The sequence below is a fragment of the Anomaloglossus baeobatrachus genome, chromosome 4 (assembly GCF_048569485.1).
Source record: "Anomaloglossus baeobatrachus isolate aAnoBae1 chromosome 4, aAnoBae1.hap1, whole genome shotgun sequence".
NCBI classification, from domain to species: Eukaryota; Metazoa; Chordata; class Amphibia; order Anura; family Aromobatidae; genus Anomaloglossus; species Anomaloglossus baeobatrachus.
The window spans coordinates 433335661-433479839 of NC_134356.1; the positions used below are offsets into that span (position 1 = coordinate 433335661).

At 48.3% G+C, this 144179-nt stretch overlaps 1 protein-coding gene across 2 annotated transcripts; it reads left to right on the top strand.

Annotated features, from left to right (window-relative positions):
- Positions 1-1811: 1811 nt before the first annotated feature.
- TMEM266 (transmembrane protein 266) lies at positions 1812-116895 on the top strand. Of its 2 annotated transcripts, none has more exons than XM_075345471.1 (10): positions 1812-1895; positions 20942-21037; positions 34092-34246; positions 35609-35682; positions 35931-35987; positions 36196-36334; positions 43912-44027; positions 47804-47981; positions 111832-111894; positions 116127-116895. In XM_075345471.1, the coding sequence occupies exons 2-10, from the start codon at positions 21024-21026 to the stop codon at positions 116657-116659; spliced, it is 1329 nt and encodes a 442-aa protein (XP_075201586.1). In that variant the 5' UTR covers positions 1812-1895; positions 20942-21023; the 3' UTR covers positions 116660-116895. The 2 variants fall into 2 exon arrangements, with proteins under 2 accessions (XP_075201586.1, XP_075201587.1); XM_075345472.1 differs by having other exon boundaries at positions 1867-1933.
- The last annotated feature ends 27284 nt before the right edge of the window (positions 116896-144179 follow it).

Consider the following 144179-nt stretch of genomic DNA (forward strand, 5'->3'; position numbering starts at 1 on the left):
TGGGAGAGTTCAATAACTCTAAGCCACAGTCTGGGAAGACGGCTGCAAAGAGGACTCCATTACCCACTGCTAGATTCCTATCCCAAAGCCTGCAGATGCAAGTAAGCCCCCTATGCTTCTAGACAAAAGTGCATTATACGTGACCTTATCCACTTACTGTAAACCTAAGGGACCACGAGTTATTGAACTCTCCCAACTTAAAAGGACAAATTCCAATAGTTATTCATTTGCTAGCACGAGCAAGGGCTTGCGTTTTGCTACTACCACAATCCTTCTATCCTGGGTGGAGTGCCTCACCATTTCTATACCAAAAAACCCCCTAAAAAGGAGAGAGAAAAAAATTCCCTCTGTGATATTAGTTCATCTATGATTGGAGTGTGACTTGGTATGAAGAAGGGCCAGCTTGGGCCGAAACGTCCCTTAGTCCCTCCCACTAACTTTGTTCATAAATAAAGACACTTGGTTTGCACGATAAAAACGAATCTGTTGACTTTCTTTTACTATTACCTCATGCTGAAGAGAGTGCAGTGTTTTGAATTTACATTCTATAGTCCGGACCTTGGTCCTCTCACTAGCACCTCTATACCACCCTTAATAGAGCAGTGTTCACACCATATATACCTTTTTTAATAAACATGAAGGACACCTTATACATGGACTATATGGGTGCATTATACATGGAGGAGTATGGGGCTGCATAATACAATATGAAGGTTTATGGGGCTGCATTGTAATACATATAGGACTATGGGGGCTACATTATAATATATGGAGGACTATGGAAGCTACTTTATACATGGAGGACTATGGGGGTGCGTTATAAAACATGGAGGACTGTGGTGCAGTATAATATATGGAGAACTATGGGTGAATAATAATACATGGAGGACTATGGGAAATGCATTATAATCCATGGAGGACTATGGGAAATGCATTATAATACATGCAGGACTATGGGGGTGCATTCTAATATATGAAGGGTTATGTGGGACCCTTTATACTATATGGAAGGCTATGTGGGGGTCATTATAGTATTTGGAGAACTATATACGAGGGGGGGACAAACATGCATGGGATGGGAATGTTTTGTGCTGAGGGAAAAAGGCTCTTTCCCTCAGCACACGGCTTTCCCATGCTCTGCTGTACATCTCTCAGCACCCAGCTTTCCCATGCTCTGATATGGGAAAGCTGGGTGCCGAGGGAAAGATGGATATCATGAACATAGGAAAGCTGTGTGCTGATAGAGGGACTTCAGATCATGGGAAACCTGGGTGCTGAGGGTAAAAGCCAAGTGTCGGTGTCATTATCCCGTACCCGAAGTGTCGGTGTACATTGAGGGGGGCCCCGGTCCAAATTTTGCACCAGGGCCCATCAAACTCTAGTTACGCCACTGGTCTTTACATACATATCTGTATACAGCTTTCACGCCATTATCACACGGAGGACCCTCAGAGGGGTAAGAAAGGGTGGGGAATGCTGTATAGACCGACCCGAGGCTCATACAAAGCCCACCAGCCTATGTATGGCCCCCTCAGCACACATAGCCAGTCTGTACTGCTCAGTCGCCCTCAGAGCACGGCACTGCTGCTCCTCTCATTCCCGCCTACAGCTCAGCAGGGATATGGACAGCACACAGTGCAGATAACCCCACTAATCCCTCCGCACAGCCGCCCACATCCAAAATGGCTCCTTCTGCTCATCTGACAAGAACTACAGCTCCGTAACCTGAGGTGAACCGCCGGCGTTACGTCACGGAGCATACGTACGCCACGTGACTGCGGCGCGCTCTCTCGTTGGCCGGAGTAGTTAGTCAGCTGGGGAAGGCTTAGCGCAGGGTCCGTGGCGGAGACGTGGTTTCCAAGGAGACGTTTGGAGAGAATGTGGAGGAGGAGCCGGTCCGTTTTCTATGAGTGGAATGACCTGTCCGTGGCACGTGTGTGGGGCATTGGTGGGGGCAGAGTGCGGGGCTCAGAGCGGGGCGGGGGGGCAGAATGCATGTGCTGTATGCCGCTGTGGGGAGCGTGGCCTGTGGGAGTCCTGGTATCGGAGGGTATAGGCTGAGGAGCCTTCATAATGGCGGCTGTGCCTGCAGAGAGGGCTGTTTGTCTGCCTAGGATTCTTAGTGGGAATGCCCAGCTCACCCAGAGTACAGGGATGACTCGGAGCCGGCTCCACCCGGGCTGTGCTGTGCTTCTGTGAGGGGTCCTGCCCACAGACCCCTGAGATGATCCACCCAGGGGCGTCCTGCCCACAGACCCCTGAGATGATCCACCCAGGGGCGTCCTGCCCACAGACCCCTGAGATGATCCACCCAGGGGCGTCCTGCCCACAGACCCCTGAGATGATCCACCCAGGGGCGTCCTGCCCACAGACCCCTGAGATGTTCCACCCAGGGGTGTCCCGCCCACAGACCCCTCAGATGATTCACCCAGGGGTGTCCCGCCCACAGACCCCTCAGATGATCCACCCAGGGGCGTCCCGGCCACAGACCCCTGAGATGGTCCACACAGGGGCGTCCTGCCCACAGACGCCTCAGATGATCCACACAGGGGCGTCCTGCCCACAGACGCCTCAGATGATCCACCCAGGGGTGTCCTGCCCACAGACCCCTGAGATGACCCACCCAGGGGCGTCCTGCCCACAGACCCCCTCACATGACCCACACAGGGGCGTCCTGCCCACAGACCTCTCAGATGATCCACACAGGGGCGTCCTGCCCACAGACCCCTGAGACCCTGAGATGATCCACCCAGGGGCGTCCTGCCCACAGACCCCTCAGATGATCCACCCAGGGGCGTTCTACCCATAGACCCCTCAGATAACGCACACGGGCGTCAGTGCTTGTTCCCTCTATTGAGAACAGTTCCCATCCCCTACAGAGAGCCTGTCATGTTACAGTAAAGGTATGGCCCTAATGTGGCTGTTATACTGCTATAATACATCCCTGTAGTGCAGCAATCTGCAGCCTGGTTCTTGTTTATTTCATAATAGAGGTTTAGGTGTTCTATCCTATTACTGCATCGGGTTGTGACTGTGTGTAGGGTCTTCAGCTTTGCTGCGGCCCCTCCATGTCTATGCAAGCTTCTTTATTTAAAAAAATGTTATGCTAGCACTCCCTGCAGCAAGGCTGGTACTTACACCCATTCATCTCCCTGGGGTCTTCGGCAAAATGGCGGCGCACGCGCACACTGACGTTGAATGGTTTTCAGAAAAATGACACTGGTCATTATTGATCGGAGGTCTGAACCTGAACAAGTTGCCAGTTTGCTGAAGACCGTTGGATGTCGGTGTGCGCATGCATCACCCGCGGTGCCAGTTTGCTGAAAACTAGTGATGAGCGAGCACCACCATGCCCAGTACTCGTAACCAGCAGTTGGGTGCTCAGATGGGCCCAATTCGTGAACCAAGTCTAATGGAAGTCAGTGGGCAACTCAAGCATTTTTCTGGGAAATCTTCTCTAAAAATGGTTGAGTCTCCCATGAGTAATTCCTCATCAAGAAGGCTCACTATATTAGTCCATAGGTTTACACCTTGTTAGACTCTGATAAATAATACAAAGGTTTAGTAGATGAGGACTATAATTCGTGGTATTAACATCAGCCGCATCAAAATTTGCTATATGTTGCTCACCGCTCCTCAATACCACTATATTCCTTCTGTTAAAGGTATCCACAATATCTTCCGCTTTTTATGCACTTGGTCAGTAATATTATAGACGTCAGCATGCAGACTTAGCCGTCCTTACACTGGCCATCATAATGCAACAAGCTTTTTATAGATAAATAAATTAGGTAGGCTCCTCCTCGACGTGTTTCCCCCTGTGTGATCTACACACAGGGGTTCCTCAGGAGGCTTTCATTAACAAAAATCCATGGGTCAGATCTAATCCTGTACTCCGCATATGGATCCTGTTAGCCTTGTCAAAGCACCTGCTGGATCAATCTCCCGATATTCAGGCCATTAAAGCACCATTCTCCATTCCCTTTGCTGAGTAGGCTTTACAGCCATGCTTCCCCAGCTAGAGCGGTCCTGTGTAGTGTCCTATCTAATTACTTTAACATGTTAGGCTACGTGCGCACGCTGCATCTTTTTGTGTTCACAAACTGCAGCCAAAACTGCACCTTGTCAGAGAGAGCTTGAAAATGTCACAAAAAATGCTTGTAATTGTAGGTGCGTTTTGCACAACATGCGTTTTTGTGACAAATGTTGACAAAAACGCAGGAAGAATGAACATTCTGCATTTATTTTTGTCACAAACTTTTGACAAATTGACAAATAAAACGCTGACAAATAAACAGCAATGTGCGCATAGCAAATCTGACTTCTCATAGACTTTGCTGGGAAGTCAAATGTCAGAAAGTTCTGACAAAAAAACTGCAGCCAAAAACGCAGCGTGCACATGTAGCCTTAAAGGGAATCTATCACCAGGTTTTTGCCACCTAATCTGAGAGCAGCATAACTTAGGTGCAGAGACCCTGATTCCAGCGATGCTCTACACGGTGACATTTCCACTTTCTGCTGGCAGCACAGATGTCACATGGACCACACACTGATATGATCCGTATGACACGTACCAGAGAAAACACAGGTTACATAAAAACTAAAGAATTTTTATACTTACCTGTCTCCAGCGCTGCTGTCTCTGCTGTTGCTTCCGGGCCCGCTCATTAAGCTCATGCATATTTACTGCACTCACCACAGACCCGGAATTAACAGCAACGCTGGGGACAGGTAAGTACCGTGCAAAGTTTTCGTGTATTGTACAGATGTGTGAAGGAGGTCTTATTTGTAAAGTTCATTGCTTCTGTTTTTTTTCTCAATTTTTTTTTTTTCCTGTGGAGCAGGTATGTCTGAACTTTTCTTTTATCCATTGACTCTTCGCAAGGATCAGTGGAAAACTAATAACACTAGGATGGAGCTCTGGAGTACAAAGTCAGTCTTCAGTGTGTCAATTGATTTACACAGATCCTTATAGAGTTTAATGGCCGAGTCTGATCCACAGGCTGGATGAGAATAGGACCTGGTCTTACAGACCGGTGGCATGGACCCGTTTATAAAGCTGACGTGAATGGGTCAATGAAAATGTGACTTTGTTCTGTCTGAGCTAGGATGTGACACATGGAGGTGTGAATGAAGCTAAGTCGTGCTCTCAAAATATTAAGCTACTTGATTTTTAATGCCTGATGAATAACAGGTTGCCCCTACAATGTGTGTCCATCTACAGCACTATAGTACGCCCAGAATGAGCTGCGAGCAGAGCATTTGTAGTGTATACATGAACATTGTAGAGGCCCTCTTGGCCCAACCTGTGGGATGACCGGTCAGTGAGAGGAGCCAAGAGGGAAAGCTGGTGCAAATGTGCCCACTAATACAGGGTGGTCCAAAAGTAGGTGGACAGAAAATAATAACATGGATCTGTGAAACTGACTCACTTGCCCTTAGCAACCAATCAGATTCCACCTTTCATGTTCCAAATAGTCTGTGAAGAATGAAAAGTGGAATCTGATTGGTTGCTGAGGGCAAGTGAGTCAGTTTCACAGATCCATGTTATTATTTTCTGTCTAGCTACTTTTGGACCACCCTGTATATGGCAGATGGCATGCAAGGTATTCCAATTACCACGACCTCATCGTTAGGAAAGTTTACATTAATTTGGACAGACAAATATCCCCTCTCGGATACTGGATATGATGATGTTATTGTGAATGTGAGCGAATTGAGGATTGTGATCAGTTAATTCTAATGTCTGAATATACCCTACACAATACTCGTGGTAATGAGCTCTCATTGAGAGGCACTTTTAATATTTGGCTTTGGATTAACATGGTGTATATAGCTATTTGTGATTAATGCTTGGAGGCTTCTGAATGAGTTCTTGAAAGAATTTTATTTTAACAACTTGGTGTATTTTTGTGTTAAATGTGCCTTTTTATTTTACATATGGGGGTTAATGATCCAGGGTGTTGTAGTTTGCCATCTCAATATGTGCAGTGCCTATATAACAGTACTACTGTATATTCTCTTAGGGCTACCTGCCACATTGCTGTGTATATTCTTCTCCTCCCCCCACACACAGACCTCCGGCATCACTGTTTATATTCCCCCTGATCCCAGCTCTGGCATCACTGTTTATATGCCCCCTTCGATTTCCGCTCTGATGTCACTGTTTATATTTCCCTCGCCGCCCACTCAGGTGTCACTGTTTATATCCTCCCCAGGTCTCCACTCTCACGTCACTGTTTTAATTCCCCCCCGCTTTGGCGTCACGGTTTATATTCCCTCCCCCCGCTCTGTGGAGTCACTTTATATTCTCCACCTCCCACTCTGACATCACTGTGTATATTCTCACGCATACTGCCCCTCCAACCTCCCTCCCCGTTCCGTCTGGCATTGCTTTTTATATCCCTCTCCCTCTCCCCCACCCCCGATCCCTGCTCTGGTGTCACTGTGTATATTCTTATCCCCCTCCTTTCGTTCTTTCTGGTGTTACTATTTATATTCCTCACCCCACCTTGCCCTTGTATCCCTGTTTATATTTTCCAAATATATTTTCCATTAAGTCAAAAGTTTACACACACTAAACAATATGGGACAGCCCATATGATGATGTCATGTCTTTGGAAGCTTCTGATAGGTTTATTGGCAACATCTTAGTTAATTAGAGACAAATCTCTGGATGTAGTCTAATGCACACCTGAAACACACTGCTTTTTTGTGTAGCATCATTGGAAAGTCAAAAGAAATCAGCCAAGATCTCAGGAAGAGTTTTACCAAAAAGAAAACCCCATTAAAATATAAGTTTTAATAATGGTATTAAAAGGTCAAAGACCATAAACACAGAAAAAAAACAACAACAACAGGAATAATGGTACGTTTAGATGTGGCAAGTGGAGCTTTTGCGGGTGGATTACACCCTCAAATTCTTTTACAAGTAGAGCCACTCACCGAGATTTTCAGAATAGGCAATTTGCCAATTGTCGCACGGTGGGGGTGGTGTATCTGTGCACGTGCCTGTGTCCCCTTAAGTACGTTGGCAAGACTAAGCGCCAGTTTAGGGTCCATATCAGTGAACATCTTGGGGACATTAGGCACAAACGGGATACACCGCTTCCACGCCACATTAATCAAGTTCATGGAGGTGACTTGGATTCCTTTACCTTCAGAACCATTGACACTGTTCCCCAGTCCTCCAGGCTGGAACAAAAAGATCCTTCAATGCGAAACCAGGTGGAGATACATATTGCAATCATTCACCCCTTTGGGGATCAATTAATGCCTCAGTTTCATTAGCTTTATATAATTTAATTTCTTTGTCGCTCCATTGGGAGACCCAGACAATTGGGTGTATAGCTTCTGCCTCCGGAGGCCACACAAAGTATTACACTTTAAAAAGTGTAACCCCTCCCCTCTGCCTATACACCCTCCCGTGCATCACGGGCTCCTCAGTTTTTATGCTTTGTGTTGAAGGAGGCACACATTCACTCAAGCTCCCATTTTAAGTCAGCAGCAGCTGCTGATTGTATCGGATGGAAGAAAAGAGGGCCCCTGACAGGGCCCCCGGTATGCTCCCTTCTCACCCCACTAAGTCGGCGGTGCTGTTAAGGTTGAGGTACCCATTGCGGGTACAGAGGCTGGAGCCACATGCCGTTTTCCTTCCCCATCCCTTAGAGGCTCTGGGAGAAGTGGGATCCTAACCGGTCATCCAGGCACTGGGACCGGGCTCCCTCCGCAGCCCCTGTGGGATTCTGACGGACAGGAGACTGAGTATCATCAGGGACAGGCCCTGCATCATAAAGGTACTCTGTGTCCCCTTGGGGACGGTGCATGGAGCACTTGGTCTCAGACGCTGCAGCGGCTGCTGTTTTTGTGTGACGACCGGGACTACCGCGCCGACCGCGCCTGCTTGCCGGCCGCGGTATTAAATTTAGTCCCTGGCTTTTGCGGCCTAGTGCATTAAACTCCCGCCCCCGGGCCTGCCAGTCAGGGGTAAGGGCGGGACGGTCGGCCTGACGTCGACTGTGAGGGCTGGAGCATACTTTAGTGTCCTCCTCCCCCCTCACTCATCACTCTGGGGCACCAGATTCCCGCACTTTATTGATCACGCCCACGGCTCCCTCCTCCCCTTAGAACGCCGGCAGCCATGTTTTAAACACATTCTGCCGGTGGAGGACTTCTGGCTGCAGCTCTGGGAGACCCAAGGCAGGGAATCTGGTGGACACACACTGCTCTGGGCGGTCGGTAAGCCACACCGGTCACCGGTGCTGGTCCCCCTAGGGTGCCGAATTGTATATATATATATTATATTTGTATACATTTTCTAGGTTCGGCCGCAGTGTTTAGCCCTTGGCTATATACCCTCAGTGATTACTCTCCTAGGAGAGAACAGCATGTCGGTCACAAGGAGCAAGGGTACCAAGACACAGGGTTATTTTGCAACCTGTACCTCTTGTGCGGCTATGCTACCTGCAGGTTCCACCTACCCTCACTGTGAGCAATGCTCGGGCCCTGTGGCACTCGCTCAGCCGGAGCCTCGTGCACTGGTGGGACCCTCGGCCCAGGTAGAACCGCCGGCCTCCCCTGTCCAGGCGGCAGGGACAGAGTTTGCAGTTTTAGCTGAGAAACTCTCTGAGTCACTTTCACAATCAATGGCTCAGTCTATGGACAAATGGTCTGCTAAGATACTAGAAGCCTTACAGTCCAGACCGGCCCTTACACAGGCCCCGGGCACTGCGGGGTCATCGCCCCCAGGCCCCTCTCGGTCTGCGCCGCAGCATGCTCCTGGGGTGGCCCCTAGGTATCACGTGGAGGACTCCGGCACGGACCGCAGTCCCAGACCGGCTAAGCGGGCTCGCTGGGAATCTTCCCCGACTTCATCACGCTGTTCGGGGTCTCAGCTTGAGGACTCTCTGGAGGATGAGGCAGAGGTCGCAGCCCAGGGCTCTGACCCTGACGTTGCTCTCAATCTTGATACACCTGAAGGGGACGCCATAGTAAATGACCTTATAGCGTCAATCAACCAGGTGCTAGATCTATCTCCCCCGCCTCTACCTGTGGAGGAGTCGGCTTCACAGCAGGAGAAACACCAGTTCAGGTTTCCCAAACGTACACTGAGTGCTTTTTTTCGATCACTCTAACTTCAGAGATGCTGTCCAGAAGCACAGAGATTTTCCGGACAAGCGCTTTTCTAAGCGCCTTAATGACACACGTTACCCCTTCCCCTCTGACGTAGTCAAGGGTTGGGCTCAATGTCCCAAGGTGGATCCTCCAGTCTCTAGACTGGCGGCTAGATCCGTAGTAGCAGTGGCTGACGGTTCATCGCTCAAGGATGCCACTGACAGGCAGATAGAGCTCCTAATGAAATCCATCTTTGAAGCCACAGACACATCTTTCGCCCCGGCCTTATGGGCACTCCAAGCTATCTCAGCTTGTCTGTCTGAGATTAATGCGGTCACACGTACCTCTGCTCCGCAAGTAGCGTCTTTGACTTCTCAGGCGTCGGCTTTTTCGTCCTTCGCCATGAACGCCGTCCTGGACTCTGCTAGCCGTACAGCGGTAGCATCCACCAATTCGGTGGCAGTCCGCAGAGCCATGTGGCTACGCGAATGGAAGGCAGACTCTGCTTCCAAGAAGTTCTTGACCGGTTTGCCTTTTTCTGGCGACCGATTGTTTGGCGAGCAATTGGATGAAATTATTAAGCAATCTAAGGGAAAGGACTCGTCCTTACCCCAATCCAAGCCAAAAAGACCTCAGCAACGGAAAATTCAGGCGAGGTTTCGGTCCTTTCGGCCCTCAGCCAGATCCCAATCATCCTCGTCCAACAGGCCACAGAAGAGCCAGAGGAACTCTTCTGCATGGCGGTCTAAGTCACGTCCTCCAAAGACCGCCGGAGGCACAGTCTCCAAGGCGGCCTCCTCATGACTTTCGGCCTCCACAAACCGCATCCTCGGTCGGTGGCAGGCTCTCCCGCTTTGGCGACGCCTGGTGGCCACATGTCCAAGACCGATGGGTGAGAGACATTCTGTCTCACGGTTACAGGATAGAGTTCTGCTCTCGTCCTCCGACTCGTTTCTTCAGAACATCTCCGCCCCCCGAGCGAGCCGATGCACTTGCTCAGGCGGTGGACACTCTGAAGACAGAAGGAGTTTTGATCCCCGTTCCCCTTCAGGAACGTGGTCGCGGTTTTTACTCCAACCTGTTCGTGGTGCCAAAGAAGGACGGATCATTCCGTCCCGTTTTGGACCTCAAATTGCTCAAAAGACATGTGAGAACCAGACGGTTTTCCATTGAATCCCGCCGCTCTGTCATCGCTTCGATGTCACAAGGAGACTTCCTAGCATCAATCGACATCAGGGATGCCTATCTCCATGTGCCGATCGCACCAGAGCATCAACGCTTCCTGCGTTTCGCCATTGGGGACGAACACCTTCAGTTTGTGGCACTGCCTTTCGGCCTGGCGACAGCCCCACGGGTCTTCACCAAGGTCATGGCATCCGTTGTGGCAGTCCTGCACTCTCAGGGCCACTCGGTGATCCCTTACTTAGACGATCTCCTGGTCAAGGCACCCTCCCGGGTGGCATGTCAACACAGCCTGGCCGTTGCTCTGGAGACTCTCCAGAGGTTCGGGTGGATCATCAATTTCCCAAAGTCAAAATTGACTCCGGCCCAATCACTGACTTACCTCGGGATGGAGTTTCATACTCTCTCAGCGATAGTCAAGCTTCCGCTGGACAAACAGCGTTCGCTGCAAGATGGGGTGCACTCTCTCCTTCGGGCCCAGTCACACCCCTTGAGGCGCCTCATGCACTTCCTGGGGAAGATGGTGGCAGCGATGGAGGCAGTCCCCTTTGCGCAGTTTCATCTGCGTCCACTCCAATGGGACATTCTCCGCAAATGGGACAGGAGGTCGACGTCCGTAGACAGGAACGTCTCCCTTTCTCTGGCAGCCAAAACCTCTCTTCAGTGGTGGCTTCTTCCCACTTCTCTGTCGAAGGGAAAATCCTTCCTGCCCCCATCCTGGGCTGTGGTCACGACGGACGCGAGTCTGTCAGGGTGGGGAGCGGTTTTTCTCCACCACAGGGCTCAGGGAACCTGGACTCTGACAGAGTCCTCCCTTCAGATCAATGTTCTGGAGATAAGGGCAGTGTACCTAGCCCTAAAGGCGTTCCATCGGTGGCTGGAGGGCAGGCAGATCCGCATACAGTCGGACAACGCCACGGCGGTCGCGTACATCAACCATCAGGGCATGGACGCAGGGGAATGGTCTCTTCACCCGGACGTGTTTCAAGAGATCTGTTGCCGCTGGGGGACGCCGGACGTCGACCTCATGGCGTCTCGGCACAACAACAAAGTCCCGGCATTCATGGCACGGTCTCAAGATCACAGAGCTCTGGCGGCGGACGCATTAGTTCAGGATTGGTCGCAGTTTCGACTGCCTTATGTATTTCCTCCTCTGGCAATGCTGCCCAGAGTGTTACGCAAGATCAAGTCTGACTGCCGCCGCGCCATCCTCGTCGCTCCAGACTGGCCGAGGAGGTCGTGGTACCCGGATCTGTGGCACCTCACGGTGGGTCAACCGTGGGCACTCCCAGACCGACCAGACTTGCTGTCTCAAGGGCCATTTTTCCATCTGAATTCTGCGGCCCTCAACCTGACTGTGTGGCCATTGAGTCCTGGCTACTAGCGTCCTCAGGCTTATCTCAAGATGTCATTGCCACTATGAGACAGGCCAGGAAACCAACGTCCGCCAAGATCTATAATAGGACTTGGAGGATCTTCTTATCCTGGTGCTCTGATCAGGGTTTTACCCCCTGGCCGTTTGCCTTACCCACTTTTCTTTCTTTCCTTCAATCCGGAATGGACAAGGGGTTGTCTCTCGGCTCTCTCAAGGGACAAGTATCGGCGCTATCCGTATTTTTTCAAAAGCGTCTAGCCAGGCTTCCGCAGGTCCGCACGTTCCTGCAGGGAGTTTGCCACATAGTCCCACCTTACAAGAGGCCGCTGGAACCATGGGATCTTAACAGAGTGCTAAAGGCTCTTCAGAAACCACCTTTCGAGCCACTGCGGGATGTCTCCCTTTCACGTCTTTCGCAGAAGGTGGCTTTTCTAGTGGCAGTTACATCGCTCCGTAGAGTGTCGGAGCTTGCAGCGCTGTCATGCAAAGCCCCCTTCCTGGTTTTTCACCAGGATAAGGTGGTTCTGCGTCCGGTCCCGGAATTCCTTCCTAAGGTGGTATCCCCTTTTCATCTCAATCAGGATATCTCCTTACCTTCATTTTGCCCTCATCCAGTTCACCAATGTGAAAAGGATTTGCACTTGTTAGATCTAGTAAGAGCACTCCGGCTCTACGTGTCTCGCACGGCGCCACTGCGCCGTTCTGATGCGCTCTTTGTCCTTGTCGCTGGCCAGCGTAAGGGGTCGCAGGCTTCCAGGTCAACCTTGGCTCGGTGGATCAAGGAACCGATTTTTGAAGCCTACCGTTCTTCAGGGCTTCCGATTCCTTCAGGGCTGAAAGCCCATTCTACCAGAGCCGTGGGTGCGTCCTGGGCATTGCGGCACCGGGCTACGGCTCAGCAGGTGTGTCAGGCGGCTACCTGGTCTAGTCTGCACACTTTCACAAAACACTATCAGGTGCATACCAATGCTTCGGCAGATGCCAGTCTAGGTAGGCGAGTCCTTCAGGCGGCGGTTGCCCACCTGTAAGAGGGGGCCGCTTTCGGCTCTGTTTATCGGGGTATTCTTTTACCCACCCAGGGACTGCTTTTGGACGTCCCAATTGTCTGGGTCTCCCAATAGAGCGACAAAGAAGAAGGGAATTTTGTTTACTTACCGTAAATTCCTTTTCTTCTAGCTCCTATTGGGAGACCCAGCACCCGCCCCTGTTCCCTTCGGGCTGTTTATTCTTTTGTGTACACATGTTGTTCATGTTGAATTGTTCTTTTGGTTATGGTTCAGTTCTCCGAACATCCTTCGGATTGAATTTACCTTAGACCAATTTATAAGTTTACCTCCTTCCTGCTTTTGCACCAAAACTGAGGAGCCCGTGATGCACGGGAGGGTGTATAGGCAGAGGGGAGGGGTTACACTTTTTAAAGTGTAATACTTTGTGTGGCCTCCGGAGGCAGAAGCTATACACCCAATTGTCTGGGTCTCCCAATAGGAGCTAGAAGAAAAGGAATTTACGGTAAGTAAACAAAATTCCCTTCTTTCTACATTTCCGTTAGTTGGTTTCCACCCTACCGTATAGACTTTCTTGGTCATAATTTTTTTGTTAATTCATTTTTGGGTTATTATCTACCTTGTTTATTTAATCGATACCTACTGATATTCACAATATTTTACCCGTATGCCTCTGGTTTACTATATATATTATCTGGAATACATATTGAATACCTATGTTTGCTATTCTAGTACTGTCTGGAATTTATATTTAATATCTATTTTTGCTATTCTGGTTTTTATGTAGATTTTTGGTGTTCTGGGAATTTTTGATAAACCTGCCTTATCCTGGCTAAAACCTGGCTATGTGCTCATGTGCTTATGAATTTTTTTACTCTCTATTATCATTTCTTTATAGCGCTGCTTTATTGGTGTGGAAGGCATATTTGCGTTCCACTACTTCGGCGCCCCCTGGAATGACATTACCTGGATGAAGCTGCACCAGCTACATGCAGAAAAAAAACACACAGGCAGCGGCAGCCCTGGCACACGCTTCAAACACGTTTCTTACAGCGCTGTTCTAGGTGTGCTGAGCGTCTGTGGAGAAAATCCTTTTCAGCTGAAGACTTCATCCACTATAAGTTCATGCTCAGTCAAAACCTATAACTCTGCTCTCCATCTGGCTAAACAAGTATACTTTACCACTCTCATCACTTCACTAGCCAACAATCCTAAACGACTCTTTGAAACCTTCCACTCCCTCCTGAGCCCTAAAGCACAGACCCCGGTCACCAACCTAAGCTCTGATGATCTGGCCTCTTTCTTCTTACAAAAGATCAATGACATCCGCAAAGAAATCTTTGAAAAATCCCCTCAGAGCCTGGATCCGCTCTTCTCCCGCACCTCAAGCTCACTATCAATATTCGAGCCTTTCACAGAAGAAGAAGTGACACGTCTCCTTGCCTCTTCCCGCCCAACAATATGCACCAGTGACCCTCTTCCCTCACATCTCCTTCAGGCTCTCTCCCCAGCTGTCACTATCTATCTAACCAAAATGTTTAACCTCTCTTTTTCATCAGGTATCTTTCCTTCATCATTTAAACATGCCATCATAACCCTTCTACTTAAAAAACCTTCCCTCAATCAGAACTGTGCCGCTAACTACAGACCAGTCTCTAACCTTCCCTTTATCTCTACGCTCCTGGAACACTTGGTCCACTCTCGGCTAATCCGCTATTTATCTGAAAACTCACTTCTTGATCCCTCTCAATCTGGTTTCCGCTCTTTACATTCCACCGAAACGGCCCTCACCAAAGTCTCAAATGATCTATTAACAGCAAAATCTAAAGGCCACTATTCTCTATTGTTTCTCTTGAATCTCTCAGCTGCTTTTGACACTGTGGATCACCAACTTCTCCTCACCATGCTCCGCTCTTTTGGCCTCAAGGACATGCTCTCACCTGGTTCTCTTCCTATCTCTCCGACCGCTCCTTCACTGTTTCCTTTGCTGGCTTTTACTCCACACCTCTCCCCCTCTCCTTCGGGGTTCCTTAAGGCTCAGTCTTGGGCCCTCTCCTTTTCTCTCTATACACCGCCCCTATTGGGCAAACCATCAGCAGATTCGGTTTCCAATACCATTTCTATGCTGATGACACCCAATTATATACAGTCAGGGCCAGAAATATTTGGACAGTGACACAAGTTTTGTTATTTTAGCTGTTTACAAAAACATGTTCAGAAATACAATTATATATATAATATGGGCTGAAAGTGCACACTCCCAGCTGCAATATGAGAGTTTTCACATCCAAATCGGAGAAAGGGTTTAGGAATCATAGCTCTGTAATGCATAGCCTCCTCTTTTTCAAGGGACCAAAAGTAATTGGACAAGGGACTCTAAGGGCTGCAATTAACTCTGAAGGCGTCTTAACCTGTAATCAATGAAGTAGTTAAAAGGTCTGGGGTTGATTACAGGTGTGTGGTTTTGCATTTGGAAGCTGTTGCTGTGACCAGACAACATGCGGTCTAAGGAACTCTCAATTGAGGTGAAGCAGAACATCCTGAGGCTGAAAAAAAAGAAAAAATCCATCAGAGAGATAGCAGACATGCTTGGAGTAGCAAAATCAACAGTTGGGTACATTCTGAGAAAAAAGGAATTGACTGGTGAGCTTGGGAACTCAAAAAGGCCTGGGCGTCTACGGATGACAACAGTGGTGGATGATCGCCGCATACTTTCTTTGGTGAAGAAGAACCCGTTCACAACATCAACTGAAGTCCAGAACACTGGAAGTAGGTGTATCGGTCTCTAAGTCAACAGTAAAGAGAAGACTCCATGAAAGTAAATACAAAGGGTTCACATCTAGATGCAAACCATTCATCAATTCCAAAAATAGACAGGCCAGAGTTAAATTTGCTGAAAAACACCTCATGAAGCCAGCTCAGTTCTGGAAAAGTATTCTATGGACAGATGAGACAAAGATCAACCTGTACCAGAATGATGGGAAGAAAAAAGTTTGGAGAAGAAAGGGAACGGCACATGATCCAAGGCACACCACATCCTCTGTAAAACATGGTGGAGGCAACGTGATGGCATGGGCATGCATGGCTTTCAATGGCACTGGGTCACTTGTGTTTATTGATGACATAACAGCAGACAAGAGTAACCGGATGAATTCTGAAGTGTACCGGGATATACTTTCAGCCCAGATTCAGCCAAATGCCGCAAAGTTGATCGGACGGCGCTTCATAGTACAGATGGACAATGACCCCAAGCATACAGCCAAAGCTACCCAGGAGTTCATGAGTGCAAAAAAGTGGAACATTCTGCAATGGCCAAGTCAATCACCAGATCTTAACCCAATTGAGCATGCATTTCACTTGCTCAAATCCAGACTTAAGACGGAAAGACCAACAAACAAGCAAGACCTGAAGGCTGCGGCTGTAAAGGCCTGGCAAAGCATTAAGAAGGAGGAAACCCAGCGTTTGGTGATGTCCATGGGTTCCAGACTTAAGGCAGTGATTGCCTCCAAAGGATTCGCAACAAAAGATTGAAAATAAAAATATTTTGTTTGGGTTTGGTTTATTTGTCCAATTACTTTTGACCTCCTAAAATGTGGAGTGTTTGTAAAGAAATGTGTACAATTCCTACAATTTCTATCAGATATTTTTGTTCAAACCTTCAAATTAAACGTTACAATCTGCACTTGAATTCTGTTGTAGAGGTTTCATTTCAAATCCAATGTGGTGGCATGCAGAGCCCAACTCGCGAAAATTGTGTCACTGTCCAAATATTTCTGGACCTAACTGTACATCATCTCCAATCATCACTCCTGCTTTGTTACAAAATATGAGAGATTGTTTGTCTGTTGTCTCTCAAGGCATGTCCTCCCTCTATCTGAAGCTGAATCTTTCCAAAACTGAGTTTCTTGTGTTTCCTCCCTCTACCAACCAACCTACACCCGACATCTCAATTACCTTTGATGATTTAATCATTATTCCCAAGCAGCATGCTCGCTGTCTTGGGGTCATATTTGACTCAGAACTCTTCTTCATTCCCCATATACAATCACTCACTTGCACATGTCACCTACATCTCAAAAACCTCTCCATAATCCGACCATTTCTTACTTTCGTAACTGCAAAAACCCTTAAGCCTGCTTTACACGAGACGATAGATTGTGCGATAGCACAATCGATGGTACCCGCCCACGTAGTTTTTGCGTCACGGGCAATTAGTTGCCCATGGCACACAAACTCGTTTAACCCCTGTCACACGTACTTACCTTCCGGACGACCTCGCTGTGGGCGACGAACGTCCACTTCCTGGAGTGGGCGGGACGTTCGGCGTCACATTGACGTCACACGGCAAACGGCCGATAGAAGCAGAGGGGCGGAGATGAGCGGGATGTAAACATCCTGCCCACCTCCTTCCTTCCATTAAGCCGTCGGGTGCCGCGGGAGGCAGGTAAGCTGTTGTTCATCGTTCCCGTGGTGTCACACGGAGCAACGTGTGACACCACGAAAACGATGAACTACCGCCGCCATTTTAATTAAACAATTTTATGAAACCTAGCGACGAGTACACGACTCACGATTTGTGAGCGATACTGCGTCGCTAGGAGGTGTCACACGAAACCACGTCGTGCGGTATGCCGGATGTGCGTCACGAAAACCGTGACCCCAACGACATATCGCACAATCTATCGTCTCGTGTAAAGCCCGCTTTACTGTCGCTCTTATTCATTCCCGCCTGGATTACTGCAACTCTTTATTGATTGGTCTCCCTCGGACCAAACTCTCCCCTCTCCAATCCATCTTGAATGCCGCAGCCAGGGTCATATTCCTGTTCAGCCGCTTCACCTTGTGCCAGTCACTACACTGGCTACCTATCAGCTACAGAATACAATACAAACTCATATCCCTCACCCACAAAGCTCTGCACCACCATATATATATCTCATCCCTCATCTCTGTCTATCATCCTACCCGCCCCTTTCATTCCGCAAATGATCTTAGACTAACATCCTCCATAATATGAACCTCACACCTCCGTCTCCAAGACGTTTCTTGTGCCGCGCCAGTTTTCTGGATTGCACTACCCCAAAGAATGCGACTAATATCCAGCCCCCAAGTTTTTAAGCGTACATTAAAAACACATCTCTTCAGACAAGTTTATCATAATAACTTACTAACCTAACTCTCCCCCGTCCCACCTTCTAAATGCTACTCGTAACCTTCTCTCTCCTATTTCTGTCCTCACATCCTACATACAACCAACAGCACGTAAGGGCACCCAAAAGGCTACTGTCTAAAGACCAGATCATTCATCTTTATATGTAACCAATAAACTAGCATAACGATGTCCAGCCAGATCTACAAGTGTGCTTCACCTTTTGTGTCCCCCTTTTTCCCCATAGATTGTAAGCTTTCAAGCAGGTCCCTCATTCCTACTGTAGCTGTTGAATCATGTACTATTTTGTTTTGTTTTTGTCTATACAACCCCCACCGGATTGTAAAGTGCTGCGGAATATGTTGGCGCTATATAAATAAACTTTATTATTATTATTATAGTGCACATGAGTCTATTTTGGTGTGGAGCCAATATGCATTCCACTCAGCATGCGGTTATACTTCCGGTTATTCCTGGCGCTCCCCTTATTACTCTATTTCCGCTGCGCGCAGTGTTTGAGTGTTGTGGAACGCATTTGCGCTCCACACATTTTGCTATGACAACTTCCTGTTTTGATCTGTGTTTTACCTAGATGATCTTCTTCCAGTGCGCAATTTGGAACGCATTTGCGTTCCACATATTGAATTTATTGAAACAGCCGTGACTATTTCCGGGCAGTATATCTTACTTATACCATATTATTTATTATACAATTCTGGTATACCTAATGGGATTCTCAATATTATCTATTTGATCCACTATACATTTTGTTATGTTTTGTACATAAGAACCGTGGATGAATTGATTTACTTCCTGTTTCCTGGGTCACAGCCTGAGCAGGATATAAGAGCAAGCATACACCAGGGCACTTCAGGTATCACCCTCCTGCACTTTCTGCTACCCCAGGGAGACTCCTGCATTGACTTTCTACTCCCTGGCTGTCCCCTGATGAATCCCTGGCATCCTTTGGGAGGAAACGCGTCGAGCACTGTCTCTGGACACATTTTTTCAGATACTTTTTTTGATTCTCCATCTAATTGATGGGGGTCTTCTGTTTATTTCTAAATGGTGATGTTATTGTTTGATATGTGCAGGGCTAATTAGGGCTACAAAGGGTTTCCCGTCCGTGAATGAGGTTGCCACAACCCTAGGGTGTCATACCCTCCATTGCTAGGTGGGGAGAGATTTATTAGGGCTTATATGGGCCAGTCTGAATTTTTGAGATTTATTAGGGCCAGTCGGAATTTCCTCCCACCTAGCTTCTGTTATTACACATTCTGCACAATTTCTTTGTTTTTTTTTTTTCTGTGTTTATGGTCTTTGACCTTTTAATACCATTATTAAAAGTTATATTTTAATGGGGTTTTCTTTTTGGTAAAACTGTTTATATTTTGTCCCCACATTATCAGCTGTGGCCTGGTATTGTATAAGATCTCAGGAAGAGAATTGTGACTTGCACAAGTCTGGTTCATCCTTGGGTTCAATTTTCATATTCCTAAAGGTGCCTCATTCATCTGTACAAACAGTTCTACGCAAATACAAACAAGATGGAAATGTCTAGCCATCATACCACTCAGGAAGGCGATGGATTCTGTGTACCAGAGATGAAGGTGCTTTGGTTAGAACTTCTGAAGATGCTGGCGGCAGAAGGTAAGATGTGTCATTATCCACAGTGAAATCAGTATTGTATCAACATGGGTTGAAAGGCCACTCTACCAGGAAGAAGCTATTACTCCAAAATAAACATAAAAAAGCAATATTAATGTTTACAAATGCACACAGGAACAAAGGCCTTAATTTTTGGAGACATGTGCTGTGGTCTGACTAAACTAAAGTTGAATTGTCTGGCCATAATGACCATTGTTACGTTTGGAGGAAAAAAGGGAAAATCTTTGAAGCCTACGAACACCATCCCAACCGTGAAGCATGGAGGTGGCAGCATCATCTTGTGCGGTTGTTTGGTTGCAAGAGAGACTGGTGCACTTTACAAAATAGATGGCATCATGAGGAAAGAAGATTATGTGGCAATGCTAAAGAAAGATCTAAAGACATCAGCCAGGAACTTAAAGCTTGGACAGAAATGGGTCTTCCAAATGGACAATGACCCGAAGCATACTGCCAGACAGGTTACAAAGTGGCTTAAGGATAACAGAGTCATGTTTTGGAGTGGCCATCACAAAGTCCTGATCTCAGTCCTATTGAAAATTTATGGGCATAGCTGAAAAGGCCGGTGTGAGCAGCAACCTACAAAGATGGCTCAGTTACACCAGTTCTGTCAGGAGGAATGGGCCCAAATCCCTACCAACTCTTATGAGAAGCTTGTGGAAGGATTTCCAAACAGTTTGACCCAAGTCATACAGCTTAAGGGCAATGGTACCAAATACTAATGAAATGTATGTAAACTTTTGACTGCAGAAAGTAATAAAAATGCCTTAATCCATTCTATCTCTGTCTCATTATTCTGGCATTTGGCAAATATAAATAATTTTAGTTCCTAATTGACCTAAAACGGGAAAGGTTTATTCTGATTTCATGTCAGATAGTGAGAAAAAACATGCAGATGTGTCTTTATAGATAGTGTATGTAAACTGCGTGTTTCAGCTGTAGTATTAGCACTTGTTCAACTGAGAAAGTTTCTGCTACAATCAAGTAGAGAGGAATGAAAAGTCGGCTGGGAATGGTACCAGACTAGTCTGGTCTCTGCTTATGGTCCCTGAATGACTCTTTAGTGTCTGCTCTGGAGGGGAGATTCCCTATAGGACTGCTGGGAGTGCTCACTGGTTGTCTGAGACATAGGAGTATTTGTATACAGGTCTATGCTCTGCTGAAGATGATTCTAACCTTATGGTATCACCTCTAACATAATTATACTGTAATTATATCTTCCCTTCCCAGACTCCTGTCTATATGACAGTGAAATAAGGGTGGGCACTACATCAGGGTATTACGAAGTAGATTTGTATTAGGGTTGGCCCATCTTTGAGTGCTGAAGACTATCACGTTGAACTGTTTCATGAGGGAGATTGGACATTATTATTATTATTTATTCTGTACTTGCATTAGATCATTTTTATGTATTAAGCTCCTGGATATAATGTTGTACTTTATATTTTCTAGATGGATTCACAGGACACATTTTCTCTCATGTCTGGATGAATAACATCTGAAATATGAATGTGGGGTTTTTACACAAGTTGCCATGGCTAACCCACAGTAAGTATCAGTGGATGATTTCTGAGCATCGTCTTTGTGGGGCAGAATTTCTTGATGTCTTGCTAAATTTTCCTAAAATGGGGCTGAAAGCCCTTACTTATGAAGCGCTCACTGATATCCTAATCAGGCACGAATACTAAGATTCTTTATAGCAAGACATTATTTATTTTAATAGCACATGAATGGTACATAGGGATTAGAACTACTTTATAGTCATAGAATCTCAATAACAGAAATATACATCAACATTACCGTATGTTGTAGCACGCCTTTCTCATCGGAGGGACTCGATTAGTGAGAAGGAAACAACATGGCATCTGCATCACATGAACAGTGCGTCCACTTGAGCGTCCTGGAAACGTTCCCCAATCATTAAGCAAGTCCTTTATTTTTATAGGAAACTTTGTACGTCGTGTGCACTGAGTGGTGAATTGGTGACCAGCATGTGACAGCTGAGTCATGTTCATGTAACTTGACCACAAGCTGCTGTGGGCACCAGTAGCTTCCTGCACATTTTGCCAGCTGACCACTGGCCAACAACAATTTCCTGGCGATATTGCAATGAGCCGTAAATTTTACATGCCAGTTTCCTTACACATGTTTTAAGCTAACCACGAGTTTCCTGTAAGTGGAACTGTAAACGTTACTTCCTCATAATCGTGGTTTGTTCAAGATCTACTAACATGTATATTCTTCATCATGGTGAAATAGGTTCAACCAGAGGACACCTCTTTAATACTCAATTTTGGATGGATCAAATAATACCTGTGCTCACTATCTTTTGATTAGGATCCCTATCTAATCACACTCATTCTTCAGTCATATCACATTGGTATCACACTTGACCACTAGTTACAGTGGGTAACCTCCATGTAATCACATCAGTGTGTACTGCCACTAACAATAGTGGCTTCCTAAACCTGTCTTCTAATAGGCACAAGTGTCGCACACATCACTGTCATATTTATTAAAGATAAGTTCTAATAAGGAAACAAAGGCCTGTGCTGTAACAATAAAAAATAAATATAAAACATGGTTATTTAGAAATCCACGTTCCATTAACTAGAGCTGATCTTTAATTCCTGGCTGCAGGGGAATATAAGTGTGTATCAGCAGGCCTTAACTGGCTCATAGGAGAACAGGTGAATCCCCTGGTGTGCCCCTGTGCAGGAGTGTGACATGCACCATATAAGAGCAGGAGCTGGCTCATAGGAGAACAGGTTCATCTCCTGGTGTGCCCGTGTGCAGGAGTGGGCCATCCACCCTATAAGAGGAGGAGCTGGCACATAGGAGAACAGTAAATCCCCTGGTATGCTCCTGTGCAGGAGTGGGCTATGCACCCTATAAGAGCAGTAGATGGAACATAGGGGAACAGGTGAATCCACTGGTGTGCCCCTGTGCAGGAGTGAGCTATGCACCCTATAAGAGCAGTAGTTGGCACATAGGGGAATAGGTGAATCCCCTGGTGTGCCCCTGTGCAGCAGTGGGCCATCCACCCTATAAGAGCAGGAGCTGGCACATAGGAGAACAGGTGAATCACCTGGTGAGCCCCTGTGCAGGAGTGGGCCATGCACCCTATAAGAGCAGTAGCTGGCACAATACACTCGATTCACCGTGTAGAGATAAAGGCAGCATCTCCTCATTCATTTAATAAACAACCCAGTTTCTTATTATGTAGAAGTATAGGTACATTTGTGAATGCGGGTAATGTAAGATTTGCAAGTAGCTGAACAGTAAGCCCCCATGGTGAATGTTACTGGTGGGTCCTTGGCATCCCAGTCCGACACTGTGTATCAGTATGACCTTCGCTAGTATGAAGATTTGCAGATCCAAGTGTGAACACTGAGAGGTGAATGTGGCATCACTCTTTGCAAACGTTCTCCTATGTATTGCCATAACATATGAGGCTGCTATATTTTGGCAAATGATGTAAATAAAGATCTATTGATCATGCATTAATGTGTCTGTTATAGATAGGATTGTTTAAAACTCCAGGTGGTGTTAGTCATACAGTCATAGAATCATTAAAGAACTCCAATTATTGGGACATCTCTAAATAAGAGAATAAAGAGGCTTGGTTCCAGGACACATTTTACTCCTTCCCACTCCAATCTAGGCTGAAGTCCTCCCAGTGCTTATCTATCTAAATTGATCCTGTCAAGCAGATATGATTCATTTGGGAAATACCTGCATACTTATCAACATTGTTGTTGGTAAAATAGAGTCTTTTAAATTTCATCCCAGAAATACCCTAGTCTCTCCTGGGAACACCTGCTTTTGGGTAGGGTTGAAGTAAAATCTACCCCTTTGTGGCCAGAAAAGACCTAATTTTGTTTAGATTGTTTTTGAAAACTAAAGCCCGCTACACACGCTTCAATATATCTCACAATCCGTCGTTGGGGTCAAGTTGTAAGTGACGCACATCCGGCATCGTTTGTGAGGTATCTGCGTGTGACATCTACGTGCGATCAGGATTGAACGCAAAACCGTTGATCGCAAACACATCGTATCTTTGTCTAGAATTGAGCGTTTTGTTGCACGAACCTAGTCAATTGTAACGTGTGACATCCCTCATACGATTTTGGTGTCTGAGGCTATGTGCGCAGGTGTGCGCTCTGCACCGCAGCTAAAAAAAGGTCCGCTTCAGAGCGCAGCTGAAAAGCTGCGTTCTGAAGCGCCTCACAATGTCTGTCATTCACTCATCTCTGTCAGTCGGTCACTATCTCTGTCCCTCACTCTCTGTCCATGTCAGTCTATCCCCCTCTCTCATACTCACCGATCCCCGGCGCTGCACGGCGTTCACACTGCTCCGGCGGCTTTTACTGTTTTGAAAAAGCCGGCCGCCCATTAAACAATCTCGTATTCCCTGCTATCCCCGCCCACCGGCGCCTATGATTGGTTACAGTGAGACACGCCCCCACGCTGAGTGACAGCTGTCTCACACTGCACCCAATCACAGCAGCCGGTGGGCGGGTCTATACTGTGTAGTGAAATAAATAATTAAATAATTAAAAAAAAACGGCGTGCGGTCCCCCCCAATTTTAATACCAGCCAGATAAAGCCATACGACTGAAGGCTGGTATTCTCAGGATGGGGAGCTCCACGTTATGGGGAGCCCCCCAGCCTAACAATATCAGCCAACAGCCGCCCAGAATTGCCGCATACATTATATGCGACAGTTCTGGGACTGTACCCGGCTCTTCCCGATTTGCCCTGGTGCGTTGGCAAATCGGGGTAATAAGGAGTTATTGGCAGCCCATAGCTGCCAATAAGTCCTAGATTAATCATGTCAGGCGTCTCCCCGAGATACCTTCCATGATTAATCTGTAAATTACAGTAAATAAACACACACACCCGAAAAATCATTTATTAGAAATAAAAACACAAACATATACCCTGGTTAACCACTTTAATCAGCCCCAAAAAAGCCCTCCATGTCTGGCGTAATCCAGGATGCTCCAGCGTCGCTTCCAGCGCTGCTGCATGGAGGTGACCGGAGCTGCAGAATACACCGCCGCTCCTGTCACCTCCACACAGCAACTGAAGACAGCCGCGCGATCAGCTGAGCTGTCACTGAGGTTACCCGCTGTCACTGGATCCAGCGGTGGCCGCGGGTAACCTCAGTGACAGCTCAACTGATCGCGCTACTCACCTCAGTTGCTGCGTGGAGGTGAGAGGAGCGGCGGTGAGTAGCGCGATCAGTTGAGCTGTCACTGAGGTTACCCGCGGCCACCGCTGGATCCAGTGACAGCGGGTAACCTCAGTGACAGCTCAGCTGATCGCGCGGCTGTCTTCAGTTGCTGTGTGGAGGTGACAGGAGCGGCTGTGTCTGCTGCTTCTCCGGTCACCTCCATGCAGCAGCGCTGGAAGCGACGCTGGAGCATCCTGGATTACGCCGGACATGGAGGGCTTTTTTGGGGCTGATTAAAGTGGTTAACCAGGGTATATGTTTGTGTTTTTATTTCTAATAAATGATTTTTCAGGTGTGTGTGTTTAATTACTGTAATTTACAGATTAATCATGGAGGGTATCTCGGGGAGACGCCTGACATGATTAATCTAGGAGTTATTGGCAGCTATGGGCAGCCATTAACTCCTTATTACCCCGATTTGCCAACGCACCAGGGCAAATCGGGAAGAGCCGGGTACAGTCCCAGAACTGTCTCATCTAATGGATGCGGCAATTCTGGGCGGCTGTTGGCTGATATTGTTAGGGTGGGGGGCTCACCCATAACGTGGAGCTCCCCATCCTGAGAATACCAGCCTTCAGCCGTATGGCTTTATCTGGCTGGTTTTAAAATTGGGGGGGACCGCACGCCGTTTTTTTCAATTATTTAATTATTTATTTCACTGCACAGTATAGACACGCCCACTGGCTGCTGTGATTGGGTGCAGTGTGACACCTGTCACTCAGCGTGGGGGCGTGTCTCACTGTAACCAATCATAGGCGCCGGTGGGTGGGGAAAGCAGGGAATACGAGATTGTTTAATGGGCGGCCGGCTTTTTCAAAATAGTAAAAGCCGCCGGAGCAGTGTGAATGCCGTGCAGCGCCGGGGATCGGGGATTGGTGAGTATATGAGAGAGGGCTGCTCAATTCAGTTACTCAGGGGATTAGCGGTCACCGGTGAGTCCTTCACAGGTGACCGCTAATCAGGGCGTGAAACAGACAGAGCCGCAGCATGACAATGAAGTCGGGTGAAGTTCACCCGAGTTCATTCTGATCGTGTGGCTCTTTCTGTGTCTGCTGTCATCTGCCATTCAGCTCTGCTACATGGCTGTCTGTGTCTGCTGTCAGCGGCCATGTAGCAGAGCTGAATGGCAGATGACATAGTAAAAACGCATCCCTACACATTACACACGCTTGGCAAGTCAATAAATAAAAAAAAAAAAGGTGCCCAATGCATACGTCACAGAACACATGATCTAAAGGATCGCACATAAAATTGATCAATTTAACATAACTACTAACGCACGTGTGACAGCAAATGAACGACTTACGTGCAATCTCATAAGATCCCGTATGCAACCTGGGCGTGTCACATCGCAAATGCGATTGTACAACTAATTGCAACGTGTAAAGCTGGCTTAAGGCTGGTCCTGGCAGAGTTGGACTTTTGACAACTGTGTGTCTGTATTAGAGCCCAAAAGTATTTAAGCGTATTATATCCATATTAAAAGGAATCTGTCAGCAGGTTTTTGCTATGTAATCTTAGGACTGCATGCTGTAGGGGTTAAAACACAGAATTCAAGGATGTGTCACATGGCACCTCTGGTGCTATTGCTACCTAAACAGTGTTTTATCACTAGAACATTATCATTGCTGTGACTAGCTAGCTTGGGCTATGTTTTCCGACTCCATCCTGTGATTAGCACCTCACTCTGTATAGATATCGTACATAGCCTCTTGTGGGCAGGAGCAGCTTTTTCAGCTCTGCCTGCTAAATCTAAAAGGTTTGTGTCAGAATTGCTGCACCCAGTAAAATAAGTGCTGCTTCATTGGATTCAGGGTATCTTTGCCTACATCATGCTGCTCTAAGATGAGGTAGCAAGAACCTGCTGACAGATTCCCTTTACTGCGCACTGGTTGCTTGAATGGTCAGTTCAGCTACCTGCCCAAGTTAGAGGGGTTGGCCACTTTTACCTTTATTTTAACTGGCATGCTGGGGACATATTGTGGCAACCCTTTTAGAGGGGTTGTCAAATCTAAAACAACAAGTCTGCAGTCACTCGATTTGGCTGCAGACTTGTGAATTTTAGAGTCAGATATATAGTGTGCACACAATCTCAGTCTAGTGTAGTTTAGAGGTGCTAGTGTGGGGATGTGAAATCCCTGAAAACTAGTGTAGGTATAACACTGCACACTCTTTTTAAGAACGAATTGGCAAGAAGGCAAGTCAATTTGATGCAAAACAAACGTGGATTTTAATATAATAGCGACAATTGACGTTTTGGTCCTCCTGGACCTTGGTCACAATAAATCGCTAATTTGCATATGCATATGGAAAGCAGGGTCATAGGTTAGATTCCTGTTTGTCCTATAGATGTATGGTTAGCAGGATAGGACCTGGGTATTGTATGCAGTGTCCTACATAAGGTGATCTATGGGAAACAGCCAGATATAGCAGGAGCCTGGGATTATATGCATGCAAGTATATCATCGCATGTGAGGTTCTATATTGTTACTGCCAAGCGAACTTCATATTGGAGAATAAGTTAATAACATAAGTTGACACACAGAGCTGCTACCAGGTGAACCGGCAGATGCACACAGCAGGACCATTGGTGGACCTCCGCAATAGTGACATTATACTGTTTGTTAACTTCTGCTCCAATTGGAAGTTCGCTTGGCAGTAATAATATAGAACCTCACATGTGATGATATACTTGCATGCATATAATCCCAGGCTCCTGCTATATCTGGCTGTTTCCCATAAATCGCCTTATGTAGGACACTGGATACAATACCCAGGTCCTATCCTGCTGACCATACATCTATAGGACAAACAGAAATCTAACCTGTGACCCTGCTTTCCATATGCATATGCAAATTAGCGATTTATTGTGACCAAGGTCCAGGAGGACAGAAACGTCAATTGCTCAATTGTCGCTATTATATTAAAATCCACGTTTGTTTTGCATCAAATTGACTTGCCTTCTTGCCAATTCGTTCTGAAAAAGAGTGACCTGTGAATTTTCACATCGTGTGCACTATGCACTGTGAGGATTCTCTATTGTCCATGCTGGGAACTGTGGTCACATGACTGGGAGGATACATATCACATACTCGCGGCCATGTGACCACCATTCCGGCTCTGTCACCGAAGAATCCTTACAGTGCACAGTGCATGCGGTGTGAGGATTCACAAGTCTGCAGTCATATGGTAACTGCAGACTTGTCGTTTTAGACTTGACAACCCCTTTAAGCACCGCTGGGCCATCAGTTATAACATAAATCCGTCATGTATGTACGAACCCTACCATTTGTTTCCTGATCGATACCAGCTATTAGATACTGCTGTGTGCTTGAAGAAGACTTGGTACAACAGCAGTAATATAGCACATCTAACAATCTTGAAGGAAATTCGGAATTGCTATCCTGACATGCTAATTCATCCACTCACTTTTACAAATAACGATAGATGAATGGATATGCCTATATAGCCTTAAACAGGGAAGGATTGAAGATGAATTGTGTATAATAACTGGTATAATTGTAAAACTGCTTTTCTTTATCGTTCCTATGGGAGACCCAGACATTGGGTGTATAGCTTCTGCCTCCGGAGGACACACAAAGTACTACACTAAAAAGTGTAGCTCCTCCCTCTGAGCATATACACCCCCTGGTTAACCAGATCTAGCCAGTTCATTGCTTTGTGTTCAGGAGGCACACATCCACACATGCATTCTCATCTGATTTTTCATTTTTTGGAAAGTTTTTGAAGAAAAGCGGGTCCAAGTCTGGACTCCCGGCATGTCCCTTCTCACCCCACTGTGTCGGCGGTGCTGTTAAGGTTGATTTACAAGGCTGGAGCCTTATACATGCCGCGCTCCTTCACCATCCCTCGGGCTCTGGCTTGAAGTTGGAGCCAGCACGGTTCTCCATGCTTTGCAGGAGACCGGTCTCCATCCGCAGCCCTTCAGGATCCTGCTGGACGGAGCACTCATCCACCAGGGACATGTCGCCTGAGAACCGCGCCGATGGTGCCTGCGCGCCGGCCGCATCGCTTAAATTTAGGCCCCGGCTTTGCCGGAGGCCTACTTTCGTTTTCACTGCCCTCGCATGTCAATCATGCAGAGGGACAGTGCGGCTCCGCCCAGCGGCCGTTCGGTACAGGGGAGGGACACTCCTCTCTGAGTACATGTCCCCTCCCCTGTTAATCTCCTTTGCCCCCCAGATCCCGCTCTCAGAGCACGCCACGCCCCCTCTCCTCGCTCCGGCGCCATTTTCTCAGCGTTTTTCTCTGGATCAGCGCTGGCTGCAGCATCCCTGCTAAGCTGCTTGGGGGTCCGGGCTGTGGATCTGGAGGGCACACAAACGGTCTGGTAAGCCACAACCTCCGGTTGTGGACCTTCATATATACTCTCTGGGGGTCATTCTGGCTCAGAACCCCCACTTCAGCAGCATGTCTCACACAAGGAGCAAGGCTGTACTCAATATGCACTGCATGTAAGCTCGTACTGCCTGAACCGAGCACCTATCCACATTGTGATGCCTGCTCTAACATGGTGGTGCCTCAGCCTGGAGTCTCACCCCCAGTGGTCCCTCCGGCTGCTCCGGCTCCGGTGGCTGAACCCCCGGCTTGGGTAGATTCCTTCTCTAAGTCAATCTCCCAGTCTTTTGCCGACTCCATGGGACAGCTGTCCCGGACTCTGCTGAGCATGCATCAGCCCCCTTCACAGGGTGCCCCTGCTGCTAGGACTCGCTCGGCAGAGCTCACAGAGGATTCCTCATCTGGTCCCAGACCCCGTCCTCGTAAAAGGAGACGCAGGGTCCTCTCTCCTTCCTCGTCCCACGGCTCTGATTCACAAGCTGAGTCGCAGGACGAGGAGGATGCCTTTACTGGGGGCTCGGACGCTACCTCCATGTGCCCCATTGATCTGTCCGAATGTGACGCAGATGTTGGTGATTTGATTGCGTCCATTAATTCTGTACTGGACCTCCATCCGCCAGTATCAGAGGAGCAACCCTCTCTGGCAGAAAAGCACCAGTTTACCTTGCCTAAGAGGACAAAGAGTGTGTTCTTTAACCACTCCAGTTTTCAGGCTGCTGTGACCAAGCCCAGGGCCTGCCCTGACAAACGCTTCCCTAAGCGTGCTTCTGATGACCATTTTCCCTTTCCACCTGAGGTGGTCAAGGAGTGGGCTCATTCACCAAAGGTAGACCCTCTGGTGTCTAGACTCTCAGCCCGGACTGTTGTATCAGTGGCTGATGGCACCTCTCTTAAGGATTCCACTGACCGCCAGGTTGACCTTCCGGCCAAATCTGTATATGAGGCAGCTGGGGCCTCGTTCTCCCCATCTTTTGCAGCAGTGTGGGCTCTCAAGGCCATCTCTGCTTCTCTAGAGGAGATGCATTCCCTCACCAGGGAATCTATGCCCGAAATGGTTGCCTTAACTTCCCAAGCTTCAGCTTTTTCATCCTATGCCATGTCTGCCATGCTGGAGGCTTCTCACCGCACTGCGGTGGCTTTGGCTAATTCCCTCGCTATCCACAGGATCTTGTGGCTTCAAGAGTGGAAGGCAGATGCTTCTTCAAAGAAGTACCTGGCTGGACTCCCTTTTGCTGGATTCAGGCTATTCGGTGAACAACTGGATGAAATTATTAAGGAAGCTACTGGCGGGAAGAGTACTTCCATGCCACAAACCAAAACCAGGAAACCTGCCCAGGGTAGGAACCAGTCGAGGTTTCGTTCCTTTCGTTCCTCCAACTGGTCATCCTCTAAGCCCTCGGCCTCGTCCACTAACTCAGCCAAGGACCAAAAACCCAACTGGCGCACAAAGACGCGTCCACAAAAGTCAGCAGGAGCTGCTGCCACTAAGGCAGCCTCCTCTTGACTACCTGGCCGCGCCAGCAACGTCCTTAGTCGGTGGCAGGCTCTCCCACTTTGGCGACGTGTGGTTTCAACACGTCTCCGATCAGTGGGTGCGGGATATCATCTCCCACGGCTACAGGATAGACTTCTCTTCCAGCCCGCCAAACAGATTTTTCTGTCAACTCCCCCCTGCTCCAAGGCCGCCGCCTTCTCTCAGGCCGTGGCATCCTTGCAGGCCAACGGAGTAATTGTACCGGTTCCCGCCCGGGAACGGTTCAGAGGTTTCTTCTCAAATCTCTTCCTAGTCCCCAAAAAGGACGGTTCCTTCCGGCCCATCCTGGATCTCAAGCTTCTCAACAAGCATGTTCAGGTGCTGCATTTTCGCATGGAGTCTCTGCGATCAGTCATTGCCTCAATGACCCAAGGAGATTTCCTGGCATCCATCGACATCAGAGATGCCTATCTGCATGTGCCAATTGCAGTTTCACACCAGCGTTGGCTACGTTTTGCAATCGGAGAGGAACATTTCCAATTCGTGGCTCTTCCCTTCGGGTTAGCCACGGCCCCTCGAGTATTCACCAAGGTCATGGCAGCAGTGGTTGCAGTTCTGCACCTCTAGGGGGTGGCAGTGATTCCTTACCTGGACGACCTTCTAGTCAAGGCTTCACCCAGCGCAGACTGTCAGCGGAGTGTCTCGCTCACTCTCGCCACTCTAACCCAATTCGGGTGGCTTGTCAATCTGCCCAAATCCACTCTGACTCCGACCCAGAGGCTCACGTACCTAGGGATGCAGTTCGAGACTCTGCCGGCACTTGTGAAGCTGCCCTTAGTCATACAGCAGTCCCTCCATCTGGCGGTGCGCTCTCTGCTGAGACCCCACCATCATTCCATCAGGCACCTGATGCAGGTGCTGGGTCTGATGGTGGCGTCAATGGAGGCGGTTCCCTTTGTTCAGTTCCATCTGCGTCCTCTACAGCTGGACATTCTCCGCTGTTGGGACAAGCGGACTTCCTCCTTGCACAGGCTAGTGGCTCTGTCGCCACAGACCAAGGGCTCCCTTCAGTGGTGGCTTCGGCCCCTCTCTCTATCTCAGGGACGCTCCTTCCTGGTTCCGTCCTGGGTGATCCTCACCACAGATGCCAGTCTATCCGGCTGGGGAGCGGTATGTCTCCACCACCGAGCACAGGGCACTTGGACTCCGTCCGAGTCAGCCCTCTCGATCAATGTGCTGGAAACCAGAGCTGTGCTTCTGGCTCTCCTAGCCTTTCTCCACCTTTTGGCGGGCAAGCACATCCGAGTCCAGTCAGACAACGCGACAGAGGTTCCCTACATCAATCACCAAGGCGGGACACGCAGCCGCCTCGCAATGTTGGAGGTTCAACGCATCCTTCAATGGACGGAGGACTCCAAGTCCACCATATCCGCAGTCCACATCCCAGGCGTGGAAAACTGGGAAGCAGATTATCTCAGCCGTCAAACCATGGACAGTGGCAAGTGGTCCCTGCATCCGGCAGTGTTTCAATCAATCTGCCGCAAGTGGGGCACTCCGGAAGTGGATGTGATGGCATCCTGGCACAACAACAAGGTTCCGGTTTACGTGGCTCGCTCCCACGATCCCCAGGCCCTTGCAGCGGACGCTCTGGTTCAAGATTGGTCCCAGTTTCGTCTGTCCTACGTGTTTCCCCCTCTAGCTCTCTTGCCCAGAGTTCTGCGCAAGATCAGAATGGAGGGCCGTCGGGTCATCCTCATTGCACCGGACTGGCCCAGGCGAGCTTGGTACCCAGACCTGCTCCATCTGTCCGTAGAGGTGCCGTGGCATCTGCTGGACCGTCCAGACCTTCTCTCACAAGGTCCGTTTTTCCGCCAGAATTCTGCGGCTCTCAGATTGACGGCGTGGCTCTTGAGTCCTGGATCTTGACGGCTTCTGGTATTCCTCCTGAAGTCATCTCCACTATGACTCGGGCTCGGAAGTCTTCCTCAGCAAAAATCTATCACAGGACTTGGAGAATTTTCCTGTCCTGGTGTCGCTCTTCCGGCCATGCTCCTTGGCCTTTTTCCTTGCCGACCCTTCTGTCCTTTCTACAGTCCGGTCTGCAGCTAGGACTATCCCTCAATTCACTCAAGGGACAAGTCTCGGCTCTGTCAGTGCTGTTCCAGCGGCGTATCGCCCAGCTGGCTCAGGTGCGCACCTTCATGCAAGGTGCGTCTCACATCATTCCGCCTTACCGGCGGCCCTTGGATCCCTGGGACCTCAATCTGGTCCTCACAGCCTTGCGGAAACCCTCCTTTGAGCCTCTTAGGGAGGTTTCTTTGTCTCGTCTTTCACAGAAAGTGGTCTTTCTAGTGGCCATAACTTCCCTCAGGAGAGTCTCTGATTTGGCTGCGCTCTCTTCGGAGTCACCTTTTTTGGTGTTTCTTCAAGACAAGGTGGTTCTCCGTCCGACGCCGGATTTTCTCCCTAAGGTGGTTTCTCCTTTCCACCTTAACCAGGACATTTCACTGCCTTCCTTTTGTCCGGCTCCTGTTCATCGCTTTGAAAAAGCGTTGCATACTCTGGATCTGGTGCGGGCGCTCCGGATCTATGTGTCTCGCACCGCTGTTCTTAGGCGGTGCACTTCTCTTTTTGTGCTAACCACAGGTCGGCGTAAGGGTCTCTCGGCTTCTAAGCCGACCTTAGCTCGCTGGATTAGGTCGGCCATTTCCGATGCCTACCAGTGTACTCAGGTGCCTCCCCCGCCGGGGATCAAGGCACACTCGACCATAGCTGTCGGTGCCTCTTGGGCTTTCAGGCACCAGGCTACGGCTCAACAAGTCTGTCAGGCTGCCACTTGGACTAGCCTGCATACCTTTTCAAAGCACTACCAAGTGCAGATGCGAGCTTGGGCAGACGCATCCTTCAGGCGGCTGTCGCCCATTTGTGAACTTAGGCTCCGCCTACTTCTCAGTTTCTGTTTATTCCCACCCATGGACTGCTTTGAGACGTCCCAATGTCTGGGTCTCCCATAGGAACGATAAAGAAAAAGAGAATTTTGTTTACTTACCGTAAATTCTTTTTCTTATAGTTCCGTATTGGGAGACCCAGCACCCTCCCTGTTGCCTGTTTTCAGTTCTCGTTCCGCGTGTTATCACCGGCTGTTGTTGTAGACAGAGGCTCCGGTTGTTCCGGTTCTTGCTCTGTCTTTACTTGTGGGTGGCTATCCTCCTTCAGCTTTTGCACTAAACTGGCTAGATCTGGTTAACCAGGGGGTGTATATGCTCAGAGGGAGGAGCTACACTTTTTAGTGTAGTACTTTGTGTGTCCTCCGGAGGCAGAAGCTATACACCCAATGTCTGGGTCTCCCAATACGGAACTATAAGAAAAAGAATTTACGGTAAGTAAACAAAATTCTCTTTTTTCTAGGTAAAGTACATTGGTGGCTTAAATTTTAGGACACGTCCAAGAATCCATTCAGTCAATAGCCGAAGGGTGATACGCATTACTTCTTGACTTGGGATTTGCTTCTGTGTTTTGTTTTTTTTTAGGTCGAGCTGGCTGAAGCCATGTTGTGGCAAGAGGGCTACAGTGTGGCACGTATTTCTACTCAGTGCCGGAGTGAATAGCTTCCTGGTAGCCTGCGTGATCATAGTGGTAATTCTAATGACTATGGAGCTGCTGATAGACACAAAGCTACTTCAGTGTGAGTTACTCTAAAGTCAGTTTATTTATGTCACTTGTATTACGTGTTCTAGATGTATGACATTGCATTCTGGAGACCCTTTAATATACCCTCATCAATCAATACCTTGGTGTTGTGTACTGTCTTATAAAGCTAGACTGGACATATGATAACTGCTTTCACAATGAAAGGGAATCTGTCACCAGGTTTTTCCTACTCCATCTGAGAGCAGCATAATGTAGAGACAGAGACCCTGATTTTAGCACTTTATAAAGTGAACCTGTCGTGCAATATGCACCCAGAACCACGAGCAGTTCAGGATGCATATTTCTAGTCCCTGCCTAATTGTCCCTGTATCTACTAGTATAGATAAAGAGATCTTTAGAAAAAGTATTTCTAATGATCCTTTATGATATGATAATGAGGCCAGCGACTAGTCGTAAGGGCGTTATGTCCTGTGCTCATTCGCCCTGTTAGCATGTTAGCATGCCCACAGGGGCGTTCTCACAGACTATTCAATGCCCATTGCCTAGCATAATCGGTTGGGTTGTGACACGCGTACCTGTGACCACTGTCATCGGTACAGATGCCAGGCAAGTGCGCATGATCAGGAGTCCCAGCACTTCTGGTCATGCGCACTAGACCCCTCTGAATTCGAGACGTGTACACCCGGCATCATAGTGTGCATGACCAGAAGTGCTGGGACTTCTGATCTTGTACACTGCCTGGCGTCTGAAGCGATGACAGCAGACACAGGTACACGTGTCGTCACCAATGGTAATGGGCATGCTAACATGCTCAGAGGGCAGACTAGTCGGGGGAAATAACGCCCTTGCAACTAGTCCCTACGCTCATTAGCATATCATAAAGGATCTTTAGAAATACTTTTTCTATAGATCTCTTTATCTATGCTACTATATGCTGGGACAGTTAGGCAGGGATCATTTATATGCATCCAGAACTGCTTGTGGCTCTGGCTGCATATTGCACCTGACAGGTTCCCTTTAAACCATTTTTTTTTGTGGGGAAAATTACTTAATAATTTGTTTATATTATTGTATAAAATAAAATGCTTGTTTATGTTAACTTGAGTCCACAATCTACATAAAAAATGTTTTTTCGTTACAAGAAAGATTCTACTTTTTTGTGGAAACAGGGGCACTTTAGGCTGGGGCTTTCGATATTATTGCAGTTCACTCCAATTTAATAAAAGCCACAATTGAAATAATGGAGAGAAAACCCTACAAGATTGCATTATACTTTTGGAATGGGAATCTCATTGGCTGCTTTAAAATCCTTCAGAAAAGTTAGCAAAATTACACATTTGTGAACAGAGTTACCCAACCTGGTGATATCCGTTATTTGTTTCCTGGATTTTCTTAGTTTCCAGTGCATCGCAGTGTTCAGGGATCATCCACTGGATTAGTCTATCCATTCTCTCCCTGTTCTTTGTGGAGGTAAGCTTTACTTTTCATACTTACAATATTCGGCACAAGTGTTGTATCTTCTCTTTATAGTCCGCAGTATTTTGTCCCCACCTGCTGTTAGCCACATTCTCATATTGTCTCATCTGTTTAGCTTTAATCAGTGTAGCACAAATTAGAAAACATTCAAGAAGTTTCCCTGCAATTTGCAGTATCTTGAAGTCATGGATTTCCTGCAGATAAATTTTACATTTTCTTTGTTTTATTTGTTTTTTTATTAGACTGTGCTCAGGATCATTGTACTGGGTATCTGGGATTATATTGAAAACAAAGTTGAGGTGAATTTTCTCTTCCTTTTTATATTTTTTTTTTTTACCAATCAAATATCATGTTGTTATGAAAAAATGTGTGCTTAGTAAGTCCGCAGCCATGTACAGGCCTTTTCTCTTGGCTATATTCTAATCTCTTGGTACCAAATTAAGTAAAACAAAAAACACTTTTCTTTAATTTTTTTTTTCTGTTTAATGATATTTTTGTATCCAATAGGTATTGGATGGAGCAGTCATTATTCTCTCACTTGCTCCCATGGTAGCGTCTACAGTAGCCAATGGCCCTAGTAGTCCATGGGATGCCATCAGTCTCTTTATATCTTTGAGGATTTGGAGGGTGAAAAGAATTATTGATGGTAGGTGAACTCATATTTTGTCATTTCAAAACTACAGTTTGGTCCAGAAATATTTGGGCAGTGACATCAGTTTTGACATTTAGCTGTTTACCAAAACTTACTCAAGATACAGTTAATATGGGCTTGAAGTGCAGACTCAGCTTAAATTTGAGGTATTTACATCTTTATTGGAGTAAAGGCCCCATCACACACAGAGATTAATCTTTGGCAGATCTGTGGTTGCAGTGAAATCATGAACATATTGTTCCATTTGTACACCGCCACAAACCTGGCACTGATTGTCCACAATTTCACTGCAACCACAGATCTACCACAGATCTGCCACGGATTTATCTCTGTGTGGGACAGGGCCTTAAGGGTTTAGGAATTACAGCTCTAATATGTTATACAGTGTACAATATGTAGCTGCTAGTCATGGGTAGACCCAGACTGTAAATGTCTGGATCCGCGTGTGCTGGGCCCAACATGTTCAGGGAATTCTGGCTAATGATCCGGGTCCGGCACTCTGGAAATAAAAAAAAAAATAAAATAAAGGAAAAATAAAGAAAAAAATGAAGCAAGCGCTTCATACTTATCGTGGCTCCGCAGCGGCTGTAGCTGCTCCCACAGCCGCTCATTCATTTCTGCGGCCACTGATTTCCTTCATTGCATATGCACGGCTTCCCCCGCCCATCGACGTCTGAGATTGGTTGCAGTCAGATGTGCCCCCACCCTGAGTGACAGCTATCTGATGCTTCCAATGACAGACGCGGTCTGCTGGTCTATATTGTAGAGTAAAAATAAATAAATAAAATATCTTGGGTCCAACATTTTATGATACCAGCACAGATAAAGTATACGGCTCCAGGCTGCAGCCCCCAGCTGTGCACTTGTGTTGGTTGTGTATCAAAATAAAAGGGACATCGTGTGGCTTTTTTCTTTGTCGCTCCATTGGGAGACCCAGACAATTGGGTGTATAGCTTCTGCCTCCGGAGGCCACACAAAGTATTACACTTTAAAAAGTGTAACCCCTCCCCTCTGCCTATACACCCTCCCGTGCATCACGGGCTCCTCAGTTTTATGCTTTGTGTGGAAGGAGGCACACATCCACTCACATTCTCATTTTAGTTATATCAGTTGGAAGAAAAGTGGGCCCCCACGGGGCCCCCGGCATGTTCCCTTCTCACCCCACTACGTCGGCGGTGCTGTTAAGGTTGAGGTACCCATTGTGGGTACAAAGGCCGGAGCCTCATGCCGTCTCCTTCACCATCCCTTAGCGGCTCTGGGAGAAGTGGGATCCTGAGCGGTCGTCCAGTCACTGGGACCGTGCTCCCTCCGCAGCCCCTGTGGGAATCTGTCGGACAGGAGTGTATTTATCCTCAGGGACCGGGCCCTGCAACACTAAGGTACTCTGTATCCCCATGGGGGATGTGCATGGAGCGCCTTCATCCCGGACGCTGCAGCAGCTGCTTATTTGTGACGGCCGGCGGACTTCCGCGCCGACCGCGCCTGTTTGTCGGCCGCGGTCTTAAATTTAGTCCCCGGCTTCAATTGCGGCCTAGTAGCAAAACTCCCGCCCCCGGGCCTGTCTATCAGGGGTAAGGGCGGGACTGCCGACCTGACGTCGGATGTGAGGGCCGGAGCATCCTGTATGTTTCCTCCCCCCTCACTGATCACTGTGGGGACCCCAGATTCCCGCACTTTTCTAACGCCGCCCACGGCTCCACTCCTCCCCAGAGAGCTCCGGCAGCCATTTCTTTGGCATTCTGCCTGTGGAGGATTTCCTGGAAGAGCTCTGCAACGCTGGGAGACCTAAGGCAGGGAATCTGGAGGACACACACTCCGCTTTTTAGCGGTCGGTAAGCCACACCGGTCACCCGGTGCTGGTGCCCCCCAGGGTGCCGGAATAGATACTATATATATATTTATATATTTCTGTTCGGTCGGGCTGTATACACTCCCCATATACCCTCAGTGATCACTCTCCTAGGAGACAACAGCATGTCGTCCACAAGGAGCAAGGGTGCCAAGGCACAGGGTTATTTTGCGACCTGTACCTCTTGTGCGGCTAAGTTACCTGCGGGTTCCACCTACCCTCACTGTGAGCAATGCTCAACCCCCGCTTTGCTTGTTCAGCCGGAGCCTCGGTCACTAGTGGGCCCCTCGGTTCATGTAGAGCCCCTTCCTCCCCCTGTTCAGGCGGCAGGGACAGAGTTTACAGTTTTTGCTGAAAAACTCTCTGAGTCACTCTCACAATCCATGGCTCAGTCTATGGACAAATGGTCTGCCAAGCTGCTTGAGGCTTTGCAGTCCAGACCGGTCCTTACACAGGCCCCGGGCCCTGTTGGATCTGCGCCTCCAGGCCCCTCTCTGGCCGCGCCGCAGCACGTTCCCAGGGGGGGCCCTAGGTCTCACGTGGAGGACTCCGGCCCGGACCACAGTCCCAGACCAGCTAAGCGGGCCCGCTGGGAATCTTCCCCGACTTCTTCACGCTGCTCGGGTTCCCAGATTGAGGACTCTCTGGAGGACGAGGCGGATGTCGCAGCTCAGGGCTCTGACCCTGACGTTGCTCTCAATCTTGACACACCTGAAGGAGACGCCATAGTAAATGACCTTATCTCGTCCATCAACCAGGTGTTAGATCTGTCTCCCCCGCCTCCACCTTTAGAGGAGTCGGCTTCTCAGCAGGAGAAACACCAGTTTCGGTTCCCCAAACGTACACGGAGTGCGTTTTTCGATCACTCTAACTTCAGAGATGCTGTCCAGAAGCCCAGAGCGGTTCCGGACAAGCGCCTTACTAAGCGCCTTACTGACACACGTTACCCCTTCCCTTCTGATGTTGTTAAGGGTTGGGCTCAATGTCCCAAGGTGGATCCCCCAGTCTCTAGATTGGCGGCTAGATCTGTGGTATCGGTTGCAGATGGCTCATCGCTAAAGGATGCCACTGACAGGCAGATAGAGCTCCTGGTGAAATCCATCTATGAAGCCACGGGCGCGTCTTTTGCCCCGGCTTTTGCAGCCGTGTGGGCACTCCAAGCTATTTCAGCTTGTCTGGCTGAGATTAATGCGGTCACACGTAATTCTGCTCCGCAGGTTGCGTCTTTGACTTCTCAGGCGTCAGCTTTTTCTTCCTACGCCATGAACGCAGTTCTAGACTCTGCTAGCCGTACAGCGGTGGCATCCGCTAACTCTGTGGCAGTCCGCAGGGCCATGTGGCTGCGCGAATGGAAGGCAGACTCGGCTTCCAAGAGGTTCTTAACCGGTTTGCCGTTTGCTGGCGACCGCTTGTTTGGTGAACGATTGGATGAGATTATTAAGGAATCCAAGGGAAAGGACTCCTCCTTACCCCAGTCCAAACCAAAGAAACCTCAGCAACGGAAAATACAATCGAGGTTTCGGTCCTTTCGTCCCTCCGCCAAGCCCCAATCCTCTTTGTCCAGCAGGCCGGAGAAAGGCCAGAGGAACTCCTCTGCGTGGCGGTCCAAGTCACGCCCCCAAAAGTCCGCAGGAGGCACTGCTTCCAAGGCGGCCTCCTCATGACTCTCGGTATCCCCGAACCGCATCCTCGGTCGGTGGCAGGCTCTCCCGCTTTTGCGACGCCTGGTGGCCACATGTTCAAGACCGATGGGTGAGAGACATTCTGTCTCACGGTTACAGGATAGAGTTCAGCTCTCGTACCCCGACTCGTTTCTTCAGAAACTTTTTCAGGCGGTGAACGCTCTGAAGACAGAAGGAGTTGTGATCCCTGTCCCCCTCCAGGAACATGGTCGCGGCTTTTACTCCAACTTGTTTGTGGCGCCAAAGAAGGACGGCTCGTTCCGTCCCGTTCTGGACCTCAAACTGCTCAACAGACATGTGAGCACCAGACGTTTTCGGATGGAATCTCTCCGCTCGGTCATCGCTTCGATGTCACAAGGAGACTTCCTAGCATCGATCGACATCAAGGATGCTTATCTCCATGTGCCGATCGCACCCGAACATCAACGTTTTTTGCGTTTCGCCATCGGGGACGAACACCTCCAGTTCTTGGCATTGCCTTTCGGCCTGGCGACAGCCCCACGGGTGTTCACCAAGGTCATGGCATCTGTTGTGGCGGTCCTACACTCACAGGGCCACTCGGTGATTCCCTACTTAGACGATCTTCTGGTCAGGGCACCCTCTCAGATGGCTTGTCAAAACAGCTTTTCCGTCGCTCTGGCGACTCTCCAGCAGTTCAGGTGGATCATCAACTTCCCAAAATCCAAGTTGACACCGACCCAATCACTGACGTACCTTGGGATGGAGTTTCATACTCAGTCAGCAGTAGTCATGCTACCACTGGACAAACAGCTTTCGTTGCAGGCAGGGGTGCAATCTCTTCTTCGGGGTCAGTCACACCCCTTGAGGCGCCTAATGCACTTCCTGGGGAAGATGGTGGCAGCGATGGAGGCAGTGCCCTTCGCGCAATTCCATCTGCGGCCACTCCAGTGGGACATTCTCCGCAAATGGGACAGGAGGTCGACTTCACTCGACAGGAACGTCTCTCTTTCCCTTGCAACCAAGACGTCACGTCAGTTCAGGATTGGTCGCAGTTTCGACTGCCCTATGTATTTCCTCCTCTGGCGATGCTGCCCAGAGTGCTGCGCAAAATCAGGTCCGACTGTCGTCGCGCCATTCTCGTCGCCCCAGATGGCCGAGGCGGTCGTGTTACCCGGATCTGTGGCATCTCACGGTGGGTCAACCGTGGGCGCTCCCAGACCGCCCAGACTTGCTGTCTCAAGGGCCGTTTTTCCATCTGAATTCTGCGGCCCTCAACCTGACTGTGTGGCCATTGAGTCCTGGCTCCTAGCGTCCTCAGGGTTATCTCAGTTGCCACTATGAGACAGGCCAGGAAACCAACGTCCGCCAAGATCTATCACAGGTCTTGGAGGATCTTCTTATCCTGGTGCTCTGATAAGGGTTTTACTCCCTGGCCCTTTGCCTTACCCACTTTTCTTTCATTCCTTCAAGCCGATACTTGTCCCTTGAGAGAGCCGAGAGAGGGTTTGTCTCTCGGCTCTCTCAAGGGACAAGTATCGGCGCTATCCGTATTTTTTTCAAAAGCACCTAGCCAGGCTTCCGCAGGTCCGCACGTTCCTGCAGGGAGTTTGCCACATAGTCCCACCTTACAAGCGTCCGCTGGAACCCTGGGATCTTAACAGGGTGCTATTGGCTCTTCAGAAACCACCTTTCGAGCCGCTGCGGGATGTCTCTTTATCACGTCTTTCGCAGAAGGTGTCATTTCTAGTGGCAGTTACATCGCTCCGTAGAGTATCGGAGCTGGCAGCGCTGTCATGCAAAGACCCCTTCCTGGTTTTTCACCAGGATAAGGTGGTTCTGCGTCCGGTCCCGGAATTTCTCCCTAAGGTGGTATCCCCTTTTCATCTCAATCAGGATATCTCCTTACCTTCATTTTGCCATCATCCAGTTCACCAATGTGAAAAGGATTTGCACTCGTTAGATCTGGTGAGAGCACTCCGGCTCTACGTGTCTCGCACGGCGCCCCTGCGTCGTTCAGATGCGCTTTTTGTCCTTGTCGCTGGCCAGCGTAAGGGTTCGCAGGCTTCCAAGTCAACCTTTGCTCGCTGGATCAAGGAACCGATTCTTGAAGCCTACCGTTCTTCTGGGCTTCCGCTTCCTTTGGGGCTGAAAGCCCATTCTACCAGAGCCGTGGGTGCGCCTTGGGCATTGCGGCACCGGGCTACGGCTCAGCAGGTGTGTCAGGCAGCTATGTGGTCTAGTCTGCACACTTTTCACGAAACACTATCAGGTGCATACCTATGCTTCGGCAAGACGCCAGTCTAGGTAGGCGAGTCCTCCAGGCGGCGGTTGCCCACCTGTAAGAGGGGGCCGTTTTCGGCTCTTTTTTATTGAGGTATTCTTTTACCCACCCAGGGACTGCTTTTGGACGTCCCAATTGTCTGGGTCTCCCAATGGAGCGACAAAGAAGAAGGGAATTTTGTTTACTTACCGTAAATTCCTTTTCTTCTAGCTCCTATTGGGAGACCCAGCACCCGCCCCTGTTCCCTTCGGGCTGGTTGTTCTTTTGTGTACACATGTTGTTCATGTTGAATTGCTCTTTTGGTTCATGGTTTCAGTTCTCCGAACATCCTTCGGATTGAATTTACCTTAGACCAATTTATAAGTTTCCTCCTTCCTGCTTTTGCACCAAAACTGAGGAGCCCGTGATGCACGGGAGGGTGTATAGGCAGAGGGGAGGGGTTACACTTTTTAAAGTGTAATACTTTGTGTGGCCTCCGGAGGCAGAAGCTATACACCCAATTGTCTGGGTCTCCCAATAGGAGCTAGAAGAAAAGGAATTTACGGTAAGTAAACAAAATTCCCTTCTTTTTTTTTAAATTATTTAAATAAATAATTTAAAAAAGTTGATGTGTGGTCCCCCCAATTTTGATACCCAGCTATGATAAAGCACAACAGCTGGCAATGATGCTGGGTGCCTGTGGTCAAGAGAAGGCACAGCTACATAACATACTAAAGAACTCCTTCTAATATTATAAGATCTATGTTAGGAGAAAGAGGAGCTATGGGTGACGTGCTGTCAATTCTTTATACATCTCATTGCCATATAATTTATCATTTGGACTCATTATCCTTTAATCTTGGAAAACTTAGCAATTATTCTAACAATTTATGTTCTTATATACGATGTGTTACAAGTTTACTTTTGAAATATAACTTCTTATTTTTGCAGGTGATTTTTTTTTTTATTTGCAAATAGAAGGTTGCCTGGTTGGAGCAATTTTTTTTTTCTTTATATGGCTTGGTGGGAGGAGATAACAGTATATTCTGCCATCAACCTGTACTTGGATAACATCAAGTAATATGGTCGTTATATAGACGACCTCTTTATATGACAGAGGGATCAGAAACTAAATTAACATATTATCCAGGATTTGAATGATCTTTTAAATTTAAGGATTACACTACAACGATATAACTCTACATGGGATCCAAAAGGTGGTCTAATTAGAAAGCAATTCTGTAGAAAACCAGTTAGTAGGAGCATTATTCACCATGCTGAAATTTGCTATCCAAATATTACAATTAGGAATTTACCAATTGTTACATTTATTCAAGTCAAATGTTTTTGCACAGAAATTGCTACATATGAACACAAATCTAAGTAATGATACACTGAGCCCTTGACTGCGCCAATGGTTTACTCAAGCTCCCTCATTGGCATATTTTTTGTATATGGCAACAAAAGTACTAAAATCTATACAAGAACTATGATTTTTCTATGGGCTAAAACACCTACATACCAGTAGGAGTGGCTTCATTAGCATTTTGGGGGTGACTAACTTCCTTTAAAAAAAATTGTATATTAGACATATAGAAGGTATAGGCAACAAAGAACAGAATTGTTGTAGATAATATGCAGGTAAAATCCGCATGAGATTACAGTACCAGGAAAGTAGATGAGATTTTACACATCTCAACCGGATGCTGGAAAGTTTTCGGGTATGGAAATTGATGTGCAGAGTAACGCAAGCCAATTTGTGTGATATTTTCCATATCATACTATCCTAACATACAAGCTGTGTGATTCCTTCTTGCAGCTTATGTCTTACCTGTAAAAGTAGAGATGGAGATCGTGATACAACAATATGAAAAAACCAAGCTAATCCAGGAAGAGCAGTTGGAAAGACTGACGCAGATGTGCCAAGAGCAGGCGGTCAGTTGTGGGTTTTTTAATTTTATTTTCTGTCCATAAAATCTTCAACACCGTGAAGTAATGAATGTACATAATAGTGCAACCTTAGACATTAATATACAGTGCCATGAAAAAGTATTCACACCCCATGATTTTTTTCTGCATTTTTTTTTTTACGTTACACCCACAAGTGTACACTTGTTTGTTGCTTGAAAAAAGTTTTGTTAGAGCCGAAACTTCACCACATTGGCAACAAAAAGCCCTTGTTTTTGCACAATTATTTTCACTGGATTGCTGCTTATTTTTCCCAGAATGGTTAAAGAATTTAGTCCTATAATAGAGATTATACAGCTTTTGGTGTTTATACATTTCACAAGGTCTACAGCAGTGTGTACAGTGTTTTCAAAAAGTATTTAAAATGAGAAAACTGACGGCACATTCCAGACAAATGTGAGCAGGTACAAACTGAACGTGCAATATGCTCTAACAACTATACAGCTGCACTCTGAGATACTAAGGTATGCAAACATCGAGTATAGAAACATGGACATGCATTACTGCTAAGGAAATAAATGGAAGAATTGAAACACTTTAGAGCATAAAAAGGCAAGTTTTATGTGAGCCCCACAGTCAGTGTGAAGGCTTATCTTTTTTGCTGAGTCCCCACCAAAATGCCTTTATCTGGGCTGAAAAGCCTACAATTTTATGTTTAAATTTCAGTTAGCCATTAAAAGGTATCAACCACTGAGGACTTCAGTTCTTTTAAACAATTTTTTTTACAATTTTATGGGCATGCAGGAACCTGCTAATAGAAAATTTAAAAATTACCTTAAGCTTCCCACCACTTTGCAGGACCACCTTTCGTTGCAATTACTGCTGCAAGTCTTCTGTGGTATGATTCTTCCAGCTATGCACACCTAAGGCTACTTTCACACATCAGTTTTTTGGCATCAGGCACGATCCGGCGAAAAAACTGATGCGACGGATCTGGCAAAAAAAACTGATCCATCGCATCAGTTTTTTCCATGCGTTCCTTCCGTTTTTGACGGATCCGTTTTGATACTGAGCATGCTCAGTTCAAAAAATCGTATCCGTTGTTGGATTCCGTGATATGCCAGATGACGACAGATCCAGCGCCCATAGGCTTCCATTATACAACATGCCGGACGGCGCCGGGTCCAACGTGGTCCGTTTTTTTGCCAGAGACAAAAAAACATTCCATGATGCGTCCTTTCCGGCAGCCGAACAAAGAAATTTCGCCGGATCGGGCAGACGCCGCATGCAACGCAAGGCCATCCGGCACTAATACAAGTCAATGGGGAATAAAACTAATCCGGCGCCGGATCCGTTTTATCCGCATTTTGCCGGATTGTGCCTGATGGCAAAAACTGGATGTGTGAAAGCAGGCTAAGCAAAAACTTGAGCCTCTATTTTCTTTGCACACTCGCTCCTAGCTCTGTGAAATTGGATGGAGAGTGGCTTTTAACCCTAGAACGCGCAAGCATAACAATATACCATAGAAAACAAATGACCTAGCAGGCCTGCGAGGCCCCAGGTATGCGTTCTAGGGTTAAACAGCAATTTTCAAGTATTGCCACATATTCTCAATGGGATTTAAGGCTGGACTTTGACTTGGCCATTTACACATGAATATGCTTTGATGTAAACCATTCCATTGTAACTCTGGCAGTGTGTTCGGGGTCGTTGTCCTACTGGAAGTTGAATTTATGCCCCAGTCTCAAGTGTGTCAAAGCCTGTAATAGGTTTTCCTCCAGGATTGCCATGTATGTAGTTACATCCATATTCTCATCAACTCTGACCAATCTCACTGTCCCTCCTGAGGAAAAGCATCCCCACAGCATGATGCTGTGACCCACTATGTTTGATGTTTGATGGTGGGAATGGTGTTTTCAGAGTGTTAGTTTACTGACACCTACAGCATTTTGCATTTAGTTCAAAAAGGTCTACTTTGGCCTCAACTTACCAGAGCACCTTGATGCACATGCTAGCTGTGCCCCTACATGTTTTTTTTGCAAACTACAAACAAAACTCATGGCTTTCTTTTTGCCACTGTTCCATAAAGACCAGATTTGTGGAGTATACAACTAATACGATAGTTGTCCTGTGGACAGATTCCACCTGAGCTGTGGATCTCTGCATCTCCTCCATAGTGACCCTCTCCCTCTTGGCTGCTTCTCTAATTGGTGTTCTCCGTGCTTGGGTTTTCAGTTTAGGTGGATGGCCATGTCTTGTTAGGTTTGCAGTTGGGCCATACTCCTTCCATTTTTTGATGATGAATTGAACAGTGCACCATGAAATGTTCAGAGTTTGGGCTAATATTTTTATAACCTAACCCTGTTTTATTCTTCTTCACAACTTTATCTCTGCCCTGTCTGGTGTTCCTCAGTTTTTATGATTCTGTTTGATCCATAGTGTTCTCAAACAAACCTTTTGAGGCCTCCACAGAACAGCGATAGTTATACTGAGAATAAATTACACACAAGGGGACTCCATATACTAATTAGGTGACTTTTGGATGCATTTGGTCACTCAGGATTTTATTTAGGGGTATCGGAAAACAGGGGGCTGAATACAAATGCACGTCACAATTTTCAAATACATTGTTTTCCCAGTATTTTAAAAATATATATCCTTTCTGTTTCACTTCACAAATACTTGCTACTTTGTGTTGGAATATCACATAAAATCCCAATAAAATACATGCAATGTATAATAGTTATAATAGTTCAGGGGTATGAATACTTTTACAAGGCACGGTATGCTACACTACAATTATTGCATTTGTGTTGACATAGAAACAAACTGCCCTTATAAGAGGCTTATGAAGTCCACAGCTACGGAGAATATGTCTTTTTTGCTCGCTGTAGAGAAAAGTGCATTTGAATAGAATTTGTCTATAGGATTTGGCCACATAAAGGAAAGCCATGGCAGCCATAATGGTGCTATTATGATTAATCTGATACCTTTGGTGAAGGAATCTTGTTGTTGTTTAATCGGCGTCTGATGTTTTCTCCTAGTGACAGCATGCGTTGGTGGGGGTAGGGTCTTCTTTTAGTCCTCTGCTTGACACTTGTGTACCTATGACAGGTTGCTGATTATTCAGTGCTGCCATCATTGTAGCGAATGCTGCGTTTGCCTTTTGGTTCCACGGCAGGTCTTCACTAAAATGTTGTCTGAAGCGGTGCATGCACAGATCGAGATTTCAGCTTAATGAAGACGTCATTGCACCGATATCACGATCTGTGCATACGCCGCCTCTAACCCCATTTGATTGAAGACTGGCCTTGGATTCACAATGTGCATGCGCTACCCACCCCAATGACAGCGGTGGTGCAAACTTTCAAAATGAAGGCAGGAAACAGTAATTAGTGACCTGTCATAGAAACATGGAAGGCAAGCATATAGGCACAGGACCAGAAGAAGATCCTACCCCCAGTCCGTGCCTGATACACAGAACTGTTGTTAAAAGAAATATTCAGAGGCTGATTAAGCAAGAACTAGAGATCACATTCCTGAAGGTATCAGTATAACAGTGGTCTAGGTCAGAATTATCTGTTGGCGTTATATTTTGGGAATTCCTCCTGTCGTACACCTCCAACGTACTCAGCAAATGCAGTGTTAATGCACTTTTACAGGTATACTGTCCCATGTTAAACTTACAGTAATAATACCTGGAGTTCACATTTGCAAAAAACAAATATCATCCTACATATATTTCCATGCTGTTCATAAACTACAATTTCTCATACTAATATCCGTTGTCTTCTCTTGCCTAGTTTGAGATTCGGCAGCTAAGAGCTCACCTTGCACAGCAAGACCTGGATCTGGTGGCCGAGAGGGAGCGAGCCTTAAAACTCCCGCATGGGCTACAGAACAAAAACGACCGGTTCATGGTGGTGGGAGGAAGAGATTCCGATGAAGATGCAACGGAAAATCTCACCGAGCTTTCTCATGGTGAGTGCACAGTATAGGGATTGCTGGCAGTAGACACATTTCTTACATTGATATAACAGGGGGAAGCAGTTGGCCGCCATGGTCTAGTGGATGTGAACAAAGAGGGTTGATGTAGGAACAGTGCTGAATTAATAATGTAAAGTTTTGTTTTTTGTTTTTTTTCCTCTTTTTGGTTTTTAATTTCTTCTGTTTACATAAACCTAGTATTGAAGCCTGAAAAAACCCTTGAGTACCTTATTTAATCGGGCACTATTAGTTTTTGGGCAGTCTGGATTATTATAATATAGATTTGTTGTACTTGTGCAAATTCAGTAGATCCCATAATATATCACATCATCTTTTTAACCTTTTCCTATCCTGAGTCCCCCCGGTGGGGACATTCCAAAAATTCCATTACGCTGCTTTGTCGGGCCACTGTCTTGTTTATCATTCACATGTGAATAAATTGATTTCCTGTTGATTTATTTTACAAAACTCATTCATATTGCAAAATTCTGTTTTGACGTTTTTTCCCCAACTATAATAGGATTTCAATGGGCAGAACAGGAAATTTTATTGGATAGGAAAAGGTTAAGAAGTACTCCAGATTGTATTTTTTTTGCTATTATCAGTAAAATAATAATAATAATAATAATAATAATAATAATAATTAATGAAAAATTAAATTGCAATAATATTGTTATTATTTACCATATCAGAGGCAGCCATCTTGCTTACTTTTACTTTTCTCCACGGGTATGTGCACACAATGTTTTCTTCAAACTGGTAAACCTGCAGATTTTTTCAAGAGGGAATGCCAGTTGCTTTGTTTTTTTTTTTCCAAAAACAGCTTTTCAAGCATATTTTTTGTTCGTTGTCTGGGTGCTTTTTTGACCCTTGCAGGTTTTAGGTTTTTTTATGATTATTATTTTTTTTTTAAACTCTATTCAACATTGAAGAAACAACTACCGTATATACTGGCGTATAAGACGACTTTTTACCCCCTTAAAATAATGGCTACAGTGGGGGGTCGTCTTATACGCCGGATATATACCTGGGTGCTGTAGTGCGCCGCTCCACTCCGTTCCACGCTTGGATTCTGCCTCCATAGCGACGAGGGAGGAACTTCCTGTCACCACTGCTGAATGGCAGAGCGCTGGCCAATCAGAGGCAAGCAGCTCTGCCTTGACGTCAGCGCTCTAGCAGGGAAGTTCCTGCCTCGTCGTTATGGAAACGCGATACACAGCCCGGCCCCGTACTGGTATATCATACAGCATATATACTGGTATATATACAGCGGATATATAGCGTATATATAGCAGGGGGCCGCACTGTGTGAGGAGGTGTTTTTTTTTTCACTGTCCAGTATAACCAATAGGATTAGTGCAGTAACGCCAGATTCCCCTCGCATCCATGCAGGGACATTAATGAAGAGCTTACATGCTGGCCCCTGCACTAATCCTATTGGTTATACTGGACAGTAAAAAAAACACCTCCTCACACAGTGCGGCCCCCTGCTCTTAGCATACTGAAGCATACTGAACGGGGGTAGTCTTATACAGTGAGTATATCCCAAATTCTATATTTTTAGGGCAGAAGTTGGGGGTCGTCTTATACGCCCAGTCGTCTTATACGCCGGCATATACGGGTAGCCGTTTTTGAAGCAAAAAAAAAAAAAAAGTGGACATCACCTGAAAAATGGTCAGCTCAGTTCTTTTTAACACTTGCTGTGTTTGTAAACCTGAAGCAATTAAAAGATGCTCAAAAGACTGAACATGTGAACAGCGAGTCGTTTTTACATAGTAATGTATATGTTAATTCTTTTGATTATTTAATTAGTACCTTTTTGCCAAGGGGTTTTTGGAGTGGCTACTTTCTCACAATGAGTATTTGATGTTTTTTTATGTTTCAGAATTTCTACAGTATTTCTGCAACTATTCTATAAAGTATATTTGTGTTTTGTTTTGTTTGTTTCTTCTTTTTTAGTGCAATTTCTTTTACATCCATTTGTATCACCTTTTTGATGCTGTAGTCCGTCTTTTTGGTATGTCATATTTTAACCCCTTCACAACTGGACGATTTTGCGCTTTACGTTTTTTGTTTTTTTTTCGCCTTCCTTTTTCCTAGAGCTGTAACTTTTTTATTTTTCAGTCAATATGATCATATGAGGGCTTGTTTTTTTGCGGAACAAGCTGTAATTTTAAATGAAACCATGAGATTTACCATATAGTGTACTGGAAAACGGCAAAAAAATTCCAAATGTGGAAAAATTGTAAAAAAAAAAAAAAAGTGTATTTGCACTATTGTTTTTGAGATATTTTATTCACGGTGTTTACTATATGGTAAAACTGATGTCTGTGTGATGCCTGAGGTCGGTGCAACTTCGTAGACACCAAAATGTATAGATTTACTTTTATCTAAGGGGTTAAAAAAAATCAGATGTTTGTCCAAAAAATTGTTGTACGTTTTGTGCCATTTTCTGTGACCTGTAGCACTCTCATTTTTTGGGATCTATAGCTCAGTGATGCCTTATTTTTTGCGTCTCGGGCTGACATTTTTAATGGTCTCAGTTTGCTTATTAAAGAAGGAAAAAGTGTGTGTGTGTCTATATATACAGTGTATATACATACATACATACACACTTTGTTTCCTTTGTTAATATACTCCTTTTTAAGCAGACCTTTAGTGTCTAGCCAATGTTGTGCTATTAATTTTGCTCCAAATATAGCGTATACGCTATAGCCACCATACCAACTTCAGTTTTTGGATTTTTTTTTTTTTTTCTTTATAATATCCTCTACATAACCCAATACACAAACTAATGGAGTTGTTTTCAGGGCTACCGGGCAATCAGTTCTATTTCTTCCAGTTTCTTTCCAGTTCAGTACAGGACCACATCAACCACATCATACGGAGTAAAGTTGGAGTATCTGCACGACATCTAAGGCATTTCGCTTCCGTTCTGACCCCAATTTTAAACATAAACTCATGCGTTCTATAGATGTTACCCCGATGAGCAAAAGGATAACAATGTTTTTTAAACATTTTGACGTTCAGGCTCCATATCTCACCATCCACTACAGCTTTGAACATGAGACTACCTTCATTTTATAGACAACCATCTTGGCTATCTCATACATAAGTTTGACTTGCAACTAGTTAGCATATGATTAGTTATGCAGATTCTTGTCATATTACTGCATTGTTACTGTATTACTTTTGGTGGTGGAAAAATCTTTTTCTTCCTGTATACTATAAATTACAACCTGTTCTCACATTCCCTAACAGCTAGCTCAGTGTGTTATTAGGTTACTTTCCAAGCGAAAGGTCACTGGTTCGAATTGAGGAGCAGCCATGAAGAAGATTTCTCAAGAAAAGAGAAATAGCATCATTCATAGCATATCGGTCTCTCTGCCAAGAAAATTGCCAAACTGCATCATGTGAGGTCTATGACAGTTGGAAGAATACGAAATGAAGTCCGTCCGTCCATTCAAAAGCCAAGAGGTGGACGTCCAGGCAAGTACTGGACAACGCACGTTAACCCCTTAACGACCGTGGGCATTAATGTTACGTCCTAGCGGTCATAGTGTTAATCCCCACCTGCTGCTGTGGGCTGCAGGCTGGGATCCGTGCACATCTCAGCTGATTTCTACAGCTAACATGTGTGCCTGCAAGGCACGAGCGGAATCACTATCCGCCCATGCCTTTTAACCCCTTAAATGGCGCTGTCAAGATGTGAGAGTGTCATCTTAACAGCAATAGCGGTAGATCCGTACTCACCGCCCGATACCAAAAGTCACGTGACGTGATCACGTGGATCCAGTGGTTGTCATGGTAGCACAGGGTCATGTGATGACTCCTGTAGCTCACATGACTCAGGTCCTGTAAGAAACAGCCGAGTGCTGCTTGTTACAAGAGATGATCAATTCTCCTGGTCTGAGTGGTGCATCTCTGATCGGGAGAAAATAATGAGCAATCAGACTGCTGATAGTTATAGCCCCCTAGGGGGATTAGTAAAATATATAGAAAAGTTTAAAATAAAGTTTTAAAAAATCAAAACAATCTAAAAGTTTAAATCACCTCCCCTTCGCCCCATTGAAAAGCAAAAGTGTTAAAAAAAATAAATAAAAACAAATAAATATACATACATATATATATATATATATATATATATATATATATATATATATATATATATATATATGTGTGTTTGTGTGTATATATATATATATATATATATATAATGTATACACACACACACGCACACACTTGGTATCGCCGCGATCAGAAATGCCCAGTCTATGAAAATCTAAAATAAATTAATCTGATTGGTAAATGGCGTAGAGGCAAAAAAATTCCAAACGCCAAGATTACGTTTTTTGGTTGCCACAAATTTTGCGCTAAATGCAATAACAGGCGATCAAAACGTAGCATCTGCGCAAAAGCGGTGCCATTAAAAGCGTCAGCTCGAGATTCAAAATATAAGACATCAATGAGCCATAGGTCCTGAAAAATGAGAACGCTACGGGTCGTGGAGAATGAATCAAAACGTACGCCATATTTCTTTTTCGCTCCTAATTGGGAGACCCAGACAGTGGGTGTATAGCTACTGCCTCTGGAGGCCGCACAAAGAACTACACTTAAAAGTGTAAGGCCCCTCCCCTTCTGGCTATACACCCTCCCGTAGGAGTACGGATTCCTCAGTTTTAGCTTTGTGCGCAGGAGGTCAGACACGCACGCATAGCTCCATTGTTTTTAGTCAGCAGCAGCTGCTGACTATGTCGGATGGAAGAAAAGAGGGCCCATACAGGGCTCCCAGCATGCTCCCTTCTCACCCCACTGTATGTCGGAGGTGTTTGTAAGGTTGAGGTACCCATTGCGGGTACGGCGGCAGGAGCCCACATGCTGATTCCTTCCCCATCCCTTTTTACAGGGCTCTGGGTGAAGTGGGATTTACTGGTCTCCAGGCACTGAGACCGTGCTCCATCTACAGCCCCTGGAGAAGATGCTGGATGGAGCGGAGTACATCAGGGACATGGCCCTGCTTCCTCAAGGTACTCTGTGTCCCCGTGCATTTGGCGCTCACACCGCAGCATGCTGGGTGTTGTAGTGCGCCGGGGACATCAGCGCTGCGGCGCTTGTGCCATGGCCTCATTCAGCTTCGCTGAAGCAGGCACACTTCTGGGAATCGGTCGCGCCGGCCGCTGGGACTGCGGCGCGGCTGGCACTTGTGGTGCGCCGGGGACTTCAGCGCGGGCCGCGCTTTTACGGCGGCCGCGCTGATAACTCGAGTCCCCGGCTTTTGCGGCCTGCTTCCGTTCGTTCCCGCCCCCAGACCTGCCAGTCAGGAGAGGGGCGGGACGCTGGTCAGTGCATCAGCGCCGAGGGCTGGAGTCGTTTTTACATACTCCAGCCCTCACAATCGGCACAGAGGGGACACTGTTTCCCGCACTTTTGTTTAGGAACTCCCACGGACCGCCCCTCTCCACAGACGCCGGCAGCCATTCCTGCTGACACGCTGAGCTGCAGAGGGGAGCCGGGGAGACCCAGACAAGGAATTCTGCGCCTCTTACCCGCTATTCAGCGGGCGGTAAGCAGCCCTCAGGGCTCACCCCCTCTTGTGCCAGTAGTATTCTTAGTATTTTGTTTCTACAAATACTTTGTATTGCATAGCGCTGGTCGCCCTTTGGCTATAGACTCTCTCACATTGCAGAGAGCCAGCAGCATGTCGTCCGTAAAACGCAAGGGTGCCAAGGCACAGACATTATATGCTTCCTGCACCGCATGTGGGACTTTTCTACCGGCAGGCTCCACGGACCCCCATTGTGTGCAGTGCTCGGCCCCTGCGGCGCTTGCACAGTCGGGACCTCTGCTGGACGTGACCCAGGGTGTACCACCTGTGAATGCTGTCCAGGTGACAGGAACTGAGTTTGCAGCTTTTGCTGACAGAATGTCTCTCACTATGTCACAAATTCTTGACACATTGCGAGCTAGGCCTGTACTTCAGGCCACGGACACTGTGCAATCATTGCCCCCTGGTCCCCCTCAGCTGAATTACCTCCAAGCTCCGGGACGGGCACATACACCTCAGGGTGAAGACTCTGACTCGGACGATGGCCCCGGGCAGCCTAAGCGGGCTCGCTATGACGGGCCTTCACAGTCATCTCAATGGTCAGGATCCCAGCGAGATGAATCTATGGGTGATGAGGCGGACGTAACTGATCAGGATTCTGATCCTGGGACCGCTCTCAATCTAGATACACCAGATGGTGACGCCATAGTTAATGATCTTATATTTAACATCAATAAGATGTTAAATATTTCCCCACCAGCTCCTCTTGTAGAGGAGTCAGCTTCGCAGCACGAGAGAATCCATTTCAGATACCCTAAGCGTACATTAAGCACTTTTCTGGACCACGCTGACTTTAGAGACGCAATCCAGAAACCCCACGCTTATCCTGAAAGGCGTTTTTCTAAACGGCTTAAAGATACACGCTATCCTTTTCCCCCTGAGGTGGTCAAGGGTTGGACCCAGTGTCCAAAAGTGGATCCTCCAATTTCCAGGCTTGCAGCTAGATCCTTGGTTGCAGTTGAAGATGGAGCGGCACTTAAAGATGCCACTGACAGGCAGATGGAGCTCTGGCTGAAATCCATCTATGAAGCGATTGGAGCGTCGTTAGCGCCATCTTTTGCGGCCGTATGGGCACTCCAAGCTATCTCAGCCGGGCTTGCGCAAGTCGACTCAGTCACACGTGCATTTGCCCCGCAGGTAGCACCATTGACCTCGCAAATGGCGGCATTCGCGTCGTACGCGATTAATGCTGTTCTTGACGCTACAAGCCGCACGGCAGTGGCGTCAGCCAACTCCGTTGTTTTGCGTAGGGCCCTGTGGTTGAGACATTGGAAAGCAGATTCTCATTCCAAGAAGTGCTTAACCAATTTGCCTTTTTCTCGTGACCGATTGTTTGGAGAGCGTTTGGATGAAATCATCAAACACTCCAAGGGTAAGGACTCATCCTTACCGCAACACAGACAAAACAAACCCCAACAGAGGAAGGGTCAGTCTGGTTATCGGTCCTTTCGAGGACCGGGCAGGTCCCAATTCGCCTCGTCAAAAAAGACTCAAAAAGACCAGAGACGCTCAGATTCTTGGAGGTCTCAGTCACGCCCAAAAAGGACAGCCGGAGGAACCGTTGCCAAGACGGCGTCCTCCTGACTTGCAGTCTCCGATTCCCACACCCGCGGTCGGTGGGAGGCTTTCCCACTTTGGCGACATTTGGCTGTCACGCGTCAAAGACCGTTGGGTGAGGGATATTCTGTCTCACGGGTACAGGATAGAGTTCAGTTCTCGTCCGCCAACTCGTTTCTTCAGAACTTCTCCACCACCAGACCGAGCCGATGCTCTGTTGCAGGCGGTGGCCGCTCTAAAGGCGGAAGGAGTGGTGACCTCCGTCCCTCTTCAGGAACAAGGTCACGGTTTTTACTCCAATCTGTTTGTGGTCCCAAAAAAGGACGGATCGTATCGACCCGTCCTGGATCTAAAGTTGCTCAACAGACACGTAAAAGTCAGGAGGTTCCGGATGGAATCCCTACGCTCCGTCATAGCCTCAATGTCTCAAGGAGATTTTCTAGCATCAATAGATATCAAAGATGCGTATCTCCACGTGCCGATTGCACCAGAGCATCAGCGTTTCCTACGCTTCGTCATACACGACGAACACCTGCAGTTCGTAGCGTTACCTTTCGGTCTGGCAACAGCCCCCCGGGTCTTCACCAAAGTCATGGCAGCAGTAGTAGCTGTTCTGCACTCGCAGGGTCACTCGGTCATCCCGTATCTAGACGACCTGCTTATAAAGGCACCCTCTCAAGAGGCATGCCAGCACAGTCTGAAGGTGGCACTAGACACTCTCCAGAGTTTCGGGTGGATTATCAACTTTCCAAAGTCTCATCTAACCCCGACCCAATCTCTGACTTATCTTGGCATGGAGTTTCATACTCTCTCAGCGATAGTGAAGCTTCCACTGGACAAGCAGTGCTCGCTACGGACTGGAGTGCAATCTCTCCTTCAGAGCCAGTCGCACTCACTGAGGCGCCTCATGCATTTCCTAGGAAAGATGGTAGCAGCAATGGAGGCAGTCCCGTTCGCGCAGTTTCATCTGCGCCCTCTACAATGGGACATTCTACGCCAATGGGATGGGAAATCGACGTCCCTCGACAGGACTGTCTCCCTCTCTCAGACTGCCAAGGACTCTCTGCGTTGGTGGCTTCTCCCCACCTCATTGTCACAGGGAAAGTCGTTCCTTCCCCCGTCCTGGGCAGTGGTCACGACGGATGCGAGCCTATCAGGGTGGGGAGCGGTGTTTCTCCACCACAGGGCTCAGGGGACGTGGACTCAGGAAGAGTCCACCCTGCAGATCAATGTTCTGGAAATCAGAGCAATCTATCTTGCCCTGCGAGCCTTCCAACAATGGCTGGAAGGCAAGCAGATTCGGATTCAGTCGGACAATTCCACGGCGGTGGCGTACATCAACCACCAAGGGGGAACACGCAGTCGCCAAGCTTTTCAAGAAGTCCAGCGGATTTTGACGTGGGTGGAAAGCAGAGCGTCCACCATATCCGCAGTTCACATCCCAGGCGTGGAAAACTGGGAAGCAGACTTTCTCAGTCGCCAGGGCATGGACGCAGGAGAATGGTCCCTTCACCCGGACGTGTTTCAGCAGATCTGTTGCCGCTGGGGGACGCCGGACGTCGATCTGATGGCGTCACGGCACAACAACAAGGTCCCAGTTTTCATGGCACGGTCTCACGATCACCGAGCACTGGCGGCAGACGCCTTGGTTCAGGATTGGTCGCAATTCCGACTCCCCTATGTGTTCCCACCTCTAGCATTGTTACCCAGAGTTCTCCGGAAAATCAGGTCCGACTGCCATCGAGCCATACTCGTCGCTCCAGATTGGCCAAGAAGGTCGTGGTACCCGGATCTGTGGCATCTCACGGTAGGCCAACCGTGGACACTACCAGACCGTCCAGATTTGCTGTCTCAAGGGCCGTTTTTCCATCTGAATTCTGCGGCCCTGAACCTGACTGTGTGGCCATTGAGTCCTGGATCCTAGCGGCCTCAGGTTTATCTCATGAAGTTGTTGCCACAATGAGACAGGCTAGAAAACCATCCTCAGCTAAGATCTATCACAGGACGTGGAAGATATTCTTAGCGTGGTGCTTGGCTCAAGGGTTTTCTCCCTGGCCATTTGCATTGCCAATTTTTCTTTCCTTCCTGCAGTCTGGGTTGGAAAAAGGTTTGTCGCTTAGCTCTCTTAAGGGTCAAGTCTCCGCGCTATCCGTATTCTTTCAGAAGCGCTTGGCACGGCTTTCTAAAGTACGCACGTTTCTCCAAGGAGTTTCTCATATCGTTCCTCCTTACAGACGGCCTTTGGATCCCTGGGATCTGAACAAGGTTCTCATTGCTCTCCAGAAGCCGCCTTTCGAGCCTTTGAAAGAGGTTTCCCTTTCTCGGCTTCACAAAAGGTAGTTTTTCTTGTGGCGGTCACGTCTCTTCGAAGAGTGTCCGAGCTAGCGGCGTTATCTTGCAAATCTCCCTTCCTGGTGTTTCACCAAGACAAGGTAGTACTGCGTCCAATTCCAGAGTTTTCTCCCAAGGTGGTTTCTTCCTTTCATCTCAATCAGGATATCACTTTGCCATCTTTGTGTCCGCATCCAGTTCACCAATTTGAAAAGGGTTTACATCTGTTGGACCTGGTGAGAGCACTCAGGATTTACATTTCTCGCACGGCGTCTCTACGCCGTTCTGATGCGCTCTTTGTCCTAGTCGCTGGTCAGCATAAGGGATCGCAAGCTTCCAAATCCACCCTGGCGCGGTGGATCAAGGAACCAATTCTTCACACATACCGTTCTGCTGGGCTTCCGATTCCATCTGGACTGAAGGCCCATTCTACCAGAGCCGTGGGTGCGTCCTGGGCATTGCGGCATCAGGCTACGGCTCAGCAAGTGTGCCAGGCGGCTACCTGGTCGAGTCTGCACACGTTTACCAAACACTATCAAGTGCATACCTACGCTTCGGCAGATGCCAGCCTAGGTAGACAGGTCCTTCAGGCGGCGGTGGCCCACCTGTAGGAAGAGGCTGTCTGACAGCCCGTTCATGTGGTATCTTTTTACCCACCCAGGGACTGCTTTTGGACGTCCCACTGTCTGGGTCTCCCAATTAGGAGCGAAAAAGAAGAAGGGAATTTTGTTTACTTACCGTAAATTCCTTTTCTTCTAGCTCCAATTGGGAGACCCAGCACCCGCCCTATTTGTTCTTAGGGTTTCGTTTTTCGGGTGCACATGTTGTTCATGTTGTTTCTTAAGTTCTCCGATCTTGTTATCGGATTGAATTTGTTTTTGAAACTGTTATTGGTTTTCCTCCTTCTTGCTTTGGTACTAAAACTGAGGAATCCGTACTCCTACGGGAGGGTGTATAGCCAGAAGGGGAGGGGCCTTACACTTTTAAGTGTAGTTCTTTGTGCGGCCTCCAGAGGCAGTAGCTATACACCCACTGTCTGGGTCTCCCAATTGGAGCTAGAAGAAAAGGAATTTACGGTAAGTAAACAAAATTCCCTTCTTTTTGGACAAACTTCTGATTTCTTTGTTTACCCCTTAGTAAACCTAGACTTGTTTGGTGTCTACGAACTCGCACCGACCTCAGGCATCACACTCACACATAAATTTTACCATATAGTGAGCACAGTAAATAAAATATCTCAAAAACAATAATGCAATCGCACTTTTTTCTTCATCGTTCCTTATGGGAGACCCAGACCATGGGGTGTATAGCTTCTGCCTCCGGAGGACACACAAAGTACTACACTAAAAAGTGTAGCTCCTCCCTACGAGCATATACACCCCCTGGATAACCAAATCTAGCCAGTTCAATGCTTTGTGTTCAGGAGGCACACATCCACACATGCATTCTCATCTGATTTTTGATTTTAAAGAGTTGGAAGAAAAGCGGGTCCAAGCTGGACCCCCGGCATGTCCTTTCTCACCCCACTGTGTCGGCGGTGTTGTTAAGGTTGATTTCAAGGCTGGAGCCTTACATGCCGCGCTCCTTCACCATCCCTCGGGCTCTGGCTTGAAGTGGGAGCCAGCACGGTTCTCACTGCTTTGCAGGAGACCGGTCTCCATCCGCAGCCCTTTCAGGACCCTGCCGGACGGAGCACTCATCCCTCAGGGACCTGGCCCTGCGTCTCACAAGCTAAGTATTTGAGACGTTATTGCAGGGGGGTCCTTTACATCTTTATTGTTGGGGAGAGTGTGTCAGGTTACTTTGGTGACATTTCCGGCCGGTTCTCTGGTTTTCACCTGAGAACCGCGCCGAGGGTGCCTGCTCACCGGCCGCATTGTAAAATTTAGGCCCCGGCTTCAGCTGCGGCCTACTTTCGTTTTCACTGCCCCAGCTTGTCAGTCATGCAGAGGGACAGTGCGGCGCCGCCCACCGGCCGTTCAGCACAGGGGAGGACACTCCTCTCTGAGGAGATGTTTCCCTCCCCTGTATATCTCCTTGGCCCTCCGATTCCCGCTCTTGGACTAGGCCCCGCCCCCCCTCCTCACTCCGGCGCCATTTTATCAGCGTTCTCACACTGATCGGCGCTGGCTGCTGCATCTCTGCAACCTGTCTGGGGGTCCGAGCTGTGGGATCCGGAGGGCACACAAAACGGTCTGGTAAGCCACAACCTCTGGTTGTGGACTTTCTTATACACTCTCTGGGGGTCATTCTGAAGGAGTGTGTTCTTTACTGCAGAGCCTCCACCTCAGCAGCATGTCTCACACTAGGAGCAAGGCTGCAAGGCTGTACTCAATATGCACTGCATGTAAGCTCGTACTGCCTGAACCGAGCACATATCCACATTGTGATGCCTGCTCTAACATGGTGGTGCCTCAGCCTGGAGTCTCCCCAGTGGTCCCTCCGGCTGAACCCCCGGCTTGGGTAGAATCGTTTTCTAAGGCTATCTCCCAGTCCTTTGCCGACTCCATGGGACAGCTGTCCCGGACTCTGCTGAGCATGCATCAGCCCCCTTCTCAGGGCGCCTCTGCTGCTTCGGCTCGCTCTACAGAGCTCACAGAGGATTCTTCATCTGCTCCCAGACCCCGTCCTCCTAAAAGGAGACGCAGGGTCCCCTCTCCTTCCTCGTCCCGCGGCTCCGATTCACGAGCCGACTCGCAGGACGAGGAGGATGTCTTTACTGGGGGCTCGGACACTACCTCCATGTGCCCCATTGATCTGACCGAGGGTGATGCGGATGTTAGTGATTTGATTGCGTCCATTAATTCTGTACTGGACCTCAATCCGCCAGTATCAGAGGAGCAGCCCTCTCTGGCAGAAAAGCACCAGTTTACCTTGCCCAAGAGAACAAGGAGTGTGTTCTTTAACCACTCCAGTTTTCAAGCCACTGTGTCCAAGCCCAGAGCCTGTCCTGACAAACGCTTCCCAAAGCGTGGTTCTGATGACCGTTTTCCTTTTCCACCAGAGGTGGTCAAGGAGTGGGCTCACTCACCAAAGGTAGACCCTCCGGTGTCTAGACTCTCAGCCCGGACAGTTGTATCTGTGGCTGATGGCACCTCACTTAAGGATCCCACTGACCGCCAGGTTGACCTCCTGGCCAAGTCTGTCTATGAGGCGGCAGGGGCCTCGTTCTCCCCATCCTTTGCAGCAGTGTGGGCTCTCAAAGCCATCTCTGCTTCCCTAGAGGAGATGCATTCCCTCACTAGGGACTCTATGCCTGAATTGGTTGCCTTAACTTCCCAGGTTTCAGCCTTTTCAGCCTACGCCATGTCTGCCATGCTGGAGGCTTCTCACCGCACTGCGGTGGCCTCCGCTAATTCCCTCGCTATCCGCAGGATCTTGTGGCTTCGACAGTGGAAGGCAGATACTTCCTCAAAGAAGTACCTTGCTGGGCTCCCATTTGCTGGGTCCAGGCTGTTCGGTGAACAACTGGATGAAATAATTAAGGAGGCTACTGGCGGGAAGAGTACTTCCTTGCCACAGACTAAAACCAGGAAACCTGTCCAGGGCAGGAACCAGTCGAGGTTTCGTTCCTTTCGTTCCTCTAACTGGTCGTCCTCTAAGCCCTCGGCCTCATCCACTAACTCAGCCAAGGACCAGAAGCCCACCTGGCACAAGAAGCCGCGTCCACAAAGGTCCGCAGGAGCTGCTGCCACCAAGGCAGCCTCCTCTTGACTATCTGGCCGAGCCAGCAACGTCCTTGGTCGGTGGCAGGCTCTCCCACTTTGGCGACGTGTGGTTTCAACACGTCTCCGATCAGTGGGTGCGGGATATCATCTCCCACGGCTACAGGATAGAGTTCTCTTCCAGCCCGCCAAACAGATTCTTTCTGTCAACTCCCCCCTGCTCCAAGGCCGCCGCCTTCTCTCAGGCCGTGGCATCCTTGCAGGCCAACGGAGTAATTGTACCAGTTCCCGCCAGGGAACGGTTCAGAGGTTTTTACTCAAATCTCTTCCTAGTCCCCAAAAAGGACGGTTCCTTCCGGCCCATCCTGGATCTGAAGCTTCTCAACAAGCATGTTCAGGTGCGGCATTTTCGCATGGAGTCTCTGCGATCAGTCATTGCCTCAATGACCCAAGGAGATTTCCTGACATCCATCGACATCAGAGATGCCTATCTGCATGTGCCAATTGCAGTTTCACACCAGCGTTGGCTACGTTTTGCACCTCCAGGGGTTGGCAGTGATTCCTTACCTGGACGACCTTCTAGTCAAGGCTTCATCCAGTGCAGACTGTCAGCGGAGTGTCTCGCTCACTCTCGCCACGCTTGTTCAATTCGGGTGGCTTGTCAATCTGCCCAAGTCCACTCTGACCCCGACCCAAAAACTTACGTACCTAGGGATGCAATTCGAGACTCTGCCGGCACTTGTGAAGCTGCCCTTAGTCAAACAGCAGTCCCTCCATCTGGCGGTGCGCTCTCTGTTGAGGCCCCGCCGTCATTCCATCAGGCACCTTATGCAGGTGCTGGGTCAGATGGTGGCGTCAATGGAAGCGGTTCCCTTTGCCCAGTTCCATCTGCGTCCTCTGCAGCTGGACATTCTCCGCTGTTGGGACAAGCGGACTTCTTCCTTGCACAGGTTGGTGGCTCTGTCGCCACAGACCAGGAGCTCTCTTCAGTGGTGGCTTTGGACCCTCTCTCTGTCTCAGGGACGCTCCTTCCTGATCCCGTCCTGGGTGATTCTCACCACGGATGCCAGTCTATCCGGCTGGGGAGCAGTATTTCTCCACCACCGAGCACAGGGCACTTGGACTCCGTCCGAATCAGCCCTCTCGATCAATGTGCTGGAAATCAGAGCTGTGCTCCTAGCTCTCGTAGCCTTTCACCACCTGTTGGCGGGCAAGCACATTCGAGTCCAGTCAGACAACGCGACAGCAGTTGCCTACATCAATCACCAGGGCGGGACTCGCAGCCGCCTGGCAATGTTGGAGGTTCAACGCATCCTTCAGTGGACGGAGGACTCCAAGTCCACCATATCCGCAGTCCACATCCCAGGCGTGGAAAACTAGGAGGCAGATTATCTCAGCCGTCAAACCGTGGACAGCGGCGAGTGGGCTCTGCATCCGGCAGTGTTCCGGTCGATCTGCCGCAGGTGGGGCACTCCGGAAGTGGATCTAATGGCATCCCGGCACAACAACAAGGTCCCGGTTTACGTGGCTCGCTCCCACGATCCCCAGGCCTTTGCAGCGGACGCGCTGGTTCAGGATTGGTCCCAGTTCCGTCTGTCTTACGTGTTTCCCCCTCTAGCTCTCTTGCCCAGAGTCCTGCGCAAGATCAGAATGGAGGGCCGTCGGGTCATACTCATTGCTCCAGACTGGCCCAGGCGAGCTTGGTACCCAGACCTGCTCCGTCTGTCCGTAGGGGTGCCGTGGCATCTCCCGGACCGCCCAGACCTTCTCTCACAAGGTCCGTTTTTCCGCCAGAATTCTGCAGCTCTCAGATTGACGTCGTGGCTCTTGAGTCCTGGATCCTGACGGCTTCCGGCATTCCTCCTGAAGTCATCGCCACTATGACTCAGGCTCGGAAGTCTTCCTCGGCCAAAATTTACCACAGGACTTGGAGAATTTTCCTGTCCTGGTGTCGTTCTTCCGGTCATGCCCCTTGGCCTTTTTCCCTGCCGACCCTTCTGTCCTTCCTGCAGTCTGGTCTGCAACTAGGACTCGGCTCTGTCTGTGTTGTTCCAGCGGCGTATCGCCCGGCTGGCTCAGGTGCGCACCTTCATGCAGGGCGCATCTCACATCATTCCGCCTTACCGGCGGCCTCTGGATCCCTGGGACCTTAATCTGGTCCTCACGGCCTTGCAGAAACCCCCCTTTGAGCCTCTTAGGGAGGTTTCTTTGTTTCGACTTTCACAGAAAGTCGTCTTTCTGGTGGCCATAACTTCTCTCAGGAGAGTCTCTGATTTGGCTGCGCTCTCTTCGGAGTCACCTTTTTTGGTTTTTCACCAAGACAAGGTGGTTCTCCGTCCGACTCCGGACTTTCTACCTAAGGTGGTGTCTCCTTTCCACCTTAACCAGGACATTTCATTGCCTTCCTTTTGTCCGGCTCCTGTGCATCGCTTTGAGAAAGCGTTGCATACTTTGGATCTGGTGCGGGCGCTCCGGATCTATGTGTCACGCACCGCTGTTCTTAGGCGGTGCACCTCTCTTTTTGTGCTGACCACAGGTCAGCGCAAGGGTCTCTCGGCTTCTAAACCGACCCTAGCTCGTTGGATTAGGTCGGCCATATCCGATGCCTACCAGTGTACTCAGGTGCCTCCCCCGCCGGGGATCAAGGCGCACTCGACCAGAGCTGTCGGTGCCTCTTGGGCTTTCAGGCACCAGGCTACGGCTCAGCAGGTCTGTCAGGCTGCCACCTGGTCTAGTCTGCACACCTTTTCGAAGCACTACCAAGTGCATGCTCATGCTTCGGCAGATGCGAGCTTGGGCAGACGCATCCTTCAGGCGGCTGTCGCCCATTTGTGAAGTTAGGTTTTGCCTACTTCTCAATTTTCTGTTTATTTCCCACCCATGGACTGCTTTGAGACGTCCCATGGTCTGGGTCTCCCATAAGGAACGATGAAGAAAAAGAGAATTTTGTTTACTTTCCGTAAATTCTTTTTCTTATAGTTCCGACATGGGAGACCCAGCACCCTCCATGTTGCCTGTTGGCAGTTTTCTTGTTCCGTTTGTTTTCACCGGCTGTTGTTGTAGACAGAGGTTCCGGTTGTTCCGGGTTTTGCTCTATCTCTACTTGTGGGTGGATGTCCTCCTTCAGCTTTTGCACTAAACTGGCTAGATTTGGTTATCCAGGGGGTGTATATGCTCCTAGGGAGGAGCTACACTTTTTAGTGTAGTACTTTGTGTGTCCTCTGGAGGCAGAAGCTATACACCCCATGGTCTGGGTCTCCCATGTCGGAACTATAAGAAAAAGAATTTACGGTAAGTAAACAAAATTCTCTTTTTTTGCAATTTTTCCACATTTGAAATTTTTTTGCCGTTTTCCAGTACACTATATGGTAAAACTCATGGTTTCATTTAAAAGTACAGCTCGTTCCGCAAAAACGAGCCCTCACATGACCATATTGACTGAGGTCGTCGTGAAGGTGTTAAATAAGTCTAGAATGGTGGCCTGAAAAAGGTGAAGAAGCTTCAACTTCAATATCATCATAAGAAGGCTCAAATGTGCCAAAAATTACGAAACATGGGCAGTAAAATATTGGAAATGGGTGATTTGGAGTGATGACCCGAAAGTCAACAGATCAATAAATTGAGGAAACTGTTATGTTCGGTGGAGGAAGCCTGATGATATGGGGTTGTTTCAAAGCCAAAGGTGATTGGATACTTGACTAGGGTAAATGGTGGTCTCAATATTGAGTTATATGTGAGTTTGCTACAAGACAAGTTACTTTGTACATTTGAGTACTATGGGTATGAAATGGACGACATAGTGTTCCAGCAGGACAGCGACTCGAAGCATACGTCGAGATTAGTGATTAAATGGTTTAATCATAATGAAGTAGAGGTGCTATATTGGCCCCACAGCGCCCAAAGCTTAACATAATCGAACACTTGTGGGTAGAGTTAAAGAAAAAGCTGTGTACATACCCAAGTAAGTCGAGCAGTATGAACCAACATTGGGCCCGCGTAGAAGAGACCTGAGATCAGATTTTGAGCGAATTATGCTTGAATCTGATCGGGAGCATGTCCAGAAGGATACACGCAGTATTGGAAGCCAAAGGTGGATTTAAAAAAATACTAACAAATTAATAAAATTTAGATTTTTAGAAGCAAAACCGTAACAATGCAGTGACCTAACAAGAATCTGCATGACTAATCTTATGCTAAATCACTGCAAGTCAAATTTATGTATGAAACAGCCAAAATGATTGTCTATAAAATGAAGGCAATATCACATTCAAAGCTGCAGAGGATGGTGAGATATGGAGCCTGAATGTCAAAAGTTCAAAACATTTTTACCCTTTTTGCTCAGCAATGTATATGTATCAAATAATGTTGAGCGAGCCTATGCGCTTCACTAAGACATAACTGAGGGGTACTTTCCAGTATTTCTAACCATTGACCCTCTTTTATAGGTCCAATATCAGCTTATCATCTTTCCCTACTATGTATAGGAAAATCACTCAATGCCAATCTATCTATACAACATTGATATTACGAACCAACTCATTTACCAATTATTTGTATAATAGAGTTTTGCTTAAAAACATTCAGGGCATCTCTCTTGAAGTCCACATTAAATGCCCAATGTAATTGGAAATATTTGTAAAAATCTTTAGTATTAAGCCCATACTCCTCTTGTAATTGCAAGAAGACCTTAATTGTGTTGTTCATACCAGTTGGGTTACTCTCCTTATTCCTTTTACCTTCCAACCCTCTAAGCCATTCAAAGTCCTCATTTTGGCTGACCATGGAATTTCCCATATACAAGATCTATATTGTGAGCGCCCCGATTGTTGCTGGACCTCTCAAATTTTCCACCATATTTTATTCATTAATGAAAATGTAAGAATTCTAGTTGATGATATTTGAATTTGTTACTCTTCAAGGCTTCGTGTAACGATAAACTATCCACCTCCCTCTGCAGAAGAGATTTCAAGGGACTTTTCTGATCTCCATCTCATCCTCTGAAATACTGAGGTTTTGCTACCAAGAAGTATACCCAGGAATTGGGTATCACCAACCCTCCCTCTGATTTTCCCCTCTGCAAACTTTCCAGTTTGATATGGGCTGTTCCTCCCCTCAGCATCTAAGACCTAAATACACCATAATAGCATGGAATAATCCATTCTGAATCCACATCGGAGAATTATGAAGAAGATATGGCAACTGAGGCATCCATATTATTTTATTAAATTAGCTCTCCCTACCACTGATAAGGTCGGTTTGACCCAAGTCTCCTTTATTCTGCATACATTTAGTAAGATTTGGTTTCATATTTAGTCTTTCATAATCCAAAGGATTACGGCATACCATCACCCCCAAATATTTAAATAGTGATACCTGTTGTAATCCTGAACTATATAGTATTTCTCTGACGCCTCATTGGGGGACACAGGACCATGGGACACAGGACCATGGGTGTTATGCTGCTTATCCATAGGAGGACACTAAGTAGATGCAAAAGCATAGCTCCTCCTCTGCAGTATACACCCCCTGGCCGGGCCAGGCAACCCCAGTTTTAGCTTAGTGTCTGTAGGAGGCACTTCCTTTCAAGGTTTGTTATTTTTTGAGGGCGACTGTTTCCTTTTGGGACCGATCTCCCACTACCATCAACGGGCGGGAACGTGGAGTGTCACCTCCACGTACCCCCTCCTGCGACGCTGGATCCTAGGCTGGACGACGGGTTCCACAGACACCGATTTTACAAAGCCCAGGGTAGTGGCCTGTGCCCCTATAGCCCAATTCCTCAGCCCCTCTTTGCAGGCTTTGAGTTGAATATGGCACCGGTGTGACCGGACACAGCAAGCTGACTCTGCTATTTTCACTGCCTGGACGGAAGCAGTGTTTTAAGGTGAGATCCCCCCTGACTGGTTTCCCAGACAAAGGGAGAAAAGACGCTGCAGGGAAGGCTCCCAGGACATTTACAGTATTTATTATGGGAAAGTCCCTTGCTGAGTGCAAGGAGGAGAGCTCCAAGGATCCTGCACACACAGTGTTAACTTTTCTCTAGCTTGCTGGCTGGAGGAGGGGGGAAGTCACTCCTGTTTGCAGAAAGTCCTAGAGATAATTTCCCGGTGGCAGGTGGAGGGTCCAGGGCTCAGTCTATTTATTTGCTCTGTTTATTTGCTCTAGCAGAAAAGCCAGCTGATAACCACCAGAGACAAGCTGTGTGCTGACTGGAGGGAGAGGGAGGAAAACTATCAGAAGCTCCCTTCCCGCCGTTTTTTACTACCCACAGCAGGGTGGGGCACACTGACTTCATCTTCACGCTTTTAGCGCTAAGCCCCCCCCCACGGGCGCGATAAGCCCCGCCCCTTCAAGAAAGCGTGCGAAGATCTCCATAGAGCTTAATCCTTCCTGAGGACAGGGCCATCGGCTGATTCTGGTGAGGTGCTTGCTTCACTTGTAGCTCTGCTGAGCATTGCTCCCCCTCCTGGCATACTCCTATTAGGAACATGCAGAATTCTAAGGGCACTTAGAGTGCTAAGGCCCACATAGTCTAGTCTATTATTCAGTCTGCACTGCCTGCCACGCTGAGCTACCATGTAAACACACCTCTTCTCTCTGTGAGTCCTGTGCCCCTATAGCCCCCCAAGACCCCCCTGCCACCACCGCCGCCACCGTCAGCCCAGAGCCTAGGGCTCCCAGCCCACCGGAATAGGCACAATTTCTGTCCCAATCCATGGAAAAACTGTCACAGAACCTGGTGCTGGCTATGCAATGTCGTCCTCCGCACCCTTCTGGGTCCCTGGACGGAACGCAGCCTGAGGATACCCCTATGGAGGATCCTTCTGAGGTAATCCGGGCACATGCTTCACCGGTTGCAGGGATCAGGAAAAGAGCACACGGCCCGGTGTCTCCAGCGGGCTCTCCCTCGGGAGCACACATGGCAGGCTCTCCCACATGCTCCACGGCTTCTGAAGAGCTGGAGGAGGGAGAATGCTGTTTATACCAACAGGATTCCTTGGTTTCAGCCTCCCCAGATAATCAAACTGCAATAGACTCCCTTATAGCAGCAATCAACCAAACTCTGCATGTGGAGGATCCCCCATCCACTACCACTGACCATGCGGTCTCCTTTAAGAGGGCAAGGAAACCCCAAAAGGTTTTCGCTGATCACCCAGAGTTTCAGGATATCCTCACAAAGCAAAGGGAGAAGACTGACAGGCACTTCGGTAACCGAAAACTCATGGAGTCCCGGTACCCTTTTGCCTCACCTGCCCCTAAGGGCTGGGCCGATCCGCCCTCGGTCGACCTCCCCCCCCCCGGTCTCCTGCCTTACCACAAAGACGCTCCTGTCTTTACCCGATGGTTCCTCCATCAAGGACCCGACAGACAGACAGGTGGAGCACCTCGCCCGCTCTGCTTTTGAGGCTGCAGGTTCCTCCCTCTCGCCCTCCTTTGCCGCTGTGTGGGTCGCAAAGGCGATCTCGGTCTGGGCAGAATCCCTTAACACTTCGCTTGAGGAATCCCAGTTCACTCATACCTTCACAGAGGTAACAGCTCAAATTGCCGCTGCGGCGGAGTACCTCATGCAGGCCTCCATGGACACTGCTACCTGCGCAGCGTTTGCCGCCTCAAATACCATAGCCATCCGTAGAGCTCTCTGGCTCCGACAATGGCGAGCGGACTCTGCCTCCAAAAAGTCTCTCACGGGCCTTCCCTTTTTTCCAGACCGATTGTTTGGCGAACGTCTGGACAAGCTCATTTCTGATGCCACGGGAGGAAAGAGTACCTCTCTCCCCCAGCTGAAGTCCAGGACGTCCTTCACCAGACGTCCACAGTCCTCGTTCCGCTCCTTTCGGAACTCATTTGGTTGGTCGACATCCCGTGCTGTCCCCGCCATCAGCCGCGGACTACGCCAGGACCGACCTTCTCAGCTCTCCCCGAAACCCACTTCGTCATGGCAGCCTAGACCTAAACAGTCCAGGACTAGGGAGACTCAGCCACGACGTTTTCCCCCCCTCATGACTCCTTCGGCGGCCCAGAAGACACACTCATTGTAGGAGGTCGACTGCGGCTCTTTCAACACATCTGGGCTGCCGCCTCAGACGACAAATGGGTGCGAGACCTTGTGTCTTCCAGTTACCACATAGAACCGACTCGGGGGTCGGGTCCGAAATTCTTTCTCTCAAACCCCCCAAAGACTCGAAAACGACGCGAAGCTTTTTTCTCAGCAATCCACTCGCTCCAAACAGCAGGAGTGATACTACCTGTCCCAGACGACGAGAAGTTCGGGGGTTTTTATTCCAACCTCTTTGTGGTCCCCAAAAAGGATGGGTCAGTTCGACCCATCCTGGACCTCAAACACCTAAACAAACATGTGCACGTACGGAGATTCAGAATGGAGTCCCTAAGGTCCATTATTGCATCCATGGTTGAAGGGGAATTCCTCGCCTCCATAGACATCAAGGACGCGTACCTGCACATACCCATCGCCCCAGATCACCAAAAGTTCCTCCGCTTCGCAATTCAGGACTCCCACTTTCAATTCGTAGCTCTACCCTTCGGCCTTGCCACCGCACCAAGGGTCTTCACCAAAGTCATGGCGGCCGCCATGAGCGTCCTTCACGCCAGGGGAATAGTCGTTCTCCCTTACTTCGACGACCTCCTCATCAAGGCCCCCTCCTTCCGCGACTGCTCAACCAGAGTACAGATCACTGTGGACACCCTATCCCGCTTAGGGTGGCTAGTGAATCTGGACGAATCATCCCCGATCCCATCACGATCCATCACCTTCCTGGGCATGTCCCTGGACACCCGTCGGGGCTTGATCACTCTTCAACGAGCGGTACGCTGCCTTCTACGTCCTCCGTCTCGCTCCATTCGATTCAGCATGAAAGTGCTCGGCAGGATGGTGGCAGCTATGGAGGCAGTACCCTTTGCTCAACTGCACCTCCGCCCACTGCAGCTAGCCCTACTAGCGGCCTGGGACAAGAGTCCCTTCTCCCTGGACAGACATCTTCACCTGACGCCTTCAGTCAGGTACGTACTCCGCTGGTGGCTTCGGTCATCATCCCTATCGAAGGGGAGATCTTTTCTCCCAGTGAACTGGCTGGTCCTGACCATGGACGCCAGCCTCCTAGCCTGGGGAGCAGTGTACCGGCACCACACTGCTCAAGGACGTTGGACACCCCAGGAGTCTTCCCTACACATAAACATCCTGCAACTCCGCGCGATCTTCCTCGCGCTCAGAGCGTTCTGCCCTCTGCTAGCGGGTAGTCAGATTCGAGTCCAATCAGACAATGCGACAGCTGTAGCCTATATCAATCGGCAGGGGGGGGCACCCACAGCAAAGCGGCTTATCTCGAGACCCACAAGATCCTTAGCTGGGCCGAATCATCGGGATCAGTGATATCAGCGGTAGACATACCGGGGGTAGAGAACTGGGCAGCAGACTTTCTAAGTTGCCAAGGCCTGGCCGCCGGAGAATGGTCTCTCCACCCAGATGTGTTTCTACACATCTGCACTCGCTGGGGCACACCAGACGTGGACCTAATGGCCTCAAGGTTGAATACAAAGGTACCCGCGTTCATAGCCAGGTCACTCGACCCGCAGTCCATCGGCGCGGATGCTCTAGTCTGCTCCTGGCACCACTTCCGCCTGCCTTACATATTTCCATCTCTACCCCTGCTGCCACGGGTAATCAGGAAGATCAAGGTAAAGGGAGTCCCGGTGATACTGATAGCACCGGACTGGCCCAGGCGCGCCTGGTACGCCGAATTAGTACAAATGCTTACAGACGCACCGTGGCGCCTTCCAGACATCCCAGACTTGCTGACCCAAGGGCCCATTTCCCATCAGAATTCCAGAGCCCTGAAGCTGACGGCATGGCCATTGAGACCTGGGTATTAACAAGAGCGGGATTCTCCCCCGCGGTTATTTCCACCATGATCAGCGCTCGAAAGCCTGCTTCATCCCGCATTTACCACTGTACGTGGAAAATCTTCCTTTCATGGTGCAAGGAAACTAACGTCCAGCCTATGCCTCTGGCCATCCCCAGAATTCTCGACTTTCTACAGTCTGGCTTGCAAGCGGAGTTGGCTCTCAGTTCCCTTTTTAAAGGGCAGGTCTCAGCGCTCTCAATCTTCTACCAATGCCGCCTGGCTCAAAAACCGCAAGTCAAGACCTTCCTCCAGGGCGTTTCCCATCTAGTTCCCCCGTACAAACGGCCACTGGACCCATGGGACCTCATCCTCATTCTGGACGGTCTCCAGAGGTCTCCCTTTGAACCCCTCAAGGAATCCTCCCTTGCTCTTCTGTCCTGGAAGGTAACATTCCTGGTGGCAATTACGTCCATCAGACGGGTTTCGGAGCTAGCAGCACTCTCTTGCCGCAAGCCTTTTCTGATCTTTCACCAGGACAAGGTGGTTCTGCGCCCCTTCTGGATTTTCTTCCAAAGGTTCCTACCCCGTTTCATTTGAACGAGGACATTGTTCTGCCTTCCTTTTGTCCACACCCGGTTCATAGTGTGGAAAGGTCTCTGCATTCGTTAGACCTCGTCAGAGCTCTCAGATATTACATATCCAGGACAGCCCCCTTTAGGAAAACGGACTCTTTGTTCGTCATTCCTGAGGGGCCTAAGAAGGGACAGGCAGCTTCAAAGGCGACTCTGGCTTGCTGGATTCGCTCTGCGATCCAGGAAGTCTACCGCTTGCAACTCAAGCCCATTCCTAGTGGGCTGCAGGCTCATTTCACGCGAGCAGTTGGCGCTTCGTGGGCCATTCGGCATCAGGCTTCAGTGGAACAGGTGTGTAAGGCTGCGCGACCTTGTCTAGCCTACATACGTTTTCAAAGCATTACCGAGTCCATACCCAGGTTTCAACTGAGGCAAATCTGGGTAGGAAAATTCTGCAAACGGCAGTAGAGCACCTCTTTCAGTAGGCGCTCCAGGCTGTCTGGGACTGGTTCCTAGCCCTTGGGTTGTGTTGTCTTCTTTTATTTTTCCCACCCATGGACTGCTTTAGGACGTCCCATGGTCCTGTGTCCCCAATGAGGCATCACAGAAAAACGGATTTTTGTGTACTCACCGTAAAATCGTTTTCTCTTAGCCATCATTGGGGGACACAGCACCCACCCTGTTGCCCTGTTAGGCCTTGGTTCTCTCAGTACCTTATTTGGTTAGGACTCTTCTTTTCTCCTGTTCCTCTGTTGAGAAGTTTTTACTATTTTTTTCTCCTACTGCTGGTGTACTAAAACTGAGGTTGCCTGGCCCGGCCAGGGGGTGTATACTGCAGAGGAGGAGCTATGCTTTTGCATCTACTTAGTGTCCTCCTATGGATAAGCAGCATAACACCCATGGTCCTGTGTCCCATGGTCCTGTGTCCCCCAATGATGGCTAAGAGAAAACGATTTTACGGTGTTTTTTTTTGCCCGCTCCACTCATCTAATGGTATGATGATCGATTTTTACTGGTTAATGACTAGCCCAGAATAATTCCCAAAAGATTGTGTCACCTGTATTGCCTGAGGTAAGAAATTGGAGGCATTTGCTTAAAAAAAAAAAATCATCTGCATATAATTCAACTTTGTATTCCAAAATTCCTCTTCTAAACCTCTATATTCCAGAATGTTTCCATAATGAAATCGTTAAAGGTTACATAATTACATCGTTACTAATGCTGAGCGAGCACTGCCAAGCTCGGGTGGTCAATACTCTTAACAAGCAGTTGGATGCTCAGATGGGTGGAACTCTAAGGGGTACTTTGCACGTTGCGACATCGCTTTTGCGATATCGTCGGGGTTAAATCAAAAGTGACGCACATCTGGCGCCAGTAACGACGTTGCAGCGTGTAAAGCCTAGATGCACCGATAAACTATCTCAAAAGCGTTGTAAATCGGTGATCTGTGCAGTGTCGGACATTTCCATAATGTCGCACCAATAGGAGATATGATGTTGTTCCTCGTTCCAGCAGGCAGCACACATCACTGTGTGTGAAGCCGCAGGAGCGAGGAACATCTACCTGCGTCCACCAACTATGCGGAAGGAAGGAGGTGGGCGGGATGTTAACGTCCCGCTCATCTCCGCCCCTCCGCTTCTATTGGTTGCCTGCTGTGTGACGTTGCTGTGACGCCGCACGACCCGCCCCCTTAGGAAGGAGGCGGATCGCCGGCCAGAGCGACGTCGCAGGGCAGGTAAGTGCGTGTGAAGCTGCCGTAGCGATGATGTTCGCTAAGACAACTATCACAAGATATCGCATGTGTGACGGGGGCGGGTACTATCGCGCTCGTCATCGCTATCATCGGCTAGCGATGTCGCAGCGTGCAAAGTACCCCTAACACCCGACTATAATGGAAGTCAATGAGAAACTCGCATATTTTTCTCCATTGACTTCCATTATATTCGGTACACAAGTCAAGCCCGTCCGAACATCCAACTGTTTTTTACGAGCACCCGAGCATGGTAGTGCTTTCTCCTCACTAATAGTTGCATAGATTTAAAAAAAGACTTTAGTCCACCAAAATCAACCTTTCCTTCACCATTATATTTTCTTTGTAAGGAAGTTATCTTGAACCCAAAATGACATTTTTGCTGAGGAAATCATCCAGCCCTTTATAAAAGCTGTTATAGTGACTGCCATTACACCTTTTGTGTTAGGGCATTTTCATAATTTGACTGCTTTGACAGTAAATAGCCCTTTCCTGTTTAGCTGCTTGAATCTCATTTCTTACACTTGCAGTGAGTGGCCCTTTGTATTGTCTTTGGAAGGAATAAGTCATGTTCCAGTCCTTTGTATTGCCCACACATGTATGTATACATATAAATGAGATCTCCTCTGAGACGTCTTTTTTTTCTTTTTTCTTTTCTAAGCTAAACAAGCCCAACTTCTTCAACCTCTCATCGTATGGGAGGCCGTCCATCCCGTGTAATAATTTAGTTAACTACCATTGAAATGACTCTAACTTCTGAATATTCTGTTTAAACTATGGAGCCCAAAACTGGATCCCATATTCTAGATGTGGCCATACAAATGATTTATAGTGGGGTAGCAATACATTGGGATCACAGGATCTAATCTCTCTTTTTATACACCCTAAAATCCTGTTTGCGTTTGCAGCTGCTTCTTGACATTGAGTGCTGCTACTAAGCTTATTTGTAACCGAATGCTCAAGTCCTTCTCCTGTTCTGTAATCCCAGTAGGTTCAATTACTAATGTGAAGAGTAGTGGCGACAAAAGACAACCCTGTCTTGTACCTCGTTGCGATAAAACACCTTTCACCCATATCCCAGCCTTAGGATTGGAGTATAAAATTTGTATCCAGTCTATAAATTGAATCCCTATGGCAAATTCCTGTAAAACTGACCACATAACACCCCCACTCCACAGTATCGAAGAGCCAGTAACCTTATTCCCTGGATTATCAACTGGCAGTCGTAAGTTCAAAAGTAGCAAACGTGTATTAGTTGCCGGAGATCTTCCCAGTGTAATGCCAGATTGGTCATGGTGGATAATAGAGGAAATAACCTTGGTAATGCTATCAGCAAGAACCTTAGATATTATCTTCACATTGAATGTAAGAAAGGAGATGGAACAATATGAATTTGGTTTCAGAGGGTCCTTATCCTGCTTTGCAATCACCACTATAATCTCCTCCTGCGTGCATCAGTTTTATCAAAACAGCCACCGGTGGCAGAGGATGGGTCAGGACACTCTGCTCTCGTTCAATAGCATATCATGGAGATAAAGAATCCGACCCAAACACTTTTTTAAGCCAGGATTCAAAATATTTTGTGGGCTTTATACTCGCTACGTTTTCTGGTAGACCCCTGTAATCTGACGTTCTTTCTCCATAAATAGTTTTCCAGATCATCTGTTTTTACCGTAATTTAGCAATCTGATTGTCATGTCTTTATTTAGGACCTGCAACTAAAGGCCCCTTTACACACTGAGACTTTCAGCGATCCCACCAGCGATCCCAACCTGATAGGGATCGCTGGTAAGTTGCTTGGAGGTTGCTGGTGAGAGGTCACACAGTCAGACGCTCCAGCGATCCCACCAGCAACCTGACCTGGCAGGGATCGCTGGAGCATCGCTACACGGGTTGCTGGTGAGCTGTCACCAGCAACCAGTGACCAGCCCCCAGCCAGCAGCGACGCACTGAAGCGAAGCTGCGCTTGGTAACTAAGGTAAATATCGGGTAACCAACCCGATATTTACCTTGGTTACCAGCTCACGCAGCTACACGTGCAGAGAGCAGGGAGCAGCGCACACTGCTTAGCGCTGGCTCCCTGCTCTCCTAGCTACAGTACACATCGGGTTAATTACCCGATGTGTGCTGCAGCTACATGTGCACAGAGCAGGAGCCGCGCACACTGCTTAGCGCTGGCTCCCTGCTCTCCTAGCTACAGTACACATCGGGTTAATTACCCGTTGTGTGCTGTAGCTACACGTGCAGAGAGCCGCGCACACCGCTTAGCGCTGGCTACCTGCTCTCCTAGTTACAGCACACATCGGGTTAATTACCCGATGTGTACTCTGCTACACGTCCAAGGAGCAGGAGCCGGCACTGACAGTGAGAGCGGCGGAGGCTGGTAACGAAGGTAAATATCGGGTAACCAAGGACAGGGCTTCTTGGTTACCCGATGTTTACCGTGGTTACCAGTGTCCGCAGAAGCCGGCTCCTGCTGCCTGCACATTTAAGTCCCCTTTACACACTGAGACTTTCTAGCGATCATGCTGCACAGCGGGAAACAAAGGACCAAAGAATGGTCCTGAACGATTTGTAGCGATCAGCAACTTCACAGCAGGGGCCAGGTCGCTGATGTGTTTCACACACTGCAATGTCACTGGGGAGGTCGCTATTACGTCACAAAACCGGTGACGTTACAGCGATGTCGTTTGCGATGTTGCAGTGTCTAAAGCCACCTTTATTCTCAATGTCACTGACCCTATTTTCCAATTCCACTATTATTTCATTTAATTTCCTGAGATCTTGTCTCATCAAAAAGATGTCTTCTTTTAGTGTCCCTTCTTGGAGACTTAAAGTGGAAAGAATAGAATTACAATTTATTGTTGCTTTGAAGACGTCACTGAGAATAGGTTCCTTATCAATATGAGACCCAGAGTCCAAGTTTGAAGCAGCTTCTGAGTTCTCAATCAATGGAAATCTTCAAGCGAAAGCTGGATAAATATATAGCTGGGATGATTTAAGGAAAGCTGCACACATAGGGTATTGGACCCGATGGTCCTTTCCATCTCTACCATTCTATGATATGGTTAATGTAGCACCTTCTGTGACTTTGCTTCCCACTGAAACATTTCTCTTTTCTCAGTCAGGAGAACTCCTGCCACCCTTAGACGGTCTTTACACACTGCGACATCGCTAGCGATGTCGAGCGTGATAGCACCCGCCCCCGTCGCACATGCGATATGTGATGCTTGCTGCCGTAGCGAACATTATCGCTACGGCAGCGTCACACGCACATGCCTGCCCTGCAACGTCGCTGTGACCAGTGAACCGCCTCCTTTCTATGGGGGCGGTTTGTTCAGCGTCACAGCAGCGTCACTGAACCGCCGCCCAGTAGAAAAGGAGAGGAGGAGATGAGCGGCCGGAACATGCCGCCCACCTCCTTCCTTCCTCCTTTTCCGGTGGACGCAGGTAAGGAGATGTTCGTCATTCCTGCGGTGTCACACGTAGCGATGTGTGCTGCCCCAGGAACGACAAACAACATCGTACCTGCAGCAGCACCGATATTATGGAAATGATCGACGTGTCAACGAGCAACGATTTTTCACGTTTTTGTGCTCGTTGATCGTCGCTCATTTCTGTTAAACGCTGCGATGTCGCTAAAGGCGCCGGATGTGCGGCACTAACGACGGGACCCCGACGATATATCGGCAGCGATGTCGCAGCATGTAAAGTACCCCTTAGGTGTAGCACAGTTTGCCAGCTTTGTTACTGTACTTTGTGCTGCAGATTTACCTCTCACAGCACGGGTTTTATGCATTAGAGGACCTGTCGAGCTTCTTCTGTCAAAATGTCTTATTCCTGTGATTTCTTTAATTTTCTTAGCTGTGCCACCTGTCATTTTTCTTTGTCGACCAGTATAGTCCTTTTTACCAGGAAGGAACACAAAGCAATCCAGCCACCATGCACAGTACTTTTTTTTAGAACCACAGTGTTACCTCGCAGCCCTGTAGATCGTAGGTACAAGTCAGATGACCTTGGGTCAGGCTGGCACCATTAATGACTCCATAGGTTAACGTCATCAGTACCCTCTCCCTGCTATCCTCTGCTGTTACAGGCACCCCAAGATAATGCAGTTAAGGTGTATGAATTGTCAGGCACCACTCTTCACCTCCACATCAATTGAACCGGCTGGCAGCTTGCATGAGGTATAGGGTGTCTACTCTTCACTTAATGTTTTCGTCAATTGACCTAGGTGTACCCCTGTAGTGAATCAGAAATCATATAAACGAAAGGATTCCCCTGGAGCAATATATTCAATTATCTCACAGATATCTATCCCGTTTTCCTTCTCATTTAAGAGGTTTTCCACTACTAATGTGACCTCCCTGTCATTTGTCCTAACTATTCCTCACTAACACTTTCCTAATATACTTCTGCTCCCTACCCTGCTCCTGTAAGCTGATCCCTCTGCAGTGCGTATATACCTTTTATTGATTTGGCTTTGATCCTTCCAGTGTGCAGGCTGGAATGGGACACATTGAGCAGGGCACATCACTGCTAGGGACATGGCTGCCTCTCTGTGAGTGACAGCAGTCTGGCACACATGCCCTGATCAAACATCACTCTCCTCTCAGCCTGCTTTACAGTGGGGTGTTTAGATGAAGTGCTGCGATGTGCTGATCATTAGATAGTAAATCACATCCCATGATCTGCGTCTTGTAGCACCTGTTACATCAAAGCACCACACTAAGAAGAGAGTGAAGTGTGATCTGCGCATGCGCTCCCAGACAGCTATCACTCACAGAGAGGCATCCTCATCCCCGCCAGTGATGTGCCTTGTTCGATTCTGGTCTCCAGACAAAAGCATCAAAGCTAGAACATCAATAAAAGTATATATGCACCTCAGATAGATCAGCTTACAGGGAAGGGAGCAGAAGTATATTGGGAAAGTGTTAATTTGGAATAGTTTAAAAAAAAAAAAAGGGAGTCACATTAGTAGGGGAAAACCCCTTCCAGATATTGCGTATATGTGTAGTGTCAGGTAATCTGGTTTACTTGGAGAGTGTATCACAGCCAAAAATTTATTCTGATGCAATATCTTTATCGACCACAAGATGGCAGCGGATTCTTAAGTGTCTGTGATAGTGTGCACAAGCCAAAGCGTCTTTATCTACAGTATGTTGTCTTCTTCAGTATTTTGTTGCGTAAGTGGTTCTTCAGGGCTAAGTGCCGTTCCTCCTACCTCTGATATGAGCAGAGCGGTGCCAGGTGCCTGCAATCCCTTCTCTCTGCTGCCACTCTCTTTGTAGCTGGGCATTCAGAGACCGGATTCCATTGCTGTATGGCCTCCCACCCCCGGCACCCCTGACTATGCTGTGCTCCACCGAAAGGTCCTCTCGGACCCCAGTCCAACTCGCTATGCCCGCTACACTCTCTGGATGCAGATCCTAGGCTCCCCGTAGTGGCAGCCTCGCTGTTTATATACACAGCTACCAGATCTCTTGCCCTGCACATCTTAATTGGCCGAAGAATAGGCCACACCCCGTTTTTATTACTTTCTAGTATTTAGCTTTGACAATGTTTTATTGATAAAGCCATGTGCAGATTATTTGCGTTTTTAGTCACATTTTCCCTGCAGAAATATATCAAACACATATGTGGTTTCTCTACCTGCAGGTTTTCCCTTTGTAATGCAGTTCTATTGTAAAATTATTCATATAAAACTCTGCACACTCGTGAGAGAAAGTGACATGTTGCTGATACAAAGCACGTTCCACAGGTCAGTTTATGCAGAGTTTAAAAAAAAAAAAAAAGCAAAACCATAAGATTTCTAGAATTCCCATCCAATTTACTGGAACTGTAAGATACTACGTAAATATGCAGCATTAACTTAAACGGGTATTCCTATCTCCAAGATCCTATCCCAATGTTTAGTAAGTGTAGTAATAATAGTAATAAGCAAATACCTTCAATCAGAAATGTAGTATAGTTATCTTACCTCATGTGCAGGGCTTTGCGATAGCTTTGGTATCCATGATTATGACAGCTATTAACAAACTTTCACTATATGTGTTTTCATACCCATGGATGAGGTAAGCTACATAGCTAATCAGGATCACATCATGGACAAAGGAACATCAAGATCTCTCTAGATTGATATTGTTTTATGCAACAATTTTGGTTCTCAAGTCCGCCGACAATTGTCTTTTCCTCTTCCTGTTCTCCATTCTTAAGCAGGCGCATGCTCGCGCACACACACAGCAAAGATTGAGTTAACTTCTTCCCTTGTTTATCTGTTTTTTTTCTTGTGAGATGTTCATATTGCCCACACCTGTTGCTTGCCATAGAGGAGCTAGAACCAGGATCAAATGCTTGCGATAAAGTTACTTACTCACAATTTTTGAAAGGTGCCAACAATTTTGCCAGGCTCATTTTGTTGGCTTGTGTGAAATTATGTCCAATTTGCCTTTTTTTCCTCAGTTTTTTGTGTTGTTCCAATACACTTGTTTATTTTTATTTGCAATAATTTTCTGGTAGAAAGACTTCATTTTCTGAAACCATTTCAGGGGTGCCATGACCGTCCATAGAATATGGTCTGATCACACCACGTCCTCTGGACAAGAGTGGAAGCAAAAAAGTATAAAGACATTACAGCACGGGGATCACAAAAATATTCTTTATTTCAGGGAAAACATTTTTAAATAACAGGCATGAAAAAGCTTTGCCTCACAAAACAATCAGTGGCAAACCTGTGCTGTCTTGTCTGTATAATCTTTTTTTACTTCCTGTCCGGCCCAGGAGATGTGGGTACGGAAAGTATTCAGACCCCTTTAAATTTTTCACTTTTTATTTCATTGCAGCCATTTGGTAAATTTAATAAAAAGTTCATTTTTTTTTCTCATTAATGTACATTCTGCACTCCATCTTGACAGAAAAAAACCCAGAAATGTACAATGTTTTGCAAATGTATTAAACAATAAAAACTGAAATATCACATGGTCATAAGTATTCACACCCTTTGCTCATACACTCATATTTAAGTCACATGCTGTCCATTTCCTTGTGATCCTCCTTGAGATTGTTCTACTCCTTCATTGGAGTCCAGCTGTGTTTAATTAAACTTATAGGACTTGATTTAGAAAGGCACACACCTGTCTATAAGGGTGCATGCCCACGATCAGTGTTAGCAGCATTTTGGATGTAGCGTGTTTTCGCTGCATCCAAAACGCTGCGTTGTACAGTACAAGCATAGTGGACAGGATTTCTAGAAATCCCGTGCCCACTGTGCTTGTTTTTTCCACAGCAATCACAGACCTGCGGTGCAGCTTTCCAAGCCTCAGCATGTCAATTGTTTGCTGCAGATTCGCATGCATCCTCCGTAGGGAGAACACAAGCGAAAGACCGTAGCACACTGAATCCTGATCGTGGGTAGAAGCAGCTGCGTTCTCCTGCAGAGAAGACTCGCGGCCCCGCAGGTCAGGACCAAGTGCGTCCAGGATACAGTGAGTCCTGATTGTGGGCACATACCCTAAGAGCTCACAGGGCATGTCAGACCAAATGAGAATCATGAGGACAAAGCAACTGCCCAAGGAGCTCCGAGACAGAATTGTGGCAAGCCACAGATCTGGCCAAGGTTACAAAAGAATTTCTGCAGTACTCAAGGTTCCTAAGAGCACAGTGGCCTCCATAATCCTTAAATGGAAGAAGGTTGGGACCACCAGAACTCTTCCTATACCTAGAAATATCAAAAAACTGACCCGCACATCCAACAAATGTGAACAGGTGCTAACTAAAAAAACATAGTAACTATAAATGCAAACAGTTGCACACTGAAAAAAGCCAAAAATGTACTAGGAAAAATATGGCACTGCATTACTGCAAAAGAGAGATATTTAGTTTATGTATTGGCCAATGCATGTAAGCCCGGAAACCAAACGGCAAGGTATATCTCTATTCCGGGAACCTAACTTAAATGCCACTATCTAGGTTAAAAACATCCATATCTGGGAAAAAATACCACTATTTGGACTGCAAACCTCCATGTATGGGCAGCTAGGCTCCTGCTATAATGGTTATGAACAGCCAGGTCTTAGGGCGGAGTGCCCAGTCAGAAAGAGACTCACTAGAAATATCAAAAAACTGACCCGCACATCCAACAAATGTGAACAAGTGCTAACTGAAAAAACATAGTAACTATAAATGCAAACAGTTGCACACTGAAAAAAGCCAAAAATGTACTAGGAAAAATATGGCACTTTTTGATATTTCTAGTGAGTCTCTTTCTGACTGGGCACTCCGCCCTAAGACCTGGCTGTTCATAACCATTATAGCAGGAGCCTAGCTGCCCATACATGGAGGTTAGAAAAGAGGGGCGTGCACACTAATTTGAGGGTGAGGTGCTAGTGAATGGGAGAATCCCTTTAGTATACATATAGAAGTACACTGCACACTCAATGAAGTGAATAATGTATTAATTTATTGAAAATTCAAAAAAGCCATGCAAAGGAAAATGAACTAAAGACAGAAAATTGCTCTGACGTTGCGGCCACAGGCCTTGTTCACAGAGTCTGTCACTAATAGTTCTGTATTCCAGGGAGAATGCTGTATCAATATATTAGTAGAGATATTGCATATATGGTATGTATGGGGTATCAGGAACGCCTAGGATATATTCTCCGAGCCTGTGTGGACGCCGGCGCTCACGTGCCTTGGCTGTATGGAACGGCCCTTCCATACAGCCAAGGCACGTGAGCGCCGGCGTCCACACAGGCTCGGAGAATATATCCTAGGCGTTCCTGATACCCCATACATACCATATATGCAATCTCTCTACTAATATATTGATACAGCATTCTCCCTGGAATACAGAACTATTAGTGACAGACTCTGTGAACAAGGCCTGTGGCCGCAACATCAGAGCAATTTTCTGTCTTTAGTTCATTTTCCTTTGCATGGCTTTTTTGAATTTTCAATAAATTAATACATTATTCACTTCATTGAGTGTGCAGTGTACTTCTATATGCATACATGGAGGTTTGCAGTCCAAATAGTGGCATTTTTTCCCAGATATGGATGTTTTTAACCTAGATAGTGGCATTTAAGTTAGGTTCCCGGAATAGAGATATACCTTGCCGTTTGGTTTCCGGGCTTACATGCATTGGCCAATACATAAACTAAATATCTCTCTTTTGCAGTAATGCAGTGCCATATTTTTCCTAGTACATTTTTGGCTTTTTTCAGTGTGCAACTCTTCCTATACCTGGCCGCCCAGCCAAACTGAGCAATCGTGGGAGAACAGCCTTGCTGAAAGAGGTAAAGAAGAATCCCAAGATGACTGTGGCTGAGCTCTAGAGGTACAGTAGGGAGATGGGAAAAAGTTCCACAAAGTCAACTATCACTACAGCCTTCCAGCAGTTGGGCCTTAATGGCAGAGTAGCCCGACAGAAGCCTCTCCTCAGTGTAAGATATATGAAAGCCCACATGGAGTTTGCAAAAAAACACATGAAGAACTCCCGGACTATGAGAAATAAGATTCTCTGGTCTGATGAGACAAAGATATAACTTTTTGGTGATAATTCTAAGTGGTTTGTGTGGAGAAAACCAGGCACTGCTCATCACCTGCCCATTACAATCCCAACAGTGAAACATGGTGTTGGCAGCATCATCTCATAGGGGCGGGGGGGTTATTCAGCTGCAGGGACAGTATGACTGGTTGCAATTGAAGGAAAGATGAATGCGGCCAAGTAAAGAGATATCCTGGAAGAAAACGTCTTCTAGTGTGCTCTTGGCCGAAGATTCACCTTCCAACAAGACAATGACCCTAAGCACACTGCTAAAATAACAAAGGAGTGGCTTCAGAACAACTCTGTGACCATTCTTGACTGGCCCAGCCAGAGCCCTGACCTAAACCCAATTGAGCATCTCTGGAGAGACCTGAAAATGTCTGTCCACCAACGTTCACCATCCAACCTGACGGAACTGCAGAGGATCTGCAAGGAAGACAGGAAGAGGATCCCCAAATCCAGGTGTGAAAAACGTGTGTTGCATCATTCCCAAGAAGACTCATGGCTGTACTAGCTCAAAAGGTGCTTCTACTCAATACTGAGCAAAGGGTCTGAATACTTATGACCATGTGATATTTCAGTTTTTCTTGTTTGATAAATTTGTAATAAATTTTACATTTCTGTTTTGTTCTGTCAAGGTGGGGTGCAGAGTGTACATTAATGAGAAAAAAATGAACTTTTTTGAATTTACCAAATGGCTGCAATGAATCAAAGCGTGGAAAATTTAAAGGGGTCTGAATACTTTCCGTACCCACTGTATATAATATTATCTCAGCACAGGAACATTTGTTTTTAATCACATCCAATTGTGGAACTTAATATCATTATTCCAAAATCTATTGATTAAAATCAACTTTATAATTAACTTTGTGTGAAAACCCCTTTAAGTTTGTGGGCTTAATATGAAAAAAGTCCATGGGGTATGAATACTTTTTTTTTATTTTTATAGGCACTGTATACCCAGCTGTATACTATCTATTATATGAATACATTAATTTCCCTTTACCTATCCATTCTATCAAAGAAAAATAGGCCGCAATCCAGTGAAAATAATCGTGCTAAAACAGACTTTTTTAGCCCATGTGACGACGTTTTCATGTTATCAAAATCGTTCTCAAGCAACAAGCAGGTGTACACTGAGAATATATAATGGTGTCAATCAAGTCCATGATTGTGAATTCATTAGTGTAAACAAATCTGTGATTCATAATTATTCAAATTGTGTCTTCAGGGAGGAAGGAGACAAACTCTAGTGCCACCTATTGGAAGTAGCGATCCTAAAAGCATAAATCCTCTATGTCATATGAAAAGGCTTGTTAAAGGGCCACTTTTGACTTTTAGGATTGCTACTTCCAATAGGTGGCGCTAGACTTTGTCTCCTACCTCCCTGAAGACACAATTTGAATATTACCCAGAGGAGCATATTGCAGCTATAAGACTCCTCACCACTGACGGCCAGATTGGTTTGTCAGTCTCCGCAAGGGGAAAAATTATTCATAATTACAATACATACAAATTATATTGACACACAATACAATAGAGTTCAATAATATATAATAAATTCTGTCTGGATACAAGTGCAAATGAAGAAAATTAGAAGCAATGACTCAGAGGAAATTAACTTGCCCATATATTGAAGTCATAACGCCAATGTCGGCTTCCTAAGGAGCGTATTGTGCATGTCAGAAAATACTTTAGCTATCGCGTTGAGGAAGATGAACCTTACATTATAGCATTACTCAGCGCATGCGCCCAGCGGTGGTGTAATTGAAATCGCCATCTTAACTAGGGGATCTACCACATATGTTGTAGAATATAGGAATAGTGGCACCATGTAGATAATGGTGCTTCAATTTATTAGGTAAGTATTCGACATATAAAGCTGTAAAATATATTTAAATATTAAAAACTCACTATATGGGAAATCTATGAATAATACAAGAAGTAATTCAGTAAAATATGCTTTACAGGTTTAATGGCTTTTTGGTCAACCATGAAAAGAGGTGCAGTTTAAAGGGACAAACCCCCAGAAACCAAAGAATCTGGCGGGGGGGGGGGGGTGTTTAACATGCCCTTTGGAATATGTAGCTTCCAAAATCTCACAACGGTAATACTGGATGACCCAATAATCATAGCAGTTCCCACCTCAAAAAAAAATACACCAACACTATGTCGAATACATATGAAGAATTCACAGTGCTCCGGTAGAATTGGTTCAAAATTCAACCTCAACACAGCACAGCAAGCTTACAAGTAAGAAAAGAAAAAAAAAAAGACTGGGGTGGATATACCATTGGTGTAACCTATACAGCCGCACTAGGGCCCACTTCCAAAGCAGCAAGCAGCTTTTGTCACAGATAAAAGAAGGGGCCCATATAATACTCTTGTAAAGGAGCATTCTTCGGTCTGCGTCTGCCCACATAGTTATAATGATTCTGGGCAATTAAAATATTACATAGGTGAGTTATCTCTTCTTTTTTTTCTCTTTAAATCCAATTATTGAAATGTTTAATAAAAACTATAATACTGTCACAATTCCTCCAATCACTGCATCTTGGTTGCAATAAATGACTCTGTGTTCTGACTTATGGCTGCCAGACCTCATCTGACCTTCCATTTGCCTTGTCCCTTTGCTTTGATCTACTAGCCTTAGCCTAGGTATTCTGACTCCGGACTGTGACCTGACTATGCCTATCTCCTTAATGTTTCACATGCTCTCCTGGTATATGACACCAGAATGTTTGACTATCCTGTCTCGTGACTTGTCTATGTAGTGACTAGCACCACATTGCGACTGGCCTTATACCCCCCCTCACCTATGGATCCAGTTCGTAAACCTTGCGATTAGGTGGTGAGATGGTAAACCCAGATGGTTTAGTGGTTTAGGACCTGGCCTTGTAACACCAGAAGCTGGAATTCTCACAGTCCCAGATGCATGGTCACTTTTCTAGTACTATGGTTTCTTCCCAAAGTTCTCCACTAACGACTGTAGTTTGGACTTCTTAACCTCCTGATGGGCCATTGGTCTCTCCTAAACCTGTGGTAGCACTTTCTGATACATACATACGGGGAGAAAGATCAGTTTAGTGTTTTCAGGGAGAGCTGTAAACTATTTTTTTACTTTGCCACCCTGGTCTCCAATGAATGAGTTTCAGTGGGTGAGAATAATCATGTCCCTATTGCGAAAGGGAACCTGTCAGGTGCAATATGCACCCAGAACCACAAGAAGTTCTGGGTGCATATTGCTAATCCCTTGCCTAACTGTCCGTGTATACACTAGGATATGTAAAGAGATATTTAGAAAAAAGTATTTCTAAAGATCATATATTATATGCTAATGAACGCGGGGACTAGTCCCAAGGGCTTTTCTCCCCTTAGCTAGTCGGCTCACATAGCATGGTAGCACGCCTCTGTGGGCGTACTAACATGCTAATGAACTCGCAGCGACGCCGCACATACCTCACTGTTCATGGCGGCCGGCGAAGGATGAATGTGCTGTGTGCATGATCCGGAGTCCTCAGCACTTCCAGTCATGTGCACTGTACCTCACTGTAGCCGGGAAGCTTACACCCGGCATCAGTTTAGTGTGCATGATTATAGTGGACGTGAGGAATCCTCACCACGCCCACTATCCAAGCCGGCCACGCCCAAGGTCCTTCTAGCCACTGGGATTTAACCTCAACCATAACCTAAAGCAAATGCTATACTGGCTTTATCAGGCTGATTCTATACATACCTGTAGTGGTCAGCTCAGATGTGTAGGTTTTGAAATCCAAGAATGTAAAGTTTATAAAATCAGCAGCTTCTTGAGTGACAGCAGCTGAAAATCAGATAATATCTGGGGTGGGGGTTATTCATAGTTATCAACTCCCCCTGTTAGAATTAGCATTAGTATTATACAGAAGTACTGTATTATACAATCTATTTAATTTTTGTCTTGCAGGACCTGTGTGACGTTATACCATGTGACCAGAAGGGACAGTGCCTCAGCCAACAAAGCTGATACCAGGAAGCAACATTTTTCTGTTGGCTGAGGCCCTGCCTCTTCTGGTCACATGGCTATGACCTCACACAGGTCCTGCAAGTCAAAAATTAAATCGATTGTATAATAGAATTAGCATAAGTAACGGGAGAGGGGATATCTATGAATACCCCCCACCCGCTATTATCTGATCCTCAGCTGCTGTCACTCAAGAAGGTGATGATTTTATAAACTTTACTTTTTAGGGTTTCATAACCTACACAGCCGAGCTGACCACTACAGGTATGTACAGAATCAGCCTGATAGTGCCAGTATAGCACTGGCTTTAGGTTACATACAACCCTGGTGATTGGTTCACTTAATGACTGCATTTCAACCTACATTTGAAAATAATCAATATCGCTGTATTAATAAAGGGTAGTCACTTCAAATATTGATTTTTGATTTATCTTTTTTTAATAATAATAATAATAATATTTTTTTTCATTTATTTTGTATTTTAACTTATAAAAATAAACCTTTACCGTTTTCTATTTTTTTTTTTTTTTTACACCTGCCTTAAACATACAATACTTTTAATATATACGAGAGATTAATTTAATTGCATGTTTATTGTCTATGGGTTACTGGGGATGAAAGGGTAAAGGTTTCATGGCATTATGTGGTCATGTGGTAGCAGGTGTGAATAATAGATGAAAACAATGGAAAGATTGAGCATCAGATAGCTGTGCATGATTGATATAGTCTAACAGCCCACAGCTACAATCATGCTCAGTCTAAACTCTTACATTAGCTCACGGCCCTCCCTTGACTGCAGGCAATTCAGCCTCAACATGGCCAAAAAAGCTTTTAAACCTCAGCCCAGAACGGGGAAGCAGAGTCTTTCCGTCTCATTGTCAGCTCTGATTGTCTTCAGGATGCAGAGAAGTTGGAGGCGGTGGTTTTGGGTCATTTAAAGTAGAGAAAATGTTGAACAGAAAACATCTGTTTATTTCACCTGTAAACCGCAGAGTGCTGTAGGAGCCATGCATGGTCCCAGAGGACTGTGGGGTATATGGCTCTCTGGGAAACGGGAACATTCCTGAAACTCTGCAGCTTTTTACAGTTGATAAACCACAAGACAAGTGGGTAACGCTCTGTTACCAGTCCCAACTATGAAGCATTGAAGCACTTAAAGCCGATAAACCGCAGGCATTGCAGATAATGCTTATTTACCAGCACAGGGCTCCTGATGCCTAGAAATCTAGGAGAGAGTGTCATGATCAAATCCAAAGCAGAATGGGGGCTGCCACGAAATAAGAGACAGAAATGAAGTATATCAGATAGTACTATGTTATTAGTACGCAATATTCCAATATAATAAATTACTGATTTTTTAGCATTTAGGCCGTATCTCTGCTCCAGTTCCAAATCTTTGGAAATCCTCTCTTGACATGATATGGTATGGTCAGGTGATATGCAGGAAAGGAGGTGGCTTAGGGCCGTTTCACACATCCGGCAATTCTCCGGATTGCCGGATCCGTCACACTCCAGTACAGTGTTAATACTGTACAATGGCATCGCAGCAAGCTCCGGTCATATGACAGCATGTGACTGGAGGTTGACACGATGCCATTGTACTGTATTACACTGTACTGGAGTGTGCGGGATCCGGCAATCCGGCGAAATGCCAGATGTGTGAAACTAGCCTTACACTGCACCCATCCACCCTTCAAATTTGTCATTCTGTTCTGCCCTATATCTCGTTCTCCAGCCCCCCACCCTGCTGATGCCCTGAACTAAGGGGCCAGTCTGTGCACACACAATTGCTTCTAAATAATATTTCAGCAGATTACTTTATCAGTGTTATATTGTGCATATATTGCAACAGGGTATATAAACATTTTGGAAGCAGCTGAAAGAAGTGGTAGACAAATTGTCATAGATCATAAGTCTTCAGCCCTTCCCTCAGAGCTATGAGAGTGACACTGCCACAATATAAAAAGTCGGTGTTCCAATTTAGTCTTATCAATACTTGTTAAAGGAGTGGCATCATACTGCTTAATTGGGTGGAGGAGTCTGTATACTACTACTAGATGAGATTGGCATTGTGGACCAATGGCATTATTTCGCCCATGGCCTGTTCTATGCACTCTCTTAGGCCTCTTTCACACGTCCGTGAAAATCACGCACGTTTTTCACGGACATGTCAAAGGTCTGTATTGCCCTCCATGTGCCGTGTTTATGGCACACATGTGTTCTTCGTGTGCCGTGTGCTATCCGTGATAACACACGGAGAACAGGAACTTTCTGCTCACCTGTCCCTGGCGTCGCTGACCATGGTTCTGATCTTCGGTCTCCGGTCCTGCCGACTCCCCGCTGCTGCTGCTTCCGGCCCCGAGTGGAGTGAATATGCAATGAGCATAATGAGCGGGGGTTGGAAGCAAGTGACAGCAGCAGCAGAGACCGCAGCGCTGGAGAAGGTGAGTATAGAAATTCCCTTTAATTCACATCCGTGCGGTCCGTGTGACACCCGTGATGCCGGAGAAAAATGGACATGTCTACGTGTGGAGCACACGGATGCTCCACACAGACACACGGTCCATGGCAAAACACACATGTGAGCGCAGACTCATTGATTTTAATGGGTCTACGTGTGCCCGTGTCTCCAGCACGTTAGGAAACGGATGTGTGAAGGAGGCCTTATGCAGCTAGCAGCGGCAACTTTGCCTCTTCAACATTGGACTTGAACAAAAACTGGCCAGTGATCCAGCCAGCTATGCAGCAACATCTACAAGCTTTATTTAATGTGCTTGAAAGTGCTCCACTTGTTACAAATCCTCTGTTCTTGATTTCGGAAGCATTTTTAAGAAACAAATTGCAAAGTTGATTGTTTCTATTTATGATCATGAGAATAACCCTTTATTGGTAGTGGAATGGCTATACAACATTTCTAACGCGTAAGCTGCAAATAACAAGTAACTGGCTAGTGTGAAAACTGATCTTTCAAGATGCTTTTTATTATTATCTTGCTAGAGTATATATATATTATGACTGTGTGACCTCCTATAGTAAGATTGAATATTCCATTGAGGTCTGGGATATAGTGCATATAGCGTCCATAAACTGACAACCAAGAAAAATAAAGATTGCACTTACAGCAGTTTAGCAAAGTCGCTGAAAAGCATTGTGACCTCCCAGATTTCCTCAAAAGATAAGTCAAGTGTTTGGTGTTTTGCAAGCTCTCACTATGATATGGTTTAGCAGCAAGAAAGAGGAAATTTCATTTCACAGGGTCAAAAGTGGTCCGTTTTTGTGCTCTTTAGCAAAGGGGCATTGTTCACAAGGTGATAATGCAATGTAGCCTAACGACCTGTCATCAGTGGCGTACCGTCCATAGAGGCAGGCCACGCTGCTGCTACGGGGCCCGTGACCTGCTAGGGCCCGCAGCGGCTGCCCACTTTGTGTGTGTACTTTCACTTTCCTCATCGCAGCACGGTCGGGCTTCCCCAGGACGGTCACCAAGCAGCTGGGAGCCCGCACTGTTTGAATATCTCCAGGCGGCCGCAGGACGGAGATGCAGACACTGCACACAGCGCAGCCTCTGCTGTAGAGGGGGGAGTGGCCGGGCAGCATCATCTTCCAGTCAGAAAGCTGAGAGAGCTGCCAGGAGGAGAACAGCCAATCAGGAGAGGGGGCGGAATTTGTTCAGTACAGCGCGGGGAAAATGAAAAGGAAAGCTAAACAGTGCACAAGCAGCAGAGCAAGAAGAGAGTTAAGCAAACAAGAAGAAGCAGAGCAGAAGCACCAGGCAGAGAAAGCAGAGGAGAGGAACGGAACACAGCCAGGAGGAGCCACAGGATGTGGAGGCAGAAGCCACTAACCTCTCTCACTGCACAGGAGCAGGTGAGTATAATGTGCAGATGTCTGCCTGTAACACTACAGAAACTGCCCTGTGCTGTGTCATCCCTCTGTGTAATATCTCTGTACTAAAAGGGAAACCATCAGTAAGCCATAAGTAAATGAAAGGTACAGCGCTGTGTAACAGAGCATGAAGCAGAGCCAATATACCAGATGTGGCACTGCAGAGGGGTATCAGAGTAGGAGGGACGCCCCATGTATCGCTGCCATAGCTGCGTGCGGCTTCCCTCCTACTCTGATACCCCTCTGCAGTGCCACATCTGGTATATTGGCTCTGCTTCATGCTCTGTTGCACAGTGCTGGTATATTGGCTCTGCTTCATTCTCTATTGCACAGCGCTGGTATATTGGCTCTGCTTCATTATCTGTTGCACAGTGCTGGTATATTGGCTCTGCTTCATTCTCTGTTGCACAGTGCTGGTATATTGGCTCTGCTTCATTCTCTGTTGCACAGTGCTGGTATATTGGCTCTGCTTCATGCTCTGTTGCACAGTGCTGGTATATTGGCTCTGCTTCATGCTCTGTTGCACAGTGCTGGTATATTGGCTCTGCTTCATGCTCTGTTGCACAGTGCTGGTATATTGGCTCTGCTTCATTCTCTGTTGCACAGCGCTGGTATATTGGCTCTGCTTCATTCTCTGTTGCACAGTGCTGGTATATTGGCTCTGCTTCATTCTCTGTTGCACAGTGCTGGTATACTGGCTCTGCTTCATGCTCTGTTGCACAGCGCTGGTATATTGGCTCTACTTCATTCTCTGTTGCACAGTGCTGGTATATTGGCTCTGCTTCATTCTCTGTTGCACAGTGCTGGTATACTGGATCTGCTTCATGCTCTGTTGCACAGCGCTGGTATATTGGCTCTACTTCATTCTCTGTTGCACAGTGCTGGTATATTGGCTCTGGTTGATGCTCTGTTGCACAGTGCTGGTATATTGGCTCTGGTTCATGCTCTGTTGCACAGTGCTGGTATATTGGCTTTGCTTCATGCTCTGTTGCACAGTGCTGGTATATTGGCTCTGCTTCATGCTCTGTTGCACAGTGCTGGTATATTGGCTCTGCTTTATGCTCTGTTGCAGAGCGCTGCACAGAGCGTTTACTTTCTTTGTCGCTCCATTGGGAGACCCAGACAATTGGGTGTATAGCTTCTGCCTCCGGAGGCCACACAAAGTATTACACTTAAAAGTGTAAACCCCTCCCCTCTGCCTATACACCCCCCCGTGCATCACGGGCTCCTCAGTTTTTATGCTTTGTGTTGAAGGAGGCACCCATGCACGCAAGCTCCACAATTTAGTCAGCAGCAGCTGCTGACTATATCGGATGGAAGAAAAGAGGGCCGATAACAGGGCCCCCGGCATGCTCCCTTCTCACCCCACTCTGGTCGGCGGTGCTGTTAAGGTTGAGGTACCCATTGCGAGTACAAAGGCTGGAGCCACATGCTGTTTTCCTTCCCCATCCCTTAGGGGCTCTGGGTGAAGTGGGATCCTAACCGGTCACCAGGCACTGGGACCGTGCTCCCTCCGCAGCCCCTGGGGGAATCTGCTGGACAGGAGACCGGGTATCGTCAGGGACAGGCCCTGCTCCTCTGAGGTACTCTGTGCCCCCTTGGGGACGGCGCATAGAGCGCCTGTGTAACGGACGCTGCAGCACCTGCCGGGTGTTTTGCGTCGCCGGGACTACCGCGCCGACCGCGCTTGTTTGCCGGCCGCGCTAATAAATTTAGTCCCCGGCTTTTGCGGCCTAGTACCGCAAACTCCCACCCCCGGGCCTGCCAGTCAGGGATGAGGGCGGGACGCTAGACTGCATGTCAGCGGTGAGGGCTGGAGCATACTGAGGTATCCTCCTCCCCCCTCACTGAGCACTGCGGGGCACCAGATTCCCGCACTTTCTGAGGCACGCCCACGGCTCCCTCCTCCTCTCAGAACGCTGGCAGCCATTCCTATCAGCACGTCTGACGCTGGAGAACTTCAGAGGGGAGACAACACCGAGCTCCACAGCTCTGGGAGGCCCAGGCAGGGAATCTGGTGGTCACACAACCGCTGAGGGCGGTCGGTAAGCCGCACCTGTTACTAGGTGCTGGCCCCCCTGGGTGCCGAAGTGTATATTTATATGCTTATATTGTATACATTTACTCTGTACGGCCGCACTATTTGCTTTTGGCTATATACCCTCTCTGAATGCTCTAAGAGGAGACAACAGCATGTCGTCCGCAAAAAGCAAGGGTGCCAAGGCACAGGCTTACTTTTCAACCTGTACCTCATGTGCGGCTATGCTACCTGCAGGTTCCACCTACCCTCATTGTGTGCAATGCTCGGCCCCTGTGACACTCACTCAGCCGGAGCCTCAGCCACTGGTGGGACCCTCGGCCCAGGTGGAACCACCTGCTGCCACTGTCCAGGTGACAGGGACAGAGTTTGCAGTATTCGCTGACAAACTTTCTGAGTCTATGGATAGATGGTCTGCTAAGATACTAGAAGCTTTGCAGTCCAGACCGGTAACACAGGTCCCGGGCACTGTTGAATCATTGCTCTCAGCCCCCCCTCGGTCGGCGCAGCAAAGTGCTCCTGGGGCGACTCATAGGTCCCACAGTGAGGACTCCGACACGGACCGCAGTACCAGACCGGCTAAGCGGGCTCGCTGGGAGCTTCCCTCGACTTCATCACACTGTTCAGGGTCTCAGCATGAGGACTCTCTGGAAGATGAAGCGGAGGTGGCAGATCAGGGCTCTGATCCTGACGCCGCTCTCAACCTTGATACACCTGAAGGGGACGCCATAGTAAACGACCTTATAGCGTCCATCAATCAGGTGTTAGATCTTTCTCCTCCAGCTCCTCCGATTGAGGAGTCAGCTTCTCAGCAGGAGAAATTCCATTTTAGGTTTCCCAAACGGACACGGAGTGCGTTTCTTGATCACTCCGACTTCAGAGATACAGTCCAGAAACACCGAGCTTTTCCGGATAAGCGCTTTACTAAGCGCCTTAATGACACACGTTATCCCTTCCCCCCTGACTTAGTCAAGGTTTGGGCTCAGTGTCCCAAGGTGGATCCTCCAGTCTCTAGACTGGCGGCTAGATCCATAGTTGCAGTGGCAGATGGTGCATCACTCAAGGATGCCACTGACAGGCAGATAGAGCTCCTGATGAAATCCATCTATGAAGCTATCGGCGCGTCCTTTGCTCCGGCATTCGCAGCCGTATGGGCACTCCAAGCTATCTCAGCTTGTCAGTCTGAGATTAATGCAGTCACACGTGCCTCTACTCCGCAGGTTGTGTCCTTAACCTCTCAGGCGTCGGCGTTTGCGTCCTACGCCATGAATGCTGTCCTGGACTCTGCGAGCCGTACGGCGGTAGCATCCGCCAATTCAGTGGCAGTCCGCAGGGCCATGTGGCTACGTGAATGGAAGGCAGACTCTGCTTCCAAAAAGTTCTTAACCGGTTTGCCATTTTCTGGCGACCGCCTGTTTGGCGAGCAATTGGATGAAATCATTAAACAATCCAAGGGAAAGGACTCGTCCTTACCCCAGTCCAAACCAAACAGACCTGAACAACGGAAGGTACAATCGAGGTTTCGGTCCTTTCGGCCCTCAGCCAGGTCTCAATTCTCCTCGTCCAACAGGCCACAGAAGGGTCAGAGGAACTCTGATTCATGGCGGTCTAAGTCACGTCCTAAAAAGACCGCCGGAGGAACCGCTCCCAAAGCGGCCTCCTCATGACTTTCGGCCTCCCCAAACCGCATCCTCGGTCGGTGGCAGGCTCTCCCGCTTTTGCGACGCCTGGTTGCCACATGTCCAAGACCGATGGGTGAGAGACATTCTGTCTCACGGTTACAGGATAGAGTTCAGCTCTCGTCCTCCGACTCGTTTCTTCAGAACATCTCCGCCCCCCGAGCGAGCCGATTCTTTTCTTCAGGCGGTGAGCACTCTGAAGGCAGAAGGAGTGGTTATCCCTGTTCCCCTTCAGCAATGGGGTCACGGTTTTTACTCCAACTTGTTTGTGGTGCCAAAAAAGGACGGATCTTTCCGTCCCGTTCTGGACCTCAAACTGCTCAACAGACACGTGAAAACCAGGCGATTCCGGATGGAATCTCTCCACTCCGTCATCGCCTCGATGTCCCAAGGAGACTTCCTAGCATCAATCGACATCAGGGATGCTTATCTCCACGTGCCGATTGCACCAGAGCATCAGCGCTTCCTGCGTTTCGCCATCGGGGACGAACACCTTCAGTTCGTGGCACTGCCTTTCGGCCTGGCGACAGCCCCACGGGTCTTCACCAAGGTCATGGCAACAGTGGTAGCAGTCCTACACTCTCAGGGACACTCGGTGATCCCTTACTTAGACGATCTTCTTGTCAAGGCCCCCTCTCGGGTGGCATGCCAACACAGCCTGAACATTGCTCTGGAGACTCTCCAGAGATTCGGGTGGATCATCAATTTCCCAAAGTCAAAATTGACACCGACCCAATCGCTGACATATCTCGGGATGGAGTTTCATACTCTCTCAGCGATAGTGAAACTTCCGCTGGACAAACAGCGTTCACTACGGACAGGGGTGCAATCTCTCCTTCGAGCCCAGTCGCACCCCTTGAGGCGCCTCATGCACTTCCTAGGGAAGATGGTGGCAGCAATGGAGGCAGTTCCATTTGCGCAGTTTCATCTGCGTCCACTTCAATGGGACATTCTCCGCAAATGGGACAGGAAGTCGACGTCCCTCGACAGGAACGTCTCCCTTTCTCGGGCAGCCAAGGCCTCCCTTCAGTGGTGGCTTCTTCCCACTTCTTTGTCGAAGGGGAAATCATTCCTGCCCCCATCCTGGGCTGTGGTCACGACGGACGCGAGTCTGTCAGGGTGGGGAGCGGTCTTCCTCCACCACAGGGCTCAGGGGACCTGGACTCAGCCAGAGTCCTCCCTTCAGATCAATGTTCTGGAGATAAGGGCAGTGTATCTAGCCCTAAAGGCGTTCCAGCCGTGGCTGGAAGGCAGGCAGATCCGAATTCAGTCGGACAACGCCACGGCGGTGGCATACATCAACCACCAAGGCGGCACACGCAGTCGGCAAGCCTTCCAGGAAGTTCGGCGGATTCTGCTGTGGGTGGAAGCCACAGCCTCCACCATCTCCGCAGTTCACATCCCGGGCGTAGAAAACTGGGAAGCAGACTTTCTCAGTCGCCAGGGCATGGACGCAGGGGAATGGTCTCTTCACCCGGACGTGTTTCAAGAGATCTGTTGCCGCTGGGGGAAGCCGGACGTCGACCTAATGGCGTCCCGGCACAACAACAAGGTCCCGGCATTCATGGCACGGTCTCAAGATCACAGAGCTCTGGCGACAGACGCATTAGTTCAGGATTGGTCGCAGTTTCGACTGCCTTATGTATTTCCTCCTCTGGCACTGCTGCCCAGAGTGTTACGCAAGATCAGGTCCGACTGCCGCCGCGCCATCCTCATCGCCCCAGACTGGCCGAGGAGGTCGTGGTACCCGGATCTGTGGCATCTCACGGTGGGTCAACCGTGGGCACTACCAGACCGACCAGACTTGCTGTCTCAAGGGCCATTTTTCCATCTGAATTCTGCGGCCCTCAACCTGACTGTGTGGCCATTGAGTCCTGGATCCTAGCGTCTTCAGGGTTATCTCAAGAGGTCATTGCCACTATGAGACAGGCCAGGAAACCAACGTCCGCCAAGATCTACCACAGGACGTGGAGGATCTTCTTATCCTGGTGCTCTGATCAGGGTTTTACTCCCTGGCCATTTGCCTTGCCCACTTTTCTGTCCTTCCTTCAATCCGGAATGGAAAAGGGTTTGTCTCTCGGCTCTCTTAAGGGACAAGTCTCGGCGCTCTCTGTGTTTTTTCAAAAGCGTCTAGCCAGGCTTCCGCAGGTACGCACGTTCCTGCAGGGGGTTGGCCACATAGTCCCTCCTTACAAGCGTCCGCTAGAACCCTGGGATCTGAACAGGGTGCTAACGGCTCTTCAGAAACCACCGTTCGAGCCAATGAGAGATATTTCTCTTTCACGCCTTTCGCAGAAGGTGGTCTTCCTAGTGGCAGTCACATCACTTCGGAGAGTGTCTGAGCTAGCTGCACTGTCATGCAAAGCCCCCTTCCTGGTGTTTCACCAGGACAAGGTGGTTCTGCGTCCGGTTCCGGAATTTCTCCCTAAGGTGGTATCCCCTTTTCATCTCAATCAGGATATCTCCTTACCTTCTTTTTGTCCTCATCCAGTTCACCAATGTGAAAAGGATTTGCACTTGTTAGATCTTGTGAGAGCACTCAGACTCTACATTTCTCGTACGGCGCCCCTGCGCCGCTCGGATGCGCTCTTTGTCCTTGTCGCTGGCCAGCGTAAAGGGTCGCAGGCTTCCAAGTCAACCTTGGCTCGGTGGATCAAGGAACCAATTCTTGAAGCCTACCGTTCTTCTGGGCTTCCGGTTCCTTCAGGGCTGAAAGCCCATTCGACCAGAGCCGTGGGTGCGTCCTGGGCATTGCGGCACCAGGCTACGGCTCAGCAGGTGTGTCAGGCGGCTACCTGGTCGAGTCTGCACACTTTCACGAAACACTATCAGGTGCATACCTACGCTTCGGCAGATGCCAGCCTAGGTAGGCGAGTCCTTCAGGCGGCGGTTGCCCACCTGTAGGAAGGGGCCGTTTTACGGCTCTATTACCGAGGTATTCTTTTACCCACCCAGGGACTGCTTTTGGACGTCCCAATTGTCTGGGTCTCCCAATGGAGCGACAAAGAAGAAGGGAATTTTGTTTACTTACCGTAAATTCCTTTTCTTCTAGCTCCTATTGGGAGACCCAGCACCCGCCCCTGTTCCCTTCGGGCTGTTGTTCTTTTGTGTACACATGTTGTTCATGTTGAATTGTTCTGGGTTCATGGTTTTCAGTTCTCCGAACATCCTTCGGATTGAATTTACCTTAGACCAATTTATAAGTTTCCTCCTTCCTGCTTTTGCACCAAAACTGAGGAGCCCGTGATGCACGGGGGGGTGTATAGGCAGAGGGGAGGGGTTTACACTTTTAAGTGTAATACTTTGTGTGGCCTCCGGAGGCAGAAGCTATACACCCAATTGTCTGGGTCTCCCAATAGGAGCTAGAAGAAAAGGAATTTACGGTAAGTAAACAAAATTCCCTTCTTTGGCTTGCTGACGGTTTCCCTTTTACTCATACTCTTTTGCAGTACCTATATCAGGTTCATCAGACCTGCTTTATGCTTTGCCACACAGAGCATTTATCCCAGTCCTCCACCCCTTTTTTCTTAGCCCAGCACATGTATATTTCTGTTTTTCTTGGCATATTTTTACACTCGTTATCCCATATCTATATCTGTACAGGGATTGCTAGTTCCTGGGTCAGTGGATCATCACACTGGGTATAGGATCCTATGTATTACTTTTTTCCTTTTTTGATTAGATCACATGGATGCCCTGACATGTTAGCAGTGAGCTATAATAACCTGTAATGAAGCTATACGTATGACTCTGTACTAGCTGTGTAGCACTACGCGTATGTAATCTACAGTATGTATTGTTATTGTGCATTATTGTTTATCGGCATATTATCAGAGTGGGTTATCATAAGTGCCACATCTGATATACTGGGTCCGCTCAATGCGCTGTTGCACAGAGCATTATTCAGGGCTATCTGACTATCTTCTCTTTTATACTAATCCTTCTGCAGTGTCCAGATCAGGTTTATTACAGAATAGGTTGAATTTAGCTATACGTATGTCTCTGTATTAGTTGTGTGGCACTGCACATACTTATTCCATGTATTGAATTGTTACGCGCACTAACTGTATATGGGTATTGCATTACAGTAGGTTATCACACTTTTGCAGAGGTTGTCATTTGGGATTTGTTCATGCTTTTAAAGGGAACCTGTCATCAGATTTGGTGACTATAAGCTTCAGCCACCACCAGAGGTCTCTTACCGTGTTTTTCCAAAAATAAGACACTGTCTTATATTTTTTTTGAGAAAAAAAGTATTCAGCTCACCCATGTAAGGTCCTCCAGTCTGCGGTTGATGCACGTAGTCCTGCGGACAGGCAGGTCCAGCTTCAGAGTAAACGGTAATAGAAAATGAGTGGGACTCAGCACCAATATGGATGAATAAAAATCTTCATGCTTTATTTGAAAAGTCGCACGGCAAGTCGCATGGCGATTTTGGATGATTTGTGACCTTTTTCTTTATTTTTAAACTTTTCAAATAAAGCATGAAGCATGAAGATTTTTATTCATCCATATTGGTGCTGAGTCCCACTCATTTTCTATTACCTTATATTTTTTTTGCCCCCCAAAAAAGCACTAGGGCTTATTTTAGGAGGAGGTCTTATTCTTGGAGAAACGTGGTTGGGGGTAAGTTTACCCCCCAAAAAAGCAGACCCCCCCCCCACTTCCCAAGAGACTCATACTCACCAGACCAGGACGTCTGCGTGATTCCAAGGTCCTCCTGTGATCTCCGGTCGGTGCTGCACGCCGTCCTACCCTGCTGCTAGCTGACACGCTGGCACACACAGCAGATCACAGGCACACACAGCAGATCACACACAGCAGATCACGCACACAGCAGATCGCAGATATACACAGCAGATCACACACAGCAGAACGCAGATATACACAGCAGATCACACACAGCAGATCGCAGGCACACAGCAGATCACACACACAAACAGCAGATCACACACAAACACAGTAGATCATATACACACACAGCAGATCACACACACAGCAGATCGCAGATATACACAGCAGATCACACACAGCCGATCACAGGCACACACAGCCGATCATAGATACACACAGCCGATCGCAGAAAAACACAGACACAGCAGATCACATACACACAGCAGATCACACACACACACACAGCAGATCGCAGATATACACAGCAGATCACACATATCCGATCGCAGGCACACACATCCGATCACAGGCACACAAAAGCCAAACACAGATACACACATCCGATCGCAGGCATACACAGCCGATCACAGATACACACATCCAATCGCAGGCATACACAGCCGATCACAGATACACACATCCGATCGCAGGCATACACAGCTGATCACAGTTACACACATCCGATCACAGACACACACAGCCAATTGCAGAAAAACACAGCCGTTCGCAGACACACACACACACATCACATCACATCCAGCACTTACGGCCGCAGGGAATGAGAACAAGTCACGTGTCCGGCCACAGGTCCTGTTCCTTGCGCTCCACTACACTGCCTCTCAGGAGAAGAGATCGGTGTCTCTGGATCAGGTGAGTATGTATGCGATCTGATGTGTGTGCAATCCGATGTTTGTGTGTGTGATTTGATGTTTGCGTGTGAGCCGATGTTTGTGTGTGCGATCTGACTGTGTGTGATCCGATGTTTGTTTGTGAGATCTGGTGTGTGTGTGTGTGTGTGTGTGTGTGTGTGTGAGATCTGATGTGTGCGGGTGTGTGATCACTGCAGGTCCTGCCGCTCAGTGTCGGGTGAGTGTAATTGCCGGGTGCCGCTGTGTATAATGAAGTGTCCTGCAGTATCTGTATCTTTTTTAGTTGCACGGACACTTCATTATTGATCCGGGAGTAGAGCTTATTTTCGGGGGAGGGCTTATATTTAAGCCTTTCTCCGAAAATGCTGAAAATCCCTGCTAGGGCTTATTTTTGGGGGAGGTCTTATTTTTGGAAAAACACGGTATATACAGCATTCTAACATCCTGTATACAAGAGCCCAGGCCGCTGTGTAGAATGTAAAAAAACACTTTAATACACACCTAAGGGGTGGAGCGGTGCAGACCGGTCGGATGGGTGTCTCTGTTCTCCGGTACCAGTGCCTCCTCTTTCGGCCATCTTTGTCCTCCTTTTTCTGAAGCCCGGGGTGCATGATGTGTCCTACGTCATCCACTCTAGCCGGTATTGAGGTCCCACACAGGCACACTATAATACTTTGATCTGCCATGTGTGTATTATCTCTGTACTGTGACATCACTGTGTATAATATCCCTGTACTGGGACATCACTGTGTGTATTACCCCTGTACTGTGACATCACTGTGTGCATTAGCCCTGTACTGTGACATGACTGTGTGCATTATTCCTGTAATGTGACATCACTGTGTGCATTATCCCTGTAATGTGACATCACTGTGTGCATTATCCCTGTAATGTGACATTACTGTGTGCATTATCCCTGTAATGTGACATCACTGTGTGCATTATCCCTGTAATGTGACATCACTGTGTGCATTATCCCTGTAATGTGACATCACTGTGTGCATTATCCCTGTAATGTGACATTACTGTGTGCATTATTCCTGTACTGAGCAGTGATTTATTATGGTTCGTAAGGCTATAAAGAAGGTTTTAATTGTTCCCATTATATGGGGGAGACAGATGTGAAAATTTATATTGTGTGTGGTGAGGGGCACGAAGGAGGACATCGCTACTTTAAGCCAAGTTCACACACTGCAGATTTGGGGGGGGGGGCTTTGCAGTGGGAATCCACTGGTCTTTGTGCTGTGGACTTTGCTCAGTAACAGGATAGTGCTTATATTCAGACTCTGTGTGGTGATAATATTTGGTCATGGTGTGGCGGCATTATTTTGCAATGTATAGTAGTATTATTGGTTTTGATACTGTGGGTGTTGTCCAGTAACGCAGCAGTGCTCTGCGAGCGTCAGGCACTGCGGTGCTCTGCAGGCGTCAGGCTATGCGGTTCTCAGAGAGCGTCAGGCGTCGCACACAGTAACAAAACAGGAGTACAGGCGCACAGCACTGCCTAGACTGGTGCTCTGCAGACAGAGCCATGCCCGGTAATAGTCTACTTACTGGACTGGTAGATGTATAGCCTGGCTAGGATAAAGATTGATTCACAAGTTGTGTATATGTGCCCCTAATAACTTGTATGCCTCCCCCTCTGGCCCCCAGTAACTTGTATGTTCCCCCCAGTAATGTGTAAGCCGCCCCCAGCAGCATATATGCTGTTATACTGTTCATTATGTTAATATTTTATTGTATTTTTTTTTTTTTAGGGGGGGCATTCAGACTTTTGCTATGGGGCCCCATGATTTCTGTGTACGCCCCTGCCTGTCCCCATCGATTCTTGTGAGCCACCTCACCGCCATTCAGGACCTGGACATTACTACACACAGAATATTGTTACACTGCTCAAAAAATAAAGGGAACACTTAAACAACGTAATGTAAAGTCAAGCCAATCACATTTCTGTGAAATCAACCTGTTCAGTTATGAAGCAACACTGATTGTGAATCAGTTTTTCCTGCTGTTGTGCAAATGGAGCAAGATAACTCCTATAAAGGAGTGATTCTGCAGGTGGAGAATACAGACCATTTCTCTGTTCTCCTTTTTGGCTGTTGTTTTGGTCACTTGCATTTTGTCCTTGCGCTCATCCCTAGAGGTAGCATGAGGCGGTGTTTACAACCCACAGACGTTTTTCAGGTAGTTCAGCTCATCCAGGATGGCACATCAATGCAAGCTGTGGTGAGAAGGTTAGCTTGTCTGTCAGCACAGTGTCCAGAGCAAAGAGATGATACCAGGAGACTGGCCAGTACACCAGGAGATGTGGAGAGGGCCGTAAGAGGGCAACAACCTGGCAGCAGCCACTAATATCCATGTGTCTGCTCAAACTGTCAGAAACAGACTCCCTGAGGGTGGTATGAGGGCCTGACATCCACAAGTGGGTGTGCGCTTACAGCCCAACATTGTACAGGGTGATTGGCATTTATCAGAGAACACCACGATTGGCATAGTCCTCATCGGCACCCTGTGCTCATGGCTGTACAAGCTCAAAAGGGTGCTTCTACTCAATACTGAGCAAAGGGTCTGAATACTTATGACCATGTGATATTTCAGTTTTTCTTGTTTAATAAATTTGCAAAAATCTCTACATTTCTGTTTTTTTTCTGTCAAGATGGGGTGCAGAGTGCACATTAATGAGAAAAAAAATGAACTTTTTTAATTTACCAAGTGGCTGCAGTGAAAAATTTAAAAGGGTCTGAATACTTTCTGTACCCATTATAGGAGGATAATTCTGCTTCTACAGGTTTAATCTCTTAAAGATAATCTGTCACCACATTTGACCTGTCTGAACTATTGATATGGGCATACAGGTTACAGAATGCTGAAAAAGTCCTACCTGTCTGCCTCATATCATATGCCTTGTTGTCGATCAATCATCTTTTATCACTTTATGTGAATTAATTATTAAAAGCTCTAGGGCGGATGCTGCCTGGAAGATAACTCCACCTCCAGAGCTTATTTTAACCCTTTATGGACGAAGCCAGATTTGTACTTAATGCCCAGGCCATTTTTTGCAATTTTGACCAGTGTCACTTTATAGGGTTATAACTCTGGAACGCTTCAATGGATCCCGGTCAATCTGAGATTGTTTTTTCGTGACATATTGGGCTTCATGTTAGAGGTAAATTTAGGATGATATTTTTTTATTTTATTTGTGAAAAATCGGAAATTTGACAAAAAAATTAAAAATTTTGCAAGTTTCAAACTTTTAATTTTTATGCCCATAAACCGGAAAGTTATGTCACACAAAATAGTTAATAAATAATATTTCCCACTTGTCTACTTTAGATCAGCGCAATTTTTGAAACAAAATTTTTTGGGGTTAGGAAGTTAGAAGGGTTCAAAGTTCATCAGCAATTTCCCATTTTTTCAACAAAATTTACAAAACCATTTTTTTAGGGACCACATCCCATTTGATGTGACTTTTAGAGGTCTGGGTGACAGAAAATACCCAAAAGTGACACCATTCTAAAACCTGCACCCCTCAAGGTACTCAAAACCACATTCAAGAAGTTTATTAACCCTTCAGGTGCTTCACAGGAACTAAAGTAATATGGAATGAAAAAAAATAAAAATTAACATTTTACCTAAAAATGTTACTTTAGCACTAATTTTCTTACTTTTTCAAGAGGTAACACCAAAAATTGGACCTCACACTTTGTTACCCACTTTCTTATGAGCGCGCCGATACCCCACATGTGGTCAGAAACCTTTGTTTGGGTAAATGGGAGAGCTCGGAATGAAAGGAGCAATATTTGAATTTTGGAAAGCAAAGTTAGCTGAAACAGATTGCGGGCACCATGTTGCTTTTACAGATCCCCTAAGGTACCTAAACAGCAGGAACCCCCTCAAGTGACCCCATTTTGGAAACTAGACCCCTTAAGGCTTCTATCGAGGGGTATACTGAGCATTTTGGACCCACAGGTACTTCACAGATTTTGATAACGTTACTTTGTCATATTGAAAATTGTAATTTTTTTCTCAAAAATGTTGCTTTAGCATCAATTCTCTCACTTTTTCAAGAGGTAATTCCAAAAATTTGACCCAAATGTTTGTTACCCACTTTTTTATGAGCGCGGTGATACCTCACATGTGGTCTGAAACCTTTGTTTGGACAAATGGGAGGGCTTTTAACGAAAGGAGCAATATTTGAATTTTGTAAAGGAAATTTGGCTGAAAAAGATTGCGGGCACCATGTTGCATTTGGAGGACCCCTAAGGTACGTAAACAGCAAAAAACCACCACAAGTGACCCCATATTGGAAACTAGGCCTCTCAAGGAATTTATCTAGATGTTTGGTGAGTACCCTGAACCCCCAGGTGCTTCACAGAAGTTTATAACGTTGAGCCATGAAAATAAAAAAATAAAATTTTACCACAAAATTGTTACTTCAACCAGGTAGCTTTTTTTTTCACAAGGGTAACAGGAACAAAATCACCATGAAATGTATTCTGCAATTTCTCCATTCTGGAAACAAGACACCTCAAGGCTTTTATCTAAGTGTATATTGAGCATTTTGAATCCACGAGCACTTCACAGAATTTGATAAGCTTAGGTTGCCATATTGAAAATTTTCATTTTTTTCACAAAAATGTTTCTTTAGCATCACATTTCTCACTTTTTCAAGAGGCAACAACAAAACGTGGACCCCACAGGTTGTTATCCAATTTCTTGTGAGCGCAGGGATACCCCATATGTGGCCAAACACCTCTGTTTGGATATATGGGAGGGCTTGGAATGGAAGGAGCACCATTTGAATTTTGGAAAAGTTGAAATAAATTGCGCGCACCATGTCACATTAGCAGGGCCTCTTGGGTACCTATACATTAGAAACCCCCCACAAGTGACTCCATTTTGGAAACTGGACCCCTCAAGGATTTTATTCAGGAGTATAGTAAGCATTTTGAATCCATAGGTACTTCATAAAAATGTTGCTGTAGCAACAAATTTCTCTCTTTTAGGCTATGTGGCCATGATCCAGCGACACGGTGTCTAGTACACAGTGTCAGCCTTCCTGCAGAGATGTGAGTGTTGTCCATGGGAGAACGCAGCTGCCCATGCCCATGATTTGGGTTCAGTCTGCTGTGGACTTTAGTTCTATTCTACCTGCAGAGAACACTCATCTCCGCAGCATAAATTGACATGCTGAGGCTCGGGAAGCTGCGCCACAGGTTGGTTTATGCTGTGGAGAAAAGAAGCACAGTGGGCACGGGATTTCTAAAAATCCTTCAACTGTGCTTCTACTGCACAACGCAGCGCTATGGACGCAGGGAAAACACTCTGCGCCCAAAACGCTGCAAGCCCTGATTGTGGGCACATAGCCTAAAATGCTACAATGGAGGAATGGATAGATGTCAAACATATATAACGTCCCACCCCCCTGCATATTCTAAGCTGGCGCCCTTTAGTGCCTTTCATGTGGCACTAAAGGGTGCCTAGCCTTGTATTTAGCCCAAAAAAAAAAAAAAAAAATTAAAATAAATGATGTGGGGTCCCCCCTATTTTTGATAGCCAGCTAGGGTAAAGCAGACAGCTGTAGCCTGCAAACCACAGCTGACAGCTTCACCTTGGCTGGTGATCAATTTGGAGTGCTCCCCAAGCTGTTTTTTTTTTTTTTTAATTATTTATAAATAAATAATTAAAAAAACCAAACAAACGTAGGGTCCCCCCAAATTAGATCACCAGCCAAGGTGAAGCTGACAGCTGGGGTCTGGTATTCTCAGGGTGGGAAGAGCCATGGTTATTGGACTCTTCCCAGCCTAAAAATAGCAGGCCGCAGCCGCCCCAGAAGTGGCGCATCCATTAGATGCGCCAATTCTGGCGCTTCGCCCCAGCTCATCCCGCGCCCTGGTGCGTTGGCAAACGGGGTTGATACCAGGTGTGTAATGTCACCTGGCATCAAGCCCAGCAATTAGTTATGTCACGGCGTCTATCAGATACCCGACATAACTAATTGACAGTAATAAAAAAAAAAATTGACAACAAAAAAAAATTTATTTGAAAAAACACTCCCCAAAACATTCCCTGATTGACCAATTTATTGAAAAAAAAAAAAAAAAAATCCGCTGTAATCCATTTGGACGTCCCACGTCGACTCTGGACCTTCTAGAATATGGGGGACACGTTCAGGGAACGTATCCCCCATTTTCTAGTATTGCAGACCCTCCATTTGAGGAGAGTGGGTGCAAAGAATCTGCACCCACTCTCCCCGGGTCACAGCTGCAGTGTGCCGAGCAGCAGCAGCAGCCAGCGTCCTGAACACAGGAAGCTGTCAGCCGCGCTCTGCACATGTGACCGGCGTCTGCTGTGAAGGAGCCGGAGGAGGGGGCCGCGGGGGATCAGCGCTCCGACAGGTATGTATGACACCGGGGAACACCGGGGGGGATAGGGAGGGACCCGACAGGGCCTGGGGAGCAGGTTTCTGTCGCATGTGTTATGGCATATTCGACAGAAACCATAGGAACAGTGTGAATGTGGCCGGTGCGCTGCTGTGCTCGCCGGTGCGCGCGGCCATCTTGGATTTTCGGGAGGGGGTTGGGGGTCGGGGGGGGGGCACTTTGGGGATACCGAGGGGACCGGAGGGAACCGGGAAAAAGATTTATCTCCCTTCTGGCATGTTTGATCATGCCAGATGGGAGATAAATCATTTTTTACCGGCGCGGTCATTTACTATAACTTGATGATCGGTATACGGTGTATACCGGTCATCACGTGACTGGGGACCGGAAAAACCGGCCCGAATCATGATCTCCAGGGTCTCAGCTACCCCCGGCAGCTGAGACCCCGGAAATTTTGTGACTCTGGGGGGCGCTAGACCCTTTTTTCCGACCGCCGTTAAAAAGCGGCAGAAAGGAAGAAGTACCCTAATTTGTCGCCGTTAAAAGGCGTATCGGCGGTCGTTAAGGGGTTAAATAAAAGGGGCATAACCAGTGTGATGGCCGCTCTCTGCTCTCATTGCGGAGCTGTGTGTGATTATAAGTGACACCTCTGCAGGATCTTCTCCACTTCAGACTCCATCTCACAGGCAGACAGGGTTGCAATGAAGCAGAGCTCAGGGAGCTGCAAAAAAAGTGTTTGCAAGAAGTCAAATTTCATTTCTCCTGTTCTGTGTCAGTAAGGCTGCTCTCGCATCAGTGGTATTTTGCCGCAATGCAGGATCCGTCAAAAATGCGTTACAGTTCAATGGACTTGCGGCAAGATAAGTTCACATGCGGTCACATCATTTTATTTAAAATATTCTCTGGAGGCGGAGTTATCTTCCAGGCAGCATCCGCCCCATAGCCTGGAAGAGCTCATTTACGTAAAGTGATAAAAGATGATTTTTCCACAACAAGGCATCTGATATGAGGCAGACGGGAATGACATTTTTCAGCATCCTATAACCTGTATGTCCATATTAATGTGTTAGATCACTCCAATGCGGTGACAGATTCCCTTTAATCTGCAAGAAGATGACCTACCTGGTTACAAAGGTTTAATTTGTAAGAAGTAAAGAATTTGAAAAAAGGAGCTCATGTGAAGGATCCACGGGATAATATTAAGGATAGTGTTAGAATGTGCTCACCTGATGTGGTTGTGCAGCCCTGCACAACCACGGTGTAGAACGAGGGTTTAATGCGCTGCCGGGGAGTCAGCCCGTAGTGACCATCCAGAGGAACGGAATCCTTAGAAGCCGGTCATGTGACAGGTCACTGGGGATGGTGGACGTCCTGATGAAGATATTGTGATATCAAAACGCGTTGTGGCTGTAAACATCTAATAAATCTACAAAACTATTATATCACCGTGGCCACCTTAGCGCTTTCAAGACCGTGTTCTTTTGCATTCTCTAATTTGTAAGATTGGGGACATAGCTGCTTGTAAAGGGTTAATCTACAAAAGTAGAAATGGGAAACCTAACTTCAGTATCCCTTTCATAAAGGACCAGAGCTATTAACAGTAAATTGGACAAGATTTTTGTTTTGGGGGTAGGGGTGTTCTTTTCCTAATTATAAATATTTATGTTTATTTTTTACTCCCTTTTACATAATTATTTCTACCAAGATTGTAGATTTTTTTTTTTTTTTTAATCTCACAAATTTAATTAAAAAAAGTATATTTAAAGGGGTGTTTCACTTCTGTGATATTGACCACATCACTTTTGGATAGGTCATGAGTAAAGTGGAGGGCTAACAGCCACTTATGTAAGTGAGTAGGAGCTGCTCCGCATTATCCGACACTACATAGGTGACTGAGCCATGCTGTTCAGCTCCCCAAATGTTTACACCACCTACCAGGGCTGTGGATTCGGAGTCGGAGCTCATTTTGGTGGAGTCTGAGTCGGAGTCGGTATAAAATGCACCGACTCCGACTCCTAAAATATATAATAAATTGGGGACAGTAGTGCAATCCAGAATGTGCTGAATATTTTACTAAATAGTAACATTTAGTATAATGCTTATATTTAAGTGAAAAATCTATTGTAGTACAATTTGAACATCAGACATTTAATTATTTTTATGATACAATAATCAAGATATTTGGATAGAACATAAAATATACTTATTAGAATACAACTCTAGAACACAAAAAACTAATAAATTGTAAATATGTAATACAATATACAGTATATATATATATATATATAATATAAATGTGTGTGTGTGTATATATATATATATATATATCTATATATATAATTGCCTTATTCTGTCTATCTGTCTGTCTATCTGTCTGTCTGTCTGTCATGCTCCGAAATTGTGTCCTTACGGTGACACAAAGCTCATTGGCCGCTGGGCTCGCCATGGCCCCGCCCCCCCACACGGATTGGCCTCTCGCCCCGGCTCTCTGCAGGCCCCGCCCCCCTCACGCAATGCACGCTCGCTGTGGCCCAACTGACACGGGGCTCCGATTCCCAGGTGAGTACACACACATCAGATCACACTCACTCTCACACACACCTCACACATCACATCCACACATCACATCCACACATCACATCCACACATCACATCCACACATCACAACATGCTGGGATATCGCTTGCTTCTACACCGGCTCCGTCAGGATCCCGGCAGCGCCAGACATAACCTTGCGATGCTGGGATCTTAACGGAGGCCGTGAAAGCTGGTAACCATTATACACATCGGGTAACTAAGGTCCCTTAGTTACCCGATGTGTATCATAGTTACCAGTGTACACCGGCTCACACTCACTCTCATACACACCTCACACATACATCACATCGCATCCACACATCAAGGTCCTGCAGCTGCGGAAAATACATAACATAACAGCACACACACACACACAAATCAGATCACACTCACACATACCTCACACATCACATCGCATCCAAATACTCACAACATCCTGGGATATCGCTTGCTTCTCGGCGGCGATATTGTGCTGTGAGCTTCCAGGACCTGACGGGGGATCACATGGCCAGAAGCATGTGATATCCCCGGATGTTGTGAGTATCAGCGCGTATGTGCAATATCGTCAGTGTCTGTGTGTGTGAGTGTATGCGATCGGGTGTGTGTGAGTGGATGCGATCGGTTGTGTGTGTGAGTGGATGCGATCGGGTGTGTGGGTGAGTGGATGCGATCGGTTGTGTGGGTGAGTGGATGCGATCGGTTGTGTGGGTGAGTGGATGCGATCGGGTGTGGGTGAGTGTCGGCAGAGGAGCACGGCGTGCTGGAGGAGGCTGGGAGCAGAGAGGCTGATCTTGGGGAAGGCTGGGAGGGGGAGGCTGATGCTGAGGGAGGCTGGAAGGAGAGAGGCTGAGCAAACGTGCTCCATCCGCCATACTGCGCACTCCCCATCATGCTGCATCCCCCATGCTGCGCACTCCCAAACGTGGTCCATCCGCCATGCTGCGCACTCCCAAACGTGGTCCATCCGCCATGCTGCACACTCCCAAACGTGGTCCATCCGCCATGCTGCGCACTCCCAAACGTGCTCCATCCGCCATACTGCGCACTCCCAAACGTGCTCCATCCGCCATACTGCGCACTCCCCATCGTGCACCATCCGGCATGCTGCGCACTCCCAAGCGGATGGAGCATGATGGGGGGTGCGCAGCATGGCGGATGGAGCACGTTTGGGAGTGCGCAGCATGGCGGATGGAGCACGTTTGGGAGTGCGCAGCATGACGGATGGAGCACGTTTGGGAGTGCCCAGCATGACGGATGGAGCACGTTTGGGAGTGCGCAGTATGGCAGATGGAGCACGTTTGGGAGTGCGCAGTATGGCGGATGGAGCACGTTTCGGAGTGCGCAGCATGGCGGATGGAGCACGTTTGGGAGCGCGCAGCATGGCGGATGGACCACGTTTGGGAGCGCGCAGCATGGCGGATGGAGCACGTTTGGGAGTACGCAGCATGGCGGATGGAGCACGTTTGGGAGTGCGCAGCATGGCGGATGGAGCACGTTTGGGAGTGCGCAGCATGGCGGATGGAGCACGTTTGGGAGTGCGCAGCATGCCGGATGGTGCACGATGGGGAGTGCGCAGTATGGCGGATGGAGCACGTTTGGGAGTGCGCAGCATGGCGGATGGAGCACGTTTGGGAGTGCGCAGCATGGCGGATGGACCACGTTTGTGAGTGCGCAGCATGGCGGATGGAGCACGTTTGGGAGTGCGCAGCATGGCGGATGGAGCACGTTTGGGAGTGCGCAGCATGGCGGGTGGAGCACGTTTGGGAGTGCGGAGCATGGCGGATGGAGCATGATAGGGGGTGCGCAGCATGGCGGATGGAGCACGTTTGGGAGTGCGCAGCATGGCGGATGGAGCACGTTTGGGAGTGTGCAGCATGGCGGATAGAGCACGATGGGGAGTGCGCAGCATGGCGGATGGAGCACGTTTGGGAGTGCGCAGCATGGGGGATGCAGCACGATGGGGAGTGCGCAGTATGGCGGATGGAGCACGTTTGGGAGTGCGCAGCATGGCGGATGGACCACGTTTGGGAGTGCGCAGCATAGCGGATGGAGCACGTTTGGGAGTGCGCAGCATGGGGGATGCAGCGCGATGGGGGGTGCGCAGCATGGGGGATGGAGCACGATGGGAGGTGCACACCTCCCCCCAACACACACACACACGCGCACTGCACAACACACACACACTAGGAATCACAAACAACGCCCTACACAGACACCCACACACACAGACAACGCTGCACACACAAATATACGCACATACTGCACAACACACACATTGCTCAAAACATACCTCCCCCCAAAACACACCACACACACACAAACCGCACAACACACACACACACACACAACGCTACAGACACACAGCGCTCCACAAACAACGCAACACACACAACACACATACAACACCGCTCTCACCCCCCGCGACACTCAGAACATGTACAGCGCCCTACACAAACACTTGGTAACTACACACAACAACATCTATATATATATATATATATAACAAAAATCATACATGAACTACACAATACGTAAATTCTAGAATACCCGATGCGTAGAATCGGGCCACCTTCTAGTATATATATATATATACAAGATAAATACACACACAAGATATATATGTAATCTACTGTATATTACATAGTGTATTACATATTTACAATTTATTACAGTTTTTTGTGTTCTAAAGTTGTATCCAATAAATATATTTTATGTTCTATCCAAATATATTGATTATTGTTGGTCATGAGTGTCGTTGTAGTGAAAGACACCTTTAATACTAAAAACCTGATTTTAAATATTAATTAGTACATCATTTTCTGATTTATACATTTCCTATTATTTTGCTTTGCAGAAGTGATAATGAAGGACGACATGAACAATTACATAACACAGTATTATAATGAAGCCAGTAGTGGTGAGTTTGCATTTTTTTGTCATATAAGGCTGTTAGTACTTCTAAACTAAGAATAATAATATGCCCTATACGTGATTGGAAATATCATCTAAGTTCAATTAAACTTAAAAATCTTTGTGCTTTCTATAGGACAGGTTTGTACAACCATGCTGCAGAGTTAATATATTAGAGATATTTCTCCCTAGAAGCAATGCTTATTGGGCATACCTCAGTGAGTGATGGGTCATCCCAAATATTTTACTAGACGATTAACACAGAGTCCAACCCAAACCAGAGATACAATAAGATTCCTTAGAAATGGTAATAACTTGTGTGGATATTGAAAAGAAATTGAACACATTAAAAGGGGTTTCCACTATTCCACAACCCCTTCTAAATTGCCCCACATATAATAAAAAATCCTATACCTCCCAGGCCGACGCTGTTCCAATGATGTTGTACTCTGTCTCCCAGCTGTCACCTGACATTGTTACATGAGCGCTGCAGACTACACCATACAGCTCTTTATTATGTCTTATTGACTGCAGAGAGACACAGTGCCAACAGTGATTAAAGGGTGTTGGTCCAGGAGATACTGGCATCTAAAAAACTGGTTATCCAATAGTGTACAAACCCTTTAAGAATAATTGGTTCTCTGGTGTTTCCTTGTTGGCTCAGATTAAGCAGTAAACTGAGAACAAAGTCATTTAAAGAGGTATTCCCATCTCTAAGATCCTATGCCAATATATAGTAGGTGTAATAATTTTAGCAAATGCCTCCACTTAGAAATGTATTATAGTTCTTCTGATTAGCTATGTCACTTACCTCATATGCAGGGCATTACAGTAGCTTACGTAGCCAAGGTTAGGCCCACACATATAGTGACCATTAGGAATCTATGGTTACGATCACTAGCAACTAAGCTACTGCCATGTCTGTATATGAAGTGACATATAGCGAATCAGGAGAATTATACTACATTTCTAATTGGAGGTATTTGCTAATATTCTTATTATTACACCTACTACATATTGGGATAGGATCTTGGATATGGGAATACTTCTTTAAGCCAGAATGCTCTCCTCGATAGGCTACATTAAGTTAAATTTATTTTTGATCAGCATGCACAATTAACTGAACATGGGACAATGTTCATTAGTGTGCGAGTGTACATGAGCTATTTTCCTAACAAGTTATAGTCTGTATGGAAGAAAAATATCCCGCTGCATACGCTAGTCTCATGAATGGGACAGTTCTTGGTAAACACCCGTGTGCATGGACCCGTTGTTCTTCCATGTTTTGCAGATATGACTTGTCCAAGAATAGCAATATTTGCCTTTTAAAAGAGAGCTAATAGACTGATTCCAAGGAGGCCTCCTATCTTAGAAAACTTAGCTCAACTAAAGGAGTATTTTTGCCAAAACATAAATGTTGTCAAAAACATGTCGGCTCTAAAGGAAAAAAAAATCCTACAGTAAGAGACACTAATTATTGTTTTATATCTTAAGATTGTATGCCAGCCTATTCCTATGGTCATGGGTTGCCTTCTTTAAAAAACACAATTAGGAGAATATTGTAAACCTCTATTGTATCAGATTTAATTCAATCCACTGAAAAGTGATCCATCACTATCCTAGATCTAATGACTGCTATTCTCAAACTGGAGTTTGATTATATCTACATTTGTATTGTAAATGTTGTAAAAATAATATTGAACATACTGATGGCACTAAGAATCGTGTTTCTATTCATGTCGGTGATTCTAAGCATAAAAATATACAATGTAATAAAACTGATCATTAAAGGTAAGGTGTCACTTTTTTTTATTTTTGTATTAAATCAAGTATTTTTAATACAAAATTAAATGCACTGTTTATTTTTCATTTAATTCTAGTTTTACTGAAGCACTGGGGGCTACCATCTTGGATTTGCTGTGAGTAACGATAGTTACTCACCTCTTTTATGGCAGCCCCCTGTGCATAGAAGACAGTTGTCAGGCTCCAACCCCTATACTTAACACTGAAACAGCGTCTGCTGTCATCTGAACACGCCCCTTGGTTGTCCAGATCACAGCAGAGGGAGGAGATCAGCACCATCTTTGTGGAGCTCACAGCGTATGCTGTTTGCTTTACTTTCCCCCTGTCACCCACCGGGATGGATGGGGTGAGTACCGGTGTCGGGCAGCGGTGATTGCACCGTAACTGATCTTGGCATGCTGCTCCCCACTCTGCTGCTCACCCTCCCACTCCGCTCACCCTTTTCTCCCCGTGTGTGCTCACCTCAGAGATCCGCTCCTCGCTGCTATGTACTGTGATCGTTTAAAGGACATGCTGCCGGGGGCGCAGATCTGAGGTGAGTGCATGCGACTGGGAGCCGTCATTACGGCGGGACATCTGCAGCCTGAGCGGCACTGCATTACAGATCACCCCTTCTTGCCACATGTCACCTCGGACCTCCGATCCCGGTTGGCAGCACAGTATATGGGGGCGCGGGATACAGTTGGTCATTGGGAAACAGCCAGTGGGGCATTGAGATACAGTCAGTGGGGCATTGGGATACAGTAGAGCAATATGCAGCTGGCCTTAGTGACACTTTAGACATATTAGAATCACTTTTTGGTCACCATCAAAATGGATCCGCACTGTGATCCTAAACTTCATTCTCTCTGTCCTTTTGGAATCACCAAGAATGGGAGGGGGAGGTGACATTACACACAGAAGAGCAGATTCCACACACTTTTACTGCAGCTATAATGTGAGCTAGTTCTACAGTAGCTCTGCAGTAGGATTTCAGCAGCTGCTCCCCCTAGAGCTTAAGAGTGGAAAATATCAAACTTTTAATTTTTTTTTATATTTTTCTCTATTAAAAACAAATAATATTATTTAAACCTAACATTAAAACATTAATGCTTTATATTTTTTCAGTTATTGAAAAAACATTTTTGTTGACGACACCTTTCCTTTAAAGCAGTGTTTCTTTCTCAACTACAGTCCTCAAGACCCATCAACAGATCATGTTTTCAGGTTTTCCTCAATATTAGACAAGGAATAATTCTATCACCTGTGCAACATTAATGAAAGCCTGAAAACCTGATTGAGGAAAACCTGAAAACATGATCTGTTGGTGGATCTTGAGGACTGCAGTTGAGAAACACTGCTTTAGGCCTCTGCCACACTCACGTGAATTTCACGCACGTGCCGAGAGACACGTATTTTCCCTGCGTGTTGCGTGCAGGTAAGTACGTGTCTCTGGTACGTGCGTGACACGTGTGTTCTACGTGTGCTATCCGCGATAGCACACGTAGAATCAGTAATTATTATACTCACCTGGTCCTCCCTGCTGTCCGCGCTGCTGTCCGTGGTGCTGATCCTCGGTCTCCAGCCCTCCCGTCTCCCCGCTGCTGCTGCTGCCAGGCAGTGAAGTGAATATTCTATGAGATTAATGAGCGGCGGTCGGCAGCAAGAGGCAGCAGCGGCAGAGACAGGAGGGCTGGAGAAGGTGAGTTAATGTTTTTTATTTTTTTCCCTGACATGTGTGTTTACTCCGGCGCGTGTCACACGGGACCGCATCCACACTACACCCGTGTGGTACGGGTGCGGGCCGTGTAACACCCGTGCTGCCGGAGAAAACACTGACATGTCAGCGCTTTGAAAATCGCACACACGTACAAACGCACACGGACACACGTTCCGTGTGGTTTTACGTGTGTGTGCCTGCTACCATAGGGTAGCATTGCTGTACATGTCTCCGTGCCGCCGGTACGTGTAAAAAATGCCAAACACGTGCCGGAGGCACGGATGTGTGGCAGAGGCCTTAAAGGGTTATTCCCTATTCATTCTCTATGAGACTGCCAAGCAGAATGTTTGACTGTTTCTGGCAATTTATGGCTGTCTCATTGACATTAAATGGAGCGGAGGCCAAGCATGCCTATCAAAAGAGGCATACAAAGTGATTAAGTGATAAGTGATGAGACTACCAGCCATCAGCAAGTTATCCCATATTTGATATATATGGGATTAGTTTTTTGAGGGGTGGGATTATCACTTCATGAGTCCAGTTTTCCTCAAGGACCTCTCTGGTGTAATCTGCCATATAGTTTGTGTAGTCCACAGTGGCCATATTATTCATGTTGAAATTTCTTTGGGATATAGCATAATCCACATAGATGCAGGATCCACGTCCTGGGAGGGAGCTGATGATGATGATGATCATGACACTGCTGATGCCTTATTTTTCCATTATGTTTCCTGCAGAAAGTGGAGTTCCTGGGACTTGTATAATCACTACAGCAGCTATTGATGTCCATCATCACCCCAACATATCATCTGACCTGTACTCAGCAGAGGTCCCACTCAATCTAGAACAGGCCAGCAGCTCCAGCAGTCTTACCTCAGTGAGTGTATCCAGGTCTCCAGAGAGCTCAGAAACACTAGCACAGAGTATTAGTAGCCAAGTATTCTGCTCCTCCACAGACTGCAGTACCAGGGAGGAATCCACAGAATACTGTCCTCTGGCTCAGAACATCAGAAGTAGAGTGAATAAAACCGTGGTACAGGAACTGTTGTCTTCCCTTTCTGATGACTCGTCCTTCATTCAGAAAGGGCTAGATTCAGCCAATTTACACCTGCGCAATCCTGTAGGTTTACACACAACAAGCCCTAGACACGGGCTTAATATCTACAACAGGGTGAACCGGGAGGGCTTTGCAGTGTTTCATGATAGGTCAGTGATTCCACTCAGTCTCCCTCTTCTAGAGAGTAAACCTATAGATACAGAGTTAAAATGAAGCAGAGCCTTAGATTTATACCTCCTCAGTGAAATGCACAGCATTAGATTTCTTCAAGCCAACAGCCATTTCTGACTCTATCAAGGCTATTAAAATTATGAGCATCGATCAAAGCTAAACTTGACATTTAATCCAGCGATCATCCAGTCCAATGGGATTCCAGTCACTGTGATACCGGTTTGAAGCCAAACGGGATTCATGTTCATCAGAAGCCTAGACTCATTATTCTCAGGATATAGAAGAAATTCCTAAATACAGTTTTTTGCTGCTGGACTTCACACCAGAGTTTACAGGACTGATTCATTAATGCATGCATTTGTGTACAATGGACTTTGGAACAGGACACAAACTACACAGGAGTCTGTGATGACCCGGTATCACCGCATAGCTGAAATATTTCCTTTAATCATCACTACAGATTTTGTATAAATGCTGCAATATTTTCTAATGCACAATGACGTTTTGCCAGTTCTTAGAAATGCAAGTAATAAAGTGACCTGTACAAGTCCATAAACAGCCTGGCCCTTTTTTCATCATTATCTACTTTTACATGAATATTCTTGGTTTACACCATTAAAATGTTTTTCAGTTAATGTTGAAGGAAATCTTTACTTTTATGTAAATGATCTATGACTAAAAAAAAAAACGGGTTACTTAGTTTTAAATATAAAATTTCCATGCTCATGTGTCATCACCAGTGCAGCCTATTGTATATGGTCTAACTAAATCAAAAACATCCTAAAATGGCATGGGAAATTTCACCCAATACTAACACTAAGGCCCTGTGCGCACTTACCGTTTTTTCCCGCAGATTTCCTGCGGTTTTGCTGCATGTTTCGCTGCAGAAAATGTTCATAACATCTCTGCAGTGAATCACCAGCAAAACCTATGGAAAAAAAAATGCTGTGCGCACTATGCGGATTTTGACAGCTGCATGTTTTGCTGCGGGATTCCCGCAGCAAAAACAATTGCATGTCACTTCTTTTCCGCACGTCGCTGCGGGATTTCACTCCATTGACTGCCATGTAATCGTGAAATCCCGCAGGGAATAACGCAAGCAGCAAATTCTGTGCGGTTCATTGCGTTTTCCTGCGTTATTCCCTCCGGTATTTCGCGGTTTACCTGCGGTAATGTACATCGCTGCCTGCGGTTTGCAGGGAAGTGATGTCATTATGCCAGGAAGAGGAAGCGGAGCAGAGTAAACACACACACATCACAGACACAGACAGACATCACAGACACAGACATAGAACACAGACATATAGAATACACATAGAAAGCAAACGGAAATATAGAAAACAAAACACGTGGGCTCCGCCGTATTTTTACCTTCCAGCCGAGGTAAGCACACTATTTTCAGGCTGGGGAGGGCGAGGGGCAGGGTTAATGTCCCCCGCCTCCCTCCCACCTCCCGCAGCCGAGAATATCAGCCACAGCTGCCCCGGGACTGTCGCATGCATTATGCAATAGTCCCGGAGTGTCCCCGGCTCTTCTTGTTGCCGTGATGCGGTGGCAATCAAGGTAATGTAAGGAGTTAATGGCGGCGGATCGCCACCACTAAGTCCAGGCTTGATCATGGCAGCGTCTATGAGACAGCTGACATGATCAACCCGTAAGTAAAGTGAAAAAACACACACCGAAAAATCCTTTATTTTAAATAAATCACAAAAAACCTCCTGGTTCACCATTTTATTAACCCCCCCGAAACACACAGCTCCAGCGCAATCCACGTCCTGCGATGCTTGCATCCAGCCGCGACTGACACTGACACAGCGCTGAATGAATGCAGCCTCTCAACGAGCCAGCAGAGAAATGCAGCGTGTGCTCACAGGGACTCTGTCTATCTATCCCTCTATCTATCTATCTATTCTTCTATCTATCTATCTCAGAATGAAATGACTTTTTTTTTCTTTTTTTTCCAATGTGCTTTATTGCATTGAATGCAATAAAGCACATGTACCAACCCGCACGCGGCAATACCGCGAACAATACCGCGGCAAATCGCATGCGATTTTCAGGTGCGGTTTTTTACCACGGGTGCGGTAATCTTTCAATGCCTGCGGAATTTTCTTGAGAAAATTCCATTTTCCAGTGCGCACAAAGCCTAACAGCGACAACATATGCCGCTAAATAAGCAACTAAACTTATTCTGTTAAATTTGTCGTCAGTGAAGTGGAGTTTACAGTCCGATTCCTGAGTCTTGTGAGGAATGTAGTTTGTTCTCCAAAGTTACCTCGTTTGAAAAGCTAAATGTCCAAGGAGAGTGCTCCAGCCAGAAACATGGCCCTAGTGTTCAAAGTAGCCACAAATAGCACTGCACAATAATATATTATGCTTTACAGAAGCTCTATAGGACTGTTCTGAGAAATAACACTTTCTTTTATCAGAGATGAAAATGGACTGTTTGGCAAGTCTTTAAATAGCTCTTCCAATGCAGCCAACTAGTTCTGTTACGTAAGACCACCAATCAGTACTGCATCTATAGTCTCTATCATTGCTCCCCTACACTGTTCTCCATAGATAACGGATCTTATTTATTATTTATTTTTTTATTAATGACCTATCGTTATCATAGGCCATCAATATCTGATTGGTGGGGATGTGACACCAAGCATCCTGCTGAGCTGTTACTGGCAGTGGCTGGAACATGGCAACTCAGTCATGACTAATATGGCTGCAGCTGGGTTCTGCAGATCTACCCCCTATTCAAGTGAAATGGGTGGATCTGTAGTACCTGGCTGTAGCCACTATAGTTTTGATGGAACTGTTATGTTCTGTCAGCATCTGAGAACTTCCAGTGAAGGTGCCAGATGTCACACCCCCCACGGATCAGATATGCAACCGATTTTATTTATATATACTGTGTGTGTGTGTATAATATCTATATATATAACTAGAAGGTGGCCCGATTCTACGCATCGGGTATTCTAGAATTTACGTATTGTGTAGTTCATGTATGATTTTTGTTATATATATATATAGATGTTGTTGTGTGTAGTTACCAAGTGTTTGTGTAGGGCGCTGTACATGTTCTGGGTGTGGCGGGGGTGAGAGCGGTGTTGTATGTGTGTTGCATGTGTTGCGCTGTTTGTGGAGCGCTGTGTGTCTGTAGCGTTGTGTGTGTGTGTGTGTTGTGCGGTTTGTGTGTGTGTGGTGTGTTTTGGGGGGAGGTATGTTTTGAGCAATGTGTGTGTTGTGCGGTATGTGCGTATATTTGTGTGTGCTGCGGTGTTTGTGTGTTGGGTGTTGTGTGTGTGCAGCGTTGTCTGTGTGTGTGGGTGTCTGTGTAGGGCGTTGTTTGTGGTTCCCAGTGTGTGTGTGTTGTGCAGTGCGCGTGCGTGTGTGTGTGTGTGTGTGTGTGTGTGTTGGGGGGAGGTGTGCACCTCCCATCGTGCTCCATCCCCCATGCAGCGCACTCCCCATCGTGCTGCATCCCCCATGCTGCGCACTCCCAAACGTGCTCCATCCGCCATGCTGCGCACTCCCAAACGTGGTCCATCCGCCATGCTGCGCACTCCCAAACGTGCTCCATCCGCCATACTGCGCACTCCCCATCGTGCTGCATCCCCCATGCTGCGCACTCCCAAACGTGCTCCATCCGCCATGCTGCGCACTCCCCATCGTGCTCTATCCGCCATGCTGCGCACTCCCAAACGTGCTCCATCCCCCATGCTGCGCAACCCCCATCGTGCTCCATCCCCCATGCAGCGCACTCCCCATCGTGCTGCATCCCCCATGCTGCGCATTCCCAAACGTGCTTCATCCGCCATGCTGCGCACTCCCAAACGTGGTCCATCCGCCATGCTGCGCACTCCCAAACGTGCTCCATCCGCCATACTGCGCACTCCCCATCGTGCTGCATCCCCCATGCTGCGCACTCCCAAATGTGCTCCATCCGCCATGCTGCGCACTCCCCATCGTGCTCTATCCGCCATGCTGCACACTCCCAAACGTGCTCCATCCGCCATGCTGCGCACTCCCAAACGTGCTCCATCCGCCATGCTGCGTACCCCCCATCATGCTCCATCCGCCATGCTGCGCACTCCCAAACGTGCTCCACCCGCCATGCTGCGCACTCCCAAACGTGCTCCATCCTCCATGCTGCGCACTCCCAAACGTGCTCCATCCGCCATGCTGCGCACTCCCAAACGTGGTCCATCCGCCATGCTGCGCACTCCCAAACGTGCTCCATCCGCCATGCTGCGCACTCCCCAACGTGCTCCATCCGCCATACTGCGCACTCCCAAACGTGCTCCATCCGCCATACTGCGCACTCCCCATCGTGCACCATCCGGCATGCTGCGCACTCCCAAACGTGCTCCATCCGCCATGCTGCGCACTCCCAAACGTGCTCCATCCGTCATGCTGCGCACTCCCAAACGTGCTCCATCCGCCATGCTGCGCACTCCCAAACGTGCTCCATCCGCCATGCTGCGCACTCCCAAACGTGGTCCATCCGCCATGCTGCGCACTCCCAAACGTGGTCTATCCGCCATGCTGCGCACTCCCAAACGTGGTCCATCCGCCATGCTGCGCACTCCCAAACGTGGTCCATCCGCAATGCTGCGCACTCCCAAACGTGGTCCATCCGCCATGCTGCGCACTCCCAAACGTGCTCCATCCGCCATGCTGCGCACTCCCAAACGTGCTCCATCCGCCATGCTGCTCACTCCCAAACGTGCTCCATCCGCCATGCTGCGCACTCCCAAACGTGCTCCATCCGCCATGCTGCGCACTCCCAAACGTGCTCCATCCTCCATGCTGCGCACTCCCAAACGTGGTCCATCCGCCATGCTGCGCACTCCCAAACGTGCTCCATCCTCCATGCTGCGCACTCCCAAACGTGGTCCATCCGCCATGCTGCGCACTCCCAAACGTGCTCCATCCCCCATGCTGCGCACTCCCCATCGTGCTCCATCCCCTATGCTGCGCACCCCCCATCGTGCTCCATCCCCCATGCTGCCCGCAGCATCAGCCTCTCTGCCCGCAGCATCAGCCTCTCTGCCCGCAGCATCAGCCTCTCTGCACACAGCATCAGCCTCTCTGCACACAGCATCAGCCTCTCTCCTCCCAGCATCAGCCTCTCTCCTCCCAGCATCAGCCTTTTCTGTCCCTAGCATCAGCCTCTCTCCTCCCAGCCTACCCCAGCCTCAGCCTCCCTCAGCATCAGCCTCTCTTCTCTCAGCCTCCCCCTCCCAGCCTTCCCCAGCATCAGCCTCTCTCCTCCCAGCATCAGCCTCTCTCCGCCCAGCCTTCCCCAGCATCAGCCTCTCTCCTCCCAGCCTCTCTCTCTTCCCAGCCTCCCCCAGCATCAGCCTCCCCCAGCATCAGCCTCTCTCCTTCCAGCCTCCCCCAGCATCAGCCTCCCTCTCCCAGCCTTCCCCAGCATCAGCCTCTCTCCTCCCAGCCTCTCTCTCTTCCCAGCCTCCCCCAGCATCAGCCTCCCCCAGCATCAGCCTCTCTCCTTCCAGCCTCCCCCAGCATCAGCCTCCCTCTCCCAGCCTTCCCCAGGATCAGCCTCTCTCCTCCCAGCCTCTGTCCTCCCAGCCTCCCCCAGCATCAGCCTCCCACAGCATCAGCCTCTCTCCTTCCAGCCTCCCCCAGCATCACCCTCTCTCCTTCCAGCCTCCCCCAGCATCAGCCTCCCTCTCCCAGCCTTCCCCAGGATCAGCCTCTCTCCTCCCAGCCTCAGCCTCTCTCCTTCCAGCCTCCCCCAGCATCAGCCTCTCTCCTTCCAGCCTCCCTCAGCATCAGCCTCCCCTTCCCAGCCTTCCCCAGGATCAGCCTCTCTCCTCCCAGCCTCCTTCAGCATCAGCCTTCCCCTCCCAGTCTCCCCCAGCATCAGCCTCCCCCTCCCAGCCTTCCCCAAGATCAGCCTCTCTGCTCCCAGCCTCCTCCAGCACGCCGTGCTCCTCTGCCGACACTCACACACACCCGATCGCATACACTCACACACACAACCGATCGCATACACTGACACACACACCCGATCGCATACACTCACCCACACCCACCCACCCACACCCGATCGCATACACTCACACACACCCGATCGCATACACTCACACACACCCGATCGCATACACTCACACACACAGACACTGACGAAATCGCACATACGCGCTGATACAACATCCGGAGATACCACATGCTTCTGGCCATGTGATCCTCCGTCAGGTCCTGGAAGGTCACAACAGCACAGTATCGAGGCCGAGAAGCAAGCGATATCCCAGGATGCTGTGAGTGTGTGGATGCGATGTGATGTGTGTGTGAGGTGTGTGTGTGAGAGTGAGTGTGATCTGATGTGTGTGTGTGTGTGTGTGTGTGTGTGCTGTTATGTGTGTGCGTGTGGATCTTCCGCCGCTGCAGGACCTTGATGTGCTGGTAACTATGCTACCATGGTTACCAGCGCATCACGTCCCCCACTCGCACGGGAGCCCACACCAGCATACGGCGGCAAGGCCAGCAATGCGAGGGTAAGTGTCGGCTGGGTTGGCGGCGTACGCTGATGTGGGCTCCCGTTGGGGGGGGGGGGTTGTACAGTACTCACCTGGGAGCCGTGACCGTGTCAGTTCGGGGAATGCGTGGGAGGGGGGCAGAGCTAGCGTCCATTGCGTGAGGGGGGCGGGGCGGGGCGTGGCCGAGTTGCCAATGCCTGCAGGGTGCCGGGGCGAGAGGCCAATCTGTGGGGGGGGCGGAGCCTGGGCGAGCGGCTGGCCAATCCGTGTGGGGGCGCAGCCTGGGCGAGCGGCCAATCCGTGTGGGGGGCGGGGCCATGGAGAGCCCAGCGGCCAATCAGCTTTGTGTCACCGTAAGGACACAATGTCACCGGAAGGACACAATTTTGAAGCATGACAGACAGACAGACAGAGAGACAGAATAAGGCAATTATATATATAGATTGCCTTATTCTGTCTTGCTCCAAAATTGTGTCCCGGGACATGTCCTTACAGTGACAAACAGCGGATTGGCTGCTGGCCTCGCCATGTCCCCGCCCCCCTGCACGGATTGGCCGCTCGCCTCGGGTCCGCCCCCCCTCGCACGGATTGGCCATGTCGTTACGGTGACAAACAGCGGATTGGCCACTGGGCTCGCCATGGCCCCGCCCCCCCGCACGGATTGGCCGCTCGGCTTCATGGATTCGCCATGGCCCCGCCCCCCCGCACGGATTGGGCGCTCGCCTCGGCTCCTCCCCCCGCACGGATTGGCCGCTCTCCTCGCCCAGGCTCTGCCCCCCGCACGGATTGGCCGATCGCCCAGGCTCCGCCCCCCACACGAGGTGAGCACATCAAGGTCCTGCGGCGGAACGAACACACAACACACACCACACACACACACACACACACACACCAGATCGCATCCACATACTCACAACATCCCGTGATATCGCTTGCTTCTCGGCGGCGATACTGTGTAGTGATCTTCCAGGACCTGCCGGAGGATCACATGGCCGGAAGCATGTGGTATCTCCGGATGTTGTGATTGTGTCAGCGCGTGTATGCGATCGGATGTGTGTGAGTGTATGCGATCGGATGTGTGTGAGTGTATGCGATCGGATGTGTGTGAGAGGGTGTGTGTGTGAATGTATGCGATCGGATCTGTGAGTGTCGGCAGAGGAGCACGGCGTGCAGCACAGCTGCTGGGACCGCCCACCGGTGGGCACAGGGAGAAGTGAGGTGTGTGTGTGAGTGTATGCGATCAGATGTGTGCGTGTTTAATGTCTGATGTGTGACTGTGGAGCACGATGGGGAGTGCGCAGCATGGGGGATGGAGCACGATGGGGGGTGCGCAGCATGGGGGATGGAGCACGATGGGGGGTGTGCAGCATGGGGGATGGAGCACGATGGGGGGTGTGCAGCAGGGGGGATGGAGCACGATGGGGAGTGCGCAGCATGGGGATGGAGCACGATGGGGAGTGCGCAGCATGGAGGATAGAGCACGATGGGGGTGCGCAGCATGGGGGATGGAGCACGATGGGGAGTGCGCAGCATGGGGGATGGAGCACGATGGGGAGTGCGCAGCATGGGAGATGGAGCACGTTTGGGAGTGCGCAGCATAGGGGATGGAGCACGATGGGGAGTGCGCAGCATGGGGGATGGAGCACGATGGGGAGTGCGCAGCATGGGGGATGGAGCACGATGGGGAGTGCGCAGCATGGGGGATGGAGCACGATGGGGAGTGCGCAGCATGGGGGATGAAGCCCGATGGGGAGTGCGCAGCATGGAGGATGGAGCACGATGGGGAGTGCGCAGCATGGAAATGGAGCACGATGGGGAGTGCGCAGCATGGGGGATGGAGCACGATGGGGAGTGCGCAGCATGGGGATGGAGCACGATGGGGAGTGCGCAGCATGGGGGATAGAGCACGATGGGGGGTGCGCAGCATGGGGGATGGAGCACGATGGGGAATGCGCAGCATGGGGGATGGAGCACGATGGGGATTGCGCAGCATGGGGGATGGAGCACAATGGGGGGTGCACATCTCCCCCCAAAACACACACACACACACTGCCACACACGCACTGCACAACACACCACACACACACTGGGAACCACAAACACTGCCCTACACAAACACCCACACACACAACGCCGCACGCACACAACACCCAACACACAAACACCTCGGCACACACAAATATACGCACATACCGCACAACACACACATTGCACAAAACATACCTCCCCCCAAAACGCACACACACACACACAAACAGCGCAACACACATACACAATGATACAGACACACAGCGCTCTACAAACAACGCAACACACAAACAACACCGCTCTCACCCCCCGCCACACCCAGACAACACCCAGAACATGTACAGCGCCCTACACAAACACTTGCTAACTACAGACAACAACATCTATATATATATATATAACAAAAATCATACATTAACTACACAATACGTAAATTCTAGAATACCCGATGCGTAGAATCGGGCCACCTTCTAGTATATATATATATATATCTCTAATATATAAGGCTGAATGTGTGTGTATGTCCGGGATTGGCATCTGCACCGTCGCAGCTACAGCCACAAAATTTTGCACACTCACACATCTGGACCCCGAGAGCGTCATAGGCTATGTTGTTAGGTGAAATTTTAACCCTGTGCGTTCCAATTTACCAATCAATTTTGCCCTATCTACATAATGGGGAAAAAGTGAAATGAAAAGTGTATCCGCACCGTCGCATTTACAATCATGAAATTTTGCACAGACACCTCATGCGACCCAGGGAACGTCGTAGACTATGTTTTGACAGGAAAATTTAACCCCGCGCTTTCCAGTTACTCTCCTAAAAACATGCCTCCATTAAAGTAAATGGAGCCTGGAACTACAGATAATTAGTAGGAGCTGTGATTGGTTGCTATAGGAACAAAAGACATTCATAGTATAAGAAGCTTATATGTGAGGTAATAAGATGTCAGTGGGGAGACGGATAGAGAGAGACAGACAGACAGGGAAAGAGACAGACAGAGACAAACAGTGAAAGAGACAGACGGGGAAAGAGACAGACCTAGAAAGAGACAGATGGGGAAAGGGACAGACAGACAAAGATAGATGGAAAAAGACACAGACCTTGATAGAGACAGACAAGGAAAGAGACAGACAGAGACAGGCAGACAGGGAAAGAGACAGACCTGGAAAAGAAACAGACCTAGAAAGAGACAGACCTAGAAAGATCAGATGACGAAAGAAACAGAGAGATAGAGACAGAGACAGGCAGACAGGGAAAGAGACAGATGGGGAAAGAGACAGACCTGGAAAGAGACAGACGGAGCACATTACTCGGCCAATTTAGTTAAAGGAGTTGTCCGACATTAGCTTACCAAAACATTTTGAGTTTATCTGTGCTGTATTGTCATATAAATCACCCCTACATTGTTATTTTCTGTTTTCTACCTTTTGTTCCTCTTGAATTATCCCTTTATTCTCTGCAGATCTTTGTTTACATTTTTCTCCAGCAAAATGACCACTTCCTGTGCAAAACCTCAGTCAGAGCTGGCACCGCCCGGCCTCAGTGTCCAGCCCCGCCCCCTGCCCAGCCTCAGTGTCCAGCCCCGCCCCATGCCCGGCCTCAGTGTCCAGCCCCGCCCCATGCCCGGCCTCAGTGTCCAGCCCCGCCCCCTGCCCGGTTTCAGTGTCCAGCCCCACCCTCTGTCAGCATTCTGCCCCAGCACCTGACCTGTTATCACTCTAGCAATGGAGAAAAAAAGCCACACACACACGGCTCTGCGCCACACACACACGGCTCTGCGCCACACACACACATGGCTCTGCGCCACACACACACGGCTCTGCGCCACACACACAACGGGCTCTGCGCCACACACACACACGGCTCTGCGCTACACACACGGCTCTGCGCCACACACACGGCTCTGCGCCACACACACACATATACGGCTCTGCGCCACACACACAAACACACGGCTCTGCGCCACACAGACAAACAACAGTCTCTGTGCCACACACACGGCTCTGCGCCACACACACACACAACGGGCTCTGTGCCACACACACACGGCTCTGCGCCCCACACACACACACACACACACACACACACACACACAAACGGGCTCTGCGCCACACACACACGGCTCTGCGCCAGACACACACACACACACAACGGGCTCTGCGCCACACATACACACACACACACGGCTCTGCGCCACACACATACACAGCTCTGCACCACACACACACACGGCTCTGCGCCAGACACACACACACACACAACGGGCTCTGCGCCACACACACACACACACACACAACGGGCTCTGCACCACACACACACGGCTGTACGCCACACACACACACACAACGGGCTCTGCGCCACACACACACACTGCTCTGCGCCACACACACACACTGCTCTGCGCCACACACACACGGCTGCGCCACACACACACACACACAACACGGGCTCTGCGCCACACACACACTGCTCTGCGCCACACACACACACGGCTCTGCGCCACACACACACGGCTGCGCCACACACACACACACGGCTCTGCGCCACACACACACGGCTCTGCGCCACTCATACACACACACACAACGGTCTCTGTGCCACACACGGCTCTGCACCACACACACACACACACAACGGGCTCTGCGCCACACACACACGGCTCTGCGCCACACACACACGGCTCTGCACCACACACACACAGCTCTGTGCCACACACACAGCTCTGCGCCACACACACACACACACGGCTCTGCGCCACACACACACACACGGCTCTGCGCCACACACACACACACAACGGGCTCTGCGCCCCACACACACACAGCTCTGCGCCAGACACACACACACACACACACAACGGGCTCTGCGCGCCACACACACACACACACACACACACACACTGCTCTGCGCCACACACACAACGGGCTCTGCGCCACAAACACACACACACGGCTCTGCGCCACACACACACGGCTCTCCACCACACACACACACAAATGGGCTCTGTGCCACACACACGGCTCTGCGCCACACACACACGGCTCTGCGCCCCACACACAACGGGCTCTGGGCCACACACACACACACACACGGCTCTGCGCCAGACACACACACGGCTCTGCGCCACACACACAACGGGCTCTGCGCCACACACACACGGCTCTGCGCCACACACACACACACACACACAAAAAACGGGCTCTGCGCTACACACACACGGCTCTGCGCCACACACACGGCTCTGCGCCACACACACACACACACACATCGGGCTCTGCAACCCTCCTCCTCCACCCCGCCACACACACACACGGCGCTCTGTACAGACCCCCCCCCACCATCGTTCTATAGGGAACACATGTAGGCTACATTCACATGACCGTTCCGTTTTTGCGTTCCGCAAAAAAAGGTCCATTTTTTCACGGATACATCCGTGTGTCATCCATGTGACTTCCGTTTTTTTGCCGACAGCAAATAATGGAAGCAGCAAGAAAGATAAATAGATGAGTAGATCTAGAGATGGATAGATAGATATTGTGAGACTGTGACCGGGGTTATCTATGACGGCCGGTATGTCTCGCCCCGGTTGTGCTCACTCCATGATAGAAAGTAAATCCACTCTAGGGTTAATGCTGTTTCCCTACAGGCTGAAGGAAGGGTTAAATGGAAACAGGAACAAGGGCAGGTGTGCCAGGTGTGAGGGAGTGAACACAACTCCCTGAGTTCTCTGCTGGAGAGGCACATGTATCTTGTTGTGGATTTTTGTTTGGACATTAAACCGTGTGCTGTGAACCTTAATGCCTGGATCCCGTGTGTTCTGCTGCGCAGCCGACCATGCTACCTCACATATGGTGGAGAATCGGCGGGCATGCCAGCCCGGTGAGGTGTAGCTTCCATTTCTGGTGACCCGGTAGCACATGTCCTGGATTCAAGCGGCTATACTACAGCCCAAACCCGGTGACGCCATGGAGGACATACTAAAGCAGCTGGCTCAGGCTACTGCACAGCAACAACAGATGAATACACACCTGATCCGGACATTGGATCATCAGCAGCAACAGCACCAGCAATCCTTGAAATTGCAGGAACAGAGGCACCAAGAACAGATGGTTCTCCTGGCCAAGTCGATCCGTGCCGGACCGGCAGCAACAACCCCGGGACCGGGTGACGACGGCAGCGTCCGGAAAGCGGTGAGACAAGCGTTGCAAAAGATGACCCCGGGGGATGATGTGGAAGCGTTCCTGGCGGTGTTTGAGCGGGTGGCCGAGCGGGAAAAGCTGCCGACCCCCCAGTGGGCTGAGGTATTGTCGCCCTATCTGACGGGGGAACCCCAAAAAGCGTACCTGGACCTCTGTACCGAGGACGCCATTGACTATGTGACCCTGAAAGCCGAAATACTGGCTCGGTTGGGGGTGAATACCTATGTACGGGCTCAGCGGGTAAATCAGTGGTTCTATGAGGAAGCCAAACCCGTACGCTCCCAGGCCTATGACTTGTTGCATCTTGTAAAAAAGTGGTTGCAGCCTGACACTCTGAGCTCGGCGCAAATGGTGGAAAGGGTAGTAGTGGATCGTTTTGTGCGCACTTTACCCGTCACCGTTCAACGGTGGGTAGGACAGGGTGACCCGAGTACCCTCGACCAATTAGTGTCCCTGGTAGAGCGGCATGTGGCTACGCAGGACTTGATACGGGACACTGAGACTTTGCGTACCGCCCGTCGGTCCGGCCCCTCCAAGCCTAGGGCCAAAGACCCACCGCTGACAACGGTACAGGAGTCCCCTACCCTCCCGTCTGAGGCCGCGCCCGCCATTCCTGAGGTCCGGAAGGTTCTGTACCCTAAACGACAACCCGTCAAGGGGGTTTCCGTCCCCATTAGATGTTGGCGGTGCCAGCGGGTGGGACATATGGAAGCCCAGTGTCCACTCACCACGGAGCCCATGGATTGTGGGGTTACCCGGCGGGGTTCAATGTATGCTCAGGTGGTGTGTACCGCTGACCTGGTCTCCCCAGAGACGGAGCCCCACTTGTGCCAAATACAGGTGAATGGATGTCCGGTTACAGGATTGTTGGATTCCGGAAGCTTAGTGACCCTTGTGCGATCAACCCTAAGGGCTAAAGTAAAGGCCACCGGACGTACCGTGGGGGTGGTTTGCATACATGGGGACCGCCGAGACTATCCCACGGGGATTGTCACCATCACAGCACCTTGCGGTCAGGTGCAACATGAGGTGGGACTTCTTAACACTCTTCCTTATGACGTGATCCTAGGAAGGGATCTGCCCTATTTTTGGACTTTATGGAGGGGACCCCCTAAGTCCCCTCAGATATTGATCAGTCCGGGACCTGAGCCCTACAATCCTGAATCCGGGACGCCTGCCGTAGGGGTCACCATGATAGGGACAGAGTGTGAACCCGATAGGTCACCCCTAGAGGTATTGGCAGGAGAGGCTGAGATGGTCGAGCCTATCCCGGAGTTGGAGGCGTCCCCGGATACGTTTGGGACAGCCCAACTCCAGGACCCTACGTTAATACATGCCCGGAGTCGGGTGACAGTAGTTGACGGGGTGGCACAGCTGCCCGGTGCCCAGGTAAGGTACCCCCATTTCGCTCTTAAGCAAGATTTACTCTACCGGGTAGATGAAATACGGGGCGTGGGGGTAGAACAGTTGGTGGTGCCCCAGCCGTATCGCCGGCGGGTCCTCGACTTGGCTCATAAACACCTGATGAGTGGCCACCTAGGGGTCAAGAAAACGCAGGAGCGAATATTGCAAAGGTTCTATTGGCCCGGGGTCTTTGGGGAGGTAAAACGGTTCTGCGAAACCTGCCCGGAGTGTCAGCTTACCGCACCCGTGACCCATTTTCGCAGTCCGTTGGTACCGTTACCCATTATAGAAGTCCCTTTTGAACGGATAGGGATGGATCTGGTGGGGCCCCTCGTAAAGTCCACTCGAGGGCACCAACACATCCTAGTGATCGTTGACTATGCCACCCGGTATCCCGAGGCGATACCTCTCAGACATACTGCAGCAAAGCTTATAGCTCGGGAGTTGTTTGCTGTGTTCTGCCGGGTGGGGTTGCCCAAGGAGATCCTTACGGATCAGGGGACCCCATTCATGTCTAAAGTGACCAAAGAGCTATGCCGGCTACTCCAGATCAAGCAGTTGCGTACGTCTGTGTATCATCCTCAAACGGACGGTTTAGTCGAGCGGTTCAATAAAACCCTGAAAACCATGCTAAAAAGGGTGATTTCAAAAGACGGGAAAGACTGGGATATGATGCTTCCCTATTTGATGTTTGCCATCCGGGAGGTGCCACAGGCATCCACGGGGTTTTCGCCTTTTGAATTGTTATACGGGCGACATCCCCGGGGATTGTTGGACCTGGCAAAGGAAACATGGGAGCAAGAGCCCACCCCCCATAAAAGTGTGATTGAACACATTTTGGGTATGCAGAACCGCATAAGCGCGGTCATGCCAATTGTGAAGGAGCATTTACAGGAGGCTCAGGCCGCGCAAAGCGGCCGCTACAATAGACAAGCCACCGTGTGGACCTTTAAACCCGGGGATCGGGTGTTGGTATTAATCCCCACGGCGGAGAGTAAATTCCTGGCTCAGTGGCAAGGCCCCTACGAGATAAAGGAAAGAGTCGGGGTGGTTAACTATAAAGTATTGCAGCCCGGTAGGTGGAAACCTGAACAAATATACCATGTCAACCTATTAAAACCTTGGCAGGAACGGGAAAGCCTGATGGCTGTTTTCTCCCCATCTCCCTCCTCTTCGGGTCGTTCACATCCGGCTCCAACGACCTCCGGAGAGGACGAACCGGAAGTAAGGATTGGAGAAGCCCTCACCAAGACTCAGAGATGAGAGGCCAGACGGTTGGTTCAGCAGAACCCCGATGTCTTCTCCGAGCTGCCCGGTAGGACCAGTCTGATACGACATGATATTGTCACCGAGCCCCACCTGAAGGTACGCCTGAAGTCATACCGGGTACCGGAGGCTCGACGACAAGCCATATCAGAGGAAGTAAAGACAATGTTACGCCTGGGGGTCATCGAAAAATCCCGGAGTGAATGGGCTAGTCCGATTGTCCTAATACCAAAACCCGATGGCTCCTTAAGGTTCTGCAATGACTTTAGGAGATTGAACGAAATATCCAAGTTCGATCTCTACCCCATGCCCCGGGTGGATGAGCTGATTGATAGGCTGGGACAGGCGCGATATTTTACCACGCTCGACCTGACCAAGGGGTACTGGCAGGTGCCACTGACGGAGTCCGCCAAGGAGAAAACCGCTTTTGTTACGCCGGAGGGTCTCTTCCACTATGTTGTCTTGCCTTTTGGGTTACATGGCGCTCCGGCCACGTTCCAGAGGTTGATGGACTTAGTTGTGGAACCCCACCAGGCGTATGCATCAGCGTACCTTGATGACATCATTATTTACAGCTCCGATTGGCAGACCCACTTGGAACAGGTACAAGCGGTGGTGGACGCGCTTCGAACAGCCGGATTGACAGCCAATCCCAAGAAATGTGCATTGGGACTCACGGAAGCCCGCTACTTGGGCTACGTGATAGGCCAAGGAGTGATTAAGCCCCAAATTAACAAGGTTGAGGCGATCCAGAAATGGCCTAGACTCCTGACCATGAAGCAGGTTAGGGCCTTCCTGGGTATCGTGGGGTACTACAGGAGGTTTGTAAAGGATTTTGCGGGACTATCAGCCCCCTTGACGGACCTTCTCAAAGGCAAGAAGTCCGTCATGGTGCGCTGGACTCCGCAGGCCGAGGACTCCTTCCGGGCCCTGAAGGAGGTCCTGTGCGGACAGCCCGTTCTTGTACACCCTGATTTCCGGAAGGAGTTCATAGTACAGACTGACGCCTCAGAGGTCGGCCTGGGGGCAGTGCTGTCTCAGGTGGTTCAGGGAGAGGAACACCCCGTCACCTTCTTAAGTAGGAAGCTCACCCCTCCCGAGCGGAATTATAGCGTAGTGGAGAAGGAGTGCCTGGCGATCAAGTGGGCCTTGGAGTCCCTACGCTATTACCTGCTGGGACGGCAGTTTCGCTTGGTGACGGATCACTCTCCACTGGTCTGGATGAGGTCCGCCAAGGAACGGAATGCCCGGGTTACCCGGTGGTTCCTTTCTCTGCAGAACTTCCGGTTTACGGTTGAACATAGGGCCGGTGGGTTGCAGGGCAACGCCGATGCCTTGTCCCGCGGCCCGTGTTTGATGGCGGGAGTTCAACCCCGCAGGCTTGAACTGAGGGGGGGGGGTATGTGAGACTGTGACCGGGGTTATCTATGACGGCCGGTATGTCTCGCCCCGGTTGTGCTCACTCCATGATAGAAAGTAAATCCACTCTAGAGTTAATACTGTTTCCCTACAGGCTGAAGGAAGGGTTAAATGGAAACAGGAACAAGGGCAGGTGTGCCGGGTGTGAGGGAGTGAACCCAACTCCCTGAGTTCTCTGCTGGAGAGGCACATGTATCTTGTTGTGGATTTTTGTTTGGACATTAAACCGTGTGCTGTGAACCTTAATGCCTGGATCCCGTGTCTTCTGCTGCGCAGCCGACCACGCTACCTCACAATATAGAGACAGAGAGATAGACGGATGAATGAATAGAGGGATAGATAGAATCATAGGTAGGTAGATAGATGAGAAAGACCTATATAATGTCCTACCCCCCTGCATAGTCTAAGCTGGCACCCTTTAGTGACATTCATGTGGCACTAAAGGGTGCTTAGCCTTGTAATTATCCAAAAAATAAATAATTTTAAAAAAAAACGACTTAGGGTTCCCCATACTTTTCTAGCCAGCTAGGGCAAAGCAGACGGCTGCAGCCTGCAGATCACAACTGGCAGCTTCACCTTGGCTGGTAATGCAAAATAGAGGGCACCCCACGCTGTTATTTTACATTAAATAAATAATTTAAAACAACATGTCCCCCCCCCCCAAGTTGGATCACCAGCCAAGGTAAAGCAGACAGCTGTGGTCTGGTATTCTCAGACTAGGGAGGTCCACTGTTATTGGACACTCCCCAACCTAAAAATAGCAGGCCGCAGCTGCCCCAGAAATGGCGCATCCATTAGATGTGCCAATTCTGGTGCTTCGCCCCAGCTCATCCCGTGCCCTGGTGCGGTGGCAAATGGGGTAATATATGGGGTTGATACCAGATGTGTAATGTCACCTGCCATCAAGCCCCGGGGTTAGTGATGTCAGGCGTCTATCAGATACCTGACATCACAAACCCAGTCACTAATAAAAAAGACAACAAAAAAAAAGTTTTATTTGAAAAAACACTGCCCAAAACATTCCCTCTTTCACCAATTTATTGAAAAGAAAAACAAATCCAGGTCCCGCGTAATCCAATAAGAGGGTCCCATGACAATCCATACCATAGAATGTCCCAGTCAATGAAGAACAGAATGTTCCCCATTGGCTGAGAGAGTTAAGGCTACTTTACACACTGCGATATCGGTCCCGATGTCGCTAGTGTGGGTACCCGCCCCCATCTGTAGTGTGACACGGGCAAATCGCTGCCCGTGCCGCACAACATCGCCCAGACCCGTCACACATACCTGCCCGGCGACGTCGCTGTGACCGGCGAACCGCCTCCTTTCTAAGGGGGCGGTCCGTGCGGCGTCACAGCGACGTCACAGCAGCGTCACTGAACTGCCGCCCAATAGAAGCGGAGGGGCGGAGATGAGCGGGACGAACATCCCGCCCACCTCCTTTCTTCCGCATAGCGGCCGGGAGGCAGGTAAGGAGAGGTTCCTCGTTCCTGCGGCGTCACACATAGCGATGTGTGCTGCCGCAGGAGCGACGAACTACATCGTTACTGCTGCAGTAACGATAATCGAGAATGGACCCCCATGTCACCGGTGAGCGATTTTTTTTTTTCACGTTTTTGCAACGATGCAAAATCGCTCATCGGTGTCACACGCAGCAACATCGCTAATGCGGCCGGATGTGCGTCACAAATTCCGTGACCCCAACGACTCCGCATTAGCGATGTCGCAGCGTGTAAAGCCCCCTTAATGCAGTGACCTTAGCTAACATTAATAGCCCAGGTCACTGCAGGGCATGACGAGCGCTGCCATCAGGATGTTAGATGAAATCATTACCTTCTTCACTTCATTCACTCGCTTCAGCGCTGTCACTGACTTCTATGCTCGCTGCGTTCTCAGCAGTATCGCCCGTGAAGTCACCGCTAGTGACTGGAGAACGCAGCGGGCATAGAAGGCGGTGACCGCGCTGACGTCAGGAGTAAAGCGAAGATCGTCACAGCAGGTAATGATGTCATCTAACATCCTGATGGCAGCACTCGGCATCCGCGCGGCTGCCTGCGCTGCAGGGTGAGAAGCTGCTGAGCCTGCAATGAAGGCAGCTGTGGGGCTGGAGCGGGACACATACTGCACGGGCACTCCTGCTATCCTGAGCAGGGGGCCCGGTGCTGGCAGTGACACCGTGGGCGGGGAGAGCACGGGGTGCGGGGGAATGTGTGGGAGGGTGCAAGGAAGGGGGCAGGGACTCCACACACTGTAGCCGCCCAGCAGGGCGGCAACAAGCTGTTCCAGATTTGCATGTCAACATGGTCCTGCCCATGTTGACATGAAATGACCGGAAGCAGCAAAATCGCAGCAGGAGAGGTCGCAGGAGCGGTCACATGACCGTTCTGAGCCGGGGGAGAGGGGATGACAGCAGGGCAGGTAAGTGCTTACTATCTACTTACCTGCCCCAATGTAGCCCAATAGGGTAATAATAAAAAAAGACAAAATAGGCCGGATAACCCCTTTAAATCTGTGTGGAATATCTGTGGTGTTGAAATATATGTTGTGAAATGCTTCTATTAGCTTAGTTTTTGCCTTTTAATAAGTACATTTCTATCTATTTGTTTTGTGGTTTTTGTGTGCAGAATAAATTTTTGTTAATACATTCTATTTTGTTACCTACAATTATTAACCCGGGCGAAGCCGGGTAGTGCAGCTAGTATATATATCTATATATATATATATATACCGTATATATATATAATGTGTGTGTATCTAATATATAAAGCTGAATGTGTGTATGTATGTATGTTCGGGATTGGCATCTGCACCGTCGCAGCTACAGCCACAAAATTTTGCACACTCACACGTCTGGACCCCAAGAGCGTCATAGGCTATGTTGTGAGGCGAAATTTTAACCCCACGCGTTCCAATTTACCAATCAATGTTGCCCCTATCTACATAATGGGGGAAAAGTGAAACGAAACGTGTATCCACACCGTTGCATTTACAATCACGAAATTTTGCACAGACACCTCATGTGACCCAGGGAACGTCGTAGACTATGTTTTGACAGGAAAATTTAACCCCGAGCTTTACAGTTACTCTCCAAAAAAACATGCCTCCATTAAAGTAAATGGAGCCTGGAACTACAGGTTATTAGTAGGAGCTGTGATTGGTTGCTATAGGAACAAAAGACATTCATAGTATAAGAAGCTTATATGTGAGGTAATAAGATGTCGGTGGGGAAACGGATAGAGAGCGACAGAGAGACAGACAGAGAAACAGAGAGAGACAGACAGAGATAAAGACAGACAGGGAAAGAGACAGACAGAGACTGACGTGGAAAGAGACAGACAGAGACTGACGTGGAAAGAGACAGACAGAGACTGACGTGGAAAGAGACAGACAGAGACTGACGTGGAAAGAGACAGACAGAGACTGACGTGGAAAGAGACTGACAGAGACTGACGTGGAAAGAGACTGACGTGGAAAGAGACTGACGTGGAAAGAGACTGACGTGGAAAGAGACTGACGTGGAAAGAGACAGACAGAGACTGACGTGGAAAGAGACAGACAGAGACTGACATGGAAAGAGACAGACAGAGACTGACGTGGAAAGAGACTGACAGAGACTGACGTGGAAAGAGACTGACGTGGAAAGAGACTGACGTGGAAAGAGACTGACGTGGAAAGAGACTGACGTGGAAAGAGACTGACGTGGAAAGAGACAGACCTGGAAAGAGACAGACAGACATGCAGACAGGGAAGGAGGAGAGAGCCAGAGAAACAGACAAAGATAGATGGGGAAAGACACAGACCTTGATAGAGACAGACGGGGAAAGACACAGACAGAGACAGGCAGACAGGGAAAGAGACAGACAGGAAAAGACACAGACAAAGAGACGGGGAGACAGACCTGGGAAAGAGACAGACCTAGAAAGAGACAGATGGGGAAAGAAACAGAGAGATAGAGACAGACGGGGAAAGAGACAGACGGGGAAAGAGACAGACGGGGAAAGAGACAGACGGGGAAAGAGACAGACGGGGAAAGAGACAGACTGAGCACATTACTTGGCCAATTTAGTTAAATCTGTGTGAAACATCCGGGTAGTACAGCTAGTGTGTATATATCTATATATATAATTGCCTTTTTCTGTCTGTCTGTCTGTCTTGCTCCAAAATTGTGTCACGGTTAGTGTCATTACAGTGACAACCGTCTGATTGGCCGCTGGGCTCGGCCTGGCCCCGCCCCCCCACGGATTGGTCGCTCGCCTCGGCCTGGCCCCGCCCTCCGCATGGATTGACCGCTCGCCCCGGCCCTCCGCACACATCGCCAGACATAACCTTGTGATGCTGGGATCATGACGGAGCCGGTGTACGCTGGTAACCATTATACACATCGGGTAACTAAGGTCCCTTGGTTACCCGATGTGTATCATAGTTACCAGTGTACACCGGCTCCGTCACGATCCCAGCAGCGCCAGACATAACCTTGCGATGCTGGGATCGTGACGACTGAGCCGGTGAACGCTGGTAACCATTATACACATCGGGTAACTAAGGTCCCTTAGTTACCCGATGTGTATCATGGTTACCAACGTACACCGGCTCTCGGAACACATGTGCAGGGAGCCGGCATACGCTGATGCCTCGCCCGCTCGGCCCGGCACCCTGCCCCCGGTGGCCCGCTCAGCCCCGCCCCCGGCACACGTTGGCATGCTCGGCCCAGCCCCGCTTGGCCCTGCCCCGGCACACGTTGGCACGCTCGGTCCCGCTCCCAGCACACGTTCGCCAACTCGGCCCTGCACCCGGTGGCCCACTCGGCCCCGCCCCGGCACATGTTGGCCCGCTCAGTCCCGCCCCCAGCACACGGTGGCCCGCTCAGCCCTGCCCCCGGTGGCCCGCTTGGCCCCGCCCCGTCACACGTTGGCCCGCTCGGTCCCGCCCCCAGCACACGTTGGCCCGCTCGGCCCTGCCCCCGGTGGCCTGCTTGGCCCCGCCCCCGGTGGCCTGCTCGGCCCCGCCCCTGGCAGACGTTGGCCTGCTCGGTCCCGCCCCCAGCACACGTTAGCCCGCTCAGCCCTGCCCCCGGTGGCCCGCTCGGCCCTGCCCCGGCACACGTTGGCATGCTCGGCCCAGCCCCCGGCGGCCCGCTTGGCCCCGCCCCGGCACACGTTGCCCCGCTCGGTCCCGTCCCCAGCACACGTTGGCCCGCTCGGCCCTGCACCCGGTGGCCCGCTCGGCCCTGCCCCGGCACACGTTGGCATGCTTGGCCCAGCCCCCGGCGGCCCGCTCGGCCCCGCCCTGGCACACGATGGGCACCTATACACCTCCCCCCAGGACTACTCCCATTATACTCCTCTTTCCCCAGGACTACTCCTCCCATTATACTCCTCTTTCGACAGGACTACTCCTCCCATTATACTCCTCTTTCCCCAGGACTACTCCTCCCATTATACTCCTCTTTCCCCTGGACTACTCCTCCCATTATACTCCTCTTTCCCCAGGACTACTCCTCCCATTATACTCCTCTTTCCCCAGGACTACTCCTCCCATTATACTCCTATTTCCCCAGGACTACTCCTCCCATTATACTCCTCTTTCCCCAGGACTACTCCTCCCATTATACTCCTCTTTCCCCAGGACTACTACTCCCATTATACTCCTCTTTCCCCAGGACTACTACTCCCATTATACTCCTCTTTCCCCAGGACTACTCCTCCCATTATACTCCTCTTTTCCCAGGACTACTACTCCCATTATACTCCTCTTTTCCCAGGACTACTCCTCCCATTATACTCCTCTTTCCCCAGGACTACTACTCCCATTATACTCCTCTTTCCCCAGGATTACTCCTCCCATTATACTCCTCTTTCCCCAGGACTACTACTCCCATTATACTCCTCTTTCCCCAGGACTACTCCTCCCATTATACTCCTCTTTCCCCAGGACTACTCCTCCTATTATACTCCTTTTCCCCCAGGACTACTCCTCCTATTATACTCCTCTCCCCCAGGACTACTCCTCCCATTATACTCCTCTCCCCCCAGGACTACTCCTCCTATTATAGTCCTCTTATTATACTCCTCTCTGAGTATAATAGGAGAACTATTATAGCATGGGGGATGGAGCACGATGGGGGGTGCGCAGCCTGGGGGATGGAGCACGATGGGGGGTGCGCAGCCTGGGGGATGGAGCACGATGGGGGATGGAGCAGCATGGGGGATGGAGCACGATGGGGGATGCGCAGCATGGGGGATGGAGCACGATGGGGGTGCACACCTCCCCTTAAAACACACACACACACACACCACCACACGTGCACCGCACAACACACCACACACACACTGGGAAGCACAAACACCGCCCTACACAGACACACACACAACGCTGCACACACACAACACCCAACACACAAACACCGCGGCATACACAAATATACGCACATACCACGCAACACACACACATTGCACAAAACATACCTTCCCCAAAACACACACACGCACCCCACACCCACACAAACCGCGCAACACACACAGCACCACACACAGACAACACTGCAGACACACAGTGCTCCACAAACAACGCAACACACACAACGCAACATACAAACAACACCGCTCTCACCCCCTCCACACCCAGAACATTTACAACGCCCTACACAAACACAACTACACACAACATCTATATATATATATATATATATATATATAAACAAAAATCATACATTAACTACACAATAAATTCTAGAATACCCGATGCGTTAGAATCGGGCCACCTTCTAGTGTATATATATATATATATATATATATATATATATATATATATATATATATATAAAAAACTTTGATAGAGGTAAGAAAATGCAAACTGGGTTCCTGGGTAGGGATGGGCAAACATGAACTGTAAAGTTTGTGGTTCATTGATAACACCTGGTGTTTGGGTCCCGGACTCAAATGCAGACTTAGGCGGGCTTTGCACGTTGCGACATCGCAAGCCGATGCTGCGATGTCGCACGTGATAGTCCGTGCCCCCGTCGCAGCAGCGATATCTTGTGATTTTTGGCATAGCGAACATTATCGCTATACCAGCTTCACATGCACTCACCTGTCCTGCGACGTCGCTCTGGCCGGTGTCCCGCCTCCTTCCTAAGGGGGTGGGTCGTACAACGTCAGAGCGACGTCACACGGCAGGCGGCCAATCAAAGCGGAGAGGCGGAGATGAGCAGGATGTAAACATCCCGCCCACCTTCTTCCTTCCGTATAGCCGCCGGCGGCAGGTAAGGTGATGTTCCTCGCTCCTGTGGCTTCATACACAGCGATGTGTGCTGCCGCAGGAACAAGGAACAACATCATACCTGTCGCGGCAGCGTAATTTTGAAAAAGTCGGAGCCTACACCGATGATACAATAACGACGCTTTTGCGCTCGTTAATCGTATCATCCAGGATTTGCACACTACGATGTCGAAAGTGACGCCGGATGTGCGTCACTTTCGATTTGACCCCACCGACATCGCACGTGCGATGTTGCAATGTGCAAAGCCACCCTTAGACCTGTACGTCTGGTTCTTCAGGTTTGTCATCCGAATAAAGCTTGTTGAAAGGCTGCAAAGCGGTGGATCAGCAAGATTTTCCGGTGTGGGCACTTCTGGCCCCATCACAGCCATGTCAAGTATTGGCATGCCTGTGATTTGGCCGCTGCACCACTGTGGGATAAAAAATAATAATAAAAAAAAGTGGGCTCCCGTCCTATCTATATATATAATTGTCTAATTCTGTTTGTAATAGAAATCCTGCATCGCTAATTGGTCGCGGATGGCTGGCGCGACCAGTCAGCGACAGGCGCAGTCCGGCCACGAATTGGCTCAGGATTTGAACCACGTTTTGATGATTCGTCGCACACAGACACCGCCACACACAGAAGCCTCTATATACACCCCAGCAGCCTTTTATATACACCCCACAAGCCAAAACCTCTATATACACCTCAGCAGCAGCCTTACACTTTCTTCTCTTTTCATACTCTGTACTACTTTCTCCCTCCCTTCCCTGGCCCTGCAGGCTGGGAGATGCGGCTGCTTCCTATTTCCTCCTCAGCATGCCCCGCCCACCTCTCTGCTCAGCTGCCACCGTGGATGTGGGTGTTGCTGAGGCAGTGGTGCGGGCAGGCCCCTTAGATACCCGACTGCAGCAACGTGACACAGACTGTCACAGAACTTGTGTTAGGAAGCAAATGGAGGGGAGAGGGGTAAATTAGCAAATGCAGGGGAAAATAATGATTGCGGCGTGATGGCACTATGTGTATGTTCGGCGGTGGGTGCTGATGCCGGCTTCGGCGTCGACAGTTTCCAGTAAAACCAGCATTTGCCATGACAATAAACAAGACACAAGGTCAAACTCTACACCGTGTTGGCATACATCTACCAGAAATAAAGGAGTCCGCAATCGTGGAATCGCATATGCGGCTATCAATTGACCGCTATAGCACGACCTTTGCATACAATTTAATACAAAAAGAAAAAAAGGACTTAACGTGCAAGAGAACAAGGTCATCATAAATAAATCAAAATCACAACCATAGTTACTGCATATAAAAATTAATTTTATTACAAAAAGTATAAAAGCAGGTTGGATTTTCATCATATATAAGTATATTTTAGTATAGAAAATTAGTGATCACAGTGAAAATGAGGACAGCAAAAAGCAGCACAATACCTAAACATGTCAGGTGTAACAAACAGATGAAAAGCTGACCCATGAGACATAGTAATAAAAGATATATATGAGGTAATAAGCCATGGGAATAGCAAGGTAAAGAAAGATTGATTGAATTAAATGAAGGTAACAAGTAGATTACACTTCACTTTAAATACATGAAATCTCCATTATATGTCAGTAACTCAAAAAGGGTTAACTCGGAGCATTTCAGAAAATACAATCAATCAGGCTTACCCATATGTCAGACTGCTCTGGTCAGAATCGCAACTCGTGTGCCCCTACTCGTCTCGCCTCAGCTTCATAAGGGGGAAGTAAATAGGAGAAAGTGCCGGTGGAAAAGAGTTATAGCCAGATGGGGTTTATAAATCAAACAGCCAGTGCTGATAGGTTAATCCTGATGTCAGTATGGTCCAGGTCATTGCGCGTGTGTTCATAGCCACACCCCCGCTCGCATCATTTCCGGCTCTCCAGCGGTGACATAAGGTGTCAGCGCTACGGAGGCCATCGGGAGCGAACAAAGGGGGAGGCAAATGAAGGCGCGCGCACAGGACAAAAATCACTGCATGTAATTGACGAGAGCGCAGGTGCGCGCATGCGCACTACGCAGCACCCGCAACTCAAGCCAAAAATGAAGGAGAGAATACACAAGGGGTATTATAGGGGGATATATAATCAAAAATAGCAATAAGATGCCTGACAAATCATTAATGGCATATCGGTCATGCATATATACATATAGAGAAGCAGTCAAAATATAAATAGATGTATTCATTCATTGCACCTCATATATATCCCCATAACTACCCGAGCCTCTGATATAATCATATCCAGGATATATTATCAGCACACTTAAAGAACATGTGCATATAAGGAACACATGTATACAAAAAAGCTGTCCATGCATGTAAATATGTGTACATATATAAAAGATATGAAAAAACATGCAGTATGTATAAAGGACATGTATACATAACAGTAGGGCATATGTGCATGTATGCATACACGCGATCACACGTACATGCACACATACACACACGCTGATGCAAAGCCCATGAACACATCCCGACACTACATCAAAACTGGATACAATAAACATGTAATTGCATAAACATAGATATCCCCCAGAAATATATACCATTAATATCCCCTCCTAATGTGCGATGATGATTCTCAATTGAATAAAAGATATGACCCTATTCAGGAAGGCTGATCAGAAACCACATTATGGCAATTTGGAAAATAAGGCACCTATAAAAATCCAAAGAAAAAAGAGCAAATTAAAACCAGTGCACATAAATAAGAAAAAAAATCAAAATAAACATGAAGAAAAAGATGAATAAAAACACCGAATATAAAGGGGACAAACTTTATCCAACTATAATAGACATTTTGGAACATAAAAAGATGAAAAAATTGTTGTTGTACTCGACCACCATCATAGAGGCTTAGAATGCAAAGAGATGTCTACGAGACGCTGAAGGCGAATGAACACAAGATTCTATAAAAAAGGTGAGAAGGTAAGCTTCTCATTCAAACCATGGGGTGAGACTGTATCCAGTCTCACTATCCATTCGCATTCGCGTCTTGCCAAGGCCTTCTTGTAGTCCCCACCTCGTATTCCCAGATGTATAACATCAATCCCTATAAATTTCAAATCGTCAGGGTTACATTTATGGTGGCTTTTAAAATGGCGAGGGATGGTTTTGAGAAGGTGGATGTTAGTTTCATCACGAGCCACCCCCCTGACACAAAACCCACTTGGTGGATTTATGATTGAGCTATATGACATTCTTGATAGAGCCTTTAGACAGGGCATTATTACTAAGAAAGTATTGGACGGTTTACCCATCAAATGCCCTGTTGTACCAACTCTCTACCTACTTCCCAAAGTCCACAAGGACCCCGTCTGCCCCCCGGGGCGTCCGATTGTCTCGGGCATCGGAGGGATGTGCGACCCAGTCTGTAAGTTTATTGAACATTTTTTACATCCACTGGTGGAAACGCTGCCCTCCTATGTCCGGGACACTCTTGACGTCCTGCGG

Bases quoted from the DNA above. Each gene is read 5' to 3' on its own strand.
- TMEM266 (XM_075345471.1), top strand. The intron at 44,028-47,803 runs GTCAGTTGTGGG...TCTCTTGCCTAG, and splicing joins AGATGTGCCAAGAGCAGGCG to TTTGAGATTCGGCAGCTAAG. The intron at 111,895-116,126 runs GTGAGTTTGCAT...TGTTTCCTGCAG, and splicing joins TTATAATGAAGCCAGTAGTG to AAAGTGGAGTTCCTGGGACT.